Below are 144,179 nucleotides of genomic sequence, written 5' to 3'. Positions count from 1 at the left end.
AAACAACAAACACGCCAGCCGCGAACATTTGTCGGCCGTTCTGTCGGCCGACGATCGGTACGTGTGTACGGGGCTTTAGTCTTAGGAATAAAATGGCATTTTAGTTTTAGTCCCATTTTAGTCTTCTGCAAGTGTTTTAGTTTTAGTCGCATTTAGTCGACTAAAACTCCAGTACATTTTAGTCGACTAAAACTCCAATACATTTTAGTCGACTAAAACGTATTTTAGTCATCTATAATCGAATGGGTGTAGTTCAATTGTAATTTGTAATGCATTATTTAAGCATTTCTCTACAATTTCCAAACTCATTATATACTACTGCTGGTCCTGGAGTGAAAAATCTAATATGTTATTATTTATGGTATTAAGCTTTGAGCATGCACCAGTGTTAATTTTGGCAGCAAATTTTGATTTAGTTTTAGTTATAGTCTTTTGACTAAAATGCCATTTTAGTTTTAGTCGTATTTTAGTCTTAAGACTAAAATGCCATTTTAGTTTTAGTCGTATTTTAGTCGACTAAAATTGTATTCATTTAGTCGATGAAAACGTTTTAGTCGGTTTCAGTCGACGAAATTAACACTGCTGCTCACACTCAGCATTTGTAAGAATTGCTCTATGCACACTACAAATTCCTTATGGGCCATACACACTTTAGGTCAAACCTAAACACTTTCAATTTGTATGCAATCTGGCAGGCCCTTGCACTACATAGAAAAGGTAAATCTGAAGGAAATCTAACCACAAAAGTTGGATAGTGTGTATCCAGCTTTAGTTCATAGTCCCTAGTTCATCTTGGGTACAAGCAAAAGACAGTGGCTATGTTCCTACATACAGTGGGACAGAGTTTACTGCCACTTTAAACATGCATATATCTAAAGCATATATTTGGGTATTAACCACAAGTTTAAGCAGCAGCAGGTGATATCTAATTGAACTGTGGTTTCTATGAACAATGTACTATACATCAGAACAGTCATTGTATTTTTAATAAAACATAATAAGAAGAGTTTGCAAAAAATTATAATTAGATTAAGTTAGCAAAGCAGTAATAGAACATTTTATAAATGAGTCATGGGATTTATAGAGTCTTGTAGTCTAATGCCCCATACACACGTGCAGATTATCTGCAGACTTTTGTCTGCAGACTTACCTTTTCTATGTAGTGCAAGGGCCTGCCGGATTGCATACAAATTGAAAGTGTTTAGGTTTGACCTCATATTATATGGTTTTGGTAAGTCTGCAGACAAAAGTCTGCAGATAATCTGCACGTGTGTATGGGGCATAAAGCTCAAGTATGTTTTTTATTGCATTGGTTTAACCACTTAATAAGCAGGCCATTTTTTGGGAAACGGCACTGTGTTAATTTAACTGACAATTGCACAGTCATGCAACGCTGTACCCAAATAAAATTGATGTCTTTTTTTTTTTTTTTCACAAGTAGCTTTCTTTTGGGGGTATTTGATCACCTGTGCCTTTTTTCTTTTTTTTTTTAATTGCGTAAAAAAGAGAGACAATGCTAACAAAACAAAAAAAAAACCCAATATTTTTTAATTTCTGCTATAAAACATTCCCAATAAAAAAAAATTAAAAATCAATTTTTTTTTAATAATTTTAGGCCAAAATGTATTCTGCTACATATTTTTGGTAAAATAAATTCCCAATAAGTGTATATTGATTGGTTTGTTATTGCGTCTACAAACAAGGGGAAAGATTGGCAGGAATTAGCTGTCAGTTTTGCAGGGTGCGAGCAGCCTGGGGCAGATGAGTTTTTAGTCTGGCTAGACTTGGGCTAGTGGTCTTTAGTCCAGTAAGGGGCTCCCAGCCTGAAGATAATGGCATATGGCCATAAGTCCAGAGAGCGAGGTGCAGTATGTGGCGGTCTTCTGTTATTGTGTTTATAGGAAAAGGACTGGGAAACTTCCTGGTAAAGGGAAAACCATGCCCTTGCTACAAGACTATTGGTATTTCATGATGGTGCCCCACCATGGTTCCCACACCCCTTCTGAGGGATAGATACTCAGATGCCTGGGGCTCTGCTGAATAAAAACCCAGGATACCAGGAAGGTTGCAATCATAGGGGTTCATAGTTTACTGCAAAGATGCAAGGATAGATGAGGAGATCCTCTAAAGTTTCTTCAGATAAAGACCCCCTTCCTTCAAGTGAGAACAAGCATGCTGTGATCACTCTCTATGGAAAGGTTTGAAATCTAATGCCTGCCCTGAATTTTTTTACTCTTAAGAAATGTTAGGTGTTCCACCATCTCACTAGTAGGGTTGCCACCTCATCCCTTTACATCCAAACACATATGAATTAACCACTTTACCACTAGAGGATTTTGCTGTCTTACGTCTGGGTCACTTTTTGCGATTCGGCGCTGTGCGACTTTAACTGACAATTGCACGGTCGTGCGACACCATACCCAAACTAAATCTACGTCCTTTTTTTCCCACAAACAGAGCTTTCTTTTGGTGGTATTTGATCACCTGTGCAATTTTTACTTTTTAAACAAAAAAAGAGCGTAAATTTTGAAAAAACAACAATATTTTTCACATTTTTTTATATGAAATTCCCCCCCAAAAAATGTAAAAATCAAAATTTTTTAAAATTTTTGGCCAATTTGTTTTCTGCTACCTATGTTTGGTAAAAAAAATTCACAATAAGCGTATTTTGATTGGTTTGCGCAAAAGTTATTGCGTTTACTAACAAAGGGAAAGATTTCTGTCATTTTTGGTGGGTTTTTTTTAACGCGTAATGGCGGCGATCTGCAATTTTTTTTTGCGGGACTGCGACATTGCGGCGGACAGATCGGACCCTTGACTGACATTTTTGACACTTTTGGGGGTACCAGTGACATTACTGCAGTAATCAGTGCTATATATATGCACTGTTACTGTAAAAATGACACTGGCAGTGAAGGGGTTAATTTTATTGGAGAGGGAGGGGTTAATGTATGCCTGGTGCTTACTGACGTGTGTGGGGGGAGGTGACTGAGTGACACAAGGACAGATCCAGGGTTCAGCTATGCTGAACCCTGCAATCTGACCCTGCCTGTCACTTGGGAGATCCGCCCGCTTGTGTTTACACAAGCAGGCGGATCTCCACACTAGATCCCCGACGATCGGGGAAGAGCGGCGGCGATCGCCGCTGCTCCTCCCCTGGCCCGACTCCCGCTGTGACTGAATACAGCGCGAGCGAGCCTCCGGCGGCGCGTGCGCGGCGCCGATAAAGGGGAGTGTCTGACGACGTAGTACTACGTCGTCAGACGATAACGAGCCACTTTGCCACAGTAGTACTACGGTACTCAGACGGCAAGTGGTTAAACAGGTTCTGAGACTAATTTAAGACAGATAAGGCAACAAGTGAGTTCAATTACCACCTTAATCAGCCACAGAACCTGTTTAATCAATATTTGTTCGATTTTAAAGGGATGAGGTGGCAATCCTACTTACTAGGGATAAGCAACGTTAACCACTTGCCGACTGTCCCACACAGATTTAATCGGACTTGCTCGGCTATGCATAATCACGTCGATTTACGTGATTATGTGCACACGGTCTTGGTGGCACATGCTCACCACCGGAGCCACGCTCCCGCTGTGATTAGACACAGCGGGAGCCAGACTGCGGGAGGAGCCTCCCGTGATCTTCAGGGAAACTGATGGGAGAGCCTTCTATGTAAAAAAGGAAGGCGGCTCTCCTGTCAGACAGGCACAATGAGATTGTGTGTCTCAGCTAAGCTAAAACACTGATCTCTGTGTGCCTATCACAGAGCCACCCCCCCCCCCCACAATTTAGGAGCACACTTCACACTTAACCCCTTGATCACTCCCAGTATTAACCCCTTCCCTGACAGTGCAATTTAGACAGTAACAGTGCATATTATTTAGCACTGATCACTGTATTGGTGTAATTGGTCCCCAAAAAGTGTCACTTAGCGTCAGATTTGTCCGCCGCAAATGTTGCAGTCCTGCTAATAAAAAAAAAAAAAAAAACGCTGATCGCCGCCATTACTAATAGAAACACAAAAAAAAAAAATTAAAAATCCAAAAATCTATCCCATAGTTTGTAAATGCATTACCTTTTGTGCAAATCAATTAATAGACGCTTTTTTTTACCAAAAATACGTAGCAGAAAACAAATTGGCCTAAACTGATAAAAAAAAAAAAAAAGAGATTCGATTTTTTGGAAATGTTTTATAGCAGAAAAAAAAATTGTTTTTTTTTCAAAATTGTCACTCCTTTTTTGTTTATAGCGCAAAATCTAAAAAACGTAGAGGTGATCAAATACCACCAAAAGAAAGCTCAATTTGTGGGGGAAAAAAAAAGGACATCAATTGTATTTGGTTACATCATCGCATGACCACGCAATTGTTAGTTAAAGCAACTGTACGGGATCAGAGGGGTGAACAGCCGGCTCAGAAACAGGTCTGCAAGGGAAGTACCTGCCCTCTATAATTAAACCTCTCTTCAGCCTGTCCCAGGCTGACTCTCTACACAACAGTCCAGCGGCCAGCGCCAAGGAGTACACACCAGGATTAGTTAGTAGAGACAGATGATCCGAGACAGACTATCCTCCGTCTTTCTTTTTGTGATCCTTGTGAGCAACCTTGGGGGTGGTATTGCATGGCAATCCACAGCTTTTTGAGCCATCTGGGAATAGACAGATTTCAAAAGTGCCCCCACAAATTCTAAATTCTTTGTGGACTATCATAACTGGTATCCGTGTAACTACGTTTTTTGGCTGCAAACCTTAGCGGACATGATCGCATTGCTGTACTGTAGGATTATTAAACTTGATCAACCTGCTACACAATGAAACATTAAGTGGCTGAAAAAAATGACAGCTCAACACCACATTCATGATTATTTAATAAGGAAGAGCAAAGAGCAGTGACTTTGTTCAAAGTCAGTAACCTATCAGAAATCATATGTTGCTGATTTGACTGCAGTATACCTTGATTGACATCAGGACTAGTTTACCCTCTCCTGGCTATATCCTTGGTCACTTGCTGGAGGAAGGATTGCACATCTAAAAGGCGCTGTGAGGAGATCTATACAGGCTGTTTTTACCAATGTTCTGGTAAGGAGATACAGTGCCTTGCGAAAGTATTCGGCCCCCTTGAACTTTTTGAACTTTTGCCACATTTCAGGCTTCAAACAAAAAGATATAAAACTGTCATTTTTTGTGAAGAATCAACAACAAGTGGGACACAATCATGAACAAATAAAAAACTGAAAAATTGGGCGTGCAAAATTATTCAGCCCCCCTTAAGATAATACTTTGTAGCGCCACCTTTTGCTGCGATTACAGCTGTAAGTCGCTTGGGGTATGTCTCTATCAGTTTTGCACATCGAGAGACTGAAATTTTTGCCCATTCCTCCTTGCAAAACAGCTTGAGCTCAGTGAGGTTGGATGGAGAGCATTTGTGAACAGCAGTTTTCAGTTCTTTCCACAGATTCTCGATTGCATTCAGGTCTGGACTTTGACTTGGCCATTCTAACACCTGGATATGTTTATTTGTGAACCATTCCATTGTAGATTTTGCTTTATGTTTTGGATCATTGTCTTTTTGGAAGACAAATCTCCGTCCCAGTCTTAGTTCTTTTGCAGACTCCATCAGGTTTTCTTCCAGAATGGTCCTGTATTTGGCTCCATCCATCTTCCCATCAATTTTAGCCATCTTCCCTGCATGGCCGGACTGGCCTAGCGGGATACTGGGAATTTTCCCGGTAGGCTGCCTGCCCTGGGGCCGCTTTGGGGCTGGGCAGCTGCTGCGGTGCCTGCCCAGGACCGACCCCGGGCGGGTCACGGTGGCCGGGTACAAAGAAGAGCGGGTGCGCCGTGAGATGACACAGAGGGGAGGGGCGTCAAAGTCCTCTTCTGACCTGCGCCCAGGAGCCGTGAACTGAACACAAACCGTCCTTTGACCAGCTCGGCTCGAAACTGCACATGCGCAGTTCCGGAGATGCTCGAGAGCCAGCCGCCCGAGACGATGTGATCCGAGTCTCTGCGGCTGCAACAATTGCTCCGCCCCGCCACCTCTCAGCCAATCAGCATTAGAGATCGAATGTTACCCGCCCCCCCCCTTCTGCAGCCAGCCACATTTGAAAAGAAGATGTGGGCACTGCAGCCAGGGATGTACTGTATCGAGGCGGTGGGAGTCTGCTGTAACCAGGTAAATAAAAAAAACTGATTTGAAGCTCTTGCAGATGTGGTTTGGAAAGAGGAAGCACTGGAAGTGAGCAGAAGTCTATTTATTGTGTTTGCTAGGCAGGACGAGGTGGAAGCAGATGACACCTGCAGAGGGATGGGAGGAGGAGGTCACAAGGATGGATCTCAGAAATTTTTGCTGGGACTTGTAGTCCCTCACCTTTGCTGATGTTATACCCCAAAAGTGAAGGACTACAGGTCCCAGCATGAACCTTACAGAGCTGAGGATGTATCACACCCTGCCCCCCCCCCCCCAACTAGTGAAGGACTACAGATCCCAATGTCCCTGCATGAACCCCTCAGAGCTGAAGAGGTGTCCCCCCCCGGCCCCCCAACCAGTGAAAAATGACAGGTCACAGCATGAACCCGTCAGATATAAGGGGTCACATCCTTAGATCTCAGGGGTTCATGCTGGAACTTGTACTCTGTCACTTTTGGGGGATGTGACCCTCCCTAAAGTGAAGAACTGCAAGTCCCAGAACCCGTCAGATATAAGGAGTCACATCCTCAGATCTCAGGGGTTCATGCTGAAACTTGTAGTCCTGCACTTTTGGGGGGATCACATTCTTAAATCTCAGCGGCTCATGTTGGGACTTGTTGTCCTCCACTAGTTGGGGGGGGGTGTCACATCCTCACCTCTGAGGGGTTCATGTTGGGACTTGTACTCTGTCACTTTTGGGGGATGTGACCCTCCCTAAAGCGAAGAACTGCAAGTCCCAGCATGAACCCTTCAGAACTGAGGATATGTTACCCTCCCCCAACTAGTGGAGGACAACAAGTCCCAATAGGTGTATATTGATTGGTTTGCGCAAAAGTTGAGAGGAGGTCAGGGACAGCGCCATCAGGCAAGTCTGAAGGGGGAGGGTCAGTGATGTAAGGGGGAAAGGGGAATACAATAATGTAAGAGGGCATTAATATAAAGGCTCCCCTTATATCATTACCCCCCACACACATTCCCAGAGTTCCTGGGGTCCCCCTGGATTGCTCCACCTTCACCACTTTTAACCGGAATTTTTTTGGCGTAAATGGTGTTATGCTGTTGGGCCGGTTTAATAATGCTATGGGGCTGGTATGAAATTATTTCCAGGGCTGGTTTTTATTCCCAGTCCGGCCCTACTTCCCTGTCCCTGCTGAAGAAAAGCAGACCCAAACCATGATGCTGCCACCTCCATGTTTGACAGTGGGGATGGTGTGTTCAGTGTGATGAGCTGTGTTGTTTTTATGCCAAACATAACATTTTGCATTGTTTCCAAAAAGTTCGATTTTGGTTTAATCTTCACCTTCTTCTACATGTTTGGTCCACAACAGTATCTCGGACCTGCCTGGTGTGTTCCTTTTTCTTCATGATGCTCTCTGCGCTTTAAACGGACCTCTGAGACTATCACAGTGCAGGTGCATTTATACGGAGACTTGATTACACACAGGTGGATTCTGTTTATCATCATTAGTAATTTAGGTCAGCATTGGATCATTCAGAGATCCTCACTGAACTTCTGGAGAGAGTTTGCTGCACTGAAAGTAAAAGTGGTGAATAATTTTGCACGCCCAATTTTTGAGTTTTTTATTTGTTAACAAAGTTTGAAATATCCAATAAATTTCGTTCCACTTCATGATTGTGTCCCACTTGTTGTTGATTCTTCACAAAAAATTACAGTTTTATATCTTTATGTTTGAAGCCTGAAATGTGGCAAAAGGTTGCAAAGTTCAAGGGGGCCGAATACTTTCGCAAGGCATTGTCGTTGGATCACTGGGGTGATAGCAGAGTAGTCTCACATCTATATCACTTCACCTTCTTGTGGACTCTACTTTGGGACTTTACTTTACATTTTTATGCCATGATTATTTATGGAATATATAATATTGTTTACATTCCTTTGTGATTTCTAGTGGTCACTTTTCTATGTATACAATTTGTTGCCTCACTAAGTGTTTGACATACAGGCAATTTTTTCGTCATTTATTTAATATAGGCACTATTTTTGTTATTCATTTATTTATAATTAGGTTTTTGCACAATACCTACAGGTTCACACACAGCGCAGCTTTTTTATTTATATTATCTCTATACAACGCAGTGCCGATTCGCAAAAAAATGTTCTGGTCATTAAGGGGATAAAACCTTTCGTGGCTGAAGTGGCAAATATGTATAGTAATTCCAGCACACTTACACTACCTAGATTCCTGAAGAGGTCATGGAGATGATTTTAAATGCGTTGGGCAACAATTTCTGAATGATCTTTGACGATTGCTTTTTTCAGGGAATCATCTAAACTAGCCTTTCTCTGAAACCCCCCCCCCCCCAGCACATGCATGTGCTTACCCTCTATCAGCTTGAAATGGTTAATGGAAGCCTAAAATATCATCATAGCTTGGAGAATACAGCAGAGTAAATATTATACCACTGTTATATATCTCGAGCTTTTCAAAAAATGTTGTGTTTGCTGTAGTTTTCTTTAGATATACAACAGCATATGTTTAAATGTTTGCCATGCCTAATGGTTGAAACTCTGCTGAACTAAAAATTATATATTGTTTCTTTTTTTTTTATTGTACAGAAAAACATGACTGAACAAAAAGTGGTTTCATCTGACAAGAATAGAAAAGGGTGTTGTAGCCCACATCCTTTTCCAGGATGTAAGGAGCGAAAAAGCATGATATTAAACCTACGTCAGTCTCTAAAACCTAAGAAATAGGTGCCAAAACCTCAATTCATTTCCCTTTATCTGCTACACATTAAATTAACAAGTAAAAAGAATAACAGTATTAATTAAAATGTGCAATGGATGTGGGGAAAAAAGGCATACAAAAACTGGTGTACATATAACAGACGGGACTGAGTCAGCCATGTTTTGTGTCATGAAAGTGTGGCGGCACAGCTAGTGTACATAAAAACAATTTGACTGAGTGAGCAACGTAAGCCATAGTGTCATGGAGTCTTTGGTACTTCATGTAGCTCATTCCTCAAAACTAGTAAGATAGTATTGGCAGGGGATTTCTGTCACCAGGTAGTAATTATTCACTTAGTCTTTTGTGCAGCAAAAATACGTTCCTGGAATTTTTCTTTCAGTGCCTGATGTGTCAGCAGTTCTGTGGTAACATGATTTATGTGTGTTTGTTTTTCATCACACCTGTGTAGATACCCCCATTTTATTTATAGATATAACACCCTATGACTTTACAGGCACAATTTACCATTTTTTTCCTGTACAATTCCAGTATAATAATACTGGATCCTGTTTTTTTCTCTTTAAATTGTTGTGCAATATAAAGATCTGCTAACTAGCCATTTTAATTGAATCGGTCTCTAAGCAGTAACCTAGATTTTTATCATGGTTCTGAAAGCAAGTCCAGGCCTGGTTACCTCTCTGAGATTAGTAAGTTAGCTAATGAGCAGAGACAAGGGGCAGGGCCAAAACACGGCTCCCTGACTAAATGGACACACAGAGCTATGACTCGGCTTGGGTGCCCCCATAGCAATCTTCTTGCTGTGGGGCACTCCACAGCAGGGAGGGGCCAGGAGCCCGACAAGGGACTCAAGAGGAGAATCTGGGCTGCTCCTTTGCAAAACCACTGCACAGAGCAAGAAAATAAACCATGTTTGTTATTTTTAAAGAAAGAAAAACAAGACTTTAGTATCACTTAGACCCCATTCAGACTGGGGTGACACGACTTGGTGGGGCGACCTCGGCGCGACTTGCACGGACTTCATATAATTGAAGTCAATGCAAGTCGCCTCCAGGTCGCCCCAAAGTAGTACAGGACCCTTTTTTTAAGTCGGAGCGACTTGTGTCGCTCCTATTAGAACGGGTCCTGTACTATTCAATGGAGAGCGACCCACCTAGTGTGAATGGACCCTTAAAGTGAACAAGGTGAAATTAGAAGTTGATTGGCTACCATGCACAGTTGCAGCAGATTTTGCACTCTCCAGTTTAGTAAATCAACCCCTTTGCATCTTAGCTTTTTATACTTTTGTAATTTGTAATGCCTTAATAAAATAAGAATGAACTAAAGTGTTGTGCACTGTGAAAGGCATGGGTTAAAAATCTGCATGTAGTTAAAGCTGAAGCCATACAAACAGCTAAACACACAATTAAATATACACATTGTCATATCTGTCTAAAGGTTTTTATCACTCTATAGCAATTGGGTGAAGGAATAGAGTGGTCATATTGTCAGGAACTAGATCACCTGCTGGGGGCACTGGGGTTCCTGGATCTGAAGGGTGTAGTTATGGTGTCCACCAGCCCAGCAGGGGTCTTCTGGTAGCCAGCAGATCCCCCAGCAATTAGTCCTCATCTGATGCTGGCCACTGGGAGGTTATGTAGTCCTTCATTTAGCTTTCCACAGTGCCTCAATGTTTTGCCCTGTGTTTCACTGCCCTGCTGACACCATCCACTGCTTTGCTGACCCCGTCCACTGCCCTGCTGCCCCCGTCCTCTGCCCTGCTGACACCATCCACTGCCCTGCTGACACCATCCACTGCTCTGCTGACACCATCCACTGCCCTGCTGACACCATCCACTGCCCTACTGACACTGTCCACTGCTCTACTGACACCGTCCACTGTCCTGCTGCCCCCGTCCACTGCCCTGCTGACACCATCCACTGCACTGCTGACACCATCCACTGCTCTGCTGACACCATCCACTGCCCTGCTGACACCATCCACTGCTCTGCTGACACCATCCACTGCCCTGCTGACACCATCCACTGCCCTACTGACACTGTCCACTGCTCTACTGACACCGTCCACTGCTCTACTGACACCATCCACTGCCTTACTGACACCATCCACTGCCCTGCTGACACCATCCACTGCTTTGCTGAACCCATCCACTGCCTTACTGACACCATTCACTGCTCTAATGACATTGTCCACTGCCCTGCGGACACCAGGTTCTAGTTACACCTCTGTCCGTAAGCATGTAGCAAATCAGCTTTTTATGCTCAGTGTAAGAAAATCACAGTGTGCAGGGGCAAGAATTTCACTTTACGTAAGCTTTAATTCAAGAACAGAGGATAGCAGCAGTGTAGCATTTCCTTGCAGCAGATAAGCAATGGTTAACATTCACGGCTCTTCCACAGATGGCAGCAAGTCAGAGTGTTCATATAGAGAGCAGAGCAGAGAGCTTTACCCACATTCACTTCTACTTCTAGCTTGCTTGGCCTTCAAATTTGAAATATTGTCTGTGCACTCCCACATCAAATGTTGTTTTTACAATCCGGAGCATGGAGCTGCTGTGTATTCCTCTGCCCCGTGCCTGCTCCAGCTCACACCAAATAGTCCATCTGTGTTAGACCCAGCTTCAGTACAATGCTAAAAGCTTCCCTGAGTATAGTGAGATGGCGAGCGTCATGGGGCCCCCCTTATGGTCAGTCCGCCCGTGTTATTCGGTATATTTATAAGACGCTTTGCTGGATTGAATCAACGCTGTACATTCTGTCATAAGACAGGGGATTTGCAAGCTAAGTTTTGTTCAATCCCTTCTACAAGCCTGGTCAGACATATCATTTCCAACTTCAGTTTACTTATACCAATCCATTGCTGCCTCCAGACACCAGCTTCCTCAAAAATCTGTCACTGTCCACTCTTGCCTCATCCATCGTTCAGCCAGATCCTGTGCTAGTTCCATCCTACATATGATTAGATTTTGTTCCTGCTTCAGATCAACATGTTACTGCACCAGCCCTTGACTCATCTATGTTGCCAGAAGCTTCTATGAAGCCTGTATCACTGGCAGCCATTGACCAACTTGCCTGCCTTCAAACCTTACACCAGCCTGCCTGTATGTCTGCTTTCTCAGACTAGCTTGCCTCCATGCCTGCTGACTCAGACCAGCTTGCCTCAATGCCTTCTGCACCAGTCCTGCCTGTTCCAGTGCCAGCTACACCAGTCCTGCCTGTGCCAGCCATTCCAGTTCAGCCTGTCACAGAGCCAACAGTTGTCAGCTTCTGGTCCTGTGTCTGCTGCCCAGACTGACTATGGCACAAAAAAATAGTAGATTCCTCCATCGAGATGTTGTTTTCTGAGCACAGGACCCACCACATTCTGAATACACTGCTTAGTGGATGCAGCTGCTTAACGACAAACATTTTTCTAGCATGTCCCTTTGACAAAAGTTGCAAACAATCTACTCCTGTCGAGCAGAAACAGGCACACACTAACCTGTCCCTGCTGACCTGGCTGAATTTCGATCAGTATATGGCCAGTTAAAGTTAGGATCCCACCAGCTTACCAGCTTATGGGACTGATACTTCCAAGTCTCTATTTTTCTCAAGTGCTTTGCATGGGTTGCTCATCTAGCCTGAGATTTTTCTGGTAGTTGCCTTTTTTAAGTCTCTTTTGCAGTATTGAACCTGTTGTGCCAAATCCTGGTGGTCCAGGCACTCCCTCTGTAACTGGTAGCTGCATTTACTATAAAAGTTTTAGCAGTAATGATCAACCTGGGGTAGGACAGTTCCCCATGACTAAGCTCTGGAGGGTGAAACAAAACACATTGGGGGGCATGGTATGGCGGGGACCCAGGCTGAGGTTGTCTCTTCCATCATCACACAACCCCATGGATGTGTGGCACCAGGGATTCTTTCCTTCTTTCCTTCATAGTTCCATTTGTACTTTTCCACAACCTAGATGCAATTGCTGCAACTCCAGGTGTGTTAAGGAAACCTGAGTCAGGTAACCAGCTTCCTGGAAAGACCTATGTGGCAGTCAATGTGCAGAACAGATCCTGGAAACCTGGTAGGCTATCCTGTTACAACAAAATACCCTGGTTTCAGGGTTCATGTGCTGTCAAATGACCCCAGTGCTTGGTAGGTGGGGGGTGGAGGACCTTGCTGATCACCAGGCTTTGACGATAGGGAATCTGGTACGTTTCCAGACCTTGATGGTGGGAATTCTTCTCTTCAGACCTATTCAATACTAAGGTCTCTCGTCAAATTCTTATACTGGGGAAGGCTGGACTCTGCAATTATCAGATGGACTTGTATAGCCAATGCTTGATGGAGTGCCAGGAAGCAGCCCTTAGAGGAGGGGAACTGTCAGGAACTGAATCACCTGCTGGTGGCACTGTGGATCCCAGATCTAAAGATTGTCGTACTACTGTACACCAGAAGGTATCTTTCAGTACTCAGCAGGTCCAAGCAATTAGTCCCCACCTGATGCTGGCTGCTTCAAGGGTATTTTGTCCATCCTCTAGCTTTCCACTGTGCCTCAGCATTTTACCCTGTGTAGGAAAGGGGCTTAGTGTTGGTCACCAACTAAACCTGCGCAAATGGATGTGATAAATAAATAAACACTAATAAATTAAATGTGAATTTGGGTATATAGTGAAATTTCTTTCACTCTGTGAGCGGCAACATAAACGTGATAACGTGAACAAATAAAACTGGAAAAAATATAGCGCTCAACAGAAATACAGGACTCCTTGATCCCCTAATGACGTCAGCACGGACTGACGAAGCGTACGTCGGGAACGTGAGACCGTAACTTCCGGTTAAGTGGAACGCAGGCGGACAGCGGCATTCTCACTCTCTGCAACCGAGATTTCTGCATTGAAGGCTTTTATTGTCTGGATTGTAGTAAGTGTGATTTTAACATTAAATGGTTTTTTATCATGAAATACTGCACCATGAGAGCCTTCTTGTTTCTCTCTACTTAAGGCTTGGTCCTGAACTAACCCTTGGTCTGGCTACACACTCCCTATGGTGAGAGAGTGCCTGGTTTACATACAAGTACCACGCAATATTGGCGAAGTGTCTGGTCGGATTAAATGAGGAATGAAATATGCGCTTATGACCCCCTATAATTAAGGGGTCCTGTATTTCTGGTAAGCAGTATATATACTAGCACTGGGTGAACGTGTGAAGGTGGAGGCTTTAAGGAATACACTACTATCAAGTCCGTGATTTTCCATCAGCTGCTATTATTTGGATTAACACCTTTTGATGTCTGGAGCACTAGAGACTTGATTTATAATCTAATATATATTTTGCACTTCAATTTTGATGTATTCATTATTAGCACGTTTGTGGTTTCCTTTAAATTTATTGTGATTTGTTATCTGTTGAGCGCCATATTTTTTCTAGTTTTATTTTACCTTGTGTGCCCAGCATTTTATCCTGATTTCCTTGATCCAGTGATCCTGCTTCTTGCTCCCCTGACCTTTTGCTGCCTTAAACCTGTACCTAATCCCCCCTCCACCCATTGTTTCTGGCTCCTCCTGCCTCACCAACTCTTACCCAATATTTCTCACTGATTTTTGTATAGTATGTCATAGTTATTTTGTTAGGTAGTTTTTCATAAGGTTTCACTTGTTACATGTGTTTCATTATTGCTTGTATATTGTTTGTGGTGTTGAATGGTTTTGTCACCTGCTGTGTTATTAAAGAGGTTGTAAACCTCCAAAAAAAAAAAAAAAACCTGAAAGACAAAGGGCTAATGAGCTAGTATGCATCGCATACTAACTCGTTATGAAATACTTACCTTATAACGAAGCCCCCGCAGCACTGCCTGCACACCGCTGACACAGCCGACATGTTAACCTGTCTTCCTTCCAGGTTCACTTCCTCTGGCCATTTGCGCATGGGAGCCACCGTTCACAGCACAGGGCTCTGAAGGAATGGGATGGGCGGCCGTTCCTTCAGAGCACATGCGCCAGTGATGTCACTGGCTGCATGCAAAGTAAATATCTCCTAAACAGTGCATGTTTAGGAGATATTTACAATACCTATAGGTAAACCTTATCATAGGCTTACCTATAGGTACAAGTTACAGAGGAGGGTTTACTTCCTCTTTAATAAGTCTTTTTATAATTCACACCTGCTTTTGCAGGATATCAGCACTTGGTATCCTAACCATAAATAAGTGTTTATTTCTATGAGTATCAGCTCCGTCTAAAAAAAAAAATGCATACCATTGAATTTAGTCTCCATTCGGACACATAGCTCTGCAAATAAACACAGCCAATAGTTTTTTTTTTTTTTTAATTAAAAAACCGTATGTTGCAGTTGTGAAACAATGTACAAAAAATGTTTACTTTGTTTAATTTAGACTGAAGCTGTTCTTACATATTTATTAGAATTGGCATGTAACTTACCAAGAACAATGTAAGATATCTGCTGCATTTTATCAAAAAAGAAGGCTTTCACACAATGACCAGCAAGTTGGAAAATGTGTGTGTGCAATAACAAGCACTTACAGCTGTCAGAAGGTAAGCATTACATGTAATGATTCTTGCTGAGTAGCCACAGGTGACCATCATCTTGGATTATATATGACCACTCTTTTTCATAACACTTTTTTTCTTACCATTCACTGCTATTTTAAAAACATTATTCAAAATATGGGGAAGAAATAACATATTATTGATATTCTACTTGCCCTGGAAATCTGAATTGCTTGATCCTATGGCTTAATGGGCATCTGTTCCCCAGAAAAAGAGTACCACCAAATTAGATCTGATGGAGCAGCAGTGGATCACCTGATTTATCTGCGTGCTCCTGCAATTATTTCTGCTAAACCCATTAGTTGCTCAATTAAAGGGGTTGTAAAGTCAGAAGGTTTTTTTTGATCTTAATGCATTCTATGTGTGCATTCTTGTGTGTGCAGCAGCCTCCCTTAGTCCCTCCTAATACTTACCTGAGCCCCCTCTCTATCCAGTGATGTCCACGAGTCCCTTGGCCGTCTCGGTCCCTCCTGATTGGTTGAGATACAGCAGTGACATCATTGGCTCCTGCTGTTGTCAATCAAAGTCAGTTAGCCAATCAGGAGAGAGAAGGGACGGAACCGAACAGCAGCTCTGTGTCTCAATGGACACATAGAGCTGCAGCTCAGCTCATTTGCCCCCATAACAAGCTCTTTGCTGTGGGGGCACTTGACAGTAGGGAGGTGCCAGGAGCAGCTAAGAGGGACCCGAGAAGAGGAGGATCCGAGGCTGCTCTGTGAAATTCCACTGCATAGAGCAGATAAGTATAACATGTTTGTTATTAAAAAAAAAAAAAAAAAAAGACTTTAATGTTTTTTGTTAAAAAAATATTTTTATATGTATAACTACTATCTAAGCCATTTTGTATTTTAAGGTTGTTAAAATTTCTCTTTCCATTCATTCAATTTCTATCCACAAAGGACTCCATCTTTATTGAAATGTTATCAAAGAGTTTACTTGAATAATTGGATTTCAAAGCTGCCATGTTTTTTGTTACATCATGCAATTATAACCATTCAGACAGATCCTTCTGCCTGGGGTAAGCTCCTAGTTCAGTCCGAACACTGGTTAGGTCTAAACTTTGCTTTTTTGGGCATTTGTCCAAATGCCAGACTCTTACCTGCCTTCGGCGGGAGGGAAATATCACAGTAGTGGTTTTTCTACCGCTACTATTTATGACAGCTTCCTTCTGCCATTGTCTATGGTTTTAGGGAAGCAATGGGTGCAGGGACCTGTCATGTCCTTAGCAGACAGTGACATTACCTGGTCCAATTCATTTGCTGGACATAAATCTCTGTCCTGCAAATAAAGTGTCATGAATAGTGGCTGGTTTTAATAGGCAATGACATCACTAAATATACCCCTTTGTGTTTTTTTTTTTTTTTTAAGTCTTATCAAAAAGTATAATGTCTTTATTTACATTTTTTGTGAATGAGTAAGAATACTATGTGCCCCTCACTAATTCAGGTTGTGGGGCTGTATCTAGGGTCCCCTTTATTTTTAAAGGGGGCTTTCAGATTAAGATAAGCCAATCACCTGCAGAAACCCACAACCACTGGGCCAGAAATTTAGGGATGAGTCATTTGTCCTCGATACATGGGGACAAGGTGCTTTGCTAGGGGGGTTGCCTTTGGCATAGTACTCCCCCACTTTTGGGCATGTGGCCTTGTATGGTTTAGAAGAAGGTTGCTGCATCCTTGTCCTTCCCTTTCCTAATCTGCACCACATCCTTAGCAAACACCAATGTCAGCCGACCCCATTCATTTGTTGGCTGGGAATACCTGGCCATGTAAACAAAGTGGCAGGGATACTGGCTGACATTTTGTAAATATCACCATGGTCATATTTGGGCAATGACATCACTGGCTATACCCAGCTTCTTTGTGTAGATTCCAGATGACAACTCAGGGAGCGGCTGACAGGAATGGATATTTCACATGATTGTCAGATTTTCTTTGCCGTTACTCCTTCACAGGGGTGATATCGGGGGGCACTTATTTTTAAAGGGTGCTTCCAGATTTTAAAAATACCCCCATCTGCAGAAACCCACAAGCACTGGGCCAAGGTTGTGGGAATGAGGCCATTGTCCTCATAATTTTTTTCCCTTTCTTATCTGGCCTGCCAGGTTGCATGCTCAGATAGGGGGGTTTGGTATGGATTTTCGGGGGACCCTACACTTTTTTATTTCTTGGGGAACCACTTGACATTTATACCAGACCCTCATTAAGGATATAGGGTCTGTTATGTATTTTTAGGGGAAATTCCACACCTTTTGTGTGTGTGTGGGTGTGTTGCACCTTTAACATCAATACTAGACCCTTAGACCCCATTCACACTACCGCGACTTGTCAGGCGACTGGTCAGCCTGACAAGTCGCGGTCCATTGTGTGCTACAGGAATCGTTCTAATAGGAGCGAATCAAGTCGCTCCGACTTAGAAAAATGTTCCTGTACAACTTCGGGGTGACATTGGAGCGACTTGCATAGACATTCATTATATGAAGTCCGTGCAAGTCGCGCCGAAGTCGCGGTGCACGCGACTTCACAGGTCGCCCCCAAAGTCGTGCCACGTTAGTGTGAACCAACACTTATCTAGGATAATGGTCTTGTATAGATGAAGGGAATCCCACTGATTTTGTTTACAAACAGAAATAAGCAAATTTTACAATCATCCAGTTGGAACTGCATGTGGGAAGTTGGATTCACCAATATATTTTTTGCATGTTCATCTTTATGTGAACACATAAATTGTGGAACATTGTTTCTATTTCTTACTCTTTATTTTCACTTTTCTTTGTTGGATACAATTTTTTTTTAATACATAGACCTTTTTGCAGTAGGTTTTTTTTGTGCAAGCATTGTTGGACTTATCATCTTGTGTTATATCAATAGTTTAACACACCAATGGGTTATTTTTTAGACTTTTACACTTTTATTGTGACTTTTATTGTGACAGTCAAATTACAGCGCATCTTAATTATACATCCAATTTAAATAAATTTGTTATTTTGTACTTTTTGACCTGAAAACTTCAAATGAACAAAGTTAACAAACAGACAAAGACATGGTTATGACCTGTTGTGATAACAATATGTAGAAAGGCATTGTTGACCTACTCCTGAAAGTTCTGGATCTCTTGCTATCAAGATGATCCAATGACGGCAACATGCCTGGGGTTACTGCAAACTGCAGCAAGAAAAGTTAGAAAGCCTAAACTGCATACTTGTTCCAGGCCATAGGGTTGAAAACTACTGAAGCTACTAGGCTAACTTGGCAACCAGAGAACGCTCATATTCAGAATAAGTGACATATGGCGTCTTGAAAATTTCTCTTACTACATTTCCTTTTAGCTAGAGTAAATGCATTAAAAAAATGGAAATGGACTAGAGTAATAATGGCTACTGATCACATATCAATAGCCCTGTACAAAAAAATGAACAGTTTAAGGCTTTGTGCTTGTGATGGTTTGGCCGAGTGGCCTCTTGTTGACTCAGCTTAGCCTGTGACTTCTATAAGAAGTAATGTGCCCCAGTGATTTTAACTTTGATTTTAGGCTGATATGGAAAATAGAACATTTACTTTCATGACTTCTCAGTCACCATCACCAAAGAAATTAGCAGGGGCAATCTGACAATGCAGCTGATAAATATTTGTACTACTCCCAAATACAGAGGACATGTTATGGGAGGGAACTGCCTCTCTTGTCAGCTCACTTTTGCTTTTGGAGTTGAATGTGTGTGCTTGTGCCGCTGAAATCATGTTTTGTGGCTAGATGTTGAGTTATTGTAAATCTCCACTTAGTGGACATACATAGCTGAGCTTCAGGAAAACAGTTTTAAAATGTGGCTGATATATTAACAACTTCAATACAGTGCACTTTCACCCCCCTTCCTGCCCAGACCAATTTTCAGCTTTCAGTGCTCTTACACCTTGAATGACAAATACTCAGTTATGCAACACTGTACCCATCACAAATTTGCATCCTTTTTTCAGACAAATAGAGCTTTCTTTTGGTGGTATTTAATCGCTACTGGGTTTTTTTATTTTTTGTGCTATCAATAAAAAAAGACTGAAAATATTGTGAAAAAAATGCATTTTTCTTTGTTTCTGTCATAACATTTTGCAAATTAGTAATTTTTCTTCACAAATTTTGGCCAAAATGTATGCTGCTACTTATCTTTGGTAAAAATAACCCAAATAAGTGTATATTATTTGGTCTTTGTGAAAGTTATAGAGTCCACAAGCTATGGCGCCAATCATTGAAAATTGATCACATCTGATCACATCTGATGTATTGAAGGCCTATTTCATTTCTTGAGACACTAACAAGCCAGGAAAGCACAAATACCCCCCAAATAAATCCTTTTTGGAACATAGACATTCCAAGGTATTTAGTAAGAAGCATGGTGAGTTTTTGAAGTTGTAATTTTTTTCCCACAATTCTTTGCAAAATGAAGTTTTTTTTTTTTACAAATTGTTGTATTAACATGTTATTTCTCTCACATAGCATATGCATACTTGCAACTACACCCCAAAACACATTCTGCTACTCCTCCTGAGTATGGCGATACCACATGTGTGAGACTTTTACACAGCCTAGCTACATACAGAGGCCCAATATCCAAGTAGCGCGGTCCGGCATTCTAGGAGCATAAAGTACACATATCATTTCCTGACAACCTATCGCACTTTTGAAGGCCCTGGAGCACCAGGACAATGGAAAAAGCAAACACCCCAACGTATAATCTTTGAGGCATAGTGAGTCTTTTGAACATGTCATTTTTTTCCACAAGTTTTTGTGAAAAGAAAATGAAAACGCAATTTTTTTTTTTACACAAAGTTGTTCATTTATACAATATTTCCAACACATAGCATGTACATAGCAAAAATTGCACCCCAAAGTACATTCTGCTACTCCTCCTAAGTATGGCGATACCACATATGTGGGACTTTTACACAGCCTGGCCACATACAGAGGCCCAACATTCATGTAGCACTGTCAGGCATTCTGGGAACATAAAATACACATCTAATTTGCTGACAACATATCATTTTTTAAGCCCCTTCATATTTCTAACATATAGCATGTACATACCAAGAATTACACTACAAAATACATTCTATTGAGGAAAGTGTAAAAGTATTACCTGTGGATTTAGTAGTGCAGTTGTCCACAGAAGAGAGCATTAGTCCAGGCAGCAGGCAGGGACATGCTTAGCGACTACAATAGTAATTTTCCAGGCCATAGGCAGGAATATCGTCTATAGTCAATACTGGGATATTGTCAGCACAGCCAAAGCATTTGTCCAAAGGAATTGTCCAGGCAGAGACATGGTCAGCACAGCCATAATATTGGTCCTGGTACATTGTTACCTGCAGATACTCATTGTAGCACTCTCCAGCCCTTCAAAAACATACTGCCTCTTGCTACAGCTAATTTCATGCGGCAGGCAGAGGCATGATGGTATTAAGTCAGCACGTAAGCTCACGTAAGACCTGGGGACAGGGGTAGAGGCTTCTCCCACCCAAATCTCTTTGAAGCCTTCAGACTCCAGACCCTAATCTGGAAATTATGAAACCTGGAGAGAACCAAAAAATGTATTTTCTCCATCCGGAAAAACTATTCTGGAGCCCCTCACATATGTGAGACCCTGTGTACTACAGTAGCAGGGCAACAGATCAGTCCAAGCGGTAGGCAGAAGCATAGTCGATAAAAAAGGCTCAGCACAGATGAAAATGGGGAAATTATTAAAATATGGGATAATATTTTAGGGATGTATGATAAAGTTGGAAGCATTCTCCAATTCACAGGCCGAGTTGGGAGGGACACTGGGGACAATGGTAGCTGGTATCTCTACAAAATCCTCTTTTGCTGCATAAACAACATCTTTTTTGGCATCTTCGGCCTGCTTCAGATGGTGGAATATTGTCTGGGAAGTGGCACTCATGAAGTCGACTGCAGCATCAGAGTGAAGGTTTTCTGAGGAGGGGGGGGGGGGGTTGCTTTAGTTGATAGATGAGGGATATGACAATTTCTTCAATTAATTTTAGGAAGGGGTTGGGGCTTTCCGTGGATTTGGTGTAAATAATATATGCATTATAAATGGCCAAATTAATTAAAAAAATTGTACCAGAAACATGACCTTCTTGTTTCTAAGTAGGGATGAAGCATTTGGTCAGTAAAATCCCCCCCCATGTAAAGATTATTTTCCTGGACGCACGTTGGCTTTTGAATGGGACCTCGTCTTTTTTGAACCTCAACTGTGGTGTCATTATCGATGGTGGACATCATATATACATTCCTACTATCCTTCCACCTCAAGGCCAGTACTTCATTGCTTCTCAAAGCTGCTTTTTCCCCCCTTCGCATATTTTTATTGACCAAGGATTGTGGGGAGCCCTTCCTGTTCTTTCTGGTGGTTTCACAGGCCAGGGTTTTTGCAAGGTATAGGTGTTTGAAAAGGGGCAGACTGGTATAGTAGTTATCCAGGTATATATGATAACCTTTGTTCAGCAGTGGGTATGCCAGGTCCCATATAATTTTTCCGGTTGTGCCCATGTAGGTCAGGCACTCAGGGGGCTAGAGCCGGGAATCTCTTCCTTCATATATGCGGAACGCTTACAGATATCCCGTGGCTCTTTCACATAATTTGTAGATTTTGACCCTGTATTTGGCCCTTTTGTTAGAAATATATTGTTTTATTCCTAGCCGGCTTGTAAAGTGTACCAGGGACTCATCCACACATATTTTCTGGTCACGGACATAAAGTTCTGCAAATCTTTGGGGAAAAAAATTTATAAGGGGGCAAATTTGACATCATTTGTCATAATTTGGATGGTTTTGCGGAGGGCACTGGGTGTTGTCACTGAAGTGAAGGAAACGCATTATCATTTCATATCGGGAGCTGGACATTTCGGCAGAATAAATGGGCATGTGGAGTATAGGGTTGGTGGACCAATAGGCATGTCCTTCATTATTTTTTGTAAGCCCCATGTGTTTAGTGAGGCCCATAAACAATTTGAACTCCTCCAAATTCAAATCTCTCCACTCAAACAGATGGGCATAGGATGATTGGGGGTTGTTTGCAATATACTGCTTGGCATAGAGATTGGTCTGGTCCATGATAAATTGCAGCAAAGGGTCAAAAATAAATAAAGAAAATCAATTTCTGAGAAATCTCAGGATTGGCCTGCACCTGGCTGTGCGGTGAGGGGGAATGCTTGCTGATACAGATTTGGAAGGCAGCCATGTTGGGTTAGCAAGAGCATCTGGGACATATGTAGTGGCCCTGGCTCTTGGGGGATGTGACACTCCAGTGCTGATAGTTGGGGGATTTGACATTTCGGTGCTGGTACTAGGGAGTGATACTGCAGCGCTGGGCCTGGGCATTAGATACTGGGGTGTATCGCTGGTCGCAGTGCTGGTACTGGGCCTTCGATCCTAGGGTGTATCGCTGGTGGCAATGCAGGTCCTGGGCCTGGGCATTCGATCCTGGGGTGTATCGCTTGTGGCTGCCTGGTTTTCAGAGTGCCATGCCCTTTTAGGAGGGACCCATTCTTCCTCTGATTCCATTGCCGATCCACTACTATTTATTGGTACACATTCGGAAATTGGATTCGGAATCTTATGAGAACTCCCTGCTGCTCTCATCAGTCATGGAGAGGATCTGAAACACCTCCTCGCTGCTGCACTCTTTTTTTGACATGATGGTGACTGTGATGGGCTGTATGACGGGTGTTAGATGACTGCTGATGGTCACTGATGGGTGGCAGGTGACTAATAGGTGGCAGGTGACGGTCACTGATGGGTGTTTGATAGGTGACATGTGACGGTCACTGATGGGTGACAGGTGATGATCACTGATGGGGGACAGGTGACGATCACTGATGAGTGACAGGTGACAATCACTGATGGGGTGACGGGGGACGATCACTGATGGGTGACAGGTGACGATCACTGATGGGGTGACAGGGGACAGTCACTAATGATGGTCATTGATGGGTGACTAATGACGGTCACTGATGGGTGACTGATGACGGTCACTGATGGGTGACAGGTGACGATCACTGATGGGGGACAGGTGACAATCACTGATGAATGACAGGTGATGATCACTGATGGGGTGACCAGGGACGATCACTGATGGGGTGACAGGTGACGATCACTGATGGGGTGACAGGTGACGGTCACTAATGACGGTCATTGATGGGTGGCTAATGACAGTCACTGATGGGTGACTGATGACGGTCACTGATGGGTGACAGTCGACGGCACTGATGGGTGTTAGGTGACAGGCGATGTTCACCGATGAGTGACAGATGCACCGCTGACGGTACTGATGGCAGTCTCTGATGGTGACAGGTGCACTTTATGGGTGACAGTTGCACTATATGGGCACTGATGGGTGACAATTGCACTTCATGGTGTAATGATGTGGTGACTGTTGGGTGACAAGTGGGGGAGGGGGCTGAATACTATACGGGGACAGGTTCTCTTTATTTGTGTAGTACACAGTAAACTGACAAGACACAGATTGATAACTCACTGCTCCTGGCTCTTCTCTCCTCACACTGGACACGCCACCACTGACAGTGCAGGGCTGCGTGCACATGATCGCATGCATGCCCTGCTTGAATGAGCCGCCGTCATATGACGTCAGCCCAGAACAAGAGCCACAACACTCTGCCGTCATTTGACGGCGGGCGGGCGGCAAGTGGTTAAAGAAAATGTGATCGTAATCAAAACACCAAAACTGTCACCACAAAACAAAAAAAAAACTATTCATTTTTAATATTCAAAGCAAACTCCCTCATCCATCCATGTCTCTATGCTTTGTTTTGTTGGGAAGACAAATCACTTGGAAAAACACCCCCCAGCATTTCTGACCATGGCCATCTTGAGTAAGGGCAAATAATTAATGTAGCATTTCTTCCTGGAATCCATCTGCCCTTAGCTCAAGCATGCATGCAGGAGAGAATGCTTAGCTGAGAAAAACCCTTCCTCCTCTCCTACCCTCCTGAAGACTCCTGGGATGTATGACATCCTTTGCCTAGGCAAGAAAGTAAAAAAAAAGTGTAAAACAAGTAAATATGATATACTTTCCTATCTATTTACTAATGCTACTAGCATTAGGATTAAAAACAGCCAATGTTGATTGGGAAAGTAAAGTTCCAATTTAACTTGCAGAAAGTATGCATGTTGGGAGTTTTGACTTCACTGGATGCATCCTTGTTCATTCAGTGATCCACCAAGTAAAGAAGCTTCCATTAAGAAGGACCAGCATGACAGCTAGGAAACTAGTAAAAACTGAAAGAAGTCAGCAACTGTGTGTAGCACAATTCCCAGCTGTTTTTCTGGATATGGGTCCCCCTGGGTCACCGGGTGCAACAAAAGTACCCTTGTGCATGTTTCTCCAAGTGTGAGCACTGAGACAATGACCAGTCCAGTATCTTTAGGTTTTTTGTATTTATTTTGTAACTTGGATAGGAGAAGGGATGAGTGGGATACTCCTTTGGCTCAACTATGTACAACTTGGGTGAGACACTTGAAAAATGCTGATTGGCGCTGACTTGATGCTGGCAAGATGCCGGTCAACGCCAGTTAATGCTGGCCTGATGCCTGTTAACGCTGAACTGACTTGTGACTGCTTTTCTGCATAAAGAAGTCCTCTTTAGGCTCCCTTAAGCACTCCTTGCTGAGGTAGCTATCTGTATAAACTGCTGCACTGCTGAACACTTCAGGGCCCACACTGGTGCCCCCTTTCTCTAAACTTCTCTACTGGTTAGCTGGCTCCCGGATCCCTTTGACCTTCTGGAGTGGTTCCCTATCCTAGGCAGACCCCAAGGCAGTTTCGAGTACTCACGACACTGTTTATCCTGGAAACTTCTGCCCAGCAGCTCCACTCGGTCCACAGCACTCTGGATCCCTTTCTGCAACCTAGCTCAACCTCCGTTCCTCTAGGCCGGCCGCCCAGGACACACTTGCTTCCTCTGACAGGAGGAGTAAAAGCTGTCAGCCTCCTCCTGGGACTCTGCTTCCCGCCAAAGATGCTCTGTCATGTGCTCCCCTCAGACTTATACCCCATCCCAGGGTGCATTGTGGCAGACTCCACCCTCTAGGGTAGATACAAGCCCTGGTGTGCTATTGGCTAGGTTTCCTCCACTGTCCAATAAGAGCCCTCATTGGACACAGTGGGGAGACTCCCCAGACTCAATAGACACACCTGGAAACACATGACAGCCTAGTAGAATGATCTGGCCCCCCTGATAAGCAGACAGGGCCACAACTATACTTTTCCTAGCACCTACCTAGGAGGGTGCTACATGTGATTTAGGTATTTCATTTGTGACTGGTTCTATTAAATGTTTTTGTTCCAAAAAGCTAAATTGGTCACTATATAGGTCACCTAAACTAAAATTTTCTTTAAAACTGTTTTTGAGTTTTGGATGGAGTAGGGAAAGGTTAGATCATCTGGTAGATACAGTATGTATGGCTGCCTGTGTAACTTTAGGTACATCTCCTTAAGACTGGGTTCACACATATGCAGTGCGAATTTCAGGTTGGTTTTCACTGCAAATTTCTAAAGTAGCTGTTCAGCTGCGATTTAGATATGGTTCTGATGCAAATTTTAGGAGCAGGCAGCCACCGGCATCCGGCAAGCTGCTGCAACATCCTTAATAACCGATGACTCATCAACTGTCAATGGCTCATTCCCACTGACAACTGAATGTTAACCAAATAATTACTGAAAATACAATTCGAGAAAAAAACAGTGCTAAGGTCCCCTCGGTGCTTACCAGGCCCTTAAATCTGGTTTGGATTTTTAAGGGGAACCCCACGCAAAAATGTAGAAAAAATGGTGTAGGGTCCCCCCCAAATTCATGCCAGACCCTTAGATCTGGTATAAATAAAAACACAGAGGCAGTCCACACTCATTCACATGGGGGGGGGGGAGTTGCTCACCCCCCTCCTTTAATTTTGCTGCCAGGCTGTGTGCTGGGATAACAATCTGGTTTGGGTTTTGGGGAGGGGGGTAGACCTAAAGGTCTGGTAAGGATTTGGGGGGATTGCACATCATTTATTGTTTAAATTTTGGCATGGGGTTTCCCTTAAGATCCATACTAGACCTGAAGGGATGTCAGGATACACCCAGATGCCAGGACCAACAGCTGGCTCAGCCTTCCAGCATACCGCTGAGAGCCTGGCCCATCCTGCCCCCTCCACAGCCCTGCACTCCAGTGAGAACTGGAGGGGCAAAGTAGAAAGCCGATGACTGAGTCACGCCTAGTACTTGTTTTGGGTGAGTAACTCAGAAACTACTGAAGTCAGCGACAGTAGGGCAACATTTTCCGTAGGACATCAACAACTAAAGCCTTTCTCTCATATAAGCTTCCAGTGAGAGGGGGAAATAATACCCACTTTATGCTTTCAGACCAATAGTCTGTCACATTAAAGCAAAGGTTCTGGGTCCCATTGTCCAAGGTTTGCTCTGTCAGGCAGTCAGAATTATTTTGTATACAGGGCATTCTACAAAAAGTGCAATTCTAATGCATTAGCACATATTTTCCCTACTATTTTCTGACACACTAATAAAATTAACTGATTTCTATGTGTTGATGTCTATTGTGCTCAGCTAAAAGCCAATTATAAACAAGTAAAATATTAATTTTTTTTTAAATGTAGTGCTTTCAGTATCTTATCTACAATACCATTCATTTATTTAATTTGTGTTTAGGAGAGTTATTTTTTATTACAAATTATGCAATGCTAGATAATGTATTTTGCAGAACATAATAAAATAATAAGTACTTCAGCCACTAATGATTCAACTTCAGTAAAACTGAGCTACAGTGTAAGTAATATACTACTACGGGAGTTTGAATAAAGATTGCTTTAGAAAACAGGCAAAATACTACACTGTAGATTAAATTCTAATACTTAACACACTCAATGCTAATTTATAAGATATCTATGAAGAAATCTTGGTCTCATCAGACCACAGGACATGGTTACAGTAATCCATGTCCTTAGTCTCCTTGTCTTCAGAAAACTGTTTGCGGGCTTTCTTGTGCATCATCATCTTTAGAAGAGGCTTCCTTCTTGGACAAAAGCCATGCAGACCAATTTGATGCAGTGTGCAGCGTATGGTCTGAGCACTGACAGGCTGACCCTCCACCCCTTCAACCATTGCAGCAATGCTGGCAGCACTCATACGTCTATTTCCCAAAGACAACCTCTGGATATGACGCTGAGCATGTGCACTCCACTTCTTTGGTTGATCATAGCGAGGCCTGTTCTGAATGGAACCTGTCCTGTTAAACCGCTATATGGTCTTGGGCATCGTGCTGCAGTTCAGTTGCAGGGTCTTGGCAATCTTCTTATAGCCTAGGCCATCTATATGTAGGGAAACAATTCTTTTTTCAGATCCTCAGAGAGTTCTTTGCCATGAGGTGCCATGTTGAACTTCCAGTGACCAGTATGAGAGAGTGAGAGCGATAACACCAAATTTAACACACCTGCTCCCTATTCACACCTGAGACCGTGTAACACTAACGAGTCACATGACACCGGGGAGGGAAAATGGCTGATTGGGCCCAATTTGGAAATTGTTTGCTTAGGGGTGTACTCACTTTTGTTGCCAGCGGTTAGGACATTATTGGCTGTGTTGACTGTTATACAAGCTGTACACTCACTACTTTACATTGTAGCAAAGTGTCATTTCTTCAGTGTTGTCACATGAAAAGGTATAAAAATATTTACAAAAATGTGAGGGGTCTACTTACTTTTCTGAGATACTGTAACTATCTCAATCTAATAAAAATATTCCCTCTCCAGAATAATCCCCCAGGTCCCAATAATAAATTTAAGTGAATTCAATATCATTTGGATTTTTTAGCTTTTGGAAACGTGAAAAAGTTGACATCATGCTAATTCTGCCCTTGTCAACCTAGCTTAATCTTATCTTAAAGGCTAAGTTCACTTTTTTTTTTTTCCGAAATTCCAGCTCTTCTATGTACCAATATACCATTAATGTATATTTCTTTGATCTTTAGAACAAGGCCTTAGCGTAGCCCTGCTGTGTTTCATAGAAAACTTCATAACTTCCTCATATGTAGCTCAGTGTTGCCAACCTACCAGATTTAAATTTACTGACACGACACCCAAAATTAACTGGCTCAGCCAAGTTTTTACTGGCATTTCCAAAAGTTACAAAATTACAGTTTTAAGTGCAAATTTCAGTATTTAGGGTTCAGACAAGTACAAGATTTAATTAACCACTTGTCTACTGGGCACTTAAACCCTCTTCCTGCCGAGGCCAAGGTTTTAGAACTGTTGCACTTTGAATGACAATTGTACGGTCATGTAAGGCTGTACCTAAATGAATTTTTTTTATTTTTATTTTTTCAAACAAATAGAGCTTTCTTTTGGTGGTATTTATTCACCACTGGGGTTTTTATTTTTTGCTGAACAAAAAAAAAAAGAAGAAAATTTTTATAGTTTGTAATAAAATTTTGCAAACAGGCGGCACTGATAGGCTGCACTGATTGGCACTAATAAGGCGGCACTGATGGGCACTGATAAGGCAGCACTGATGGGCACTGATAAGACGGCACTGGTGGGCTTTGATAGGTGGCACTTATAGGTGGCACTGATGGGTGGCAAGGATGGGCACTGATGGGCGGCACTGAAGGCTACTAATAGGTGGCACTGAAGGACACTAATAGGTGGCACTGGTAGGTGGCACTGATAGGTGGCACTCATGGGCACTGATAGGTGGCACAAATAGGTAGCACTGTTGGGCACTGATATGCACTGATGAGGGGGCACTGATTAGCACTGATAGGTGGCACTGGTGGGCATTGGTAGGTGGCACTGGTGGGCACTGAAAGGTGGCACTGATGGGCACTGGTAGGTGGCACTGATCTGCAATGGTGGGCAATGGTAGGTGGCACTGGTGGGCACTGGTAGGCACACATGCGGCAGCAGTTGCTCTTCCTCTTCGGGACGGATGTTCCTCTGACAGCAGCCAGCGATCGGCTTTTTTTTCTTCCTCACGCTATCAGTCTGAGGAAAAAAAGAGCTGGTTGCTGGGTCAGTTTACATCATGTGATCAGCTGTCATTGGCTGACAGCTGATCATGTGGTAAGGGGCCGGGACCAGCCCCTTACCCCGATATGTGATCAGCCGAGTCTCATGGACTTGCTGACAGAGCGAGCCGTGCGCGCCCCGCAGCTGGCTCAGCCTCCCAGCATACCAGCTTTTTTAGCTTTCGGAAACGTGAAAAAGTTGACATCATGCTAATTCTGCCCTTAATCTTATCTTAAAGGCTAAGTTCACTTTTTTTTTTTCTAAATTCCAGCTCTTCTATGTACCAATATACCATTAATGTATATTTCTTTGATCTTTAGAACAAGGCCTTAGCGTAGCCCTGCTGTGTTTCATAGAAAATGTCATAACTTCCTCATATGTAGCTCAGTTTTGCCAACCTACCAGATTGAAAGCCCCTTACCCCAATATGTGATTAGCCGAGTCTCATGGACTTGCTGATCACAGAGCGAGCCGTGCGCGCCCCGCAGCTGGCTCAGCCTCCCAGCATACCAGCTTTTTTAGCTTTCGGAAACGTGAAAAAGTTGACATCATGCTAATTCTGCCCTTAATCTTATCTTAAAGGCTAAGTTCACTTTTTTTTTTCCGAAATTCCAGCTCTTCTATGTACCAATATACCATTAATGTATATTTCTTTGATCTTTAGAACAAGGCCTTAGCGTAGCCCTGCTGTGTTTCATAGAAAACTTCATAACTTCCTCATATGTAGCTCAGTGTTGCCAACCTACCAGATTGAAAGCCCCTTACCCCAATATGTGATTAGCCGAGTCTCATGGACTTGCTGATCACAGAGCGAGCCGTGCGCGCCCCGCAGGGAGTGCGCAGGCAGCTCATGCACAGGAGGACGTAAATGGTTGCCCTATGGCAATTTAGGCCCACGCTGTAGCCGTCTTTTGGCTATAGCGTGTGCATGAAGGGGTTAACAATGTGATTTAGGGTAGATATTAAAGCAAAAAACATATTTCTTTTTTTATTTTCAATATAGTAAGTAAATAGCTCAGGAACAGGACTCAGGAGGGCAAGAAATTAGAATGAGCAGGCACACACCCATGAAACGGACTCTCACAGTGACACTGACAGCAGTGTGCAGAAGCACAGATGATGATGATGTAGGCTGCCACAGCTGCTATGTTTACATGGCATACTCAGCGTCTCTCTAGACCAGGGGTCTTCAAACTATGGCCCTCCAGTTGTTCGGGAACTACAATTCCCATCATGCCTAGTCATGTCTGTGAATGTCAGAGTTTTAAAATGCCTCATGGGACTTGTAGTTCCGCAACAGCTGAAGGGCCGTAGTTTGAGGATCCCTGCTCTAGACGGGCAGGGGACCGCTGGTTGCACACCCCTGATGTAGTGCAAAGGCCTGCCTGATTGGATACAGAGTGAATCGATAGATAGGTGGGTCCTCCGATTCCAAATATTTAGTAAATCTAATGAAAATTTTACAGAGATTGTACAATCAGATTGTATAGTGTATGGCTGTATTTCCCAACCTTTTTTCAGTCAAGGCACCCTTCAAAATTTTGGACAATCTCGAGGCACCTTCCAAAATTACAAACAGTCTTGAGGCGCCCCATTCTAAAATGAATGCAGCAACATAAATACACGTAAGACACCCAAGGTTAAAGGTGATTTATTCTTCCAGAGTGAATACACCTTTTCAAACTGACTGGTATTCCAACGTTTCTCTTCTCCCTCACTTTTTCTCTATCACTTAGCTAATCATACCCCAAAGCTGATGAAGAGAGGCAAGGAAGGGTCAAACAAGGATGATATCAATGCAACTGACATCCTCCTTATCAACTGATGATGCCATTTGTTGTTTGGAGGTTGGCGACTAGAAGGTTGTAATGGTGTACAATGAAAACCTGTGGCTTTGGGTAACTAAAAGGCAGGTTTTATCCAACCACTGGCTTGTATACAATTTTGGGGCAATGTTTAGGCATTTTCCCAAGGCACCTCTGAAGAAACATCAAGGCACCCTGGTTGAAAAAGGCTGGTGTATGGCCACCTTTATACACCTAAAATGAACTAGTTGCGCTTTCAGTTCAAATAATTGTTAATAGCTCCTCGAACATGTAAGCAAACACATTTTGCTGCGTGAAAAAATGATTGTCAAATGCAGAAAAAGACACTGTAATAAATGTGCAAACTGCAACATGCTAAAATGTCCCATGAGCCACTGGTCATTTCCCTCAGATCTAACCCTAATATTTGTGGACTGCAGTTGGGAGACCTAGTAGAAGCAGTCGGTCTGTACGGCAATGATATGATTCTATATCTGATGCATTCCGGACCCTCCCCCCTAGCAGCCTTATATACCATGGAATGCATAGGCCTGCATTCTGGCTTACGATTTAACTGGTCCAAATCATAGATTTTACTCCTCGACCACTTCCCTCCGTTCCCCACCTACCTCCCTTCTCCCTTGCTAGAGTGTCCTCTATGTAACAGGTAGGGGTAGGGGTAGGGGTAACAGTTACTAGATATCTGAAAGACTATGCTTTACTCAACATAGAATCGATTTATACTATGATCAAAATGAAGACATGAAAGTGGGCTAAACTTCCCTAAGGCTCCTTTCACACGCTGCGCTGCATGCTGCGGTCCGTTCTCTGCTCAGCGGGGATCGATCCGACGATTTTTCTGACATTTACTTAGCTGCCTCTTGCAAAAAAAACCATGGTCTGCAGAGAGCGTATATGGAATTAAAGGGATATCATTGTTAGAAGGTATAAGTCAAGAGAAGTTAGAAAAAATTTACAAGGTTTTAGTTATACGATGGGACACAGTGAAGACGGTCATTAACAAGTGGCGAAAATATGGCACAACAGTGACAATTTGAGAGTCTCCAAATTGCAGTAAGGTGCACATGGATCGGTATGTACATGTGACAACAATCACCCATATTCTTCATATGTCTGGATTATGGTGTTGGGTGGCATGATGGAAGCATTTTCTTACTAAGAAAAATATCCAAACTTAGTACATTTTGCAAAAACCTACATCAAGTTTGTCAAAAGCATGTGAGAAAATGTGTTATGACCTGATGAGACCAAGGTTGAAATATTTAGCCATAATTCCAAAATGTATGTTTGACACAAAACCAACATTTTCATATCATCAAAGAAACACCATACCCTCAGTGAAACACGGCGTTGGCAGCTTTATGCTTTGGGCATACTTTTCTTCAACTGGCTCTGGGGTTTTAGTCAAGGTGAATGGACTTATAAACTGTTGCAAACATCAGTCAGTTTTGGCACAAAACCTACAGGCCTCTGCTAAAAAGCTGAAATGGAATTTCATCTTTCAGCACAACAATAACATAAGGCATACCTCTAAATCAACAAAAGAAGGGCTTCAACTGAAGAAGATCAAAGTTTTGGAATGGCCCAGCCAGAGCTCATACCTGATTCCAATTGAAAATCTGTGGGGTGACATAAGAAGGGCTCTGAACAGGAGATGCCCTCACAATCAAAAAGATTTTAAGCACTTTTGAAAGGAAGAGTGGGCAAAGATTCTGAAGGCAAGATGTGCCATGCTGATAGATTCCTACCCCAAAAGACTAAATGTTGTCTTAATATCGAAAGGTGCTTCAACAAAGTATTAGTTTAAGGGTGTGCATATTTGTGCAACCACATTATTGTAAGTTTTATTACAGTTTTTTCCCACTTTAAAGATTTCAGTTTATTTATATTTGAATTGCACAGATTTTAGGTCACATTAAATGTACAAAATATTCAGAAGTAATTTATCGTAGTCTGACTTTTTTACATCCCCAAATCCTGGTGTTTTTACAGGAGTGTGTAGACTTTTTCTTTCCACTGTAAATATAAGGTGCACAAATTACATAAACATTGCGTTGCGAAAAATTATAGAAAATGTTTTTTTTTTTTTTAAATATTCCGTATATATTCCATTTATATATTCCTTAAAAAAAGCAAAGGATATCAAATTTCTTAGGGTAGATTATAAATAATAAAAGGTATAATGTGGGAAATCAAGATATCATCAAAAACAAAAAAAAATTGATAAAATATATAAATATGTAAAATGCAAAGTATATGCTATCATTTACTGTATATACCTAGTATAGTATTTTAAATAATCACTAGTGGAATGCTGGATAGGGTTGAGTCACCACATAGCAGTAAATTCTAATGTGCCTAATAAAGTTTAGTTTGAGAACTTTTTCAGCAGGTTAGCGTCACCTATAGTCAGTCTGGATATACTTTGATTTTATTTGAAGAAATAACTGAATGTTATATACTATAACTCAAAATATTCTATTTCATTTCACACAACCTGGCAGAAGACTGAATATTCATTACATTATTCATATAAGATCCTTACAGTCATCTATAGACTAGGTGTCAAAAGCTCTTTCAGATGTCAAACTTCACAGTAAATCTTGATGATAATTGCTTCACAGATAATATACACTCAGACACATTATTTCTTTTAGTTGTACATTATGACTGTTGAATATTTTTTACACAACCTCTACAGAAATAATTAAGTCCCAAATGAATTTAGCCCAAGCTTTACTTTCCAGGGTTGATAAATCAGGTCCCAAGTTTGAATTGACATTAAATTTTATCATTCCTTTTTCCACCTCAAAGTCTTAATATGAGGTTTGAACTTTACATTTGAAAATCAAGCCAGTATCCTGGTAACCAAGGCGAATGCACTTTACCTCCTGAAAGGACATTACTGAAATGACAGCTATGCTTTTAGGAAATGTATTAAACTCATGAAAGTCATCTATATAAACATAACACACCTTATCTCATTCCTCTCGGTGTAGGTTTAGGTATTTTTCTTTATTGTTTTAGTAATGATAGAAAATCACATGTTAGTTATGTGACCTTTTAGTGTTAATGTGGGGAAGTTTTGCTGTTAAAGATTTCTTTTCTTGCATTGGCATGTTTTAAATTTTTCCTCTAGTTATGACGTGGTTTCCATTTATCACATTCTTGAACCCATTTAAAATGAAAGCATAGCCTGCAATGGCAGGGACGATAGGGACATAAAAGCACTTGAACACAGGTCAGAGTACAAACAAGAGTATTCTATGGAGCACAGAGATAAAGGCAGATGGAGGACAGTGTTATCTGGACTGAAAAACTGCACAAAAGGTCCAGGGATTATAATGAGTCTCTGTAGATTCCTGAGCATATGGAGAGATTCGGATATCTGTCTTTACCTTCAACTGGTTATTTGGTTTTGCTGCACCAAAAACACAGTTTATCCATAACAAAGGTCTAGAAAAAATGATGGTCCTTTATTTTCGGAATAAACTGTACTGTTTATTAAGCCTGTACTATTTTTTTGTCAGTTAGGAAATCATTGTACAAAAATGTACAATTAATGGAAAAATACCTAAAGTCTATTCTTATAATGTAAAGAAAAAATATTTCCATGGCCACTGTTTTGTAAGTATTGCAACATTTACTCGTTCATCCTATCTTCTTAATAAATCATTTTTGTTTCATGCCAAACGTCTACCAGCAGAAGAGTCTGGTTATAATTCACAGACCTTAGCCATAATCTCCTTTGCTTTCAGGAGGTTGTTAAAATCTGGACATGTTTTATGCTTCATTTTCAAACACCTTGAGAAATAATACCATAAAAATTCAAATGGCAAAAATAATCTGATCCCAAAGGAAGTCCTTTCAGAGCACCAAGCAAAAATGTCAAATACCCTCTGTGCTAGGAACCATAAAATAGTTTTAAGGAAAAGATTTACTTATGTCTTATGGCTGTTATAGCTTTATTCACATATGGTACTATCCATTTTACATGGAACTGAAATTTAATGTTTTTTCTAATTTTGTTTTTAATATTGTAGCCATCAAACCATATAACATTTTTATTACACTGAAATTATATGACATTTGATCTAACAATCGACTTCTGTTGAATGGGTGGATCCAAATTCAGCCAGTCCTTGCTTGACTGGCTGAATTTTGATCCTATGGCAAAAAGCAACTTTACCCTGAATATTGTTTTTCTGACTATCTTTAATAATGTGTTGCAAGTAGTGATAGGCCGAACACCCCCCTGTTTGGTTTGCACCAGAACATCTCGAACAGGGAAAAACTCTATTTAAGTTAAAGAATGTGAACATGAAAAAACATAAGTCCTCATTTTAAAGGCTTATATGCAAGATATTGCCATAAAAAGTATATGGGGACCCGAGTATTGCCCTGGGGGACGTGTATTAATGCAAACAATTTTTTTTTAAATAATTGTTTTTACAGGAGCAATGATTTTAATGATGCTTAAAGTGAAACAATAAAAATAAAAAATGCCTTCAAATATCATGCCTGGGGGGTCCCCTTAATGTGCCTGTATTCATTGCACCAGCTCCTGAGGAAGTGTTACAAATACACGAAACGCGTCGAGCATACATGATGCAATTACTATGGAGTATCTACTACTTTGTTACGGAATGTTTTAGAATCCAATTTATACTTTTATGCTATGTAATTGGTTGTGATATGCTATGTTATTGGGATTAATGAATGTCATTATTGCATTTATTATGTTACCACTGTGCATGCAAAATAAATCAGATTACATGTGTACTCTTCATGTTTTTTTGTTTGGACATGTATGCACATATATTTTTCTATATATACAATCTTTATGGTCATCTCAACCACACGCCTCATTCAAAGTCCCACACAATCCCCCTTTGTTTCAATTGATATTAGGGATGGAGATACAATATTTGTAACCTCATTTAAAGTCCCGCCCCTTTTCCCCCCTTTCCTTAATGTGCCTGTAAAGTAGTGCATCTGTACAATGTATGTAGCCAGCTGCAGCAATACTGGAAAAATGTCATTTAAATTTGCTCGCGGCTGTAATGTATTGTCGGCTCCCAGCAATACAGATTAAAAAAACATGAAAATAAAAAAAGGTGTAGGGTCCCCCCCCCTCCAGTCCATACCAGGCCCTTCGGGTCTTGTATGGATTTTAAGGGGAATCCCACACCAACCCATGCAGCTTGGCAGGAAAGGGTGGGGGGCAAGCGAGTGGCCCCCCTCCTGAACCATACTAGGCTGCTTGCCCTTAACATGGGAAGGGTGCTTTGGGGTGCCCCCCAAAGCACCTTGTTCCCATTTTGATGGGGACAAGGGCCTCCTCCCGACAACCCTTGGCTGTGGTTGTGGGGGTCTGCGGCTGGGGGCTTATCAGAATCTGGAAGCCCCCTTTAACAACGGGGCCCCCAGATCCTGCCCCCCATGTGAATGGGTAACGGCTACATAGTACCCCTACCCGTTCACCAAAAACTGTAAAAAAGAAAAAAACACAGAACACCGTTTTTGACAAGTCCTTTATCAAAAAATAAAAAATAGTGTCCCTCAATGTAAATCCATCATCAATCACGATTTAAAACATTTTTAAAAATGCTTCACCTGTTCTGAGGCATCCCGCTGTATGCCATTCTTCAGCTTTGACAGCTCTTTTGTAGGCAAGGGGCAGGGCCACCCAGTTACGTCAACTGGTGGCACAGCCCCCTTCTGACATCATATGACGTCATGTGACATCAGAAGAGGTGGTGCCACCGGGTGATATAACCAGATGGCCCAGTTTCTAGCCTATAAAAGAGCTGTCAAAGCTGGAGAACGGCATATAGCAAGATGCCTCAGAAGAGGCAAAGGTTTTTGAATTTTTTTTCTATTTTTAGGGTTGGCAGGCGTTGTGATTGATGATGGATTTACAGCGAGAGACACAATTATTTTTTTTTTTTAATAAAGGACTTGTCAAAAACTGTGTTCTGTGATTTTTCCTTTTTACACTATTTGGTGAATGGGTAGGGGTACTATATACCTGATACCCATTCACAAGGGGGGGGGGGTGGGATCTGGGGCCCCCTTGTTAAAGGGGGCTTCCAGATTATGATAAGCCCCCCAGCTGCAGACCCCCACAAAAACAGCCTAGGGTTGTCGGGAAGAGGCTCTTGTCCCCATCAACATGGGGACCAGGTGCTTTGGAGGGCACCCTAAAGCACCCTCCCTATGTTGAGGGCAAGTGGCCTGGTATGGTTCAGGAGGGGGCCCACCCACTTGTCCCCCCCCCTTTCCTGGACTGCCAGGCTGCATTCTCAAATAAGGGTCTGATATGGGCTTTGGGGGTGACCCCACGCCGTTTTTTTTTTTTTTTTATTTTGGCAGGGAGTTCCCCCTAAAATCTGTACCAGACTGAAGGGCCTGGTATGAATTTTTGTGGGGACCCCAAGCTAGTTTTTTTTTTAATTTTGGCATAGAGTTCCCCTAAAATCTTTTAATTCTTTCATAGGGTTTCCCTTAACTACTTGCTCATTGCTCATTGGCATCTATGGGAAATATTGGTCAGCTTGGCATGGCAATGCTCCCCGTCTTTATCCTCCCTATCGGTCTGATTATGTCAGTATTTTTGAATGTCAAAGCGGTACATTGTTTTGCATGGAAATCTGTTTTATATTGTAGGCCTGTAATTCTTAGGAATAACTCACCTAAATCTGTCCAAACAAGAGTCTAGTAAACATCCTGGGTATGATAAAGTTTGAAACACAAAATTATAAATTATAATATAATATTACATTTTATTCAATAATGTATTCAAACCAAAAACACTGAAATTCATCCAAACAAGGGTACAGGCATTAGTTCATAATTTGCGCCAATAGCGCATGCACGCCTTGCGGCACACACACACACACACGCTTGATATGATAATGAGCTATCTACTCTTTTACAGTACAGAAAATTCCTAACAATTTTAAACAGAGCTCAAAATCAGGAATACCTACTAATCCAAAACCCTATTTCCAGCTTAAAGTTACAAGAACCTTTGCTAAGGCTCTGATCTGGATCTGTGGATTTTTTAAATCTGAGCCCCCTTCTTATGATCAGTGTCTTTCATTTGGATTGAACAATAGCCTGCTACTATCCTGACACTTGGCTCAACAGCACACACAGGCAATTGCAAGCTTTGAGGAGATGTATGCATCTTCAGAGTGGCTATATAAAGGGGACTCTTTGCCGGACAGGACGCAAATAAAGAAATATAGATGCTTGAAACAAAGCAAAATGGCAGGGGGCACATTTTGGAATTGTTGCCTTGGGTTTTAGAGGTCCTAATCCCAATACTGCATATGTCCATCTACTCATTCATCGGACTTTATCTAAAATAAAACTTAAATATTTTTTAAATTTTTTGGCCTCTTCCCTTTCCTGTTTTAATGAAAAAACGAGCACTGGGTGAAATGACCCTCTCCCATCTCCAGGGCTGTTCCCAGCTTTCTCTACCATCCTGTACCGCCTGTCCTCTTCAGTTTGAATGGTCAGTGTCACTCATCCCATTTTCTATGAGCCCAGCATCATCACACAGCCTGGGCTCACAGTAGTTCAGGACCTATACGTCATAAGGTACCACTGCCACAAAAGAAGATAAAAAACCTGTGGCTTCACCTGCACAAGCTAAAATACTGCGTTGAAAATATATTTATAGGTATTTTGGTATAAAAAAAAAAGATTTAGGGGAGCTTTAGGAAGGTATGGGTAATTGAAGAAAGCAGTATTTTAGCCTGTACTGGTAAAGTCACAGGTATTTCATCTTCATTCTACTTTAATTTTAACCCAAGCTGGAAAAGTTAAAAAGTTGTATACATTTATAGTATATTTATGCTAATTTATGATTGGTGCTGTGGTTTCCTGCATGTCTCAAGTCTGGCCTTTGATGATCACAAATAAGACAAGTCGCCTGTTTAAAATAAAACACTGTTCAATACTTTCTAGGTTAATTTATATTAGATAGAGTGTGGAAGGTATATACCTTCTTTAAAATTACCATTGCTATCTGTAATCCCGCTGGGGAAATTTTCCCACCGGAAGAGGATGTGACAGTGACAAGAAATTTCTGTGAGCATGAACAAAAAGAAAAAACCTAGCAGAACTCTTCTCCACTTTATAAATAATTTAATATTTTAATCCCTGCGTCTGTATTTAGTCTTGGCTAGTAGCTCCTTTAACCAAGGCAGCTGCACAGGGTGGCCCAGGATGTCTGCTCTTTACCCCCACCCCCCCCCCCCCCCCAGCCCAGAAGTGAAAATATGCCAGGACAGGAGAGTAAACAGTGCTGTGATTGGCCATAGTCATGACCAAGGACTTTTTCCCCTCCCTTGAGAATCAGGGGTCTGCAGGAAGGGCTGTGGAGCAAATACAATCCCTGGGGGGTACATGAAGCAAGAGACTGCCTGAACTTAGAAACTCAGTGGCCAGGGAGAATAAGCAGTGAGTTCAGGGAGAGAGAGTCCCAGAGACTGGAGGGGGGGGGGGCAGGGCATTGAAGACTGCCTCTGAGATATGCCAGCAACACAGAGGACAGCCAGAGAGGCAGTCCAGCCTATATCTACCATTTGCCATCATCCAGCCATAGGCAACGCTAACGCTGTCTGTTCCCATTTACACCTATCCAGCCTACAGGAATGGCCATTAGGGGATAGACTGCTGACTGGAGGACATCAACACAGGATTGGTGTGGTGAGAGGACTTTGGTCACCATTATATGCACTGAACTTTTTTACCACATTAGGCTCTTTGCTGCACCAGCAGAACTCTGCCTAGAGGGGGCTGCGTCTCCATTTTACCCTTTAGAGCTCTGAAACACTGTACAGAGTTTCCTTCACTTGTGGATTACAAGAACCCTTGCATGTTCCAAGACAAGTTTGAGGGTCCCATTGTGATTCACTAGCCAGAGTAATTTCCTCAGTTACTGTTTCAGTGTTGTTCTCTTTGTGCTCACTTACAGTAGTATGTTTCTTGTCAGGTCTTTTTAACCACTTGCCGACTGCCTAATGTACTTTTACTGCAGCAAGTCGGCTCCCTTGCGCAAAATTATGTACCCATGCATCATTTACTGCAGGGTGCGCGCATGCTGCTGGAGGGGCAATCGCGTGCTAATGCGCTAGAGGGGGGCCGTCGGCCACCCGCAATAGTTCACGAGAGGCACAGAACGGCAGTCTGCCTATGTAAACAAGGCAGATCGCCATTCTTACAGGCAGGAAGACACAGATCTTGTGTTCCTGCTAAGCTGGAACATCGATATCTGTCTTCCCCCAGTCAGAGCAACCCCCACACAGAAAGCACTCCCAGGGAACACATTTAGCCCTTTGATTGCCCCTGATGTAAACCCCTTCACAACAATAAATAATACAAGATAACTCCTCCCTCAAGCCACTAGTGTCACTACCATATGTGTTTGCACCTTATGCCACAAAATCACTTTACTGGGAGTTATCTTACCAGGCAATGTCACTTTATGATCCTATTACTGCATAATTAATTTATATTTTGTTAGCGATTTTTTGGATGCATTTTTTTCAATTGTATTATTTATTGTTGTGGTGCACACTTTTATAAATCATTTATATGTGGGCATGAAGCATAATATTTCTATATTTAACATAACACCCTCTTGATATACTAGAGTTCATTTGCTTTATTACCCATTTGGCAGCGCCATATTCCCTACCCTTACTCATTCACACTCTTGATATAGTGTTTGGCTATATTTTAGGGAGGCTGCAGCCTTTTCTCCCCTTCCCCTTATTTCCATAGCGCGGGACTTTCCTACACATTTACTATAACTTTTGCACAAGCCAATTAATATACGTTTATTGGGATTTTTTTTACCAAAAATATATAGCAGAATACATATTGGCCTAAATTTATGATGAAATTTGATTTTTCACATCTTTTATTGATCAGCAGAAAGTAAAAAAATATTGTTTTTTTTTTCTCAAAATTGGCGCTTTTTTTGTTTATAGCGCAAAAAATAAAAACCCCAGAGGTGATCAAATACCACCAAAAGAAAGCTCCATTTGTGTAAAAAAAAAAGGACATACATTTTATTTGGGTACAGCGTCGCACGACCGCGCAATTGTCAATTAAAATAATGCAGTGCCATATTACAAAAAATGGCCTGGTCATTAAGGGGGTATAACCTTCCGGGGCTGAAGTGGTAAAGTCAGCTTCGAATTGTTAAATCCAGTTTAGGGTGGGTCACCCTTGGGAAGGGCAAAAGATCCAGACAATCTTGCAGATCCTTGCAGTGAGTCATTACTACCTGTACATTGTGCCTCTGCTACATAATGCCAGTTGATAGTGGTTGTACATAGAAATATCAAATAGTGAATATAAAGATACATTTTGGATACAGTAGTGGCGACGTTGCTTTTTTTGCAAATAAACATAGATACCCCAGTCATGAATGCAAAATAAATGTGTGCAAAGTTTAAACTAAATGAGTTTCCTTCAGTATGCAAGTACTTTTTTCAAGTGGAACCTTCTTTAAATGAGATAACGTTATAAATGTTTGTACCTCTGCATAAGTCTCCAGAATGCAATGAGACAATGTACTTTATGCTCACAAGTGCCAAGGTGCAACCCTTGTATCAGAATGAAAAGTTAGAGGTTTTTCATCTGTTTGTCTGAGCAAGAGCAAATTAATGAGTAATAATGGATGGTGGTTAATGAATCATGATGAGCTAATGAAAAGTGCCTGAACTGGAACTTATTATTTTTACTGGCATTGAAATGAGTTCTTAACCCAGCCCATTTGAAATGACTGTACAGGTATTTTGAAGGTCTTGGCTGCCAACTCCTCTTCATTAGTGAAGGCATGTGTTCAGTACTTATTTCTGCTACTTGGATTGTTCAGCAGCATGAAGGTGAATCTAATGAAAAATAACATGGAGCGAGGAACAAGACCATATCTTTAAACAGTTCAGTAACCACTGTAGAATACATTAGGAATCTTACCATATTTACAAAAATAAATGGACATGTATGACAACCAAAAGAATCAGCAAAATAAAGCAAGATAAAAAGGCAATATTTTTATAAATGTTCAAATATCCAAGACAAAATAGTTTAAAATGAGCTCTAGAATGTCCTAATTTTTCTAATGTACCTACACATATTAAAGCCCAAGTTTAGTCAAAATATTTTTTTTTTAATCAGCACAAAATATAGTTATTAACCATCATAATGCTGTACAGTTCACCTGCATAAAAAGTGATTGTTCGGAGTAAAAAAAGTGGGGGGTCTATGAACGTGTCCCAGTGTACAGGTATGTAGGTTGCCGACTAAACCAAAAACTAGCATACAGAGAAGATATTCTGCATAGAATACAGAATGAAAGTAGGTTATGATGTCAGCTGAAAGTAAATGGGGGCACTAGTAAGAGTGTGATCATAGATGTTTATTGAATAGTAGTACAAAGCGTATCAATATACAACCGTGCAATAATTGAATAGTGTAACCAGTAGAGACGACATGAAACAAGACAAACATTACATGTGAACAGATAATAACAAAACCGGCCGGTGCATCATGGAAATAATATCAAGAGGTATAATGAATATATTCAACCATGAATGGTAAAGTGGTATATTCTTGATATACTCCTAGGGCGGTGTGGATCCTGTTTGATGGTGGCTGAGTTGGTGCACGAGTGTGCCGTGTGGTCGATCCAGGAATTGGACAATGTTCTCAGTCATGCATCAGGGAGGTGGGGGGGGGGGTTTGGGCAAGAGAGGGGGGGCCACGGGTGGATGGTGGTTGCTGCGGTAGGAGAGGTTGTTTGCAGTAAAAAACTGCCGGATGGCCGTATAGACCGATCATACGATGTGTTTTAATGAGTAGTGGGGATTTAGGGCAGAGATGTAACAGGAATGCCTGTTTCTCTGACGGCGGGGGTGCCGTTTCTTCACCCCTCCTGTGGTGTAATAAACAAGGTCTTGAAGTGTCTCTCCTGTAGCCGCATGGGCGATGGATGGATGGATGTCTGCTGTGTGGTATCTGCTGTAAGTGGGGGACTTGTGCAGAGCCTGAGGGGACTAATGTAGCAACTGGAATCACTTGTGGGATAATGTAAAGTACTTGTGAGTACTGTGCCGGTTGCGTGTGTCTATGGCTCTGATAGCTGTATAGCTATTGCTTCACCCCCGGGTATAGGACAGTACCTTTTGGTTGGGATACCACGCTGGTTTATCCTTTAGATAGGAGTGACATCCTTGTGGCCGTTGCTTCCGATCTTCCTTATGCTGTTGTTTGTGGCTTGTGCTCTCCGCGGGATCCGCCGCTTGTAATGGAGGTATGCAGAGTGCGCCGCCGGGCTGGTGACGTCAACGCGCAATCTTCAACATCTATGGCGGACCCTAGATCCTGTTCCCACCTAGTAGTATATGCGGGAGGCGTACGGTCGGGGGAGTCAGTGAGTCTGGTGTATAACGTGGATATGAGGCCCCGGGCATGTGGATCATGGAGGCAAGTGTGTTCAAAAGAAGTCATGTTGGGTAAGGAAGAGTCAGTGCGGATACATTTGGCCAGAAAGTGCTTAATTTGTAGGTAGCGAAAGATTTCCGAGTTTGGTATGTTATAAGATTCACAAAGCGTTGGAAACATTTTTTTTTTCATGTGTAAGAACTTCCAGTTTCTTGTTCTAAAAGACAACCTTTTCCTGGCAATATATTGTTTCTCTATGCTAGCTCTTTTGTTAGTTTTAGCTACATAAAAGAGTAAACTTCTTGTTTCCATCTTACATATTTCTCTGATGCCATAACATAATATATTATAACAATACTGTGTGGTTCTGCTTAGATGTCCATCTAGGATTTGCTTACTACTGTACTCAGAAAATAACCCACGCATACTGCTTTGGATTGAAAAATAAATTATAAAGCAAAAAGTACAGACAATCTGGATGTAAAAGAACAAAAATAATTATTAGTCAGAACAAAAACTGTGAAATAGCAGGTGGTGTCTGTCCTAACAGGGTGTGTGTTTTGGCACAATATGTCAGCATATATATTTTAATTCAAACATTTAAATCATTGATCATACAATAAGTTTTTTCAGAAGTTTAGATTTAATCTTTTTATAGAAAAGGTTTTAATTTATTCCATACACCTAGGCTATATTAAGTATTGTGGTAGCTGCTGACAGAATTTCTACTATCTATAGCACTGATTTTAATTGTAGCACAATTCCCAGCCGTTTTACTGGATATGGGTCCCCCTGGGTTACCGCTATAAACAACAGCACATTTAAGCATGTTTCTCCAAGTGTGAGCACTTAGACAATGACCAGTCCAGTATATATGGGTTTTTGTATTTATTTGGTAACTTGGATAGGAGAAGAGGTGAGTGGGATACTCCTTTGGCTCAACTATGCACAAATTGCTAGGGACAATCGAAAAATGCCGGTTGGCGCTGACTTGACGCTGGCTGGATGCCGGTCAACGCCTATTAACGCTGGTTAACGCTGGCCTGCTGCCTGTTAACGCTGAACTGACTTTTGACTGCTTTCGTGATTGAAGAAGTCCTCTTTAAGCTCCCTTAAGCACTCCTTGCTGAGGTAGCTACATATATTCTCTGCTGCACTGCTAAACACTTCAGAGCCTACACCGGCGCCCCCTTTCTCTCTCTTATCTTCAGGGCTTAGACACTGGCACCCTCTTTCTCTAAGCCTTCTCTACTGGTTAGCTGGCTCCTGGATCCCTTTGACCTTCTGGAGTGGTCCCCTCTCCTAGGCAGACCCCTGGGCGGTTTCAAGTATTCACGACACTGTTTTCCCCCGAAACTTCTGCCCAGCAGCTCCACTCGGTCCACAGCACTCTGGATCCCTCTCTGCAGCCCAGCTCAGCCTTCGTCCTCTAGGCTGACTGCCCAGGACACCTTCTCTAGCTCTAACAGAAGGAGAGACAGCCGTCACCCTCCTCCTGGGACTCTGCTTCCTGCCAAAGATGCCCTGTCACATGCTCCCCTCAGACTTACTGTATAACTCATCTCAGGGTGCATTGCGGCAAACTCTGCCCACTGAGACAGGTATAAGACCTGGTGTGCTATTGGCTAGGTTTCCTCCACTGTCTAATACGAGCCCTCATTGGAGACAGTGGGGAGACTTCCCCAGACTCAACAGATCCCACCTTGGAACATGTGACAGCCTAACTAAATACAGGGCCACATATATGCTTTTTCCTAGCACCTACCTAGGAGCGTGCTACATAATTACCAGACAGAGTCTTGCCATCATCAGAAGTTTTTGGATGACTCTGCGATTGTGGGATTTATCATGGATGGGGAAGAGACTAAGTAAAGTACTATGATGGATAGCTTTGTCACATGGTGTGAGGATAATCATCTGTATCTAACTGGGACAAAGAAAAAAGAGCTGGTTGTGGATTTGAGAAGGAGAAAGGCATCAGTGACCCCCATCTCCATTCGAGGAGTGGATGTGGATGTAGTAGACAGGTACAAGTATCTGGGGGTGTACATAGATAATAAGCTGGACTGGAGCAAGAACACTGAGGTGCTCTATAGGAAGGGTCCGAGCCGTCTCTATTTTTTGAGGAGACTGAGGTCTTCTAACATCTGCCAGATGATGCTGAAGATGTTTCATGAGTCTGTGGTGGCCTGTGATTTCCTGTATGCAGTGGCATGCTGGGGAAACAGGCTTAGGCTGGCCGACACCAACAGACGCAACAAACCGATTCACAAGGCCAGTGATTTTGTTTGACTGAAGTGGAGTCTTTAACAACAGTGTTGGAGAGGAGAATGTTGTTCAAGGTACATTCAGTCTTGGACAATTCCTCCCACCGACTCCACAATACGCTGGTCAGTCTGCTGAATACCAGATTGTAACAACCACAAAGCACCACAGAGTTACACAGGAAATCATTGTTGCCTGTGGCCATCAAGTTATTTAATTCTTCACTGTGAGGGCTGGAGGTGAAGATTTATTTCTGGTTTATGATCGGGATTTTTATGTTGTTTTTTTAGTATGTTGGTATTATGCTAATTATTATTTGGGGTAATGTTAGAGAAAGTGGTGTATTATTTGCATTTTGGTAATTTGATTTTCTGTTATTTTGTAATCTGTGTTATTTATTCTATGATGTATTTTAATTGTATGGATGGTTTATTAGAGTGTAGATTTATTTTGTTTTATTTGCTGCTAATGGCTGTTATTGTTAATTTTGTTGTGTCTCGTTCTGTTCATTTTTATGATCTTGTGTTGTCTTTGTTGAGTGTGGCTGTGTCGCAATTTCCCTTTGGGATTAATAAGGTATTCTGATTCTGATATTCTGATCTTTTCCTGGTCTGATGTTAACTGGATCTACATCAAATAACCCCACATCACAGATTTTTATTTAAAAACAAATTATTTTTAAAATACATATATTCTGTCTTCTATAAAAAAGTTTTCCTAAACCACATGTAATTAATCTGCTTGTAATAATACAGTTAGCAACACTTAATCAGAAACCAATACTTAAGTGACAATTTCTATTTTACACTCTCATCTTAATTACATCTTCCTAAAGAAGAATAATTTACCTCCTAAAACCAATTTTTTTTCTTAAGTGCAGTTTTTTTTTAATATAAATATAATTTACCACATGGATTTTTAAATATAACTTAGGCATTCCTATTACAATACCAATAAAAATACATTTATTTTACCATAATTAGAAAATAGAATTAAAATACCTGTTTTCATATCTCATATTAATTAAGCCAGCACATTTATAGAATTTTATTTTCTAAAAAACAAAAACACAGAAAAGTTATAACGTTTAGGAATGCATATGAACACATCACATTCCCTTTATGGTGTCTCACATCTCAACACACACATTCCTTTCTTGGGAGAATGAAAGCGAAAGACATTGGCACATTTGCACAACAAATTTATGTAGCACTACTGCCATCAACAAGTCCATTACTAATTAGCTCGAAATTTTCCTATTTCCTATTATACATGCAAAGCCTTCTCTTTTTCTTTTAACTCTTATCGAATTTTCCTTGCTTGAGTTATTTTTAACTCCCTGAATTCTACTTTACTGTTTTTCTCTGAGCTTCCTTGCATCCTATGCTCTATAACCCTTATAATGCAGCTTATCCTGCTGCATCATCCCTTTTTTTACTATCAGGGACAGTTGGGAGCTGGTAACTCTGGTTCATATATTCTTTAACACTCCTTGCACTTGCACTAAACATTTCCTTTATTCTTTATGTAATTTAACAACTTCTGGACTGGAAGGTTTTACCCCCTTAATGACCAGGCCATTTTTTGCGATACAGTACTGTGTTAATTTAACTGACAATTGTGCAGTCATGCAACGCTGTACCCAAATAAAACGTATGCCCTTTTTTCTCACAAATGTAATTTTTGGCGGTATTTGATCACCTTTGTGTTTTTTATTTTTTGCGTTATAAATAAAAAAAATATTTTTTGCTTTCTGTTATAAAACACAGCCAATAAAAATTTTAAAAAATCAAATGTTTTCATAATTTCAGGCCAATATGTATTCTGCTACATATTTTTGGCAAACAAATCCCAATAAGCGTATATTTATTTGGTTTGCGCAAATGTTATAGCGTCTACAAATGATGCAATGTTTTTAAAGCATTTTATTTATCTATTTATTTATACTAGTAATGGCGGCATTCAGCAATTTTTAGGGGGACTGCGACATTGCGGCGGACAAATTGAACATCTAACTGACACTTTTTGGGGACCAGTAACTGTAACGGATCAACCGGCACCCCGACTGGGTACCTCTGTTGACGGATGCTCCTAGTGCTTCCCGAGGGCTCCCAGCACTCCACCAGACACCGTAACCACTTCAGACCCCACAAACCGCTGCAGCTTGGTTAGGGTTTTGCCGTCTCCTACCCACCCTGGACCTATGACAAGGCTCCAGGTTCCCGTGGGTGAACCTCTCTTTCCCCAGAGAGTGAAGCAGGAACAAGTACAAGCTCTTACACAAGCTCTTACAAGTGCTTAGTGATTATCTAAGGGAGTATGAAGGACATAGCAATCCCTTGTAGCATATTCCCCCAATGAGAGACAGGACTCTAGATTGAGGGTGAAGTATATCTCAAAACTTTAATGGTAAAGCTGCTCTTTTATACAGTTTTCCCCCACAAGGTTACCGCCCAGGTGGACCTTGTTGAGAACAGGCCCTGAGGTTCACAATCCAATAAAAACAGAATTTTACACTCCCATACAGTGTACACAAAGATATACACTGTGGGAAAATCCCCCCTCCCCCTTAGCAGTGAATCCACATTCAAATATACATCCCATAATAAGTTTATCTTAAGGCAGACAGAACAATGTGAGGTCATTAACATTTAACAATGGGACAGGTCTGTCAATGGCAGTCTGTGTGTCTATCTCACAGACAAGACAGAATATACATTATCTAGGAGGCAGACTTCATGGCAATGGTCTATATCAGTCTTAATCTCCCAGTGTAAAGTGGGAATAAATCTTCATATTTCTATATGAAGATATTGCTGACAAATATCACTGTCCCATCTGAAGCAATTCAAACCATTAAGTATCTGTTTTTCACTTCCAGTGACAGTGAACACCGTTACAGTAACATTATCACAGAGATCAGTGCTAAAAAATGCACTGTCACTGCACTAGTGACACTGGCAGGGAAGGGGTTAACATTAGGGGCGATCAAAGAGTTAAGGGTGTCCATAGGGGGTGCTTGCTAACTGTGTGGGGGTTGCTTTGACTGGAGGAAGACAGATATCCCTGTTGCTGCTTAGCAGGAGCACAAGATCTCTGTCTTTTTCCCTGTCTGAACGGCGATCTGTCTTGTTCACATAAGCAGAACGCCATTCTGCCTTTTCCGGGGATGATCGCTGGTGGTTGGTGGACATTGGGTCTGCGGGACCCGCTGATTGACATCCCCACTAGCGAAGCACGATCGTGGCTCCGATGGCCATCTAGTGGCTATCGAACTAAATGACATACAGATACGTTGTTTCGCACAATAGAGCCACACTGCCGCAGTATATACACACGGTGGGCGGTCGGCAAATGGTTAATACCCATAATAACTACCCAGTCTTCTCTCTTCTATACTTGTACCTATATCGTCTTGCCTCTAAATAAATATTACTGCAGATTAGTGATCAACCGATATCGGTTTTTCGTTGGTGATACCGATACCGATATTTTGGCCAATGCATATCGGTATCAGCCGATATTGGCCGATATTTTTGTACATTTAAAAAAAAATTGTATTTATTTATTTATTTATTATTTGACAGGTACTCTTGTGGAGGGATCTGGGGGTCTAAAAGACCCCAAACCCCTCCTCTGCACTTAAAAGCAATTAAAACGCCAAGTTTGGCTGTTTTGAATGCTGTCATTTTTTTTTAATTTGGCACCACACAGTACCCCGGAAGTGATGTCACTCATGACATCACTTTCGGGTTTTTGCATGGAGACCTGATCAGAGCTGAATGCGGCTTTGATCAGGTCTTCGGCGGCCCTGCAGGCTGGTTGCCCGGGTCTTCCGGTGGGACAGGAGACCCGGGCGAGCCTCGGAAGGCGGCGGTAGGGGGGGACGTCCCCTCCCGCTCCTTGTAATGACAGACAAGCGGCTTCTCAGCGCATCGCTTGTCATTACAAGACAGCCGACCATCCGCTATGGACGCTGGTACCGGGGTGATGCCTCTAGCTGCAGGCATCACTCTGGTACATGTACTTTCCCGAAATACCTCCGGGGCCGATTCCGATATATCAAGAAAAGTGCATATCGGCCCCCCGATATATCGGCTTTGCCAATAATCGGTTGATCCCTACTGCAGATGCGTGCTTCATAAAAACCTGATAACAGCTGTATTCTTTTTTTTTCTCATCTATATCAATTTGATGGGCAATAGACAACAATAACAAAACATTAACCACCAATCAACACAATTCCATTAAAGGAAGTAACCTTAGTACCCTTTTTCTGGAAAATGCTTTGCCGATCAAGGAACCTGATAACTCCACTGTAAGCAAACAAGGGGCTTACCTTGCCCACTGAGTATCAGAAATTCACATATAACCTTATGCGAACTTCTATTCTGTAACCACAGGTTGAAGGAAAGACGTTTTCACGAATTCCCTCATCAGCAAAGACAGCGCCGACAGGGGAATCCCTCCTGCCAAGCAACTATCTGCTCCCAGCAGGGGGGCGGGGATGGGCAGGGGAAGCTGTCCCTCCTGGAAGAAGACAGTGATTATTGCTAGCGGCTATAGTAGCCGCTAGCGATAATCGCAAGTGAATCCGGCAGGCTGCTTGTACCAAAGTTGATCTATCAACTTGGTACATTCAGCCTGCCCACACACGGTTCGAATCTCAGGCCAGTTCCTACTGAACCGGCCAAAATTAGAACCATCTATGGCCAGCCTTAAGCTACACATATATCAGGGTACCTATAAAATAAATAAAATACACAATCATTCATCACCACACATTCAAATTTATTCATACAGTTTCCCATGATTTCTATTTTTAACTCCAAATAAAATGATAATTGGATTCCAAGGGCTGTAGGATCCTCAGCCTTACTTCAACGAGGTTGCGTACTGACAGCCTAAGCAAATTTATCTTAGCTAACTCTTCTTAGCTCAGACAGAGCATCCTCTTCTGGGTGGTAATAGGCTAGTCTTTGCTGTCTTACTATTATTCCAAAGAACATATAGCAGATCGGGCGATCACGGGATCTCTTGCTGTCTTTTCAGCTCACCTCTGTATAAACTCTCAGCTCAAAAATAAGCAAACATCAGAAAAAAACATGCATGCAATTCCGAAATGTGGTACCTATTGAGCCAATCCATTTCTCAAACCAAACATAATATCACCCTTTAAAGTGACAACAGCAATTATTTGCGCAAAATCAATAACTCAAACATAGACAATGCTGCGGCAGTCAGCCCCTCACAGGCAGAGCGACGTAGGCCTACGTCGCTAGCCTGTGAGGCTCTGGTGAGCGAGCGCGCCGCCGGAGGCGCGCTCCTGCTCCCGCTCGGTCACGGACCCCCCCCGCGCGTGTGACTCGGCGATCGTCGGGGGAGAGGGAGAAAGGCAGGCGGCTAATGTAAACAAGCCGCCTGTCATTCTCCCCGGTGTAGAAACGATGATCACACGGTTCTACTATGTAGGACCGTTGATCATTGTTCCTACACCTCAAGCCACAGCCAATCACAGTTATAATCACGCCCCTAGGGACACACACAGCCCCTCCCTCTCAAATAAAGTTAACCCCTTCACTGCCAGTGTATTTTTACAGTAACAGTGCATATGTATAGCACTGATTACTGTAGAAATGTCACTGGTAACCCCAAAAGTGTCAAAAATGGCAGTTAAGGGTCCGATCTGTCCGCCGCAATGTCGCAGTACCGCAAAAAAAATCGCAGATCGCCGCCATTACGCATTAAAAAAAAAAACAACAAAAATGACAGAAATCTTTCCCTTTGTTAGTAAACGCGATAACTTTTGCGCAAACCAATCAAAATACGCTTTTTGCGATTTTTTTTACCAAACATATGTAGCATAAAACAAATTGGCCGAAAATGTTAAAAAATTTTGATTTTTACATTTTTTTGGGGGGAATTTCATATAAAAAATGTGAAAAATATTGTTATTTTTGCAAAATTGTCGCTCTTTTGTTGTTTATAGCGCATGATCAAAAAATCGCACATGTGATCAAATACCACCAAAAGTAAGCTCTGTTTGTGGGAAAAAAAGGACTTCAAATTAGTTTAGGTACAGCGTCGCACGAATGCGCAATGGTCCGTTAAAGTCACGCAGTGCCGAATCGCAAAATACCCCTTGGTCAGGAAGGGGGTAAAATCTTCCGGGGCTTAAGTGGTTAAGTGACCCAAACCCACACAGTAGTGGAGGAAAATAATGAGAAAAAGTTCTCACCTGAAATGGTGCAGAATTCTCATTCCCTCCTGTTAGGGGATGGGTGCAGTGTGGATGAGGACAGAGAAACATGCTTCAGGGTCACCAACTGTTAAGCAGAGCTTTTAAATAAAAGACATTAATGAGGAATCTGCTTGCCTATATATGGTTTACTGAGCCATAAAGGGTTCACGGAGTAAAGATACAAACTGGGACAATGACTGATTAACTCACAATTTCTTCAGCATTATGTCATACCTGGGGCACAGAGCCACATGGAATTTGAGAACTCCTGACATCACAGCGTATATGAGAAAAATACATTTTGCATGAAAATTTGAGAATATCCTGGTTTTGAGTTTATTACACGTCCATGGAAGTATTTTATAAAATAACAAATAATAATAGGTAACAGGTGGAACAAAATGAACATTACCATTAGTTGATAGAAAAACAACATAAAAGAACTCAAGAACAAAACAAGTTAGGAAGAGCTCCAAATTCCGTTCTGAATATCAGCTGACTCCATCTTGTTCTTGTATCAAATCGCGTCTTAACATCAGTGATCACTTTGACTTCTGCTCTCAGCTGCATAAGTGGCATAGAGAGGTGGTGGTGGGTACTACAGTGGGAGGGTGTGTCAACAGGAGGCAAAAAAACTGCCGCACACTGACCTTCCCACGGAAGAGCTGTGCAGGTGGCATGCCAGCACATTAGTAGAGTACAGGAAGTCTGTGCTCCTAGGTAGAATGCAAAGAAGAAAACTGATTATGCTGGAATGGATGTGCTTCTATGCTTAGTTTGGCTAGTTTAAAATAGTAAAGCAGAGGGACTGGCAGGATTATCAGAAATGTTGCACACATGAAGCAATGCCAAGAAAATAGGATAGATTTTATTATAGATACATACTGTAGTAACACACACATTTATTTAGAAATATGAAATGTTTGGGTAACATACATTTTAATTACTTCAAATCTTAAATCTTCAAAACTTTATTAAAATCTTTTGAAACAGATATCTGTCTTTTTACACACAGAATTGTCCATGATTGCAGTGAAAGCCCCATGCACCAATTAAGAGGGAAAGAGTAGCCATGTTGCTTATAATTCACACCTTCCTAACACACTTGTTTTCATTGGTAATGGAATTTGTAGGCTGATTAAAAATAAACATTTGAAACAGATGTTGGTCTTTTTTTCCACACTGAATCGTCTCATTGTAAAAGAGTAATAGATGTGTAGGAACTGTGGAAAGGGGTATCAATTTAATAACACCTAATGGTAAAAACTAACTCCCATATGTCCTCCTCAGTGGTACAAGTATGGAAGAATCTAATGTTCTTTGGCCATGACCTGGTATTATTAAAGCTTTGAAATTTAGAACTTGTTTAACTGGGTTAGGCCACCAATGCAGGCTTTAAATTGCTCATAATGCCCCCCTTCATTAAGCACTTGTCTTCATTCGTACTAGAATTTAGTAGATACTGCATCGATAAAACAAAATGTAAACAAATATGCTTCATAAGGGCTTTTCTACTGTTAGGACAAAGCACCACCTCCCAAAGCCAAATAAACTGGAATCAGAATGGGGGGAGATTGCATGGTTGTGGCCCACCAGCTGTGGAACAGATATCTTTAGGGACATTGTACTTTTTTTTTTTTTTACCTTTTAGACAACCCTCGGAAAAAAGAAAGAAAAGTATTGAATCACCAAGTACCAAATCACGACTGATTTGCAAGAACTGCTGGATTGTTTATAATTCTATCATCCCCACTCGAGAATGAAAGTAAACTAGTAGCAACATTCTTAACGAAAAGACATTGCTTCATTTGAAGCCTAATTGCGCAAAATAATCAGTATAATTATTCTGATGGACAATATTGGAAAAGATGCAATCTATATGACTAATTTAAATTCACTCCTGAGTAGACACTTAATGACTATCCCACATCAGGCAAGGTATTGTTTTAATTCAATGTGAATCTGTCAGATGCTAATTATAAGGTTTTATTCATGCTTTTACTTTAATTCATTGCCATCCTGCTTACGATAGTTTTGCTTGCCAGTCACTGTGTTCTCAATTTAAACCACATGAATCATTTATCTAGCATTATTATACAGCAATAAAAATGTCTACAGCAAGAGAGAATCCAAAAGGTCTTCCTTTTATCCACTTTGTTTGCTGGCTTCATAGGGCCACTGGTCTTTTTCCGCGTGGTTCATTTGGAAAATACTTATCTAACATCCAAAATTGCAAGCACATTTCTTTATCACAGATAGAAGAAAACTGAATTTGTCAAATAGTAAATCTCTGACTTGGATGGCTCCTAAAGTGTTTCCTGGTAGTTGTTACCATGGCAATTCTGATCCAGTCATTTGGACAGCTGTAGAAATATCCCATTTATCTTTTTTCCATTTGATATACTTTTGAAACCTTACATACAAATGTCACAGCCAGGAGGATGAAAAACATTTCTGATCGGGGAATGAATCTTATTACCTAATATTAATCCACATGCTTGTATACAGTGAACCAAATGTTCATTGGTAATGGTATTCCTAAAATAAAAGTGAACACATGCTCAAGATGGTAAATTTTGCAAATTTAAATTGATCATTTCACAGTACAAGCCAGTGCTCTTTATTTATTTTGCTGTTGGGTAAATCTGTAGGATCTTCAACCATTTTGTAAAATTATTTAAAGTATATGGCAGGGGTTGCACAGGCTGGGATTGCATTGGCAACTATCATCTTGGATAAAGTATTAATATTGGATTAAGTATTGCACTTCTGTTCAGCACTTTCTAAAAAGCTCTTCTCTATCCCTCCACAGGTAATCTATGCTGCTTTCAAAATCCACCTTTAAGTGAAATAGAATCATTTCTCTAATTTGCTTAATGGTAATCTATGCTGCTTTCAAAATCCACCTTTAACTGAAATAGAATCATTTCTCTAATTTGCTTAATGGTAATCTATGCTGCTTTCAAAATCCACCTTTAACTGAAATAGAATCATTTCTCTAATTTGCTTAATGGTAATCTATGCTGTTTTCAAAATCTTTTACCTCTGTCCATTGAACACTGATGTTTGTTTTGCTTTCTCTTGTCTATACCCAAATTATGAGCTGTCCTTATCTTTATTACTCTGCCATTCTGCTCTCTTGCTATTCCTTGTAGTCTGTTTTTGGTGTGAGAAGTTTATTCTGTCAACCATGTGTCCCTCCTATGCAATCCTAATTGATTAATTGGCAATGCCTCCACCCAACTCATTATAAATGTAAGCCCTTTCTAGGGGAAGCACAGGCAGGGGTTGCACAGGCTGGGATTGCATTGGCAGCTATCATCTTGGATAAAGTATTAATATTGGATTAAGTATTGCACTTCTGCCAGGCACTTTAGCGAATGCACAAAGCATACAACTGCAAGCCAACAGACAGACTGCAGGTGATCTGAGACTCTATACAACTTTTCCATCTCACATTCAGTCTACTTCTCAATCTCACCACCCTGTATTATGCAATCCCTAATTCTCCTTCTCATGTTTGCATCCTCTCTCCTAAAACTTTCTCTCCTTCACCCCTCTTCTCCACCCCACAGCTTGTATATATCACCCTCACTCCTATCCTCACCTTTATACTGCACTCATCAACTCCTGCTGATTCTGAACCCACACACCAATAAAACCTACAGGACACTGAGATGTGTCTCCCCTCATAAATCATACTCCCATATCACCTCCCTTACCCTTCTGCTTCTCCTAACCTCTGGAGATATTTCCCCAAATCCTGGACCCCCATCATTTACCTTTGGCAGACATACCCGTCACCCCCTATCCTCTGACACCAGCCGAAATTCACACATTCTGGTTTCTATTCCTCTTCTGCCTGGAGCCAACCTCCCCTTCTCCTGCGCCCTTGTAATGTTCTGGTACCTCTGGTACCCTTGTTCCATATTTTTCTCTTACTAAATTGCGTCCCATCTTGTTATCCAAGAGACGCATACACCTTTAAGACCGGATGACATCATTGCTGAGCGCCGCTATGAGCGGCTATTTCAATCGCCGGCTTTCTCTCACTCATTGCTCGTTCAAACCACATGTTCACCGCACCTTCTCCTGTGAAGTCGGAGCTGTTGACATTTTCCCTTTGCTGAACTGAAGCCGGAACCTCGCTGGTGATCCGTATCTCGCTACGGGATCACCTCTCTCTAATGGACACTGTTACTACTAACCTATCTAAGTGATAAGTACCCCACAGGGGATTCTTTACTAACCAATCTCCTACTGTCATCTACTGTATTACCAGGACTATCTGTATCTATCTATTCCCTATCATCTGCATAGACTGTTAGCTCTTGGGACTACCTTTAACTATCCTTGCACTAGGTTACTCTGTCTAAGTATACTCCATCTGTGTCCTCTTACCATCTACACTATACTTGACATCAGAACCTATCTGCTTTACCATCATCTGCAAACTCTCCTAATACTACACCTAGTGCTCACCTTACAATAGCCTGTCTCTCATCTATACATTCTCATATATTCTATCCCTCTGTCGTGGCATACCTATCTCGCATTCTCTGTATACCTTATTGGCCTTTACAGGATGCCTTGACTGGCATTTAGAATGGTTATCTTAAACAAAATGTCTTTCGAGTTAATCTCATTTTACTTTGATTTCTTTACATGTGTCACTGAGCTTGCAAAGGCTAAGAATATATCAGATGAACGAAACAGTGGAAATTCCCTATCTCTCAGAATATCAACTCTGTCTGGACAGCTGACCACAAAGTTAATAATATCTTCTAAAAGCCCCTTTGGAACTTTTATTGTGTGTCACCAAGAAATTTCCCTTTATGACAGAGAATCACGATCTAGATTGACATAATGCTTACTATAATTAGTTGTTAACTTTGATTGGATAAAAGATGTTAATAACAACCCATTTCTGTACGTCAGATTGTAATGACAAACCCATATTTGAGTATATATAAACTCCAGCAATGTTGTAATAAATCAGGTCACTATGATTCAGCCATCTTGAGTCTTGTCTGATCTCATTATATATATAGCTATATATTGTCTGATTTGGTATCACTGACTAACAGGTAACAGGTATTTTGTACCTGAGGAAAAATTCCACAACAATTTGGCGAGCTTGAGCCCAGGAGAGGTGACATCATCTGCGGACGGAGTGAGACATCTGGACTGCATTGGATACACTGAAAATATCTGGCCAGGTAAGCCCATTGTCTGCTTACAATGTTTTTCAGTCCATCCAATGACGTCCAGGTAACTCTGTTTATTTTTGACGTAATACCCTCTTAAAGAACCTAAACCCTTAGTCGGTGTATATTGCTAATAACATTTGTTGTTTGTTGGGAAAGGTGAGGTTGGGTCAACCCTCACCACTGTGGGTGTCTTGGACACGCAGGAACGTGACCCCCAGTTGTGTTCTGGTAAAGCGGTCTCATTTCGGAGTGTCCATTTGAGGCGTAGCAAACATTGAATGTATATGACTGTTTTAGCCTGACATTTAATATACATGTAAAGGTTTCTATCTCTATGTTATAGTATATATGTAAACATATGCATATGGTAATAGGCTGATTTTAAGTTAGAAGTTATCCTGACATTGTGTATCGGCTATGAGGGCCGAAGTCCAGGTCAGGGTACTAAGGAGTTAACCTGACATTGTGTATCGGCTATGAGGGCCGAAGTCCAGGTCAGGGTAGTTAGAAGTTATCCTGACATTGTGTATCGGCTATGAGGGCCGAAGTCCAGGTCAGGGTACTAAGGAGTTAACCTGACATTGTGTATCGGCTATAAGGGCCGAAGTCCAGGTCAGGGTAGTTAGAAGTTAATCTGACATTGTGTATCGGCTATGAGGGCCGAAGTCCAGGTCAGGGTACTTGGGAGTTATAGGTAGTTATTCTATTTCTTGGATAACAGTGAAATGGGAAACTGGGTTTCCGTAGATACCGACCAGGGGTCGATGAGAAAGGTCATTAGGACCATGGCCTTAGAGTGTATGGGTAACAGGGTTACCAGATAAATGGGGCAGACCAGGGAGTTTGCATTCGAAGATTAAAATGCTCTGGGAGCATAGTCTTTGGGCTACACAGCCAATTAAAGTGTTCTGTAGTTGGACAGCTAATAATCCTAGCTGTAGGATAAGATAAGATAGGATATGACTAGGGTTGAGCGAACACCTAGATGTCCGTGTTCGACGGGTTCGGCCGAACTTTAAAAAAAAGTCCGGGTCCGTGTCCCGGACTTTTACCGAACTTTTCCCGGACACCGAACCCCATTGAAGTCAATGGGGACCCGAACTTTAAGGCACTAAAATGGCTCTAAAACACCAAAGGAAAGGGCTAGAGTGCTGCAAATGGCAGCAAAACGTAATTAAGAGCATGGCAAGTGCTCTGCAAACAAATGTGGATAGGGAAATAACTTAAAACAACAAAAAAAAACAGAAAAATAAAACAATGTTCTTCTTCATCTCTGAAGGACGAGGCCCATATGGAGTAGGAGGGAGGTTAAGGTGGTGGTGGATGTGGCGGTGACATAGGCGTGCGCACAGGGTGTGCTGGGTGTGCCTGGGCACACCCTAATCACCTAGGGCACATAGCATTGCCAGTGAGGAGATGGGAAAGATCTCCCTGGGACTTGCTCTGCTCTATTTCTCCTTGCCTACAGGTACATGGCCCCGATACATTACTCTCCCTGCTGGCAAACACATGCATGTGTATTTCAACTTTGGGGTGCACACCTTAATGCAATAGGCTGCGCACACCTATGGGCGGTGTAGGTGGAAGCGGCGGTGGAGGAGGACCAGGGCCGGATTAACAGCATCATGGGCTTGGTGCTGAGGATTTTGAAGGGCCTTAGGGCCGTGCCTTGCCATGCACCCAGAGGAGGAAGGGTGCAGCCATGCATGCCTAATTCAACATGGGATGCTGTCTCTGAAGCCCATAAACACATCCATGCATCGCCAACTGTCCCTCCTTGTCCGGCCTTCACGCTGTGTGGGGAGGTTCTGAGGGTGCTGCCTGGGGAAGCGAGCATAGAAGCCAGACTTCTGTGTTTACAAGTGACAGAAGAGCGGTAACAGTGAATATGGCCAACCCGGGGCCTATATAAAAGGTAGGGGCCTGGAGCTGCAGCTCCAATAGCCCCTACATTAATCTGGCCCTGAGGAGGAGGACGAGGTAGCCAACACTGCTTCTTTTCACAAATTTTAAATGAGGGTACACCCCAAAAGAGTGAGAAAGAGCAAAAATGGAACAATGGGTGGGTAAGGTCGGTATCCATTGCTATTCTGCATAAGGTACGGAAAAGTCCCGTGGGATCCATGCCTGGTTCATTTTAATGAACGTGAGCTTGTCCACATTGTCTCTGGACAGGCGGCTGCGCTTGTCTGTTATAACGCCCCCAGCCGTGCTAAATACCCGTTCAGATAATACACTGGCTGCAGGGCACGCCAGCACCTCCAAGGCGTAAAGGGCAAGCTCAGGCCATGTGCCCAATTTGGAGACCCAGAAGTTGAAGGGGGCAGACCCGTCATTCACTACATGTAGGCGTGTGCACACATACTGCTCCACCATGTTGGTAAAATGCTGCCTCCTGCTAAGACGTTCCATCTGAGCTGCTGGTGCTGCTGTTTGTTGTGGCGTGCTGACAAAGCTTTTCCACATTTCGGCCATGCTAACCCTGCCTTCTGAGGTGCTGGCGGTGCCCTGGTTGCGTTGGCGACCTCCTCCTCCTCCTCCTCTGCCTTGTGCTTCCACTGTGGCCCCGCTGTCAGATGGGAATGCCAGCAGCATGGCGTCTACCAGCGTGCGCTTGTACTCGCGCATCTTGCGATCGCGCTCCAGTGAGTGAATTAAGGACGGTACGTTGTCCTTGTAACGGGGATCCAGCAGCGTGGCCACCCAGTAATCAGCACAAGTTAGAATGTGGGCAACTCGGCGGTCGTTGTGGAGACACTGCAGCATGTAATCGCTCATGTGTGCCAGGCTGCCCAGAGGCAACGAAAGGCTGTCCTCTGTGGGAGGTGTATGGTCCGTGTCCTCTGTATCCCCCCAGCCACGCACCAGTGATGGCCATGAGCTGGCCTGGGTGCCACCCTGCTGTGAACATGGTTCCATCTCCTCCTCCAGCTCCTCCTCCTCCTCATCCTCCTCATCCTCCAGAACTGTGCCCCTGCTGGACAATTGCGTCCCTGGCGTTTGCGTGTGCAGGAACCCACCCTCGGAGCCCCTTGCGAATGACTGCCCTGAAAGCCTTGGAAATGTTACCTCTTCATCCTCCTCCTCCTCCTCATCCTGTGCCACATCCTCTTCCATCATCGCCCGAATTGTTTTTTCAAGGAGGCATAGAAGTGGGATAGTTAAGCTGAGAACGGCGTCATTGCCACTGGCCATGTTGGTGGAGTACTCAAAACAGCGCAACAAGGCACACAGGTCTCGCATGGAGGCCCAGTTAAATTAAATAGCGGAATAGAAAATATGATCCAAAAAAAGTGTATGTATATCACACGTACACAACCACACTAGGCCCCAATTACTATTGTTTGTACCCCTAAAAGGCTAGATGAGGAGTAGGGGGAGTATGGAACAGGCAGCACCCTCAAACCTTCAGAAGTATGAGATGAACCCCAACAACTTGGAAAGGTGGATCTCTCTCACACGTACCGACACAGACTATCCCGCAATTCAATTGATCCTCAAAGGTTTTTATTGAATAGCGGAATAGGAAATATGATCAAAAAAAGTGTATGTATCTCGCACGTACACAACCACACTAGGCCCCAATTACTATTGTTTGTACCCCTAAAAGGCTAGATGAGGAGTAGGGGGGGTATGGAACAGGCAGCACCCTCAAACCTTCAGAAGTATGAGATGAACCCCAACAACTTGGAAAGGTGGATCTCTCTCACACGTACCGACACAGACTATCCCGCAATTCAATTGATCCTCAAAGGTTTTTATTGAATAGCGGAATAGGAAATATGATCAAAAAAAGTGTATGTATCTCGCACGTACACAACCACACTAGGCCCCAATTACTATTGTTTGTACCCCTAAAAGGCTAGATGAGGAGTAGGGGGGGTATGGAACAGGCAGCACCCTCAAACCTTCAGAAGTATGAGATGAACCCCAACAACTTGGAAAGGTGGATCTCTCTCACACGTACCGACACAGACTATCCCGCAATTCAATTGATCCTCAAAGGTTTTTATTGAATAGCGGAATAGGAAATATGATCAAAAAAAGTGTATGTATCTCGCACGTACACAACCACACTAGGCCCCAATTACTATTGTTTGTACCCCTAAAAGGCTAGATGAGGAGTAGGGGGGGTATGGAACAGGCAGCACCCTCAAACCTTCAGAAGTATGAGATGAACCCCAACAACTTGGAAAGGTGGATCTCTCTCACACGTACCGACACAGACTATCCCGCAATTCAATTGATCCTCAAAGGTTTTTATTGAATAGCGGAATAGGAAATATGATCAAAAAAAGTGTATGTATCTCGCACGTACACAACCACACTAGGCCCCAATTACTATTGTTTGTACCCCTAAAAGGCTAGATGAGGAGTAGGGGGGGTATGGAACAGGCAGCACCCTCAAACCTTCAGAAGTATGAGATGAACCCCAACAACTTGGAAAGGTGGATCTCTCTCACACGTACCGACACAGACTATCCCGCAATTCAATTGATCCTCAAAGGTTTTTATTGAATAGCGGAATAGGAAATATGATCAAAAAAAGTGTATGTATCTCGCACGTACACAACCACACTAGGCCCCAATTACTATTGTTTGTACCCCTAAAAGGCTAGATGAGGAGTAGGGGGGGTATGGAACAGGCAGCACCCTCAAACCTTCAGAAGTATGAGATGAACCCCAACAACTTGGAAAGGTGGATCTCTCTCACACGTACCGACACAGACTATCCCGCAATTCAATTGATCCTCAAAGGTTTTTATTGAATAGCGGAATAGGAAATATGATCAAAAAAAGTGTATGTATCTCGCACGTACACAACCACACTAGGCCCCAATTACTATTGTTTGTACCCCTAAAAGGCTAGATGAGGAGTAGGGGGGGTATGGAACAGGCAGCACCCTCAAACCTTCAGAAGTATGAGATGAACCCCAACAACTTGGAAAGGTGGATCTCTCTCACACGTACCGACACAGACTATCCCGCAATTCAATTGATCCTCAAAGGTTTTTATTGAATAGCGGAATAGGAAATATGATCAAAAAAAGTGTATGTATCTCGCACGTACACAACCACACTAGGCCCCAATTACTATTGTTTGTACCCCTAAAAGGCTAGATGAGGAGTAGGGGGGGTATGGAACAGGCAGCACCCTCAAACCTTCAGAAGTATGAGATGAACCCCAACAACTTGGAAAGGTGGATCTCTCTCACACGTACCAACACAGACTATCCCCCAATTTAACTGATCCCCAAAGGTTTTTGATTAAATAGCGGAATAGAAAATATGATCCCAAAAAAGTGTATGTATATCACACGTACACAACCACACTAGGCCCCAATTACTATTGTTTGTACCCCTAAAAGGCTAGGAGTAGGGGGAGTATGGAACAGGCAGCACCCTCAAACCTTCAGAAGTATGAGATGAACCCCAACAACTTGGAAAGGTGGATCTCTCTCACACGTACCAACACAGACTATCCCCCAATTTAACTGATCCCCAAAGGTTTTTGATTAAATAGCGGAATAGAAAATATGATCCCAAAAAAGTGTATGTATATCACACGTACACAACCACACTAGGCCCCAATTACTATTGTTTGTACCCCTAAAAGGCTAGGAGTAGGGGGAGTATGGAACAGGCAGCACCCTCAAACCTTCAGAAGTATGAGATGAACCTCAACAACTTGGAAAGGTGGATCTCTCTCACACGTACCAACACAGACTATCCCCCAATTTAACTGATCCCCAAAGGTTTTTGATTAAATAGCGGAATAGAAAATATGATCCCAAAAAAGTGTATGTATATCACACGTACACAACCACACTAGGCCCCAATTACTATTGTTTGTACCCCTAAAAGGCTAGGAGTAGGGGGAGTATGGAACAGGCAGCACCCTCAAACCTTCAGAAGTATGAGATGAACCCCAACAACTTGGAAAGGTGGATCTCTCTCACACGTACCAACACAGACTATCCCCCAATTTAACTGATCCCCAAAGGTTTTTGATTAAATAGCGGAATAGAAAATATGATCCCAAAAAAGTGTATGTATATCACACGTACACAACCACACTAGGCCCCAATTACTATTGTTTGTACCCCTAAAAGGCTAGGAGTAGGGGGAGTATGGAACAGGCAGCACCCTCAAACCTTCAGAAGTATGAGATGAACCCCAACAACTTGGAAAGGTGGATCTCTCTCACACGTACCAACACAGACTATCCCCCAATTTAACTGATCCCCAAAGGTTTTTGATTAAATAGCGGAATAGAAAATATGATCCCAAAAAAGTGTATGTATATCACACGTACACAACCACACTAGGCCCCAATTACTATTGTTTGTACCCCTAAAAGGCTAGGAGTAGGGGGAGTATGGAACAGGCAGCACCCTCAAACCTTCAGAAGTATGAGATGAACCCCAACAACTTGGAAAGGTGGATCTCTCTCACACGTACCAACACAGACTATCCCCCAATTTAACTGATCCCCAGAGGTTTTTGATTAAATAGCGGAATAGAAAATATGATCCCAAAAAAGTGTATGTATATCACACGTACACAACCACACTAGGCCCCAATTACTATTGTTTGTACCCCTAAAAGGCTAGGAGTAGGGGGAGTATGGAACAGGCAGCACCCTCAAACCTTCAGAAGTATGAGATGAACCCCAACAACTTGGAAAGGTGGATCTCTCTCACACGTACCAACACAGACTATCCCCCAATTTAACTGATCCCCAAAGGTTTTTGATTAAATAGCGGAATAGAAAATATGATCCCAAAAAAGTGTATGTATATCACACGTACACAACCACACTAGGCCCCAATTACTATTGTTTGTACCCCTAAAAGGCTAGGAGTAGGGGGAGTATGGAACAGGCAGCACCCTCAAACCTTCAGAAGTATGAGATGAACCCCAACAACTTGGAAAGGTGGATCTCTCTCACACGTACCAACACAGACTATCCCCCAATTTAACTGATCCCCAGAGGTTTTTGATTAAATAGCGGAATAGAAAATATGATCCCAAAAAAGTGTATGTATATCACACGTACACAACCACACTAGGCCCCAATTACTATTGTTTGTACCCCTAAAAGGCTAGGAGTAGGGGGAGTATGGAACAGGCAGCACCCTCAAACCTTCAGAAGTATGAGATGAACCCCAACAACTTGGAAAGGTGGATCTCTCTCACACGTACCAACACAGACTATCCCCCAATTTAACTGATCCCCAAAGGTTTTTGATTAAATAGCGGAATAGAAAATATGATCCCAAAAAAGTGTATGTATATCACACGTACACAACCACACTAGGCCCCAATTACTATTGTTTGTACCCCTAAAAGGCTAGGAGTAGGGGGAGTATGGAACAGGCAGCACCCTCAAACCTTCAGAAGTATGAGATGAACCCCAACAACTTGGAAAGGTGGATCTCTCTCACACGTACCAACACAGACTATCCCCCAATTTAACTGATCCCCAAAGGTTTTTGATTAAATAGCGGAATAGAAAATATGATCCCAAAAAAGTGTATGTATATCACACGTACACAACCACACTAGGCCCCAATTACTATTGTTTGTACCCCTAAAAGGCTAGGAGTAGGGGGAGTATGGAACAGGCAGCACCCTCAAACCTTCAGAAGTATGAGATGAACCTCAACAACTTGGAAAGGTGGATCTCTCTCACACGTACCAACACAGACTATCCCCCAATTTAACTGATCCCCAAAGGTTTTTGATTAAATAGCGGAATAGAAAATATGATCCCAAAAAAGTGTATGTATATCACACGTACACAACCACACTAGGCCCCAATTACTATTGTTTGTACCCCTAAAAGGCTAGGAGTAGGGGGAGTATGGAACAGGCAGCACCCTCAAACCTTCAGAAGTATGAGATGAACCCCAACAACTTGGAAAGGTGGATCTCTCTCACACGTACCAACACAGACTATCCCCCAATTTAACTGATCCCCAAAGGTTTTTGATTAAATAGCGGAATAGAAAATATGATCCCAAAAAAGTGTATGTATATCACACGTACACAACCACACTAGGCCCCAATTACTATTGTTTGTACCCCTAAAAGGCTAGGAGTAGGGGGAGTATGGAACAGGCAGCACCCTCAAACCTTCAGAAGTATGAGATGAACCCCAACAACTTGGAAAGGTGGATCTCTCTCACACGTACCAACACAGACTATCCCCCAATTTAACTGATCCCCAAAGGTTTTTGATTAAATAGCGGAATAGAAAATATGATCCCAAAAAAGTGTATGTATATCACACGTACACAACCACACTAGGCCCCAATTACTATTGTTTGTACCCCTAAAAGGCTAGGAGTAGGGGGAGTATGGAACAGGCAGCACCCTCAAACCTTCAGAAGTATGAGATGAACCCCAACAACTTGGAAAGGTGGATCTCTCTCACACGTACCAACACAGACTATCCCCCAATTTAACTGATCCCCAGAGGTTTTTGATTAAATAGCGGAATAGAAAATATGATCCCAAAAAAGTGTATGTATATCACACGTACACAACCACACTAGGCCCCAATTACTATTGTTTGTACCCCTAAAAGGCTAGGAGTAGGGGGAGTATGGAACAGGCAGCACCCTCAAACCTTCAGAAGTATGAGATGAACCCCAACAACTTGGAAAGGTGGATCTCTCTCACACGTACCAACACAGACTATCCCCCAATTTAACTGATCCCCAAAGGTTTTTGATTAAATAGCGGAATAGAAAATATGATCCCAAAAAAGTGTATGTATATCACACGTACACAACCACACTAGGCCCCAATTACTATTGTTTGTACCCCTAAAAGGCTAGGAGTAGGGGGAGTATGGAACAGGCAGCACCCTCAAACCTTCAGAAGTATGAGATGAACCCCAACAACTTGGAAAGGTGGATCTCTCTCACACGTACCAACACAGACTATCCCCCAATTTAACTGATCCCCAAAGGTTTTTGATTAAATAGCGGAATAGAAAATATGATCCCAAAAAAGTGTATGTATATCACACGTACACAACCACACTAGGCCCCAATTACTATTGTTTGTACCCCTAAAAGGCTAGGAGTAGGGGGAGTATGGAACAGGCAGCACCCTCAAACCTTCAGAAGTATGAGATGAACCTCAACAACTTGGAAAGGTGGATCTCTCTCACACGTACCAACACAGACTATCCCCCAATTTAACTGATCCCCAAAGGTTTTTGATTAAATAGCGGAATAGAAAATATGATCCCAAAAAAGTGTATGTATATCACACGTACACAACCACACTAGGCCCCAATTACTATTGTTTGTACCCCTAAAAGGCTAGGAGTAGGGGGAGTATGGAACAGGCAGCACCCTCAAACCTTCAGAAGTATGAGATGAACCCCAACAACTTGGAAAGGTGGATCTCTCTCACACGTACCAACACAGACTATCCCCCAATTTAACTGATCCCCAAAGGTTTTTGATTAAATAGCGGAATAGAAAATATGATCCCAAAAAAGTGTATGTATATCACACGTACACAACCACACTAGGCCCCAATTACTATTGTTTGTACCCCTAAAAGGCTAGGAGTAGGGGGAGTATGGAACAGGCAGCACCCTCAAACCTTCAGAAGTATGAGATGAACCCCAACAACTTGGAAAGGTGGATCTCTCTCACACGTACCAACACAGACTATCCCCCAATTTAACTGATCCCCAAAGGTTTTTGATTAAATAGCGGAATAGAAAATATGATCCCAAAAAAGTGTATGTATATCACACGTACACAACCACACTAGGCCCCAATTACTATTGTTTGTACCCCTAAAAGGCTAGGAGTAGGGGGAGTATGGAACAGGCAGCACCCTCAAACCTTCAGAAGTATGAGATGAACCCCAACAACTTGGAAAGGTGGATCTCTCTCACACGTACCAACACAGACTATCCCCCAATTTAACTGATCCCCAGAGGTTTTTGATTAAATAGCGGAATAGAAAATATGATCCCAAAAAAGTGTATGTATATCACACGTACACAACCACACTAGGCCCCAATTACTATTGTTTGTACCCCTAAAAGGCTAGGAGTAGGGGGAGTATGGAACAGGCAGCACCCTCAAACCTTCAGAAGTATGAGATGAACCCCAACAACTTGGAAAGGTGGATCTCTCTCACACGTACCAACACAGACTATCCCCCAATTTAACTGATCCCCAAAGGTTTTTGATTAAATAGCGGAATAGAAAATATGATCCCAAAAAAGTGTATGTATATCACACGTACACAACCACACTAGGCCCCAATTACTATTGTTTGTACCCCTAAAAGGCTAGGAGTAGGGGGAGTATGGAACAGGCAGCACCCTCAAACCTTCAGAAGTATGAGATGAACCCCAACAACTTGGAAAGGTGGATCTCTCTCACACGTACCAACACAGACTATCCCCCAATTTAACTGATCCCCAAAGGTTTTTGATTAAATAGCGGAATAGAAAATATGATCCCAAAAAAGTGTATGTATATCACACGTACACAACCACACTAGGCCCCAATTACTATTGTTTGTACCCCTAAAAGGCTAGATGAGGAGTAGGGGGAGTATGGAACAGGCAGCACCCTCAAACCTTCAGTATGAGATTGTGTTCACTGTACCCCACAAAGATTGAGTTCACTGCACCCCACAATGATTGTGTTCACTGCACCCCACAAAGATTGTGTTCACTGCACCTCACAAAGATTGTGTTCACTGTACCCCCCAAAGATTGTGTTCACTGCACCCCACAAAGATTCTGTTCACTGTACCCCACAAAGATTGTGTTCACTGCACCCCAAAAAGATTGTGTTCACTGCACCCCAAAAAGGATGTTGTTCACTGCACCCCAAAAAGGATGTTGTTCACTCCACCCCAAAAAGATTGTGTTCACTGCACCCCACAAAGATTGTGTTCACTGCACCCCAAAAAGATTGTGTTCACTGCACCCCAAAAATGATTTTGTTCACTGCACCCCAAAAAGGATTTTGTTCACTGCACCCCAAAAAGGATGTTGTTCACTCCACCCCAAAAAGATTGTGTTCACTGCACCCCAAAAAGATTGTGTTCACTGCACCCCACAAAGGATTTTGTTCACTGCACCCCAAAAAGATTGTGTTCACTGCACCCCAAAAAGGATGTTGTTCACTGCACCCCAAAAAGGATTTTGTTCACTGCACCCCAAAAAGATTGTGTTCACTGCACCCCACAAAGGATTTTGTTCACTGCACCCCACAAAGATTGTGTCCACTGCACACCAAAAAGGATTGTGTTCACTGCACCCCAAAAAGATTTTGTTCACTGCACCCCAAAAAGATTGTGTTCACTGCAGCCCAAAAAGATTGTGTTCACTGCAGCCCAAAAAGATTGTGTTCACTGCAGCCCAAAAAGATTGTGTTCACTGCAGCCCAAAAAGATTGTGTTCACTGCAGCCCAAAAAGATTGTGTTCACTGCAGCTCACACACAGAAAAATGGATGTGGATCACTGACACCTGCCTATCTCCAATCCCACACCACACAGCAATATCGATTGTAGTTTGTAGAACACAGTTTCCCTAAAATTCAGCAGACTCTGTCCCTAACAGGATTGAGAAGAGATCGTAGATCAGGATTGAGTGCAGACCCCACCCCCCACACAGCAATATCGATTGTAGTTTGTAGAAGACACTGACCCTATATAATTCAGCAGACTCTATCCCTAAAATGCCTACAACTCGCCCTGCCTAAACACTCCGACCTGTCCCTCAATTCTATCCGGACACAAATGGTTTTTTCCTGCCTATCTTTCCCTAATCAGCAGCCAGCACGTTGATGTGTGCTCTGTCCCTGAATCTAAGCAGCATAATGACGCCGCTGCGGCTGCCTCGAACTTATAAAGACTTGGTCACATGCTTCAGACGGCCAATCACAGCTACTGAGACATTTGCAGGCATGGCTGGGATGGCTTAAGGCACACCAGTTAAACGATTGTTGATTGGCTGTTGAAAGCCCGCCATGAAAAGAGCGCCAAAGCATGCAAAACCCGGAAATAAAACGACCGAACACGGATTTTTACCCGAACATACAGTAAAGTGTCCGTGTCCGTGTTCGGGTACAAAAAATCCAATTATTCGGTACGAACACGAATAATACAGTCCGTGTTCGCTCAACACTAGATATGACAGATTTTTGTAAAGTGTATGAAACAGATTTGGCAAGAACAAACTTAAAATCAGTTGCAGAAATATGGAAGCAGGAGAGTATGAAGTTGAATGAGTATTGATATATTATAAATGAGTTGGTATGTGTTGAATTGTTTCATGAGAAAGCACAGCAATCTTGTATTCAATAGTAGAATGTAAGGATGCTCATTGCCCTTTAATTCTGAAAAAAAAAAAAAAAAAAAAGCAGGCTCTGTGTCTTTGATATAAAATGAGGAAGTAGTTTATAAGCTGGGAGTTTGTAGCACGGAGGAAAAGATTGTTTCTTTATATGATAAATGAACGGCATATGATATTTTTGGGGTTATTTTGTATTAAATTAAACTAAGATGAAAAATAATAGGTTGCCCTTTAAACCAGGAATCTTTGTTTAGACATTAAGGGTTACCGCAATTAACATGACCATTGAACCCTATTGGCACTGAGCCAAAAGTTTTAAAATAGATTAACTTTTTATATAATTATGGTTTATTAAGTGGTATTTCAGGGGCACCCTCCGTAACCAAAGGGGAACCTCTGATAAGATTTTTGAAATTCGGGACAAAGTTTTAGAGGATATTTGTTTGAAAGATAAAAGTATATTACTTCCTGTCATTATGGGTGTATAAAAAGTGACCTACTACAAATAGTGTAAAGAAAGGACATTAGAGCAAAGAATTGCAGCCAGCCCCTCTCCCCCAGATAGACAGTAAATAAGGTATACAGCTAACCTGTGTCCGCATGTCCCATCAGAAGCAGACGAAAGGTTTACAGTAGGAATAACAGTAACAGGGGTGAGAGTGGTTTCCTGCCTGGCTTCAAAGGAAAAGGGGAAGTCATTTAAAAAAAAAAAAAAAAAGTAATGTTTGTGTTGAGTTAAAATTTCAGTGTTCAGTTTCAGATGAAGTGCCCATTAATCCAGTATGTAGCATATGTCTCTTGCCAACTTTACCCAGTGATAAAAGGATCCTCAGCTGTGTGCGGGCCACAGCCTGCAAAAGAGCTGCTGGATAAAACAGGTGCAATGTTTTTAAGCCAGTTTACTTCCAGTACAGGAGCAGGCATTAGAGGGGGAGGGGAAAAAATGTTTGTTAAATATCCCCCATGACTGTTTTTGAGCTGATGATGGCAGAATCTGAATTGTTGAGCCCTGCCAAAAAGGCTCCTCTCTGGAGCCCTGATGAGACCCTTTATGTAGATGGATCATGTTTGTAAACAGAGGAGGGTAAGCCTGTAACTGGGTATGCAGTAGTAACAGCAATAAATAAACAAAAAGAATGCAGAGGCATTAAATTTAAAGTTCTAAGCACAAGCAGCTGATGGTTTTGGCAAAGGCCTGTGAATTTTAAAGAGTTAACATTCACATTGACATGATTTTGGTCATATTTTTGAAAGCTTGTAGCTTTTTGACCTCAGCTGATAAGCCAAGAAAAAGCATGCAGATATAATAGAGACTGTTCTTAGTCTTCCAGTGTTTCACCAAGGTGGCCATTTATTAAAAAACCAAGGCACATGCAAGAGAGGACACAGAAGAAGCTGCAGGAAACGCAAGGGCCGACAGAGCAGCGAAGAAGGCTGCACTGGAACAGGTCCCTATCCGGGTACTGACACTCCTAGGAAAGCAACCAACTCCTGTAAGTATGGCAATCTTGATATCATTGCAGAAAAAGCCCCCTCACAGGAGCGTGAGAAGTGGCGGAAGAACAGTGCAACACAGGATGTAACTGGTTGCTGGAGGATGGAGGAGCATTTCTGTCTTATCTCAGGCCCTATACCCGAGGGTGGCAGCCGCAGCTCACGGATCGTGTCATATCTCAAAGACTCTAATGACCACCTTGGTAATACAACACTGGTTAGCACCAGGTTTTCCTGGAGTAGCTGCAAAATATACTGCTTCTTGTCTTACCTGTGCTAGGTACAATGTTGGTAGAGCTGTAAGCACCCCATAAAAGCACCGCCTAAGTCAGACTGTCCTTTCCAAGGAGTTCAAATAGATTACATTGATTTCCCACAGTCTGGTCCCGATGCACATGTTTTAGTTTGTATAGACATTTTTCAGGATGGCCTAAGGCCTGGCCAGTCTCTTAGGGTAAAGTACAAACCACAGGAAAAAGGCCTTTGCCCCAGGTAATGTGCAGGTATAGAATCCCAGAAACTATGGAAAGTGACAGGGGTACTCACTTTAAAGGAAGGGTTCTACAAGAGATCCTATCCGCACTAAATATTGAGAAAGCCTTTTACACTCCATATCACTCACAGAGTAGCGGAAAGGTACAAAAGGTTGTATGGTAAAAAAAAAAAAAAAAAAAAAACACAAGTTGAGTAAAAAAATAGCAGAAACAGGTAGATTGTTTTACGTTTTTTTCCTTTGTCAGGAACACTCCCAAGAGAGGTGTGGGTACCTGAAGCAGGTCTCTATTTACCACAGAAATTGCAAGCTGCACACTCAGATCTCACTAGATGTGTTGCAGCGCTTTAAAAGCAATTGACAAAAATGCATAATAGTGTGTTTTCATTCCTAGCAGATCCAAATGAGGATACTAAGTCATAAAGTAAGGGATACATGGATTCACGCCAGTCATTGAAAAAAGGTGGTACAATGATTTTTCTTTAAATTTTTGATATGTATGGAAATGTTGGGTATAATGAAGGGGCAGGACAATAAAAGAGACAGACAACCTAAGGCCCAATGTATTGTTAAGTTTAAATACCAGGTAGCCAGGAAGTCAGGGTACTCAGGGTGCTAGATATGTCCACAATTACCCCCAGAGTCCCAGACTATACCTGTGCTAGTAAACCCACTTGCATTAGAGGATCTAAATCAGACAGAGTTTTCAAAATCCTATAGAAACATTACCAGTGCACAAAAGGACATGTTAATTCCCCCAAAAGTCGCAGGTTTCAAGAATCCTACAGTGTGTATAGAGTTCTATGGAAAAAACTGATGTAGGGAGGGTGGACTGTTCACAAGCACTGATAAACATATCCTGCCTACAGCTGACTGTGAACAGCCCATGAAATGAAACATGCATGCATTACAGAAATGAAACTGTTAAACATAAAATATGAGCCATATTGAATGACAATATGGACATTTCTCACCTAGGAGAAGCCCTCAGGTTTCTGTTGTTCAGACAGCAACTGGGGTATTATGCAGGAAAGTTATTAATACCCATTTTCACCCCAGGAAGGTCACATTCAGGGTTGGGAATCTATTGTGTCTGTGGCAATCAGTGTGTCACAGTAACAGGTACTACAACCTCTTTATTTCCAATAGTGTCCGCCCATCTTAATGAACACAGTCTTTTGGAGGTTTTGCTTTATCTCCTAAAATAATGAAAGTGGTGTATTTATATTGATGTTTATGATAATTATGATCTCTAGTTATCTGTTGAATTAAAATAATTATGTGTTTGGTTGATGAGGTTACCAAGGCCAAGAAGACAACCTATTTCAACTCTATACGGAAATAAGAAGGGATTGATGATGCTGAGTATGCTGTAATGAGAAATCTGTCACCTCAAACCCCCATGTATGAAGTAATCTCTGCCTCAGAACCTTACCAAGACTCGGACACCCCCCACTGAGGTTTGCCCTCTGGGCCAGTGTTCCAAGCGTAAGGGGCTGCTCCCTTGGATGAATCTGATAAGCGGAATAGGTAGTTAGTTAGCCTGATCAATAAATTCTCAAGAGGGAGGAGATGTCGTGGCATACCTATCTCGCATTCTCTGTATACCTTATTGGCCTTTACAGGATGCCTTGACTGGCATTTAGAATGGTTATCTTAAACAAAATGTCTTTCGAGTTAATCTCATTTTACTTTGATTTCTTTACATGTGTCACTGAGCTTGCAAAGGCTAAGAATATATCAGATGAACGAAACAGTGGAAATTCCCTATCTCTCAGAATATCAACTCTGTCTGGACAGCTGACCACAAAGCCAATAATATCTTCTAAAAGCCCCTTTGGAACTTTTATTGTGTGTCACCAAGAAATTTCCCTTTATGACAGAGAATCACGATCTAGATTGACATAATGCTTACTATAATTAGTTGTTAACTTTGATTGGATAAAAGATGTTAATAACAACCCATTTCTGTACGTCAGATTGTAATGACAAACCCATATTTGAGTATATATAAACTCCAGCAATGTTGTAATAAATCAGGTCACTATGATTCAGGTAACAGGTATTTTGTACCTGAGGAAAAATTCCACAACACCTCCATTAAACATCTGATTAAGTATATGTATATTGCATAACAGGCTGTGCACTGTGATGAAGTCCTGAGAGTTGGATATGTTTGTTCAACAGAATCTCTACAAGGCTACTGAGTGTAATAATTCTGCAGCTGTAAATCCATCCACTAACAAAAAAACGCATGAACGTTACAGATTGAACGAGCCTTAAAAAAAATATGGATTCAGCAGAATTACCCACTCATGTACTACAATTAAAACAGCAAGTAGATGCATTGATCCTTGCGCTTACAGAGGTACAAAACGAAAATCAGACCTTGAGACAGCAGGTTGGCCGTCTCACACAGCTTCCTGCTGCTCAGCCCCGTGAGCCTAAGATAAACCCTCCTCTAGTGTTTTCTGGTGATCGGAGCAAATTTCGTGAATTTAAAAACGCATGTCGATTGTTTTTTTTGTTAAAACCTCTAACCTACACCACTGACCAAATTAAGGTTTGTACCGTCATCTCCTATTTAACGGGTGAACCCCGGGCCTGGGCAGACGCTCTCCTTGAAAAGGATGATCCACTCCTTAATTCCTATCCCTTATTCCTAGCACAACTCGCTAGTTTATATGAAGACCCCAATAAGCAGAGTACCGCTGATACCCAATTACGGGCCTTAAAACAAGGAAGGAGACCTGTTGAAGATTTCGTGGCAAATTTTAAAAGATGGTCCCCTGATTCAGGGTGGAACGACACATCTTTGCGAACGCAGTTTAGACTCGGCCTATCTGAGGCCGTTAAAGACGAGCTCCCCCGAGCGGATTTACCTGGCACTCTAGAGGGACTGATACAGACCAGTATCAATATTGACAGACGACTACGAGAAAGAAAGGCTGAGAAGATGGGCTCACCATTTTCCAGTCCTTCTCGGATGTTGCCTGCTGACCCTACTCCTATGGAAGTAGGAATGATACGCCCACCTCTGACCCTTTCTGAACGTGCCAGGAGGAAAACCGAACATCTTTGCATGTACTGCGCATCCCCGAATCATTTGATAAGCGGCTGTCCCCTTGTCCGCAGAAAAGAGGGTGAGTGTTCAAACGTCTTGCTAGGGGGACTCACAACTTCCTTTTCTAATCCTTATCTTTTTGTTCATTTAACATTGCAGTGGGACCAAAATAGGATCACCACCAAGGCTATGATCGACACAGGATCTTGTGGAAACTACATTGACATTGTTTTGTCTCCCTTAATAAAATACCTATTGTTTCAAAACCCAAACCTGTCTCCGTTAGTTTTATTAACGGTACCCCTTTATCCTCTGGTCCTATCACCAGTCAGACACAGGCACTCCTTGTAACTGCTGACGAGTCTCATGTGGAGACCACCACCTTTGATGTATTTAACTTCACCACATTTTCCAATCATTTTGGGACTTCCCTGGTTACACATACATCAACCAATCATCGATTGGAAAACAAGAACGCTAGCCTTCTCTTCTCACTATTGTGAAACGACGTGTAATCTCCCCACATATGGTAGGATCCTGTCTGTAGTGCCGGATGACATTATACCCAAGTGTTATCAGGATTTATCGGAGGTTTTCCTTGAGAAAAACGCTCAAATGCTACCTCCCCATAGGGACTATGATTGTTGTATCGATCTACTCCCTAATAGCAAGTTGCCTTTCGGACATGTTTATCCTCTCTCACAGGATGAACTCTCTCATCTTAAGGAGTATCTGGATGAGAACTTGGCAAAAGGATTCATCCGACCTTCTACTTCCTCCACTGCTGCTGGACTCTTCTTTGTCCGCAATAAGGATTCTAGCCTTAGGCCAATCATTGATTTCAGACAATTAAATGCCATTACAATAAAGGATCGTTATCCTTTACCTCTTATTCCTGAACTTATAGAACAGGTGCGTGGAGCTTCTTTCTTTTCAAAATTGGACCTAAAAGGGGCATACAATTTAATTCGAATCCGTAAAGGGGATGAATGGAAGACGGCATTCAGAACCAGATACGGACTGTTTGAGTACCTTGTAATGCCATTTGGGCTATGTAATGCTCCCGCAGCCTTCCAACGGTTTATAAATGAGATATTCAGAGACTTGCTTGATGTTTGTGTTGTAGTATATTTGGACGATATACTTATCTATTCTCATTCCTTACCTGAGCACATAAAACATGTGAAACTTGTGTTGTCAAGACTACTTGCACATAACTTATATGTTAAATCAAAAAAATGTTTGTTTCATAAAGAGGAAGTACTATTCCTAGGATATATTATATCTAAAAATGGAATCAAAATGGACATGAGCAAAATATCCTGCATTCTGGATTGGCCTGTGCCAACCACTCGCAAAGCATTACAAAGGTTCCTAGGATTCTCTAACTACTATAGGAAAATCGTTAAGAACTTCTCTGCGATTGTGAAACCTCTCACACAACTCACAAGCACGAAGAAACCATTTAATTGGTCAAAAGAAGCAAATGGAGCATTCTGTCTGCTGAAATCAAGCTTTACTACTGCCCCCATACTATGCCATCCAGACCCATCCCTTCAATACATCTTGGAGGTAGATGCGTCAAATATGGCAGTAGGAGCAGTTCTCTCACAACGACCAACAAACACCTCACCTCTTCACCCAGTTGCTTTCTTCTCAAAGTCATTAAGCAGCCCCGAGGTGAACTACCCAGTAGGTGAGAAGGAGTTACTAGCCATAAAACTGGCGTTAGAGAATTGGCGACATCTACTTGAGGGCACTCAATTGCCAATCCTGATATATACTAATCACAAAAACCTTCAATACCTTCAGACTAATAGAACTCTTTCCCACCGGCAGGTACGGTGGTCGTTATTCTTTCTGAGATTTAATTTTTTAGTGACTTACACGCCCGCAGACAAAAATAAAAAAGCGGATGCACTTTCACGACTAGCCGAGAAGGATTGTACCGAGGTTCCCTCAGTTCCTATAATACCACTTGAACGTATTATCGGTGTCGTTCGCTCCCTGAAGGAAGAGATTTTGCACAGCATAGGACTGGACTCACCTCCACCACAACTAACTACTGACGCAGAAGGCTTCCTCTACTACAACGATAAATTATACATACCCCCTACTATGCGAACCAAGATCTTAGAATTGTCGCATGATGTACCTATGGCAGGACATATGGGTATGACTAAAACTTTCAATCTACTTACTAGGCAGTTTTGGTGGCCAAATATGAAGACAACCGTAAAAAAGTTCGTTTCATCTTGTGATATCTGTGCAAGGTCTAAAATTGACAATACGAAACCATCGGGGTTACTTTGTAGTTTACCGATACCCCAGGTTCCGTGGGAAGTGGTATCCTTAGACTTCATAGTGGAACTACCACCTTCCAAAGGATTCAACACCATCTTGGTGTCAGTGGACCATCTGACCAAGATGGCACATTTCACTCCTGTCCGAAAACTACCTTCATCCAAACAAACAGCGGAATTACTTGTGAAACATGTCTTTAAGTTACATGGTATTCCAAAAACACTGCTGTCTGACCGTGGTTCACAATTCATCTCAAAGTTTTGGCTAGCTCTATGTCAGATACTACGAATAGAGCGTAAACTTACTTCTCCCTACCACCCTCAGACCAACGGACAGACAGAGAGAGTTAACCAGTGCATTGAACAGTATCTGCGTTGCTATACTTCGTATCTACAGGACGATTGGGCAGATCTCCTCCCGCTGGCGGAATTCGCCTATAACAACGCGACTCATAGCACTACTAAACAAAGTCCCTTTTACCTAAATTATGGGTTTCATCCCACACTCCTTCCTCCACGTATCTTGCCATCAAGTAATCCAGTGGCATCTGATTATCTTGCCCAGATAAAGGATTCTCTGGGATTACTCAACAATACCATATCCCATGCTCATAGCCAACAAAAGAAGTACTACGACCTCCGTAGGAAACCCTCTCCCCAATATGCCATTGGGGATCTTGTTTGGCTTTCTACAAAAAATCTGAGATTAAAAATCCCTAGTAAAAAACTTGGACCTCTATTTCTGGGACCTTTCCCAATAGAGAAACTTATTGGAAAAGCTGCAGTACAACTCACATTACCAACGGACCTCAAGATACATCCCATCTTCCATGTGTCGCTACTGAAGCCCCATGTTCCTAACCAAGGAATAAGGCCTACTATCTCACCTCCACCTCCTGTACAAGTGGAAGGTGGAGAAGAATTTGAGATAAAAGAGATTTTGGATTCCCGTTTCCATAGAAGAAGACTCCAGTATCTTGTACGATGGAAGAACTATAGGCCCCAAGATGAAACCTGGCTGGATACCTCCGATATACATGCCCCTAGACTGATTCGCAATTTCCACTCGAAATATCCGGAAAAACCAGTTCTAGAGGCCTTCCGGAGCCGGCCTTAAGGGGGGGGGGTACTGTAATGTTCTGGTACCTCTGGTACCCTTGTTCCATATTTCTCTCTTACTAAATTGCGTCCCATCTTGTTATCCAAGAGACGCATACACCTTTAAGACCGGATGACATCATTGCTGAGCGCCGCTATGAGCGCCTATTTCAATCGCCGGCTTTCTCTCACTCATTGCTCGTTCAAACCACATGTTCACCGCACCTTCTCCTGTGAAGTCGGAGCTGCTGACATTTTCCCTTTGCTGAACTGAAGCCGGAACCTCGCTGGTGATCCGTATCTCGCTACGGGATCACCTCTCTCTAATGGACACTGTTACTACTAACCTATCTAAGTGATAAGTACCCCACAGGGGATTCTTTACTAACCAATCTCCTACTGTCATCTACTGTATTACCAGGACTATCTGTATCTATCTATTCCCTATCATCTGCATAGACTGTTAGCTCTTGGGACTACCTTTAACTATCCTTGCACAAGGTTACTCTGTCTAAGTATACTCCATCTGTGTCCTCTTACCATCTACACTATACTTGACATCAGAACCTATCTGCTTTACCATCATCTGCAAACTCTCCTAATACTACACCTAGTGCTCACCTTACAATAGCCTGTCTCTCATCTATACATTCTCATATATTCTATCCCTCCATTAAACATCTGATTGAGTATATGTATATTGCATAACAGGCTGTGCACTGTGATGAAGTCCTGAGAGTTGGATATGTTTGTTCAACAGAATCTCTACAAGGCTACTGAGTGTAATAATTCTGCAGCTGTAAATCCATCCACTAACAAAAACGAATGAACGTTACAGCCCTCTGGAATGCCCGCTCTGTTTGCAACAAACTAATCTCTGTCCATGACCTATTTATCACAAACCTGCTTGCAATTACTGAGACCTGGCTTCAAGAATCTGTCTCTCCTTCTCCTGCTGCCCTCTCCCATGGTGGCCTCCTGTGGACTCACTCTCCCAGGCCTAGTGGACGGAAAGGAGGTGGGGTTGGAATTCTGTCTCTCTCCTCATTTGAAGCTCACTGTATTCGTCTATTTTCTCCAGTTTCGTTGAGAATTGCTGTGATCTATCGGCCTCCTGGACCGGTATCAGGCTTCCTTGATGACTTCTCTGCCTGGCTACCCTACTTTCTCTCTTCTGAAATTCCCACAATCATTCTTGGAGACTTCAACATCCCTGTTAATCTTAACACTCCTGCTACTTCTAAGCTTTTGAGCTTAACCTCCTCTTTTGACCTAAAACAATGGACACATGCTTCTACACACTCTAATGGCAACAGCCTTGACCTCATGTTCTCCTACCTATGCACCCCTCGCAACCTCTCCAACATTCCATTCCCTCTCTCTGATCACCACCTCATTAGTTTCAGTCTCTCCTTGTCCTCCTCCTTACCTTCCAACTACCGAACAATTACCCGTAGAAACCTTCGCCATCTTAACCCTTCACTTCTTTTTTCTGCTACAGATGGTCTCTTCAACACAATCTCATCCCTCTCCTGCCCCAACATGGCCACTTCTGTCTACAACAGTTCACTGTCATCTACCCTAGATGCTTTGGGACCCCTCACTACACACAGAATCAGGCCCCGACCGCTTCAACCCTGGCAGACAGACAATACCAGAACCCTCAAAAAACGTAGTCGCGCTCTTGAGCGTCTGTGGCGTAAGACTAAGTCACAGCAAGATTTCAGCCAATATAAATCTGCCCTCCAAAAATACAGTTCCTGCCTCCACACTGCCAAACAGACCTACTTTATCACTCTCATTAACACCCTCTCACACAGTCCCTGTCAACTCTTTTCGACCTTCAACGCTCTACTTCGTCCTCCATTGCTTCCAACCACTAACTTACTCACTGCCCAAGAGATTGCCAACCACTTCAAAAATAAGATTGATATAATTTGTGAAGAGATCTATACACTACAGATATCTCCCTCACCTTACACACCTTGTCCTCCTGTACAATCAATACTTCCCTTGTTTAACCCAACTACTGTAGAGGAAGTCACTAAAATTTTTTCTAATGCCCACCTAACTTCCTGCCCCCTGGACCCTGTTCCTTCTCAAATACTACGGTCACCCTCTGACTCTATCCTACACTCTTTAACTCATATCTTCAACCTCTCCCTCTCCACTGGCATTTTCCCCAACTCTTTAAAACATGCGCTACTAACTACCATACCAAAGAAAGCCTCACTAGACCCCTCCAATCTTAATAACTTAAGACCCATCTCCTCACTCCCTTTTGCTTCCAAACTCCTTGAACGTTTAGTCTACAACCGCCTGAGCAAGCACCTCATTGAGAATAACCTCCTTGATCCCCTTCAGTCTGGATTTCGCCGGCAATGCTCCACAGAAACTTCTCTCCTAAAACTTACAAATGACTTACTAACAGCAAAAACCAATGGTCACTACTCAATACTCTTACTCTTGGACCTCTCAGCTGCCTTTGATACTGTTGACCACCCCTCCTTCTCAAAAAACTCAGTTTGCTCGGTCTCCGTGGCTGTGCTCTCCATTGGTTCGAATCTTACCTATCTCACCGCACCTTTAGTGTCACTTACAATTCCACTTACTCCTCTGCAACTCCTCTTACTGTTGGGGTCCCCCAAGGTTCTGTCCTTGGACCGCTACTATTCTCAATCTATACCTCCTCCCTGGGTCAGCTAATAGCCTCCCATGGCTTCCACTACCATTTCTATGCTGATGACACCCAAATCTACCTCTCTACCCCTCAGCTCACCCCATCAGTCTCCTCCCGCATCACTGATCTACTAACAGACATATCAGTCTGGATGTCTCACCACTTCCTCAAACTGAATCTATCCAAAACCGAGCTCATAATATTTCCTCCTTTACGTGCCCCTTCCCCGGAATTCTCTGTCAAGATCAATGGAACAACTATTAGTCCTTCCACACATGCCAGGGTGCTAGGGGTAACCCTGGACTCTGCACTGTCTTTTCAGGCTCACATCCAATCCCTGTCCAAATCATGCCGCCTTAACCTCCGCAACATCGCTAGAATACGGCCCTTTTGAACCAATGACACAACCAAGCTTTTAATTCATGCCCTGGTTATCTCTCGCCTCGACTATTGCAACTCTCTCCTCATTGGATTACCCTTACATAGATTATCCCCCCTTCAATCCATAATGAATGCTGCTGCAAGACTTATCCACCTTACCAACTGTTCAGTGTCCTCCACTCCTTTCTGCCAATCCCTCCACTGGCTTCCACCCAACGAATAAAATTCAAAGTGCTAACAATAGTTTAACGGATACAGGGGCTGATGCGCGGAAGGAATGGATGCACCCATGTATGTAACTATACATTATTTCAAACTCCAAGAATGTATGATTTATTTTAAGGATTGGTTATAATTATCCTTACATATTATATTTTATATTACTCTCATAGACCACAGACTGAGTGACTGAACGCTTTGAGAAAGGCCCACAAGAGAGCCGAAACGCGTCAGCAATTTAGGATTTTTTCTGAGTTTATTCCCCATTCCAACATCAAAGGGAAAACAGAAAAATCTACTGTTTAAGTCACTTGATAACACCATTGTCACTGATTCCACGGAATCATCTTTCTTTTCTTCACACTTGGGCTCTGTCCCAAGCACTACTGTCACTTAATGCTTGTTGTATAACATACACTACCGGTATTTACAGATTAAATACTATTGTATTTTACCTTACTCATAATTTTTTGAATGATACAATGTATATTACCTGATATACCCTTCACTTGCCCATAAAGTCCCACTTTATCTGGTCTGAGGCACCAGCAACCCCCATTACATTGTAGTGTAACTGTAATGTCTGCCTTCATTTTGTTAAGCGCTGCGCAAACTGTTGGCGCTATATAAATCCTGTATTATAATAATAATAATAATAAATATGTAAACCTTTTATTAAAAGAATATATGGTGATCCCGCATTGAAGGTCCTTATTTGTGCCCTCCAATTGTGCATCTGCATGGCACAGGCTTTCAATGGAGACAGCAAGTGGCCATTTAAACATAAATTATACAGGCATGGTCTACTGTTATCTTAATCATTAGGAAAACTGCTGCAGTGAATGCATGTAGAGGGAAAGTGGCTGCAAAGAGTCTGCAGGATATCAGCAAAACTGAGACATAACCAAGCATAAAAAAAAGATGAAAACAAGTATTTTATTAAAGAAATAAATGACAACTGTTTATGATAGCAAAATAAATGTAATCCAGTTAGTGTGTACATTAGGTATACAGTGGTGATCGAAAGTTTGGGCACCCCAGGTAGAAATTTGTATTAATGTGCATAAAGAAGCCAAGGAAAGATGGAAAAAATTCCAAAAGGCTTCAAAAGACAGATTAGACATTCTTATAATATGTTAGATTTTATTTCCATCATTTACACTTTCAAAATAACAGAAAACAAAAAAATGGCATCTGCAAAAGTTTGGGCACCCTGCAGAATTTTTAGCATGCACTGCCCCCTTTGCAAGGCTGAGACCTGCCAGTGTCATGGATTGTCTGGGAAGACCAGGTGATGTAAATCTCAAAGGTTTTAAATGCCCAGACTCATCTGACCTTGCCCCAACAATCAGCACCATGGGATCTTCTAAGCAGTTGTCAAGAAAACTGAAACTGAAAATAGTTGACGCTCACAAAGCTGGAGAAGGCTATAAGAAGATAGCAAAGCATTTTTAGATGCCAATATCCTCTATTCGGAATGTAATTAAGAAATGGCAGTCATCAGGAACAGTGGAAGTTAAAGCAAGATCTGGAGACCAAGAAAAATATACGACAGAACAGCTCGCAGGATTGTGAGAAAAACAATTCAAAACCCACGTTTGACTGCACGATCCCTCCAGAAAGATCTGGCAGACACTGGAGTTGTGGTACACTATTCCACTATAAAGAGATACTTGTACAAATATGGTCTTCATGGAAGAGTCATCAGAAGAAAACCTCTTCTATGTCCTCACCACAAAAATCAGCGTTTGAACTTTGCAAAGGAACATATAGACAAGCCTGATGCATTTTGGAAACAAGTTCTGTGGACCGATGAGGTTAAAATTTAGCTTTTTGGCCGGAATGAGCAAAGGTACGTTTGGAGAAGAAGGGGTACAGAATTTAATGAAAAGAACCTCTGTCCAACTGTTAAGCATGGGGGTGGACCAATCATGCTTTGGGGTTGTATTGCAGCTAGTGGCACAGGGAACATCTCATGAGTAGAAGGAAAAATTGATTCAATAAGATTACAGCAAATGTTGGATGGTAACTTGATGCCATCTGTGAAAAAGCTGAAGTTAAAGAGAGGATGGCTTCTATCGGGGGATTACATCAAGAGGCGTAAACTGAAGGTTTTGCCATGGCCTTCACAATCTCCTGACCTCAACATAATTGAAAATCTATGGATAGACCTTAACCGCTTGCCGCCCGCCCGCCGTCATATGACGGCGGAGCGGTGCGACCATTATCCTGGGCCGCCGTCATATGACGGCGGCACTTTAAGCAGGGCAGGCGCGCGATCGCGTGCGCGCCGCCCTGCACTGCCGGTGTCGGGGTGTCCCCGGGACACCCCCCGTCACCGGCAGGGGGGAAACAGCCAATGGGCGTGGCTGTTTCCCACGTGATCGGCTGTGTTCCAATGACACAGCCGATCACAATGAAGGCGCCCACCAGATGACCGCGCATGCGCGATCGGGAGCGCGCAGCGCGGTCATGTCGGTGGCACTGTGTTCCGTAGGAACACAGCTGTCACCGGCGGTAGTAAACAGTCACTGACAGTGACTGTTTACTATGTGATCGGCTGGGAATCCATTCACAGCCGATCACAAAATGTAAACAAAGAGCAGTAACTCAGTGTTACTAGCTCTTCTCTCCTCATACAGTTTCCAGTATGAGGGGAGAAGAGCTAGAAACAGTGAGTTACTGATCTGTACACCTGTCAAAAGTAAAAATCACACTAATAAAGGTCCCCACACAGTCCTCAGCCCCCCCCAATGTCACCTGTCACCCAACAGTCACCTCATCAGTGCCCAGAAATTGACACCCATAACGTTCACATGTGAGCGCAGCGATCGCAGGCAGAATCACAGCGATTCTGCCCGCGATCCGGAAATCATTGCAAATCGCGGGACGCCTGTGCGTTGCCCCTGATTTGCAATAGCACCCCAAACGCTGTGCGATGTTGCCGCCATTTCCGCCTGCCGAATCGCGGTAACATCGCGCAAACATCGCATGATGCCCAAAAAAGGTACAAGAGCTTCTTTGGAGCGTAATGTGTTGTTTGCGCGATGTTACTGCGATTCGGCAGGCAGAAATCGCAGCAACATCGCACAGCATTTGGGGTGCTATTGCAAATCACGGGCAACGCACAGGCGCCCCGCAATTTGCAATGATTTCTGGATCACGGGCAGAATCGCAGTGATTCCGCCCATGATCGCTACGCTCACATGTGAACGTAGCCCGAAAGTTCACCGGTCACCAGAGACTGCCATCAGTACCGCCGTGCATCATCGCCCGTCACCTGTCACCCATCAGTGACCATCGCCCGTCACCTGTCACCCATCAGTGACCATCGCCCGTCACCTGTCACCCCATCAATCACCGTCACCTGTCACCCCATCAGTCATCGTCACTTGACACCCCATCAGTGATCGTCACTTGTCACCCCATCAATCATCGTCATATGTCACCCCGTCAGTGACTGTCACCTGTCACCCCATCAATCATCGTCACCTGTCACCCCATCAATCATCGTCACCTGTCACCCCATCAATCATCGTCACCTGTCACCTCATCAATCATCATCACCTGTCACCTCATCAATCATCGTCACCTGTCACCCCATCAGTCATCGTCACCTGTCACCCCATCAGTCATCGTCACCTGTCACCCCATAAGTCATCGTCACCTGTCACCCCATCAGTCATCGTCACCTGTCACCCCGTCAGTCATCGTCACCTGTTTGCCATATACATGCAATCACTTACTGACCGCCTAACGACTATATGCGTCGGCCATTAAAAGCTAAATACTGGGGTTATGGCAGCAGATAGCCCCCATAACCCCGGTATTTTTTGAAACGGCGGGTGGTCGGCTTTCAGATAAGGGTGGTCCCAGTGGCAGATTCGCCGCGGAATTACCCTTACGGTGCAGGGGAAGAGGTGCCCCCCCCCCTCCTGCCGCGTCCCAGACGTTTTCCCAGCTTACCGGACCCGCCGGCAGCGGGGAAAACTATCCGGTCCCGGATCTTTAGAGACAGGAAGTCGAGTGAGGGCAAGATGGCCCTCACTCAACTCTATGGTCTTGGAGGACCGGAGCTACGTCAAAAGACGTTGCCTAGCAACAGGTTTAAAGGGCCGCTTTTTTTTTTTGCTTTTTTTTTTTTCCTCTTTCAACAATTTTTTTTTTTTTTTTTCTTTTTTAGTGTAGTTGTGAGGTGTGAGGTCTTTTTGACCCCAGATCTCACAATAAAGAGGACCTGTCATGCCTATTTCTATTACAAGGGATGTTTACATTCCTTGTAATAGGAATAAAAATGATCAAAACATTTTTTTTTTTTAAACTGTGTAAAAATAAAAAAATAATAAATAAAATAAATAGGAAAAAAAAAAAAAAAAAAAATTAAAGCGCCCTGTCCCCGTTAGCTCGCGCGCAGAAGCAAACGCATACGCAAGTCCCGCCCACATATGTAAACGGTGTTCAAACCATACATGTGAGGTATCGCCGCGATCGTTAGAGCGAGTGCAATAATTTGAGCCCTAGACCTCCTCTGTAACTCTAAGCTAGTAACCTGCAGAAATTTTTAAAATGTTGCCTATGGGGATTTTTAAGTACCAATGTTTGGCGCCATTCTGTGAGCATGCGCAATTTTGAAGCATGACATGTTGGGTATCTAATTACTCAGCGTAACATTATCTTTCACATTATGGAAAAAAATTGGGCTAAATTTACTGTTTTCTTATTTTTTAGTTCAAAAAAGTGAATTTTTTTCAAAAAAATCGCATTTGGAAGACTGCTGCGCAAATATGGTGTGATAAAAAATATTGCAACGATCTCCATTTTATTCTCTAGGGTCTCTGCTAAAAAAAAATATATAATGTTTGGGGGTTCCAAATAGTTTTCTAGCAAAAAAAATGATTTTAGCTTGTAAACACCAAGTGTCAAAAATAGGCCCAGTCTTAAAGTGGATAAATGGACAACTTTGTGTAAAGCGCTACTTGTATGTGAGGCCTATGTATGTGGCCAGGCTGTGAAAAAGTGTTACACATGTGGTATCGCCATACTCAGGAGGAATAGCAGAATGTATTTTGGGGTGCAAGTTTTGCTATGTACATGCGATGTGTTAGAAATATTGCATAAATGGACAGCTTTGGGTAAAAAAAAATGTGTTTTCATTTTCTTTCCACATTTTCCAAAAACTTGTGGAAAAAAATGACATATTCAAAAGACTCATTATGCCTCAAAAATTATACGTTGGGCTGTTTGCTTTCCAAAATGGGGTCATTTTATGGGGGTTTCCATTGTCCTGGTGCTCCAGGGCCTTCAAAAGTGCGATAGGTTGTCAGGAAATGATATGTGTAATTTGTGCTCCTAGAATGCCGGACGCTGCTACTCGGATGTTAGGCCTCTGTATGTGGCCAGGCTGTGAAAAAGTCTCACACATGTGGTATCGCCATACTCAGGAGGAGTAGTAGAATGTGTTTTGGGGTGTAGTTGCAAGTATACATGTGCTGTGTGAGAGAAATAACCTGTTAATACGGCAATTTGTAAAAAAAAAAAAAATAAAAAATAAAAAAATCTTCATTTTGCAAAGCATTGTGGGAAAAAATTACAACTTCAAAAAACTCACCATGCCCCTTATTAAATACCTTGGAATGTCTACTTTCCAAAAAGGGGTCATTTGGGGGGTATTTGTACTTTCCTGACCTTTTAGTGTCTCAAGAAATGAGATAGGCCTTCAGTACATCAGGTGTGATCAAGTGTGATCAATTTTCAATGAATAGCACCATAACTTGTGGACTCTATAACTTTCACAAAGACCAAATAATATACACTTATTTGTTTTTTTTTTACCAAAGATAAGTAGCAGTATAAATTTTGGCCAAAATTTGTGAAGAAAAATGACTAATTTGCAAAATTTTATGACAGAAACAAAGAAAAATGCGTTTTTTCACGATATTTTCAGTCTTTTTTTATTTATAGCACAAAAAATAAAAAACCCAGTATTGATCAAATACCATCAAAAGAAAGCTCTATTTGTGTGAAAAAAAGGACACAATTTTTGTATGGGTAAAGTGTTGCATGACTGAGTAATTCTCAGTCAAAGTGTGAGAGCGCTGAAAGCTGAAAATCGGTCTGGGCAGGAAGGGGGTGAAAGTGCACTGTAGGCAAGTGGTTAAAAGAGCAGTGCGTGACAGACAGCCCAGAAATCTCAAAGAACTTCAAGACTTTTGTAAGGAAGAATGGGCAAAGATACCTCAAACAAGAATTGAAAGACTCTTGGCTGGCTAAAAAAAGTGTTTACAAGCTGTGATACTTGCCAAAGGGGGCAGTACAAGATATTAACTCTGCTGGGTGCCCAAACTTTTGCAGACACCATTTTTTTGTTTTCTGTTATTTTGAAAGTGTAAATGATGGAAATACAATCTAACTTTTGTTGACATATTATAAGAATGTCTAATGTCTAATGTAATTTGATACCTTTTGGAGATTTTTCCATCTTTCCTTGGCTTCTTTATGCACATTAATACAAATTTTTACCTGGGGTGTCCAAACTTTCGATCACCACTGTACACTATATTACCAAAAGTATGGAGATGCCTGCCTCTACACCCACATGAACTTTAACGGCATCCCAGTCTTAGTCTTTAGGGTTCAATGTTGAGTTGGTCCACCCTTTGCAGTAATACCAGCTTCAATTCTTCTGGGAAGGCTGTCCACAAGGTTTAGGAGTGTGTCTATAGGAATTTTTGACCATTCTTCCAGAAGCGCATTTGTGACGTTAGACACTGATGTTAGAGAGAAGGCCTGGCTCAGTGTGTGCTCCAATTTATGCCAAAGGTGTTCTATCGGGTTGAGGTCAGGAGGTGCAGGCCAGTAAAGTTCCTCCACCCCAAACTCATTCATCCATGTCTTTATCGACCTTGCTTTGTGCACTGGTTCAAATCATTTGATGGAGGGGGGGATTATGGTGTGGGGTTGTTTTTCAGGAGTTGGGCTTGGCCCCTTAGTTCCAGTGATGGGAACTCTTAAGGCATCAGCACACCAAGACATTTTGGAGAATCTCATGCTCCCAACTTTGTTCCAACATGACAAAGCAAGGTACATAAGGACAGGGATGAGCAAGTTTGGGTTGGAGGAACTTGACTGGCATGCATAGAGTCCTGACCCCAACCCAAAAGAACACCTTTAAGATGAATCAGAGCGGATACTGCAAGCCAGGCCTTTCTGTCCGATATCAGTGCTTGTCCTCACAAATGCGCTTCTGGAAGAATGGACAAACTTTTGCATAGACACACTACTAAACCTTGTGGACAGCCTTCCCAGAAGAGTTGGAGCTATTATACCTGCAAAGGGTGGGCCAACTCAATATTGAACCCTACAAACTAAGACTGGGATGCCATTAAAATTCATGCGCGTATAAAGGCAGGTGTCCCAACACTTTTGACAATATAGGGTACATTATAAAGACATGGTCTACTGTTATCAAAATCATCAGGAAACCCGCTGCAGTAAATGCATGTAGAGGGGAAGTTGCTGCAAAGAGTTTGCAGTATATCAGCAACACTAAGACATAACCAAGGATAAAAAAAAAGATGAAAACATGTATTTTATTAAGGAAATAAAGGACAACTGTCTATGATAGCAACATACATTTCATTCATTTAGTTTACACATAAAGTATACTTAAGGTAGAACTAAAGGCAAAAATTTTTTTCATAGAAATACAGAAAGGTGAGTCCCAACACCATAAGAAAAAGTCTAAGATTGTTTTAGTTGTTGGTAAAATGCCAATGTATTTCAGAGGCAACACAACTATTTAAAATGCATTGGCTGTTTTTATATGGCATTTTACTAACAATTAAAACGTTCATCTGTTTTTTGGGGTTTTTTTGGGGTTTAGTGCTCCTTCAGTATTTTTATGGATTAAGCTACTGTTGGGTGCCCATCAAGGACAGCCCTACTGTGTGGGAGCTTTAGGACTTGTTTGAAGTTTTTATTTATCTGACTACTTGTGCAAATCTATAAGTTTCCAGCAACTCTTTCAGTATCTCTGTCCCACTGGGGAGATTTCTTTTCACTAGCTGTCCCTTAGCCAAAAAAGTGAGAGGAAATCCCCAAAGTAAGAAAATCCCTGGTTGTCATCAGGGTCACCATAACAAGCGTCCCTGTTGGAAGTTTTTCCATCTATTCCTGTTGACAACCCAAAAAGTGATATTTTCCTTCACTTTCACTCTTGGTGATAATGGTGCACAGGACAAATAAAGAGGATAAATCTTCCTAATGGGGACACAGACAGACCAAACAAAACTTAAGTTACTTTAGTTGGCCCTTAAAAATTAATGTAGCAAATACAGTATCATTAAACCTGGCAACATAAAAAACAAAAAAAAATGGCTTTTATTCCTAACCTGTAAAGCCTGACAGTTTATATGGAAGTTACACTGCATTGTTTTGGTTGAATTAAAACATATTTAACAATTTTTAGGGCCATATATCAAGTGGTATAGAAGTTGCTGAGTGCACCATAGTAGAAATCATTTAGTCACTTTGTTGTGTTTCTGCAGGAGGCCGCCTCCTCCCCAAACTAGAAAAGCTCAGGTACATGCATCTTTGCACCGTGAGCTATAAACATTTAAAAAAAAAAAACATTTTATCAGAGTTTTTGCAACATTTATATACACATCACAGAACTAGGCGACAAAGAAATATACAGCAAAAACATTTAATTAGCAAGATGGGGGAGGGGGGGTGAAATTGGTGGTAAAAGGGGAAGGATGGGAGAGAAGGGTGAATAGGGGGGGGGGTGGGGGGTTGGAAGGAATGAAGTGGGGTGGGTGTAATAGGATTTTATATCCGGTGAGTTTCTACTCAGCTTGGCTAAGGCAAGCTAAACTGACCAACCTGAAGTCCAACTTGTAAGCAGAGGGAAAACGAGACTTTAGGAGAAGAGTCCGTATTGAATATTTCCATAAAGATTCATGTGAACTCAAATCAAGGAAGTCCAAATGTGACAAGGATGTGGAGAATGATTATGGCAATAGATCATCATTGGTTAGTATTGAGATCAGCCGGTGGTCTAGTTAATGTGCCGAATGTGGTTTAGAGAGTTATGAGAACTAGAGGGGAGTGACCCTCAGGCTCTGATGTTCTGAATTTGTGAGCGCTTTTGCAATAAAGGAGCCCCATTTGCGGTGAAAGCCAGTTGATGACCAGTGGTGGTTAAGGATTAGATCTAGCCTTTCCCTCCACAACAGTATCTGTAGATCTAGAACTAAAGGCAAAACTTTTTTTCATAGAAATACAGAAAGGTGCGTCCCAACACCATACGAAAAAGTCTAAGATTGTTTTAGTTGTTGGTAAAATGCCAATGTATTTCAGAGGCATTGGTTAGTATTGAGATCAGCCGGTGGTCTAGTTAATGTACCGAATGTGGTTTAGAGAGTTATGAGAGCTAGAGGGGAGTGACCCTCAGGCTTTGATGTTCTGAATTTGTGAGCGCTTTTGCAATAAAGGAGCCCCATTTGCGGTGAAAGCCAGTTGATGACCAGTGGTGGTCAAGGATTAGATCTAGCCTTTCCCTCCGCAACAGTATCTGTAGATAATTTTTTACATCTTTAATAGAGGGGGGGGGGGGGCTGCTGTTCAGTTCTTGAGGATGGCTCTTCTAGCTGCCATATAGCATGTTGCGAGCCATGGTTTATTGCGTTGAATGATTTGCCTTTGTACTTTCTGTTGGGATGAAAGATAAGTATCCAAATTTCCGAAGAGCAGTGAATAAATATCCTTGCATGGTTGGAGGCCGATGACCCTGGCGGCCAGAGTCTCCACTTAGTCTCAAAAGCAGGAAATGAAAGGGCATGTCCATAGCTTGTGAAGCAGAGAGGTGTTTCTGTGATGGTCAGGGGATTTAGACCATTTTAGGTGTGGTAAGTGGGCTCGGTGCTTAATTTTGAACTGTTGAACTGGGAGTACAGAAGATGAAAAGGTAAGGGGTTTGCCTGTTGAAATATCAAACAATTGGGAGAATTTGGTTAAACCATGCGAAGCCCAGGATGCATAGACCGCGTATTGCTGCACCTGTGGGAACAGGGGATGGTTTTGGATTGTGAGGTGTTGTGAGAGTTGGTGGGGGACCCCCAGTTTCTTTCTCAGCTCTCTCCATGCTAGCACCATATCTCCAATCAGGAGATTGTGTTTTAGTGAAGGTGGTAAAGCTCTGATTCCGCAGTGCAGCAAGGCGGTCAAACTACTGGGGCTAGTCATCTCCAGCTCATAGTTTGTATATCTAGAATTCTGTGTTATCCAGTCTAAACCTCCTCACAAAAGAAAAAAAAAGATTATAGAGGCATGTATTTGGAAGATCTATGCCTCCCTCGTGTTTGGGGAGGCATAATTTTTGGGTAGCATTCCGGGGACGACAGCCCTGCCATATGAAGGTGTTTAACACTTTTTGGAGTCTTTGGAGAGCTAAATGTTTTAGCAGTAAGGGGATAGTCTGTAGAGAGTATAGGAGTCTAGGGAAGCTTGCCATCTTGAACAAGTGACATCATCCAAAGAATGACAGGTTTAGCTTCTGCCAATTTTCAAGTTCTATTAATATTTTATTTAGGACGGGAGTAAAATTCAGATGGTATAGTGATGAACGGGATTTGCCAATCTTTACTGATCCCTAATGTTAATGCTAATCAATACTGATCCCTCTGCCCAGGAAGGGGGACAAACCCGTAACAGAGGGAGAATCTCACTTTTGGAAAAGTTAATTCTTAGACCAGAACATTTCCGAAAGCGTGTTAATATCTCCTGAATGTGAATTACATCCTTCTGCGAATTGGATGTAAATATCAGGATATCATCTGCAAACAACGCCATGCGGAGCTCCTGGTTCCCCACCCGAACCCCGTGTAGATTTGAATGGAAGAGCAAGTAACGGGAAAGGAGTTCTATTGGTAGATAAGGGGTGACAATGGGTTTCCCTGATGTGTCCCTTTGTGGAGCCTGATGGTCCCAGAGATACGGTATCTCACAAAGATGAGTACACCCCTAACATTTTTGTAAATATTTTAGTATATCTTTTTATGTAACAACACTGAAGAAATGACACTATGCTACAATGTAAAGTAGTGAGTGTACAGCTTGTATAACAGATTAAATTGGCTGTCCCCTCAAAATAACTCAACACATAGCCATTAATGTTTAAACCGCTGGCAACAAAAGTGAATACACCCCTAAGTGCAAATGTGCAAATTGGGCCCAGTTAGCCATTTTCCCTCCCCGGTGTCATGTGACTCATTAGTGTTAGAAGGTCTCAGGTGTGAATGGGGAGCGGGTGTGTTCAATTTGGTCTTATCGCTCTCACTCTCCCAAACTGGTCACTGGAAGTTCAACATGGCACCTCATGGCAAAGAACTCTGAGGATCTAAAAAAAAGAATTGATGCTCTACATAAAGATGGCCTAGGCTATAAGAATATTGCCAAGACCATGAAACTGAACTGCAGTATGGTGGCCAAGACCATACAGCGGTTTAAGAGGACAGGTTCCACTCAGAACAGGCCTCGCCATGGTCGACCAAAGAAGTTGAGTGCACATGCTCAGCATCATATCCAGAGATTGTCTTTGGGAAATAGACAAATGAGTGCTGCTAGCATTGCTGCAGAAGTTGAAGGGATGGAGGGTCAGCCTGTCAGTGCTCAGACCATACGCCGCACACTGCATCAAATTGGTCTGCATGACTGTTATCCCAGAAGGAAGGCTCTTCTAAAGATGATGCACAAGAAAGCCTGCAAACAGTTTGCTGAAGACAAGTAGACTAAGGACATAGATTACTGGAACAATATCCTGTGGTCTGATGAGACCAAGATAAACTTATTTGGTTCAGATAGTGTCAAACGTGTGTGGCGGCAACCAACTGAGGAGTATAAAGACAAGTGTGTCTTGCCTACAGTCAAGCATGGTGATGGGGGTGTCATGGTCTGGGGCTGCATGAGGGCTGCCGCCAATGGAGAGCTACAGTTCATTTTGGGAACCATGAATGGCAACATGTACTGTGACATACTGAAGCAGAGCATGATCCCCTCCCTTCAGAGACTGGGCTGCAGGGTAGTATTCCAACATGATAACGACCCCAAACACACCTCCAAGATGACCACTGCCTTGTTAAAGAAGCTGAGGGTAAAGGTGATGGACTGACTAAGCATGTCTCAAGACCTAAACCCTATTGAGCATCTGCAGGGCATCCTCAAACGGAAGGTGGAGGAGCGCAAAGTCTCTAACATCCACCAGCTTCATGATGTCGTCATGGAGAAGTGAAGGAGGAATCCAGTGGCAAACCTGTGAAGCTCTGGTGAACTCCGTGCCCAAGAGGATTAAGGCAGTGCTGAAAAATAATAGTGGCCACACAAAATATTCACACTTTGGGCCCAATTTAGACATTTCACTTAGGGGTGTACTCACTTTTTGTTGGCAGCGGTTTAGACATTAATGGCTGTGTGTTGCATTATTTTGAGGGGACAGCAAATTTATACTGTTATACAAGCTTTACACTCACTTCTTTAAACTGCAGGGAAGTGTAATTTCTTCAGTGTTGTCACATGAAAAGATATAATAAAATATTTACAAAAATGTGAGGGGTGTACTCACTTTTGTGAGATACTGTATGTCCAGCAGCGACTACATTAGCCATGGGAGTTAAGTACATGGTGGTTATAAGGTGAAAAAAAGAACCAGTGAAGTCAAATCTGGATAAGACCATCTTGAGCCAGTGGAAGCTGACATTGTCAAATGCCTTTTCGGCATCCAAAGTGACAATGTCAGTGTCCGCGGTAGGGTTGGTCCTTGCAAATTTTAGAGCTGTAAGTACCTTGCGTATGTTGGAAGCTGCGGATCTACCCTGTGTGAAGCCCGCCTGCGAAGCATGTATCAGAGTTGGCATAATGGAGGCTAACCTGTTCGCCATAATTAAAATCTTTTTAAAAATTATCCCTAAAAGGATTATATAACATAGTGTATATTGTCCCTTTATTATGTGCACCACTTAGGGCCTTGACAGGCCTCTTGCAGTACACTGATATCCAATCTTTTTGGCATTTACTAAAATACTAAGGGTCCTGAATTTGTTTAAAACAAAGAATAAAGGCTGTCTTGGAAATCTACAGATATTTCACCCGCTATTGGGATTGCTACTCTTCTAGAAAATGGTTCCAGCAATTGTAAGCATGCATTCTTTTGTTCAGAAAATGAAATAACAAGTGTAATATGTTGTTTTCTTTGTGTGGAAAGAACTGTATGTTTTCAAAGACTATGTAGTAATTTAATTATTTTTGTATGCTATGTTTTTCTTACTAGCATGCATAAATACTATCCAAACAAAAACTCCTCCTGAAAAAGCTATACAGCGAAAAATGTAGAGGAATTGTTTGTGGTATTGTGAGGAATTGTCTGTATACTATTTCATCAAGATTGATCAATTGTTTTTATTGATGCTTTTATAATTTTTGATAATAAAATTTATATTTTAATATCATGTGTTTTTGATGTATTGGCACCCTAAAAACCCTAAGCCATTCTCGATACAATTCGAAATATTTATTTGTTTACTTATATTTTATTATTTTCCACTTCTTGGTATTCAGAGGCACCGGTGATATAGAAAGTGCCTCACAACTGCCCTTCCGAGAGGAATTTGGAATATTTTGAAAAATCTCACAAGATTTCAGGAAAGAAAAGCATATTTGACAAACCCAATCAAATCTCATAGAATGCTTGAGCATTGATGGGTTGGCATAGAGAATAAGGAGGAAGAAGCCAGTCAGTGTGGATTTCTGACCCAGGGATGGATGGACTGCTAAGACTGGTGAAAAACATGAAGGAGGAAGGTAACTATAAGGAACTATTGTTTTTTCCTACAAATGAGTTTTCAGGTATCTCAATAAGATTCTCGACTACTCTGTAAGAGGCTCTGTTTCCTGTTTGCTCTGCTGGTCTTCTTAGAGGAGGGGCAAATCAATTTCTGCCCTTCCTTCCTTTACAGCAGTAAATCACTCCAAAGGGGTTCAGTTGCAAAAAGGTATTAAAATAAATCCAAATTAAATAAAAATTAGAACTAAAAATCCTCTCACTATTACTCAGATCTCAACATAAACGAGTGTGAAATTACCATTATACTGTATACGCCATTTACGATTTTTGCATTATTATCATTAAATTCTTATACAATATCATTAAAGGAAACCTGTTATGATAGAGTTATTAAGGCTGCCACTGCTGATCATTTGTAGTAGTGGCCTGGATGTCATGCTAATGTATGGAATGATTCTTGAGCCAGTCACCTTGTCATGTACATGTATAGTCTTTATCAGAGTCAAACTGGTGCTACATATTCAGTTATTGTTTAGGTTCACCACCACTAATTGCTTTTTCTTTCTGGTACAACTAATTTACATTCCAATTCACACAAGCTGAAAACTAGGCATTTTTAAAACACTGTCATGCTTCCTGATTTGGAGCTAGACCCTGTCATGGGCTATACAAAATGATCCCATGGCTCAAAATTTACAGTGTAACTCCTCTATGAATGTGAAAAAAAAAACAATTCCTTTGTAGGCAGTTATTTACATTGGAGGAAGCTTTGGAAACTTAATTGCAGTCTTGCCTGCTAGCAAAACTTCAGATACCCTCTAATTCTTCATTGGACTTTCTTTCCTGTTGAGGCCCTTTGAAAGGGCTTGTTTGCACTTGCTTAAAAATGTGGCGTTGGAAAATCTTTTTTAACATGCTCTGAATGCCAATCAAAGCCCCTGTCATTGAATAAAATGGTAAGCTTACAGTCCTGTTTACACGTTATGTGTGCTTTGTTTCGCTTCAAAAATTATACCCCAAGTCGCTTTCTTGGTGCTTCAAAGCATCTTCAAAGCCTCCATAGAAGTCTATGACAAAGCTCGCTAGTAGCACCTGCAGCTTTTGTGAGGCTTTTATTCAGCTTTAGCTTTGCTATGTTTTGGAGGTATTACAGGTATGAGATATCCCAGGATGCACTATCAGCAGTCATGTCTGGTTCATGTGTATACATTCTGGAAGTGTCTGGTGCAGATATCCCATCTAGTATGCAGCGAGCAGCAGTGGGAAGGTGAGCAGGGTCTGGAGCGGAGAAGAGCAGAGCAGAGCAACTAGCAGATGACACATGGTGTGCAACATGGGAATGCTATAGCGAAAGGTGAGCAGGGATCAGAGGGAGAGCACTGAGTGGCAGAGGATCAGCAGATCTGGGGGACTAGAGCAGTAGAAACTAGCAATGTCACATGTGATGTGCAGCATGGGAGCAATATAACAGGAGGTGAGCGTGGACCAGAGAAAGTAGGATCAGCAAACCAGAGGATCAGCAGTGATGGGGGTTACTACTGGGTCAGGGATCAGCAGAGCTTGAGGTTACTTCTAAGCGGGGGATCAGCAGAACTAGGGGTTACTACTGAGCAGGTGATCAGCAAAGCTGGGGATATATAGAAAAAGGGGGGGTATCTAAAACTGCCCACTAAGGCAGAGAAAGAACCAAGGGGGATTTAAATGTGCCACTCATACAAAAATCTTGGCAAGTTATGAACTTACTTAAAAGTTGATAGGAAAAATGTATTCAACATATATTAAAAACAGACATACATACATGGTATTGCAGATTTATATACATATATTGTAAACAAGACCAACAGATGATTATATTTGGATGAGCCCAAAAAAAGTGGGACAACATGTAAAGCAAGGAGTTGCTTGAAGTACGCGTTTCGTTATGAATGCTTCATCAGGCTCCAGCTGTTTCAAAATATTCTCAATACATATAGAAAATCCTTAAATTCTGATCGTAGTAGGTTTGGTCATATTAAACGATGTATATATATTTGTGCAGAATGGTATCAAACAGAAAGTATAGTCAGCTGTGCCGCAAAGGAGGTGGTTAATACAAGCTTGATGGAATGGTATATATCAGCATAGAAAGGAGTAGTTTGCTTGTATTCACATATAAATGTGCATAACATTCAAAAACGTGAAAATATAAAAAAAAGGGGGGAGGCTCATGAACGCAAAAGCAGAGCCCCAAAAAAAAATATTTTTTTTAATAGAGGATTCCCAGGTTTAAAGAGCATAGGGAAGTATCACACAATAATGTGAATCCAGCATGTGATTAATCAGTGGGAGCCATCCTTTTAACAGATTGTCTCAGTATATCTATTGTTAAGATATTCCTTACAGCTTTGCTTTGACCAAACGAGCCGACCTCTACGGAGTGGGACATCAGCAGAGCTGGAAGTACTAATGAACAGGGTTCTGCTAAATAGAGGTGTACCGAACTGTTCGCCGGTGGACAGTTCCCGGTGAACTTAGCATGTTCGCGTTCGCCGCTGCGGGCGAACATATGCGATGTTCGGTCCTCCCCCCATAATACATCATTGAGGCAAACTTTGACCCTGAACTTTACAGTCAGCAGGCACATTTCCAGCCAATCAGCATACCTCCCTCCCACACCCTCCCACCTCCTATAAATAAGCAAGGGCAGCATCCATCTTAGATCATTCTGAAGCAGTGTGTGTAGTGAGAGCAGGGAGAGCTGCTGCTGCTGCTGTTAAGCTAGGGACAGTTAGTCAGTGTTCCTGGTCTTGCAGTGTTCTTGGTCCACTACTGCTGTAAGGACAGCACCCCAAAAAGCCCTTCTAAGGGCTGGTATTTGTGTAATTTTTTATATATATATATATATATATATATATCTAGCGTCCCCAAAAGCCCTTTTAAGGGCTGGTAATTGAGGATTTTTTATTTTATTTATATATATACATATATATATATCTAGTGTCCCCAAAAGCCCTTTTAAGGGCTGGTAAGGTAATAGAGTTTTTTCTTTATATATATATATATATATATATATATATCTATTGTACACTGCAGTTGCCTGCTCGCTGTGTGTGAGAGGCCACAGACCTACCACAGACTGTACTGTGTGCACACCACACTCATTTCGGGTGGCACAGGCACAGTACCTTGCATTTTAAAAAATATTTTTTTTTCCTCTGTCATAATTGCAGTGAGTGCTGTGTCAGGTCCACAGAGTGCACTGTACCCACTGCAGTGCACTGCCCACCACTGATATATATACGGTGGCACAGCATCTTGTTGCAAATTGAAAAAAAAAATATTTTTTATTATTGCAGTTGCCTGGGCTGCCAGTGACTGTCAGGTCCACAGAGTGTACTGTGCCCACTGCAGTGCCACTGTGTGCCCACCCACCACTGATATATAAGATGGCACAGCAGCTTGCAAAGTAAAAAAAAATATATATATATTTTAATTGCAGTTGCCTGGGTGCCAGTGACTGCTGTCAGGTCCACAGAGAGTGTACTGTGCCACTGCCCACCCACCACTGATATATAAGGTGGCACAGCAGCTTGCAAAGTAAAAAAATATATATATATTTTTTAATTGCAGTTGCCTGGGTGCCAGTGACTGCTGTCAGGTCCACAGAGAGTGTACTGTGCCACTGCCCACCCACCACTGATATATAAGGTGGCACAGCAGCTTGCAAAGTAAAAAAATATATATATATTTTTTAATTGCAGTTGCCTGGGTGCCAGTGACTGCTGTCAGGTCCACAGAGAGTGTACTGTGCCACTGCCCACCCACCACTGATATATAAGGTGGCACAGCAGCTTGCAAAGTAAAAAAATATATATATATTTTTTAATTGCAGTTGCCTGGGTGCCAGTGACTGCTGTCAGGTCCACAGAGAGTGTACTGTGCCACTGCCCACCCACCACTGATATATAAGGTGGCACAGCAGCTTGCAAAGTAAAAAAATATATATATATTTTTTAATTGCAGTTGCCTGGGTGCCAGTGACTGCTGTCAGGTCCACAGAGAGTGTACTGTGCCACTGCCCACCCACCACTGATATATAAGGTGGCACAGCAGCTTGCAAAGTAAAAAAATATATATATATTTTTTACTTGCAGTTGCCTGGGTGCCAGTGACTGCTGTCAGGTCCACAGAGAGTGTACTGTGCCACTGCCCACCCACCACTGATATATAAGGTGGCACAGCAGCTTGCAAAGTAAAAAAATATATATTTTGTTTAGAATTGCAGTTGCCTGGGTGCCAGTGACTGCTGTCAGGTCCACAGAGAGTGCACTGTGCCACTGCCCACCCACCACTGATATATAAGGTGGCACAGCAGCTTGCAAAGTAAAAAAATATATATATTTTTTTTTATAATTGCAGTTGCCTGGGTGCCAGTGACTGTCAGGTCCACAGAGTGTACTGTACCCACTGCCCAACACTCCTATAGGGTGGCACAGCACCTTGCACTCATAGTACAACACATTAAAAAAAAATGACAGGCAGAGGCAGGCCACCCCGCAAGGGCCGTCGTGGTCATGGTGCTGTGATTTCCTTAGGCCCTAGAATAATGCCCAGTGTTCAGAGGCCACCACAGACCCTGAACTCAAAAAATTCTGAGGACATAGTTGACTGGCTTACACAGGACACCCAATCGTCTACAGCTTCCGCTCGGAACCTTAATGCACCATCCTCCTCCAGCTCAGCTTCGGGCACCTCTCAATTTACCACTCGCCAGCCCGCCGGCACCACCACCAACACTAGCACCACAGCCGCTTCACTTGATCCGTCAGAGGAGTTATTTTCACATCAGTTGGAAGAAATAAGTGATGCGCAACTATTAGTGCCAGAGGATGTAGATAACGGGGATATGTCTCAGTCAGGCAGCATTATACACATGGACGTACATTGTGATGATGATGATGATGTTGTACCTGCTGCTGCTGCCTTTGCTGAGTTGTCAAGTGAAGCGGCTGATGATGACGATGTGTCTGTGGATGTCACCTGGGTGCCTGCTCGAAGAGCAGAAGAAGAGGGGGAAAGTTCAGATGGGGAGACAGAGAGGAGGAGGAGACAAGTTGGAAGCAGGGGGAGGAGGTCATCGCAAGGAGCTAGTGGCGCAGTCAGACAGCATGTAGATTTGGCACCCGGGGTCAGCCTGACAGCACGCCAATCAACGCAAGCTGTTGCCACCACCAGAATGCCATCCTTGCAAAGCTCAGCAGTGTGGCATTTTTTTTGTGTGTCTGCCTCTGATATCAGCGATGCCATTTGTAACCTGTGCCAAAAGAAACTGAGTCGTGGGAAGTCCAACACCCACCTAGGTACAACTGCTTTGCGAAGGCACATGATCTCACATCACAAACGCCTATGGGATCAACACATGAGTAAAAGCAGCACACAAACTGAAAGCCACCATCCTCCTCCTGGTCCAGCATCTTCAGCCACGTCAACCACTGCTGTCCTCCATGCCCCCTATCAACAACCCGCCCCTCCGCCTCTCACCTTCAGCAGTTCCTGCTCACCTGCCCACAGTCAGGTGTCTGTCAAGGAAATGTTTAAGCGTAAGAAGCCAATCTCACAGAGTCACCCCCTTGCCCGGCGTCTGACAGGTGGCTTGTCGGAACTCTTAGCCCGCCAGCTTTTACCATACAAGCTGGTGGAGTCTGAGGCCTTCAAAAAATTTGTCGCTATTGGGACACCGCAGTGGAAGGTACCCGGCCGAAATTATTTTTCACAAAAGGCAATCCCCAACCTGTACTCTATTGTGGAAAAGGAAATCATGTCACGTCTGGCACACAGTGTTGGGGCAAGGGTCCATCTGACCACGGATAGCTGGTCTGCAAAGCACGGTCAGGGCAGGTATATAACTTACACTGCGCATTGGGTAAACCTGCTAGCGGCTGCCAAGCATGGAATGCGTGGCTCTGCTGCAGAGGAGTTGGTGACACCGCCACGACTTGCAGGCAGGCCTGCTGCCACCTCCTCTACTCCTCCTACTCCATCCTCTTTGCTAACCTCCTCGGCTGAGTCCTCTTCTGCTGTTGCGTCTTGCTCCACACCAACTGCACCCCCCCAGCTCCCCAGAGGCTATTCCACATGCCGGATACGACAGTGTCACGCTGTCTTTGGGGTTGACTTGCCTGAAAGCAGAGAGTCCCACCGGACCAGCACTACTGTCCGCCCTGAACGCACAGGTGGATCAGTGGCTGACCCCGCACCAACTGGAGATCGGCAAAGTGGTGTGTGACAACAGAAGCAATTTGTTGGCGGCATTGAATTTGGGCAAGTTGACACATGTGCCGTGCATGGCACATGTGTTGAATCTGATTGTGCAACGCTTTGTGCAGAAGTACCCAGGCTTACAGGATGTCCTCAAGCAGGCCAGGAAGGTGTGTGGCCATTTCAGGCGTTCCTACACGGCCATGGCGCACTTTGCAGATATTCAGCGGCGAAACAACATGCCAGTGAGGCGCTTGATTTGCGACAGCCCGACACGTTGGAATTCAACACTGCTAATGTTCGACCGCCTGCTCCAACAAGAAAAAGCGGTCAACGAGTATTTGTATGACCGGGGTGCTAGGACAGCCTCTGTGGAGCTGGGTTGTTTTTTACCACGTTACTGGACGCTCATGCGCAATGCCTGTAGGCTAATGCGTCCTTTTGAGGAGGTGACAAACCTAGTGAGTCGCACCGAAGGCACCATCAGCGACATCATCCCATATGTTTTTTTCCTGGAGCGTACCCTGCGAAGAGTGCTGGATCAGGCCGTAGATGAGCGTGAAGAGGAAGAGGAAGAGTTGTGGTCACCATCACCACCACCAGAAACAGCCTTACCATCGCTTGCTGGACCTGCGGCAACACTGGAAGAGGAGTGTGAGGAAGAGGAGTCAGAGGAGGAATGTGGCTTTGAGGAGGAGGAACACCAACCACAGCAGGCATCCCAGGGTGCTCATTGTCACCTATCTGGTACCCGTGGTGTTGTACGTGGCTGGGGGGAAGAACACACCTTCAATGACATCAGTGAGGACGAGGAATTGGACACGAGTAGCTCGGCATCCAACCTTGTGCAAATGGGGTCTTTCATGCTGTCATGCCTGTTGAGGGACCCTCGTATAAAAAGGCTGAAGGAGAACGACCTGTACTGGGTGGCCACGCTACTAGACCCCCGGTATAAGCAGAAAGTCTCTGATACCCAATTACCGGCAGTCGCAAAGGATGCAGCAGCTACAAAATAAATTGAAAAGTATGCTTTACACAGCATATAAGGGTGATGTCACAGCACAACGGGAATCCAACAGGGGAAGAGGTGAAAGTAATCCTCCTCCTACCACCACAACCACACCGGCAAGGACAGGACGCTTTACAGACGTCTTGTTGATGGAGGACATGCGGAGCTTTTTTAGTCCTACGCATCGCCACAGCCCTTCGGGGTCCACCCTCAGAGAACGACTCGACCGACAGGTAGCAGACTACCTTGCCTTAACTGCAGATATCGACACTCTGAGGAGCGATGAACCCCTTGACTACTGGGTAAAAAAGGCCTGGTGATGACTGAGATGCCTTGGGCTAAAAATGGTCCACACGCTGCTGTATTTAATCATTCTCTGCATGCCGGATGACTTACGTGACGTCTCCGCCACCAACTACGGTTCAAGCCGCAATGTTTTAGTGCACTTTCTGCCTTGAAAACCTAAATTTTTCAGGCCGCTGCTACAGCAGCGGCTGCAACAATACCTGCTTTTTGATGCATGTGTACATGCCTAATTTTTCTGGCCTCTGGTGCTACACTGTGGCTGCAAAAAAACAAAAAACAAAAAAAAAGGCACATACATGTGTCAATTCCCCTTCGTGATCGTTACCTTGTCGTGGTGAAGGGGCTTGCGTATCACAATGAAGCGATCACCTCTAGGAGTGTGTTGGCACACCCCAGATGATAAGGTCGTTGCTTCATTGTGAACAGACCAAAAGCGATCCGCAGGATAATTTTTCATAGAAAAAACATTCATTTTCTTTCATTCTTTCTGCGGAGCTGGGTATTTTTTGGCCGCGTTACTGAATGCTCATGAACAATGGCTGTAGGCTCATGCCATGCGTCCTTTTGCGGAGGTGACAACCCTGGTGGTCAGTCGAACCCAAGGCAACATCATCGACCTCATCCCATATGCGTTTTTTCTGGAGCGTGCCCTGCGAAGAGTACTGGATCAGGCTGTAGATGAGCATGAAGAGGAAGAGTTGTGGTCCCCATCACCACCAGAAGCAGCCTTGTCGTTGTCAATTGCTGGACCTGTGGCAACGCAGAGAGAGGAGTCTGAAGAAGAGAAGTCAGAGGAGGAAGGTGGCTTTGAGGAGGTGGAATACCAGCCACAGCAGGCGTCCCAGGGGGCTTGTTGTCACCTTTCGGGGACCCTTGGTGTTGTACGTGGCTGGGTGGAGGAAGAGACCTTCAATCATGTCAGTGAGGACAAGGAACGGGACATGGCTAGCTTGGTATCCAGCCTTGTGCAAATGGGGAGTTTGCGGTTGTGCAAATGGACTGACTGACTGTTAAACGGGGAGTTTGGTCTGTCAGAGTTTGGTCTGTCACTGTGAAGCGGGCGTAACCCTTACACTACTTGACCGATAAAACATCATACCTGATCGTATTCACACACTGGATGTTTTAAAGCACGTTATTCCAAACAATTTAGGAATGTTAGGTGATTTATGCCCTTTATGGATCAAAACCCGACTCTGCGTCAACTACGTAATTTTCCATGGGAGTTTTGCCATGGATCCCCCTCCGGCATGCCACAGTCCAGGTGTTAGTCCCCTTGAAACAACTTTTCCATCACTATTGTGGCCAGAAAGAGTCCCTGTGTGTTTTAAAATTCGCCTGCCTATTGAACTCTATGGCGGTTCGCGAACATTTGCCGATGTTCGCGTTCGCCGTTCGCGAACGGCGAATTTTAGGTTCGCGACATCACTACTGCTAAATAGGGGTACTAATGAGCTGAGGATCTCCTGAGTGGAGGTACTATTGAGCTAGGGTTCTACTCAGCCCCAATAAATAATGAGAAAGTCAACAAACACACTAGGCTTTTGCTAAGTTTCATTAAAGCTTCAAAAAAAGCATATTTTAAGTATTATTGAAGCGTCACCAAAGCATCATTGAAGCATCAAAAAACACACCAAAAAAGCATGTTGAAGAGGTAGGCGATATGTAAGTATTAATGAGCTCACATAGTACAGAAAGCCCATCAACTGCTGCCCTGTAACTTCATGCTGGTCGTACTTTATAATTCACACAATTCTGTTTTTTAAATGAATACTGTGGAAGGTTATTGTAAAGTTAAAATTACTTCCACTAGTCATATCCAATATGTTTTCGAGTAGTGCTGCAGAATAGCAGCAAAGCCAATTAAAAAAACTGGACGTAACATTGCACTGTTGTTAGAGCATAATGATTTACTTTTCATGTGAAAAAATAAATGTATTTGTGTTTTGCACATGCATAATTTAAACCAGGTATAAACAAAATATTAATAATACATTTTAGCCTTTTTGACATTCTAGTAATCAGCTATGTGCCTTCCTGTTTAATCAGAATTCACAATAACAGAATATCACTATAAGTATGTATGAGGCATAATACAATTATTTCCACAGTATTGTCTGCCTTGGTGATAACACAAAAATATTTGCTAATAACATTTCTGACATATAACCTAAATTTACTGTCGGTTTTTCAGTCTAGGAGAACACTATGTAAATTGTTATTTTTTTATCATTTACATTGCCATAAATGTAACACCATTGTTTCATATTGCAAGGTTCAATATTTATTTTGCTGAAGTCAAACTCAAATATAGAGTAATAAAAATGGTGTCTAGGATTGTTTTGGGATATATTGTGAAAATAAAAAGTAAAAAATGAAAGCTAAACTCTAGGCAAAACTTTTCTTTTTAGTTTTGAATATATATAGAGTACATGTATATGTTACGCCATGTTACACCATTAGGCCACTGATATCTTACTAATGAAATGGGAGCAAAATTGTGAAATTAATATTTCCAGCTAATAGTCTTTTCCATTATATCACCACTAAAATATGTCAAGTTTTCCATCACATAGTAAAGGATTATGCATTTCTTCCCATGTAAAGCATAGAATGTTTAACCACTTAAGCCCCGGAAGATTTTACCCCCTTCCTGACCAGGGCCTTTTTTGCGATTCGGCACTGCGTGAATTTAACGGACAATTGCGCGTTCGTGCAACGCTGTACCTAAACGAATTTGACGTCCTTTTTTTCCCACAAACAGAGCTTTCTTTTGGTGGTATTTGATCACCTGTGCGATTTTTACTTTTTGCGCTATAAACAAAAAAAGGGCGTCAATTTTGCAAAAATAACAATATTTTTCACATTTTTTATATGAAATTCCCCCCAAAAAATGTAAAAATCTAAATTTTTTAACATTTTTGGCCAATTTGTTTTCTGCTACAAATGTTTGGTAAAAAAAATAGCAAAAAGCGTATTTTGATTGGTTTGCGCAAAAGTTATTGCGTTTACTAACTAAGGGAAAAATTTCTGTCATTTTTGGTGTTTTTTTTTTAATGCGTAATGGCGGCGATCTGCAATTTTTTTTTTTGCGGTACTGCGACATTGCGGCAGACAGATCGGACCCTTGACTGACATTTTTGACACTTATACATATGCACTGTTACTGCAAAATGACACTGGCAGGGAAGGGGTTAACTTTGTTGGTGAAGGAGGGGTTAAGTGTGTTCCTAGGGGCGTGCTTCTTACTGTGATTGGACATGGCTACTGGTGTAGGAACAGTGATCAACGGTCCTACATAGTAGAACCGTATGATCACCATTCCTACACAGGGGAGAATGACAGGCGGCTTGTTTACATCAGCCGCCTGCCTTTCTCCCTGCACGACGGACGATCGCGAGTGACCGGCGGACATCGGGTCCGCCGGTCACACACATGGACTTCCCAGGGAACGAGCCGGGGCGGGCACGCGCCTCCGCGGGCGCGCGCTCGCCCGCTATTGGCTCACAAGCAAGTGACAGGCTAGTGACGTATCGGTACGTCACTTTGCCTGGCCGGGGCTGACCGCCACAGTATATGTACTTGCGGCGGTCGGCAACCGGTTAAAGCCAAACTCAAGGCCTTCAGTCATGCACAGTTGTTCAACAGAGTCCTCTCCTGTACTGAACATGTTTACTCTGTTTTCATTGCACACTGTATGCTTCTCACAGTGTTCATTGGAAGCTGCAAAAATTCATATACAGCTCCCCCTATTTCCTGGCTGAGGGATGTCCAGTATTATGTTGTCCTTTCCTCACTAGCCTCACTGTCCCTGGTTTTCCCCTTTTCTGCACTGGATTTCAGTATGGTCAAGCACAGAGGCCCGTCAAGCGGCCTAGATTCTTAATGCAAATCCAGCCTGTCTAGAATCTCCTACTCATCCAGACTAATATTCCATTGTATCAAAGCATTTGTATATGGCAGAATGCCTCCCAAGAGCCAGCCCACTGTATCAGGGGGAGTACTAAAGCAGGTCCTTTCCACAAGCCATGATCTGCCTGCATTTCATAGAGAAGCAAAGGTAAATAAAAAATAGAAAAAAAAAAATAAGGTATGTAATGAAAATGGAAAGGCTATTTTAAAATTGTATTAGCATGTTATTTAGAGGGGAGAGAGGAAAGCATAATATAAGCAGATCAAACTTCAGCTTTAAATTTCATCACTTCCATCAAAGACTAAAAACAGAAAAAAAAAGAAAAAACAGATCATATGTTGGCTATTAGCAACACTATAACCTAAAAAATAGAGTAATTTACTCAGCTTGCATACAGTTTTTGCACTTTGTTAGTCTCTAAGAAGAAGTTCAGACTAAACTTTCCAGCTCATCTCGTCAGTTAGTTTGTTTGTTCCCTATGCTAGGGGGTTACCAGTACGGTATTTGTACATTGATATCATATCATATCCCCTCTCAAGCGTCTTCTCCAGAGAGAATAAGTTCAATGCTTGTAGTCTTTCCTCATAGCTGAAATCCTCCATTCCCTTAATTAGCTTTGTTGCCCTTCTCTGGACTCTCCAGTTCCAGCACATCCTTCCTGAGGACTGGTGCCCAGAAATAGACGGCATACTCGAGATGCGGTCGGACCAGAGTCTTATAGAGTGGGAGAATTATCATTTAATCTCTGGAGTGAATCCCCTTTTTTATGCATGCCAGTATTCTGTTGGCTTTGCTTGCAGCAGCTTGACATTGCATGCCATTGCTGAGCTTGGACCCCCAGGTCCTTTTCCATCTTAGATTCCCCCAAAGGCTTTCCCCCTAGTGAGTAACTTGCGTTCAAATTTATGGCACCCAAATGCATTAACTTACATTTTCCAACATTAAAAACTCATTTGCCATGTTGATGCCCACTCCATTATTTTGTTCAGGTCTTCTTGTAGGGTTTCCACATCCTGCATAGAAGTTATTGCCTAATGTAGTATCGTCCACAAATACGGAGGTTGAGCTGTTTATCCCTTCCTCTAGGTCGTTTATGAATAAATTAAATAGGATTGGTCGCAGGAGAGATCCTTGGGGGAACCCACTTTCCACACCAGACCATTCCGAGTACTCCTCATTTATCAACACCCTTTTGACTTGCCACTGAAGCCAGTTTTTAATTTGGGTACACACCCTATGGTCCATATCTACGTACCTTAGTTTGTACAGTAAACATTTGTGGGAAACTGTATCAAACGCCTTTGCAAAATCCAGATACACCACATCCACAGGCCTTCCTTTATCTGGATGGCAGCTCACTTCTTTATAGAAAGTTAATAGATTGGTCTGGCAAGAGCGATTTTTCATGAATCTGTGCTGATTACTACTAATAATACCTTTTTTTTACTAAAATCTTGTATATAGTTCCATATCATCCCCTCCAATATTTTGCAGACTATTGATGTTAGGCTAACCAGCCTGTAGCTTCCAGGGATACATGTCGGCCCTTTTTTAAATATTGATACCGAATTGGCTTTTTCCAAACAGCTGGTACCATTCCCGTCAGTAGACTATCCATAATTAGGAACAATGGTCTGGCTATCACCTGGCTGAGTTCTTTAAGGACCCTCGGGTGTAAGCCATCTGGTCCCGGTGACTTATTTATGTTAAGTCTTTCAAGTCTAGTTCTGAGTCTGTCTTCCGTTAACCATGAGGGTTTAATTTAACTTAATTTAGCTCTTAAGTCCCTGAAATATCTCCATCTCCCTCTAACTTTGTCATTGGTACACATGTATACCATGACAGCTGGGTCCTCCCAAGCCCCACCCAATAATCTGTCCACCAGATCCATGAAGTGCCGAACCCGAGCGCCCAGTAAACAACATAGTTTGGTGCGTATGCTCTTTTTGACAGATTGCCCTCTCTGTCTTTCTAATAACTGAGTCCCCAGTCCTAGCTCTGTACATTAATGGGAGCCTCCATAGTAGAAGCATATGCATTATAAAGGATAGGCAGAGGGCAGGTGAGCCTAGAAAGAAGCCCACCCCCTCCTTAAAGGCACAGGGGTGCACTGGACACCCACCATATAGCACAATGGCAGCAAAGGTGTCCAGTGCGTCCCCTCACCAGTATTCCAACAGTAAAAACAAATGGCCATTGCCCCCACTTATAACTGGCCTTTGCAGCAAGGAGCACATGGAAGGGTAACGCATGCAAAACAAAAACCAAAGAAATTCCCAGCTCAACTCGCCAGCCAGCCTGCTACCAACATAATTAACCTGTCTAACAGTTTGCATTAAAAAAGGGGTTTCGTTAGAACACATTTGCAAATACATGCATAAGCGAATTGAGCTGGGAATTTTCTGTTTCATCTCACATATTTCATAAACACATACAAAACAGAAGAAATTATTGAAATAAAAGGTATAGCATAGTGCATTGTAGTGGCTTCAATACTGAACCAGTGTCTGTAATTTGCTTGTTGCGGTTCTTTAACCACTTTACCTCCGCTATCATGGAGGCTACTGCGGCAAAGTGCCGCGATCCCGTCCAGCGACGTAGACCTACGTCGCTGGACTCCGCCCCTGGTGGGCGGATCTCCATAGTGACAGGGACTGACAGATCGGAGTGTTCAGCATAGCTGGACATCCGATCTGTCCTTCTGTCACACAGTCACCTCCCCCCCCACACGTCAGTAAGCACCAGGCATACATTAACCCCTCCCTCTCCAATAAAATTAACCCCTTCCCTGCCAGTGTCATTTTTACAGTAACAGTGCATATATATAGCACTGATTACTGTAGAAATGTCACTGGTACCCCCAAAAGTGTCAAAAATGTCAGTCAAGGGTCCGATCTGTCCGCCGCAATGTCGCAGTCCCGCAAAAAAAATCGCAGATCACCGCCATTACGCGTTAAAAAAAAAAAACACCAAAAATGACAAAAATCTTTCCCTTAGTTAGTAAACGCAATAACTTTTGCGCAAACCAATCAAAATACGCTTATTGCGATTTTTTTTACTAAACATAGGCAGCAGAAAACAAATTGGCCAAAAATTTTTAAAAAATTTGATTTTTACATTTTTTTGGGGGGGAATTTCATATAAAAAAATGTGAAAAATATTGTTATTTTTTCAAAATAAACGCTCTTTTTTTGTTTATAGCGCAAAAAAGTAAAAATCGCACAGGTGATCAAATACCACCAAAAGAAAGCTCTGTTTGTGGGAAAAAAAGGACGTAAATTTCGTTTGGGTACGACGTCGCACGACCGCGCAATTGTCAGTTAAAGTCGCACAGCGCCGAATCGAAAAAAGTGGCCTGGACGGAAGACAGCAAAATCCTCCGGTGGTAAAGTGGTTAAGATCACTGTAGTGGTGTTTGTAGAATCACTATTTTTTTCTGATGCCTGAGAGTATCAAGTATATTGTGTTCACTCACACTGTAGCCCTCATCTTACACATTTGAAAGCATCATCATAGCCTAAATCACTTTGAACAGCAAGCAGTTGCCAGAATTTGTCCAGGGATTGGCTTTAATGATCCATTTATGTCTAAATAGTAATGGTGGAATTATCCTTGGTTGCGGTGGGCTGTTCATCTTAAGCACAGTGGGAGCACAATTACTGACAGCCGAGCAATTAGTAGGTGTTGTTCTTTTTCTCCAGCATGTCACTGTATTGATCTCCTCCACTTCAGTTTAAAGTAAAAGTTTGACAGTTTGAATACTTTTTCTATTGTTCAAATACTTATCCAATTGACTGTGAATAGTTGGACTGGTAGTTGTATGTTGAAAACAAGTTTTAGTAGACCTGTTTAATTCTTCTGAAGCAAACTGAAGGCCATTCATTGATATACTGTAAGCCTAGAAGCGATACAATGTCTAGCAATTATTATACATCAATTTGTTTTTTAAAAGTTCAATTAAAAAAAGTAATGCAGTAGTCCATACACAGAATATAATAAACATGGAACATGGTGTTTTTTCTTTACTTTATGTGTATTTTGTTGTTATTTGAAAGAATGTTATACTGAAAGAAAAAAGGTACCAGAAAATATAAAATATCAAAATGTAAAGTGACAATACTGTTGCACTGATTTTTAATTTTTTTTGTAAGACTTTAAAAAATACAAACAACAACAACAAAAATATATTCAAAACAATAAGGGAAAATATAAAGTAAGGTATGTCGAATGTATTTGTGTTTTCTCTTTTTTTGTGTATGTGATTTGTGATTTTTTTTTTCATGTGAAAAGGAAAATGTAACTTTCTACGGCAACAATACACAAATTGTGCACTTGAAATAACAAAATATGCAAAGCATAAAGGAAAACCCCAACCCTCAGGAGCCATTGCAAGTCCATTGCACCCTAGAAACCAAAAGAATAATAATAAAAGTAATTTTGCTTTCCCAATTTTACTCCCATGTAGTTAAATTTCACTAAAATGTTCAATTTCACTGAAACTTGATTAGGTATGCTCATTAGTCATAATTGACTGGTTCCCAATTTTTCAGCAATAAGGCATCAGATCCTTGTTTGGAGGCATCACCTTGACTTGCCAGCTTCTAGTATTAACAAGTTAAATAATTTTTTTATGTAGCAAGGTTTCCGGGCCTGTGGCCTGATGTGGGTCTGCCATTAGTACCGGTACTCTTTCCAGCCCATGTGAGCTGTGACCCTGGGTGTGACAACTGAAGCAGCGACAACTCCGGCATCTTTGTTTGTGGTTTTTATTTGATTTAAGTGGATGGGAGAAGGGAATGAGTGGGATACTCCTTGAGGCTTGAATTAATTACATGTGGCACTTTACTCTTGAAAAATGCCTGTTGGCGCTTCCTTGATGCCAGCCGGCACAGCCAACACTCGCTAACGCTGTATACAGCCTGTAGAACACAAAAGTGCTGAATCCTCGACTATGAGTCCAGAAGATCCAGGACCGAGAACTGTAGAACTCCTGACACTGTTGTGCTGTGGAAGTCACTGAATACTATTCCCCACTTTTGCTAGCTTGAGGTAGTATGAAATAGAACTCTGTATACAGGGCCAGACTGGCCTACCGGGATATCAGGAAATTTCCCGGTGGGCCGCCGGCCCTGGGGCCGCTTTAAGATGGAGCCGCTGCAGCCTCGGCCCCCGCTGCGCTCCAGGGATGGATAGCTTATTTTGTACACCAGCCGATATGAGCGGCATGACGTCACATCCAGCGGGCGGGTGGCGGCTGCGCGGCGGCGGATCATCTCCTGCATGACACTGGAGCCGATCCCTCCTACACATGTCAGGCGCCACCAGCAGCATCATCGCAGCAAGCAGGGGTCAGGACAGGTCACCGAGCTGATCCCTTCCACACATGCCAGGGGCTGCCAGCAGCATCATCGCAGCAAGCAGGAATCAGGACAGGTCACACACTGACTTACTGACTGACTGACTAAGCGAACGGAGCAGAGCAGAACCTGAGCTGCCACGTGTAGACAGCCAGGTAAGAGGGGCTGGGCTGGGCTGGGGGGGTTGGTGGTAACGACCTCGTTCTCTTGTATTGCATTTGGGGGGGGAATCAGCATATTAGGGCCCCTAACACAATGCTGACCCCCCTCCCCGTAATACAATGCTGATCCACCATTCCCCCCCCCTGGTCCCCTCCCCCTAATACAATGCTGTTTCCCCCCCAAATTTAGGGGGAGGGGGGAAACCGCATTGTATTTGGGGGAGGGGGCCAGGGGGGGAATGGCAGATCAGCATTGTATTAGGGGGAGGGGGGCGGATCAGCATTGTATTGGGGGGGTTAGCATCGTATTGGGGGGGCCGGGGGAGAGGGGGCAGCATTTTATTAGGGGGAGGGGGTTAGCATTGTATTAGGAGGAGGGGGGGAAATCAGCATTGTATTGGGGGAGCCGGGGGGTTAGAATTTTATTAGGGGGAGGGGCCGGGGGGGTTAACATTGTATTAGGAGGAGGGGGCTGGGGGGGAACAGCATTGCATTAGGGGGAGGGGTTCAGAATTGTATTAGGGGGGATCAGCATTGTATTAGGGGAGGGGGCCAGGGGGGGGTCAGCAGTGTATTAGGGGGAGGGGGGAATCAGCATTGTATTAGGGAGAGGGGGGGAATCAGCATTGTATTAGGGGGAGGGGGGCAGGGTGGGTCAGAAGTAAATTAGGGGGAGGGGGGATCAGCATTGTATTAGGGGGAGGGGGGATAAGCATTGTATTAGGGGGAGGATCAGCATTGTATTAGGGGGAGGGGGCCAGGGGGGTCAGCGGTATATTAGGGGGGTTGGAGGGGGTTCAGCATTGTATTAGGGGTAGGGAGGAATCAGCGTTGTATTAGGGGGAGGGGGGATCAGCATTGTATTAGGGGGAGGGGGGGATAAGCATTGTATTAGAGGGAGGGGGGATGAGCATTGTATTAGGGGGAGGGGACTGGGGAGAACAGCATTGTATAAGGGTGAGAGGGCCGGAGGGAACAGCATTGTATTAGGGGGTAGATCAGCATTGTATTAGGGGGAGGGTGGGAGGTTGATCAACAGTGTATTAGGGGTGTGGGAGGTTGATCAGCAGTGTATTAGGGGTGTGGGAGGTTGATCAGCAGTGTATTAGGGGGGTGGGAGGAGGGTCAGCAGTGTATTAGGGGGGTGGGAGGAGGGTCAACAGTGTATTAGGGGGGTGGGAGGAGGATCAGCAGTGTATTGAAGCAGTGTATTGAAGGTGGGAGGGGGGTCAGCAATGTATTAGATAGTGGGGAGGGGGCCAGCGGTGTATTAGATAGCCGGGGGGGGGGGTCAGCAGTGTATTTGATAGTGGGGAGGGGGGTCTGCAGTGTATTAGATAGTGGGGAGGGGGGCCAGCAGTGTATTAGATAGCGGGGAGGGGGGGTCAGCAGTGTATTAGATAGCGGGGGGGATTCAGCAGTGTATTAGATAGTGGAGAGGGGGGTCTGCAGTGTATTGTATAGCGGGGAGGGGGGTCTGCAGTGTATTGTATAGCGGGGATAGGGGGTCTGCAGTGTATTAGATAGCAGGAAGGGGGGGTCAGCATTTTATTACATAGCGAGAAGGGGGGGTCTGCAGTATATTAGATAGCGGGGAGGGGGGTCTGCAGTGTATTAGATAGCGGGGAGGGGGTCTGCAGTGTATTAGATAGCAGGGAGGGGGGTCTGCAGTGTATTAGATAGCGGGGAGGGGGTCTGCAGTGTATTAGATAGCGGGGAGGGGGGTCTGCAGTGTATTAGATAGCGGGAAGGGGGGGGTCAGCAGTGTATTAGATAGTGGGAAGGGGGGGTCAGCAGTGTATTAGATAGTGAGGAGGGGGGGGCAGCTAGGCTTCTCCTAGAGCCTCTGGCCTCCCAGCTGGGCTGTCCTTAATTCTGTATGAATGGTAGGGAGCCAGAGAGCGCTAAATGTCCGTTGGTTAGGGGCGCAAACTACTTGCCTTGCCTTGGATGCTGACAACCCACACTACGCCACTGGGGCTGGTATAATAATGCTATGGGGCTGGTTTGAAATTATTTCCAGGGCTGGTTTTTATTCCCAGTCCGACCCTGTCTGTATAGCTGTACTTTCAACTGGCACACTCTGCACAAATCAGGGCCCAACCGCAGGTGCCCCCTTTGACCATAAACTCTTCAGGGTCCACTGACTATGCACCCCCTCTGTAGCTTCAGTGTCCTCAACCTAGGTACCCCCTTTACAACTAGCTGGCACTGGATCCCAGAACCTCTTCCGGAGTGGTCCCCTCTGACACTAGGCAGACCCCCAGGGGCAATCCTCAGTACTCACGACCTGTGTAGGCTTTCCTGGGACTGGACACTCAGGCGACACCCCGAGACATCCACCTTCCTTAGACAGGAGGAGAGACAGCCGCACTCTCCTTCCTGGGACTCTGCTCCCGCCAAAGACACCCTGTCACGCACTTCCCCCAAACTTATACCCACTCCCAGAATCCTTTGCAGCCTAATCTGCCTTCTGGGGTAGTTACAAGCTGGGATGTTTCCCCTGATTGGGCTTTCCACACTGCCCTAGGAGAAGCCTCTCACAGGAAACAGTGGAGATACTTCTCCCTTCAGCAGGCACATCTGGAAGCCCTGACACCCTACCTAACAAATCACAACCCTGCTGTTAAGCAGACAAGGCCCACTATATCTTTACCTAGCACCTACATGTAGGGTGCTACATTTAGATGGATTATTCTGTTGAGATTACAACCAGTCAAGCCAAAGAGTGTCTTTGTTTTTAAATGTAATATATAATTTGTAAATGTTTTTACATCGGTGATACAATTTGGATTGAACATTGCCAGGTTATCAACCATTCCTAGAATCGTTCCCAGCTCTGATTTTAGAATGGTCTTGTGTGGCAATTTGCCAAAGATAGTTGACAGGTTTTGGTTTTAGGGTTTTGTATAATAAATTTGTGGTGAAGTTTAGGTATTTTGTAACAGTCAGTTTGCTAGTTATATCTTCAGTTGTAAGCATTGATTGTGTTACTGTGATTAAAATTTTGCTTAAGTACCAGGTGTTAGAGTTACATGCTGTTAACATTTAGTTGCTTCCCATCATACTCTTAAAACTTGATTTTGGTAAAATGAGAGGCTTTAAAAAGGTTTATTTGCTAAAATGCATTCAATGATATCACAATTTGCTTGTGCACCAGCATTCGGTTTAAGTTTCCAATTTAACCACTTTCAGACCGGAGGATTTTGCTGCTCAATGACCAGGCCACTTTTTTCAACTTGGCACTGTGTGAATTTAACTGACAATTGCGCGGTCATGCAATGCTGTACCCAAACAAAATTTACGTCCTTTTTTTTTCCCCACAAACAGAGCTTTCTTTTGGTGGTATTTGATCACCTCTTTTGCGATAATAATAAAAAAGAGTGAATATTTTGAGAAAAAATGACATTTTTTACTTTGTCTTTTAAAAAATATCCAATATACCTATTTTTTGTCATATATTTTGGCCAAAATGTATTTAGCTACATGTCTTTGACAAAAAAATCTCAATAAATGTATTTTTATTGGTTTGCGCAAGTTATAGCGTCTACAATCTATGGTGTATACACTGGAATTTATGCAGCTTTTACTTTCTGACTGCCTATCTCATTTCATGAAGTACTAAAATGGCAGGGCAGTGCAAACCCCCCCCCCTCCCCCCAAATTACCACTTTTTGGAAAATAGACATCCTAAGGAATGTTCTGAGAGGCATGTTGAGCTCATTGAATATTCATTTTTTTTGTCACAGGTGTTTAAAAAATGACAAAAAAAAAATGTTTTTACACAAAGTTGTCATTGAAATATAAAATATAAAATATTCCATGGACTCAACATGCCTCTTAGCAAATAGCTTGGGGTGTCTACTTTCTAAAATGGGGTAGTTTCGGGGGGTTTTGAGCTATCTTGAAATTTCAGAGCCTCCGAAACTGTTAGAGGTAGTGAGGAAGTAATATAAGCAGTTTACGCCATTAGAAAACCTGAAGGTGGTGATTGGTTTTCGGGGTCCCGTACACAGCTAGGCTCCCAAAAAGTCTCACACAAGTGGTATCCCTGTACTCAGGAGAAGCAGCAGAATATATTTTGGGGTGTAATTACACATATACCCATGGCATGCGTGAGCAATATATCATTTCAATGACAACTTTGTCTTAAAAAAAAAAAACAAATTGTCACCTTCCTGAAACTTAGGGCAAAATATAAAATACTCCATGGACTCAATATGCCTCTCAGCAAATAGCTTTGGGTGTCTACTTTCCAAAAATGGGTAATTTGGGGGGTGTTTGAAGTGTCCTGGCATTTTATGCTCAATCTTAGCCACACATCACCCACTCTTCTAACCACTTGAAAACCAAGCCTTTTCTGTGACTTTTTGTTTACATGAAAAAATATTTTTTTTTTTACTAGAAAATTACTTTGATCCCCAAAACATTATATATTTTTTTAAAGCAGAGGCCCTACAGAACAAAATGGTGGATGTTGTAAATTTTTTTGTCACACGGTATTTGTGCACAGATTTTCCAAACACAATTTCTGCGAAAAAAATACATTTTTTTTTAAATTGAATGCACAAATACACTATATAATTCCTAATAGTTTGGTAAAATTTAAAAGATGATCTTATGCCGAGTACATAATAAAAATAAAGAAAAATCAGAGCTAATTCATAAAGTGCAAAAGAATAATGTATCCGTAAAAATATACTGTGCAGCAGATCCTAAATAATGTATAAATATTCAGAACAAACAAAAAAGTGCTCCAAGAACAAAATATGAAACGTCCAATTACAATATGGTGAATAATGCTCCTCAAATCAGTTAATATGCTACTGAATAAAAACGTCCAAAACCATGAGGTGGATGTGAAAAGCCCAAATAATGTCAATATAAGTGAAATAACATCACAGGTATCAATCCGTAAACAATCCAATAAAGTGACGTCTAAAGCAAATATAAATCTTTAGTGATATAATTGATAAACATAAAGCGTGACTCCTATATCCAAAAAATGTGTGCAGTGGCCGCTCACCTTACTGCACACTCAAATGAGCGTGTTAGAGGATTTCCTCAGTTTAGAGTACTCCAAGACTCCCTCAGATGCAACACCTTAACTTTGGGATAGATGGTGAATCTCCAACAAAGCGTCCTTGATCTCCTGGTGATGTTGGTCCTCAAGTCTTACCGATAGACAGGGATGCGATCATATGTACTACTTATTAAGTGATGATGGGGGTAGTAGTCATACTCCTTCAGGTCACTGTTGAGCTGGTGACAGAACACCTCCACATCTTCCCAGCTCTGCTCTGCTCCTTGTTCAGGGGTTGGTCGCCCGATCCTAGAAGCGACGTCTGATGCCGAGTACATAGATACCAAACATGACATGCTTTAAAATTGAGCACGCCCGTGCAGCTTCAACAAACTACGTACATTTTTAAAAGCTTTTAAAAGTCTTTACAGGTTACCACTTTGGACTTACAGAGGAGGTCTACTGTAAGAATTACTGCCCTCAACCTGGCGTTCACGGCAATACCTCACATGCACGCTGCAATTGTGGTTTACATATGACACTAGACCAACGCTTGCGTGAGCCTTTGTGCGCAAGCACGGGGGGAAAGGGGGGGCTTGATTATTTTGACACCTTTCTTTTCATTTTTTTTTAAATCATTTTTATTGTTATCACAATGAATTTAAGTATCCTCTATAATAGCAATCTGTAGTGAAGGATATTCTTTTTCTAAAAAAAAATTGGGGTGTTTTAGACTCCAGATCTCTCCTCTGACTTTAAAGAACCTAACCACACCAAGATTGGTGTGATGAGATGCTTTCCCAATTTCCCAATGGCGCTGTTTATTTCTGGTGAAACAGAAGTCATGAAATGCTTGTAGCTTCCGGTATCTTAGGCCATAGAGATGATTGAAGCCATTCTCATCTCCAATCAGCTCTATGGTTAGATAATTGAACCACCGGCTGCACTTTTCGGTTAACCCATGGGACAGGAGAGCCCAAGAAAAACTGCAGAAGGCGGTGGGAGGGGGGGGGGATTCCCCTCCCACTGCTTGTAAAAGCAGTCTAGTGGTTAATTATCTGCTAGGATCGCTTTTACATGTAAGCCGACCGCTGTCTGTAAAAAACAATACCAAGATGATGCCTAAATCTGCAGACATCATCCTGGTATAACCACTCAAAGTCCAGCAATGTACCAGTACATTGCTGGTCCTTGTTTGGTATATATTGTAGGAATTTTTTTTTTCATGCAGCCTGTGGGTTGAACGAAAAAAATAGAGAACCTAACAGAAATCTCCGCCAGAAAATGTGTAGTACACCCATCATTAGCCACCCAAAACATCCAAACCCACTTTCTAATGATGGGTATACATGACAAATTCCATGTATACCTATTGTTTTTTTAACTACGGTGGTAAAATCACCTCCTACAGCGCTGCCATCAGAGATTTCCATATATACTCAATTTTTAACATATATTTTGGCCAAAATGTATTTAAAGATTGAGTATATTGGATATTTTTTTAAAAGACAATGTAGAAAATGTCATTTTTTCTCAAAATTTTCGCTCTTTTTTTATTAATATCACACAAAATAAAAAGCGCAGAGGTGATCAAATACCACCAAAAGAAAGCTCTGTTTGTGGGGAAAAAAGGAAGTAAATTTAGTTTGGGTACAGTGTGCAATGTGACAGGGGGTGTAGGGGTTAACTGGGGGGGTTGATCGAGGGTTAAATGCGCCTATCTACCTGTGTGTGGGTGTGCTTGGTGCAGTACTCACATTTTAAACCTCTCTCTTCTCTCAATGAAATCCAAAAAGGATTTTGGGAGGGGAGAGAGGACCTTTTCTTTGCCTGAGTTTACAGTTCACAGGCACAGCTAGGTCTGTGATTGGTCAGGACCGATCAGCAGGTCCAGGCCAAAAATCATTGGCCTGGACCTGATGACTGATCGGTTCTGAACCGAATCAGACCATTGGCGGGGCCAGGGGCGCGCGGGAACGTGCCCCAGGGCCCCAGGAACGAGCGCCGTACTTGTACTAGGCTTTGCCTGTATGAGCCAATCTGCCACAGTACATCTGTAGCAGCTGGTCGTAAAGTGGTTAAACTGTTTAGTTATTTTGTTATCTTTGTTAACAAAATGATAAGCCATATATACTGGTATATCATATTTAGGGATGATCGAACGGTTCGGGTCGACCATCGGTTCGACCCGAACATTGGATGTTCGATATTCGGCCGAATACCGAACTTTTTGCGGCAAAAGTTCGGTATTCGGCCACCAGAACCGCCCAAAATGCACTGGGACAGGAACTGGGCTTTAAAAGCCCGTGATTGGCCCAGAAACGTCTGCAAAAGCCAATGAGGGGGCAGGAGTCTCCTAGGAACGTGATTGGAGTGACTACGGGGACCAGAGGCCAATCAGGAGTGAATACGCCCCACACTATATAAGATGGCCCCGCCTAACCCCTAGCACAGTTATCCAGAGCCTGTTGAAGAGAGTTGAAGCAGTTCTGTCTGACTCCTGCTTGCTACACTACATTTCCTACATATCGAGTGGTTCTAAAGCTCCATATAGCAGAATTGTATTTAGCTTACAGCCAGTGTAGTTAGATACAGCGATTGTGCTGGTTCTTAGAGTTAAAAAAAAAAAAAAAAAAAAAAAAAAAAAAAACTTAAGGGACAGTGTCAGTCTTCTGCTGTATGGAGCTTTCTATTTAGTGGAAAGGGATATCTAGTGTAGTTAGGGAACTTTGTACTACATTAGTTAGATTTGAAAATTTAGTTTCTGTAGGGAAAGTGTGAGGGTTCTGTTTAGTGAGCACGTGGCACAGTGCTGCTGTATCACAGCAGGTATACGTGCTTGCTAGGCAGCAAAATACAGTGACAACTTAACGCCTGTTGTTCAAAGCGTTAGGTGCACTGTACAAAAGCCTTTGCAACTGTGCGTGACACGCAACTGCTGTGCTGTATCCAGCGACAACTGTGGGTCGCATAGCAGTGTGCGTTTTTCACCGCACACAGTTGCCAACGCATCAGTGACAACCTAACGCCTGTTGTTCAAAGCGTTAGGTCCACTGTGCAAAAGGCTTTGCTACTGTGCGTGAACCGCAACTGCTGTGCTGTATCCAGCGACAACTGTGGGTCGCATAGCAGTGTGCGTTTTTCACCGCACACAGTTGCCAACGCATCAGTGACAACTTAACGCCTGTTGTTCAAAGCGTTAGGTGCACTGTACAAAAGCCTTTGCAACTGTGCGTGACACGCAACTGCTGTGCTGTATCCAGCGACAACTGTGGGTCGCATAGCAGTGTGCGTTTTTCACCGCACACAGTTGCCAACGCATCAGTGACAACCTAACGCCTGTTGTTCAAAGCGTTAGGTCCACTGTGCAAAAGGCTTTGCTACTGTGCGTGAACCGCAACTGCTGTGCTGTATCCAGCGACAAATGTGGGTCGCATAGCAGTGTGCGTTTTTCACCGCACACAGTTGCCAACGCATCAGTGACAAATATGCCTGGTAGACCAAGAAAAGGCATACGTGGCCCTGCTGCGGAAAGGGGCACAGCTTCTAGGGTGTCTAGAGGCAGGGGTGGACGTGGTGGTCAGTCCTCAGCCAGGCCACCATTTGGATTGTTCTCCGGCAGTGGCCAAGCTATACGTCCACAGTATGTACAGGAGGTGGTGGACTATATGAACAAACCCTCATCATCGGCATCATCTGCAACTACAGTGACCCAGGCAGAGAAAAGTGGTCAGTCTTCTGCAGTTGTCAGAACAAATACAGATGAGTCCATGTCCACCTCATGTCCTCCCTTAGACCCAATTTCAGACATGGCAGAGGAGTCAGCTGAGCTGTTTGACCACAGTGTCGGCCATCTACTCCAGCCTGATGCTCAGTCCTTTATGGAGTCTGATGTTGGGTCTGAGTTTGAGGAGGAGGCAGAGCAAACAAGAGGGGAGAGCAGACGGCCCGCTCCATCTAAGGCCGCACCTGTTGTCTCCCAGGCCAGGCCTGATGCTCAGTCTTTGATAGAATCAGATGTTGGGTCTGAGGTTGAGGAGGAGGCAGAGCAAACAAGAGGGGAGAGCAGACGGCCCGCTCCATCTAAGGCCGCACCTGTTGTCTCCCAGGCCAGGCCTGATGCTCAGTCTTTGATGGAGTCAGATGTTGGGTCTGAGGTTGAGGAGGAGGCAGAGCAAGCAAGAGGGGAGAGCAGACGGCCTACTCCATCTAAGGCCGCACCTGTTGTCTCCCGGGCCACTATACACACCTCATCTTGCTGGGCCTTTTTTGAGACATCCCATGCAGATAAAACAGTTGCGATCTGCAAGATTTGTAAGAAGGGTATAAAACGTGGCAAAAATGTCAACCACCTGGGTACAAGCTGCCTAAACAGGCATTTGACAACCCACCACTCGGCCCGTTGGCAGGAGCATTTAAAGAACCCACAAAAGGGCCAAAGATTGGTCAGTCGGCCTCCTAGTTCTCCTCGCGCTCCTCCTCATGCTCCATCTGCTCCACCTGCTCCACCTGCACATCAGTCTGTTCCTGGCCCTGCTATAGTCACTCGTCACCTGTTGGCAGCCTCCACTGGCAGGGATGATGATATAGCAGGCAGTGTCGCATCTACCTCCAGCACACCACCAGCTGTATCATCTAGACGCCAAATTTCGATTCCACACATGCTGGAACGAAAAAAAATGTATACTCCCCGCCACCCACATGCCCAGCGTCTAAACAGTAGTTTGGCTAAACTACTGGCTCTGCAACTATTACCATTTAACCTGGTAGAGTCTGCTCCCTTCCGTGACTTCGCAAAATGTGCAGTTCCACAGTGGCAGGTGCCAAGTCGGCATTACTTTTCCCGTAAGGCCCTGCCATCCCTATACCAACATGTGGAAGGCAATGTAGTGTCATCCCTGGCCAAGTCAGTCAGCCGTAAGATACACTTGACGGCTGACACTTGGTCAAGCAAACATGGGCAGGGACGGTACATTTCTGTCACTGCTCACTGGGTGACACTGCTTGCCAGTGGAAGGGATTGTAGCCAGGGCTCGGTGCTGCAGCCAGTGTTGCCCCCACGTCTGCAAACAGCTGGTGGTGTCGCTGATCCGGGTAGATCGATCACTTCTACCCCCTCCTGCTCCTCCTCCTCTACCTCCTCCATGCCCTCCTCTGCAGAATGGTCCTTTGAATATGATGAGATACCACGTAAACGTTCAAAGGGCTATTCTATGTCTCAGGCCAAAAGGTGTCACGCAGTGCTGCAGCTTGTGTGTCTAGGGGACAGGCAGCACACTGCCCCTCAGATTCTTGGGGCTCTGCAGGCACAGGCCCAGAGGTGGTTGACACCACGCCAGCTGCAGCCAGGGATGGTGGTTACTGATAATGGGTCAAACCTCCTGGCCGCCCTTCGTCAGGGAAAGTTAACCCATGTGCCATGCCTGGCGCATGTCCTGAATCTCGTGGTACAGCGGTTTTTGAACTCGTACCCGGGAATGCAGGATGTGCTAAGGATGGCAAGAAGGGTGTGCAGTCACTTCAGGCGGTCGTACAGTGCCACTGCACGTTTGGCCGAAGTGCAGCGCGAGTTTCACCTGCCGGTACACCGCCTCATCTGTGACATGCCCACCCGCTGGAACTCCACCTTGGCTATGCTGCAGCGCCTGTACACGCAGCAGAGGGCCCTCAATGAATACCTATGCGAGTACGGCACCAGCACTGGCTCTGCGCGCCTGGGCTTCTTTTCACCACGGCAGTGGCTTTTGATTAAGGATGCATGCGCTGTCCTCTCGCCATTTGAGGAGGCCACAAGGATGGTCAGCCGGGACAGCGCATGCATCAGTGACACCCTACCGGTACTGTTTTTGTTGGAGCACACTCTGCGTGGCATTATGGACAGGGCACTGGAGGCAGAGCAGCAGGAGGAAGAGGAGGACTTCCTTGCCTCTCAAGGCCCCCTTTATCCTGAGAATCCTGACCCCATTATGCCTAGCTCCCAGAGGCCCGAGCAGGATCCAGGGGTGGAAGAGGAGGAGGAGGACGATTCTGCGGGAACTTTTGCAGGGTTTGAGGAGGAGGAGGAGGAAGACATGCGGCAATCTGCAAGGCCTAGTTTGACTCCCTCGGGACACTTTGGAGTAGTACGTGGCTGGGAGGAGGAGGAGCCCGTTGAAGATAATGTCGTTATGAGTGACCCCGAGGAGTCAGCTTCTCAGGCCTTCGCTAATTTGCGACGCATGGGAAACATCATGCTCCAGAGCCTGCGAAAGGACCCCAGAATCAAGGCCATTAAAGAGACTAACCACTATTGGTTGGCCACCCTACTTGACCCCCGGTACAAGTGTAAAGTCTCGGAGCTTTTCCCATCCACCCATAGAGTCCACAGGATCAAATCCCTTGAGGACAGTCTCAAGAGGAATCTGGTGAACATGTTCCCCGACTCCCGTAGGGTGCAGGGGCGGGGACAACCTACCATGGATTCTACTGGTGGTCACGAGAGGAGCGTTGGAGAAGGCGTGCGGTTGACGGATGCCTTTCGGTCTTTTTTTAGTCCTCACCGCCCAGGCCTCTCAGCTGCCACATCGCATCGACAGCGTCTGCATCACATGGTGGACGATTACGTGAGGGCACAAAGTGACACAGAGGGCTTTTCATGTGACGAATCCGATCCACTGGCATACTGGGTCTTAAGATTAGACCACTGGCCAGAACTGGCCCAGTATGCCATGGAGTTGTTGGCCTGCCCTGCTTCCAGTGTCCTATCGGAACGGGCATTCAGCGCAGCAGGAGGATTCGTCACAGACCATCGAACTAGACTCTCCACCGACTCAGTCGACCGTTTGACATTCATTAAGATGAATCAGTCGTGGATATCAAGCTTTGATGCACCTGATGCAGACCTTGTAGACTAGGCTATCGTTGTGATGTGGCAGTTGAGCCTCAGTTTAAGCCTGGACCATGGTGCCACCCTCAAACCCTCCTCTCATTCTCTTTACGTTCACAGAACCTCATTTTGGTTATGACAAAAACGACAATGTTTGCGCACCTGTTCCACAGGTGCACACCTTTACAATTTTTGGGCCTCCTTCAACACCAGCTCTTTGGGGTTAAGGTGGGGAGGCTATGCTAAAACAAAAACGACAATGTTTGCGCACCTGTTCCACAGGTGCACACCTTTACAATTTTTGGGCCTCCTTCAACACCAGCTCTTTGGGGTTAAGGTGGGGAGGCTATGCTAAAACAAAAACGACAATGTTTGCGCACCTGTTCCACAGGTGCACACCTTTACAATTTTTGGGCCTCCTTCAACACCAGCTCTTTGGGGTTAAGGTGGGGAGGCTATGCTAAAACAAAAACGACAATGTTTGCGCACCTGTTCCACAGGTGCACACCTTTACAATTTTTGGGCCTCCTTCAACACCAGCTCTTTGGGGTTAAGGTGGGGAGGCTATGCTAAAACAAAAACGACAATGTTTGCGCACCTGTTCCACAGGTGCACACCTTTACAATTTTTGGGCCTCCTTCAACGCCAGCTCTTTGGGGTTAAGGTGGGGAGGCTATGCTAAAACAAAAACGACAATGTTTGCGCACCTGTTCCACAGGTGCACACCTTTACAATTTTTGGGCCTCCTTCAACACCAGCTCTTTGGGGTTAAGGTGGGGAGGCTATGCTAAACAAAAACGACAATGTTTGCGCACCTGTTCCACAGGTGCACACCTTTACAATTTTTGGGCCTCCTTCAACACCAGCTCTTTGGGGTTAAGGTGGGGAAGCTATGCTAAACAAAAACTACCATGTTTGCGAACCTGTTCCACAGGTGCACACCTTTACAATTTTTGGGCCTCCTTCAACACCAGCTCTTTGGGGTTAAGGTGGGGAGGCTATGCTAAAACAAAAACTACCATGTTTGCGAACCTGTTCCACAGGTGCACACCTTTACAATTTTTGGGCCTCCTTCAACACCAGCTCTTTGGGGTTAAGGTGGGGAGGCTATGCTAAAACAAAAACGACAATGTTTGCGCACCTGTTCCACAGGTGCACACCTTTACAATTTTTGGGCCTCCTTCAACACCAGCTCTTTGGGGTTAAGGTGGGGAGGCTATGCTAAACAAAAACTACCATGTTTGCGAACCTGTTCCACAGGTGCACACCTTTACAATTTTTGGGCCTCCTTCAACACCAGCTCTTTGGGGTTAAGGTGGGGAGGCTATGCTAAACAAAAACTACCATGTTTGCGAACCTGTTCCACAGGTGCACACCTTTACAATTTTTGGGCCTCCTTCAACACCAGCTCTTTGGGGTTAAGGTGGGGAGGCTATGCTAAACAAAAACTACCATGTTTGCGAACCTGTTCCACAGGTGCACACCTTTACAATTTTTGGACCTCCTTCAACACCAGCTCTTTGGGGTTAAGGTGGGGAGGCTATGCTAAACAAAAACTACCATGTTTGCGAACCTGTTCCACAGGTGCACACCTTTACAATTTTTGGGCCTCCTTCAACACCAGCTCTTTGGGGTTAAGGTGGGGAGGCTATGCTAAAACAAAAACTACCATGTTTGCGAACCTGTTCCACAGGTGCACACCTTTACAATTTTTGGGCCTCCTTCAACACCAGCTCTTTGGGGTTAAGGTGGGGAGGCTATGCTAAAACAAAAACGACAATGTTTGCGCACCTGTTCCACAGGTGCACACCTTTACAATTTTTGGGCCTCCTTCAACACCAGCTCTTTGGGGTTAAGGTGGGGAGGCTATGCTAAACAAAAACTACCATGTTTGCGAACCTGTTCCACAGGTGCACACCTTTACAATTTTTGGGCCTCCTTCAACACCAGCTCTTTGGGGTTAAGGTGGGGAGGCTATGCTAAACAAAAACTACCATGTTTGCGAACCTGTTCCACAGGTGCACACCTTTACAATTTTTGGGCCTCCTTCAACACCAGCTCTTTGGGGTTAAGGTGGGGAGGCTATGCTAAACAAAAACTACCATGTTTGCGAACCTGTTCCACAGGTGCACACCTTTACAATTTTTGGGCCTCCTTCAACACCAGCTCTTTGGGGTTAAGGTGGGGAGGCTATGCTAAACAAAAACTACCATGTTTGCGAACCTGTTCCACAGGTGCACACCTTTACAATTTTTGGGCCTCCTTCAACACCAGCTCTTTGGGGTTAAGGTGGGGAGGCTATGCTAAACAAAAACTACCATGTTTGCGAACCTGTTCCACAGGTGCACACCTTTACAATTTTTGGGCCTCCTTCAAAGCCAGCTCTTTGGGGTTATGGTGGGGAGGCTCCGCCAACACCAAAACTACCATGTTTGCGCACCTGTTCCACAGGTGCACACCTTCATAATTTTTACGCCTTCTTCAACACCAGCTCTTTGGGCTTACAGTGGTATGGCTCCGCCAACACCCAAACAACAATTTTTGCGCACCTGTCACACAGATGCATATCATTGTAATTTTTTTCCTTACAAAGGCAATTATTGCTTTCATTACCAGCACTTTCATAGGGATATGGTGTCAAGGCATCGTCCGCACCACCAAATGCCCAATTTTTAAGCATCCTTTACTTCTATTCAAAGTCAAGAGACAACAGTATTCATCCAAAACATCTCTAATCTTGTTCACTCTGCACTACATTGTGGCCCCTACCCCTAACCCTCAATGTATCCGTGCATATATGTCTGTTTCTTGTGAGATTTCAAGTTAAAGTGCACCAAACACCATTTTACATGAAATAAAGTGCAATTACATACATCTTTGGACTTCTTGAAACATTTGGTAATAAAAGCCCCATTGTGGAAATACACCCGTTAATTATATGCACATTTAAAGAGACAGCACCTTTTTCCAAAAAAACCTCTAATCTTGTTCCCAGTGCACTGCATTATGTCCCCATCATACACATTGGCTGAGCCGTTGATTAGGAGCAAAAGAAAGGTGCGGTTAAGCAAAAAAGTCATTTTTGAAGGTTTGGTATGCTGTAATTCTGGTTCTGGACATGCTACAGAGCTGAAACTTCACAGGTACAACTTTTAGACCCCCCAGACACTAAATCCAAAGAAATCTCTTTTTTCTTTTTTTTTTTTATTTTTTCAATAATTGGCTATCTATCAAAAACGACAATTTTTAAGAACTTTTATTTGTGTGATTAATAGTCCCTGGGGCATGACCCAGAACCCTAGGCACTTTTTAGGGGCATTTATTGGGTTTTAGGGCTTAAAAATGGTGTTTTTTGATTACAGAAGTTCGGGTCCCATTGATTTCAATGGGGTTCTGAAATCCGAACCGAACTTTCGTGAAGTTCGGGTGTTCTGGTCGAACCGAACTTTTCAAAAGTTCGATCATCCCTAATCATATTCACAGATGTTAGACAAAACCAGAGAAAATTCTCAGCTCAACTCACCAACCAGTCTACTTACCAACCAAATTAACCTGTCCGTCCAACTAGGGCCGCTGATGGGGTAGTATAGCCAGCACTCTTGTACCGGACCCGGGCTCTGTCACTTCAGAAGAGGGGCCTGGGCACCTGCAGAGCCAGCTGTACTGCCTTGTGACACCTGTGGATCCCCTTGCAGTATTGTCAGCTTTCTCCCTCCGGCAGCTCTGCAGGGGGACCAGTTCTACATACTGGCAAAGTGTCCCGATTTGAAGCAGGGGGAGACAGCTGCAGAGTCTCTGCATGTGCTTCTACTGGGTCCGTTAGTCGGCAGTGTTATCTCTTGTCAGCGGTGATGAATAAGCAGGAAGTTTGCTCCATCTCCTCCCTGATATCTGACCTCTGCTCCCCCTCCCTCTAGATCATGCTCTCACTGCTCTGTATTCACTGTGACCTCCAGGGTTTGGATGAATCAGGGCTTCTGCTAGAGGAGTGGGGGGGGGGGGGTTTGTTGCTGGAGTGAAGTGAAGTAAGCTTTAGGATTTTGGAGAGGGGAGGAATATGGAGCCAGCCCAAGTAGCTGACTCTGCAGTGCTGGAGCTAGGAGCCAGTGGACACATCTCACTCTCCAGCTGATAAATATCTCTGCCCAGCCATTTCTAAATACCACCCCTACTGAACCCTTTATACTTCTCCTGCTCACTGTTTTTTTTTTTTTTTTTTGCTTGCTTCCTTTTCACATATTGGTAGCCCATACACTTGAATGGGCTGCCATATGCGTGACAAACACATCATATAGGCTGTAGAACCTTTTAAGTCATGCAGCTTTTTTCACAGACAAAACACAAGTCTGTTAATTGCATTTGGGGTACCATTAACAATTAATGGCACCCCAAAAGATTTGCACATTTGCAGCACATTTCCAAAATGCACTGCAAAACACCTGTTACCTGTGCACTTTGTCACACATTCAGGAAACGTCAAGTGGGAATGCAGCCTAATGCCTAGTATATACTGCTTTTTTTTTTCATTCAACCCTGCCGGCTGAACAAAACAATCCTGACACCCCAGCTTGAGGCTGCTGTACTAACAATCCAATGTTAATACAGCAATTTACCCTGCTGTTCAATTGTGTTCTGACAAGGGGACAGCCCCCCCCCTTCCCTTCACTGCAAGAACACTCTGGTCAGTGCCCTCAACCTTTTTTAGTTATGCCCATTCGACAAAAGCCAGCTGTCATATTGTCAGACAGGGCTGTACACATGCCATGGCTGCAATGCATTATTTCAGAGCTATGGCATTTTTAACACAAGCTGCAGAGTTTGAAAGGCAGCACCACCTGTCAAACCCCCCCCCCCCTTGAGAACAATGGGGCCACTCTGCACTTTGAAGCCAAATAATTAGCTCATAGCTGTAATGCCATCTCACAATGTAAAATTGCCATTCAGCAATTTTAAAAAAGTAAAAAAAAAACAAAAAAAACAACAGGTGTCATGAGGGGGCATTTGTGAAGCTCCAATTTCTGCCATGGCTGCAAAGCATACCATTGCGACCATGGCATTTTAGCAATTTGATATTTCTGGGGGGGGGGGGGTCAGGTAGGTTGTACAGGGCCTCATGATTTCTAACAGCAGCCCTGTGTCCAACAGTATGCGTTAAAAACAGGAGTTTAGTTAGCACACATTTGCAAACGCATGCATAGGCTGCAAGGCGCCTTCACGGCACTCTGTATTACTTGCAGTCCTAACCCTTCTAGATTTATGTGAGTCTTCACAGTGGAAGCACATGCCTTCTAATGGATAGATAAGGGGCAGGTGGGCCTCGAGGTAGTCCCAACCTTCTTAAAGGCACAGGAGCACCATGGTCACCCAGAACATAGCATAATGGCAGCAAAGGTGTCTAGTGTGTCTCCTCACCAATATTTACACCAGTAACAAAGAAATTTCCCCTGCCCCCATCCATAACTGGCCTTCACAGCAAGAAGAACATGGAAGGGCAAACACATAAAGGAGAAAACCAGAGGAAAATCCCAGCTCAACACACCATTCAGTCTACTTACCAACCAAATCAACCTGTCCAACAGTATGCGTTAAAAACATGGGGTTTAGTTAGCATACATTTGCAAAAGCATGCGCAAGCTGCAAGGCCCCTTCACGGCACCCTGTATTACTTGCAGTCCTAACCCTTCTAAATGTATGAGAGTCTCCACAGTGGAAACAATGCATTCTAATAGATAGATTAGACAAGGGGCAGGTGGTCCTGGAGGTAGCCCAGTGCTCCTTAAAGGTGCAGGGGCACCACAGACACCCAGCACATAGCACAATGGCAGCAAAGGTGTCCAGTGTGTCCCCTCACCAATATTTACACCAGTAAAAAAGAAATGGCCCCTGCCCCTAACCATAACTGGCCTTCACAGCAGGGAGCACATGGAAGGGCATAAGCATGAAAGACATAACCAGAGAAAGTTCCCAGCGTCTGCTTACCAACCGAATTAACCTGTCCAACAGTAGGCGTTAAAAACAGATGTACTGTCACAATGTACCAATAAAAATACTTTTCCAGAAACCCATATGTTTGTTTGATTTTATGCTGTAATCTCATGACATCTGAAGAAACGTATGTCTTTATACAGATGTTAACGCTTCAAACAATGATTTCATGCATTTGAATCTAAAAGACAAGCCAGTTCACATAAACATAGAGAGAATTAGCAGTGGGTCAGGCCAAACATTTGGGGTAGTTGACTACACATGAGTTTATCTTTTATCATCACCAATTTTATGTGTGTTTTACAAAAGCTATGAAATAGTGTTTTTTCTTCAGATTGTTGCTATTGCTATTTAGCATCTAAATGATATTGAAAACTTTGTTTAATTCAGTAGGGAAGGTCAGCATCAAGTCTATAGTTAGGGTATTTTCTGGGCATATGAGTATGTTAGCCTGGTTCACATCATATTGTAAATTCTTATCCAGAGTTGGTAAACCATGGGGGGAATTGCAATCAAATATAATAAATAAACCCTAGCTGGCCACAGGCTCTAAAACACATTGGAGAAGTCTGAAGCATCAATTTAGAGAGTCTGGCAAAAACCATGTGCCAGCTGATCGAAGTTTTGTATTTTGAAGTTATTAGTTAGGAGTCCATGGAAATCGGTGGCAGATTATATGCTATTGTTTGCCATTCCTGGCAATTGCATCGTATGTAATAATTTTTGAGAAGGAGTGGTCAACATGCCAGAGATAAAATATATTGTTCCCCTGATTACATCTCTGGACCTGCAAGTGGCCTCAAATGACCTCCACGATAAAGCCCCGTGGGTGGGGTGAAATGTGTTGGGGGCATGGCTTTGGATGAAGCTGGCTAAGGCTTCTTTCAACTGTTTACTAATGGATTTGCTATTTGTCCGATGTTTGGGACATTTCTCAATGCATGGCCTCAAATGAGGCCATAGAAGCAGGGTATGTGGTGAATGGAGGTAGTTTAAACTATTTTCTAAGGAAATCATTTTATGGTTCTTAGACAAAAAGTTTCTTAAACGAAACGAAGATGTATTAGTAAATGATTTGAAAAGTGGCAGGCCATGGCCAGGTTGAGACTCTAGGATATCCAAAACAGGTGTGTGTTTGTGAAGAGCTTAACATACCGCTGCCTTTCTTTCTGTTCCAAAACTGGAAGTGAATAGGATAATGAGTACCCATATGAATGAGTCTAGAAAAAATGGGGAGCAGACTAAAGTTTCTAAATAAACCCATTAGGGAGGTAGTCCCTGTGTTGTTGTTGTTTGGGCCTAATGTGCAAATTGCACTGTTTGTTATATGATATTTGGGTGCCCCAAGGCTCCCAGGGATTTAGTAAAGAACATTTTCTGATTGATGCACTAGAGTTGATTTACTAAAAGCAATTAGACTGCTCACTTGCAAAAAAATTTGTAAAAGAGTTTAGTAAATTTGAAGTTTTACTTTGCAAAGAATACCCAATCATGTGTAAAGAAAAAAATCAGCATTCTTTGCTTTGTTTTGTTGAATTATTTAGGTCAGCAGAGCTTTACCTCATTTACTAAGCTCTGGGGCAAATTTCTTTTTGAAGTGCAACATGGGGAACATTCAGTTTGCCCATAGTAAACCAACCCGAATGTATATTTGCCTCCCCAAAGGAAGGAGTTACCGACCAATGATCAAAATCAGCAAATATCTGTAGGATATAGAGGAGGATAGTATTGATAGAATAGTGTTTGTAGGGAGGGTGCAAGTTAAATGGCCAAATAAGGAAAATATGTAATACCCTATTTAAATTCAAAGTTTGCTAGAGTAAGTGCAACTGTTTCTGTTTGTAAATTATTATTCATGGCTGGAGATTTATTTTCATTAACCATGAGCTTATAAGGCACATTTGTGTTTTTCCCAGCCACACACCAGTCCTTCATTCTCTAGGTTTGAGTGAAGAGCAACCAGAGGACACTCCATAGCATTACAGGACATTTGTATCCTTTTAGGAAAATTTGTGCTTTAAAGTCTATAGAGCTATAGAGCCTTACATTTTTGTAAAAAGTAAGGCCCAAATTACTGAAGGTTAAATATAAAAAAAAGTCCAAGAAGAGAATAAAAAATGCTTTTTGTAAATCTTTTTGATAAAAGCATGGCTTTTCTGTTCAGATCAGAATTTGAATCTGGTAATGGACGATGCATACAATCTTGGACTTTAGTAGGTAACCCTAGTGTTAAGTTTATTAGTAGGAAAAGAACCTGTTTTTTCACCTAGCATTAAAAAATCTAGACCATCACAAAGATGTCTCCCCTTGAGGCTCCGCTCACATACTGGCATATCGGATTGTGGCCAGAATCACCGCGATTTTGCCCGGGATCCCGAATCATTGCAAAACGTGGGATGCCCGTGCGACTCCCGTATCTTGAAATGGCACCCCAAACGCAATGCAATTTTGCTGTGGTTTTTACCCAACAAATCGTGGTAAAATTGCGGAAACAGAATCACGGGATGCCTGTCGCCCAAAAGATATTAGTTCTGCACATAATTGTTCTATTTTAAGACCTAAGTGAGTGTAGTATTTGTGCTTTAGTTGACAAATATTGTGCTGTATGGTTTTGTGTTCAATGAGTTTATTATGTACTTTTTGAGCCTCAAAGGGAAATCAATGAAGAATAATAGCTTAACGTGTTGACCATTTATTAGATGGAGACATATATTCAGCTTTATTTATTTAAAATAAGTTTTAAAGTGATTGTAAATACCAAACATGGTATACTTACTTCCTCTGTGCAGTTGGTTTAGCACAGAGCAGCCTGGATCCTCCTCTTTTCGGGTCCCCCTTCACTGCTCCTGGCCCCTCCTTCCTGTCAAGTGCCTGTCAAGTGCCCCCACATCAAACAGCTTACTATGGGGGCACCCGAGCTGAGCTGCAGCTCTGTGTATCCATTCAGACACAGAGCGGTCATTCAGCCCCACCCCCTCTCTCTCTCTCTCCTGATTGGCTAACTGACTTTGACTGAGAGCCGCGGGAGCCAATGGCGTCACAGCTGTGTCTCAGCCAATCAGGAGGGAGATTCCCACGATGGCCGGGGGACTCGTGGACATCGCTGGAGAGAGATGGAGCTCAGGTAAGTATTAGGGGGTGCTGGGGAGGCTGTTACACCCAGAAGGTTTTTTATCTTAAGATAGGGAAACTGTGTTTATTAGCTGAGCATTTAAGTCCAGCGTTCAGAATATTAACTTCGAAGGACACAGTGATCACAGAGGGCACCAGATGCGCACTTCAGGGGGCGCACGAGGGGCATAGTCCCAGGAGGACGTCCATAGATGCCCTCCCGGAACAACAAAGCTGCACTGTAGCCATCTTTCGGCTATTTCGTGGTTAGGAAGTTATTAAGCTGGGTTTATATTGATTCAAATTCTGCGGGTTCAGCAGGAACTGGACCAATTTTATTCTGTGTCCAGTCCTCTCTGTTTAACAGAATCTGACCATTAGACTGGCTTCTGGTCCTGCTGAAAAACTCGCATTGGCTCAGCCACTGCAGCCAATGGCTGCAGTGCTGATCAGTGTAAGTGTATTCTGACAGGGAAGGAGTCCCACTGTCAGAATACAATAGCGCAGTGGGGGAGATGGGAGTGGATGAATGCTGGGATCTGTGAGTTTTTTTTTTGTTCAGCCAGCTTGAACAAAGAAAATCTCACAGTGTGTACCCAGCTTTAGTAAGAGAATTTGGCCTTGGGCATTTTGAGTTAGTATGTGCAGGATAGGAGTGTTTTCAGATAGAGTACAGCTCATTGTGAAGGTTAATGAAAAGAAGATAATTTACTCCAGAGATACGTAGATCATTTACTGAAGAAATTTATTGAGAAAGTAGAAGAGAGAAAGGGTAAATGATTAGAAAGTGAACAATCACATGTAAATAGATATATAATAATCCATAAACAAAACAGATTTGTAACAACAAATTGGCTAGGGTGTGTCCTGTGAAAAAATATAGAATATAAACTTTATAAATCCTGAGCTATAATCTGAACATGGGAGGTGGATATTGGTAGAATAAGGAAGAGCTATTGGGGAAGAAGAAAAATTCCTCTCCTCACCCGCCTTTTTATTAACTGACAATTAAAAATAAGTGCTCAACGTTTAAATCCTTTATATCCTATTGTATTGTTCCTGAAGCCTGTCTTATGAGCTGTCAAAAGACTTCAGGTCTATTAGTTCATGTAGCCTTTATTATCCCTAGGCCTTGGCATCATGAAGGCCAATTACCAAAATTGTGTCATTCAGCAGACTAGAGGAAGTTATGTCTGTTAAATGATGTGTGGATGTTCGGGTTGATGTTGGCACTGGTGCAAACATAACATAACATGTTTATATGCTGGAGTGATGTCAGTTTGAACTATTTAAAATTGGGAGGCTCCAGGCAAAAAGTGAGGGCAGCACATCCTAATATTGATAGCATAAACCCCAAAACTCCGAAGCACAAGATTGACTTTTGGATGCTCTACTACATTTTAACATAAATCAGATAAGAATGCACATAATCTTTTTTCTGCATAGTCAATTCCTCTTAGGTAATCATACATGGACAAAGTCTACTACTAGTAGTGAACAAATTCTCCCGTATTGGGCAATGAATTCCACTTAACAAGTATTGTCCAATATTATGGTAATGTTACGTCTCTCTATGCCTTTTGCAGGGCTAATCCCCAGTTTCCTCAGGAGGATGAGACCCAGAGGCCAAAAGCTATGTAGAATTACAGTGGATAAAATCTGCTTGTACTAGGCATATCTCAGGGAGACAACACAGAGAACCACCAGTAAAGCATTAGAGCACTAGATCATCAGAAACAAGTACCCTTTTAGTGCAGGAAAGCAAATATACACAAGACACCATAGGCTAAATACCAGAGAAAGATCACATTTTTGTAAGCCATCAATACTAAACCTGATAATCCACAACTGGTCATCAAATAGGGGGTTAGGTAGGAGCAGCAATCTGACATCCAGAGTTCTTCTCAAAGCATCCCAGTTGCTAAGTGGTTAGCATTTCTACCTAGTAGCACTAGGGTCATCAGTTAGAATCCTTGGCACTACCTGCCTGGAGTTTGCACGTTCTTCCTGTGCCTGTGTGTGTTTCCTCTGGGTACTCTGGTTTCCTCCCACACTCCAAAGACATGCTGGTAGGCTAAATAAAGCATCCACTGCTTAAATGTGCCCCCTCAGCCCATTTTGTGCGTTGGGGTTTATGTAATCTCAATTTTTAAATGCTTTTAGTAGCTGTAATCACTGAGCCAGAATTTGAAGCCTCTGTGGATAAGAATGCTAAGTTATCTCTGCATGACTATGGTTAACCAGCTCAAGTGCAGGAGACAGTAAGACATATTGAACTAAACATGGTGAAATTAAGTGAATGAACATAATGGCAGCAACACAGAAATTCCATGGTATACAATATCTACCTGTCCATGTTGACATTGAGAAACGTCACCTGCTAGGAGTGGAATAGGAGTCCTTTTCAAGCGGGGTTCTATGGGCTCCTGGATGTTTGGGCATTTTGGTCCACAGTGGAGTCAAAGTGGACATCTGGTTTATCAAAGACTGATGGGATGTAGGGCTTGTAGAAATCAGTATATTGAAATGTCAAATAAAGTAGAACTATATGCAAAATCTTTTTTTTTTTCATTTTGGATAGAGTAGGGGAAGGTTATAACTAATATTTTGTGGCATCTGTGTCTCATTGGGGAAATTTAACTTCACTTTCTGTCCCATAGCCAAATTTTGGAAGTGACAGAAAATCCCTGCAAATGAAAAAGAAAGCGTTAAGATCCCCCAGGTCCCAGAACTAGTATCCCCATTGGAAGATTTCCACTCAATTACTTTTCTGGGGACAACCCAAAATGTAGGGTTTTCTTTTACTTTCACTTTCAATATAATGGTAAACAGGACAAATACAGTGGGTGAATCTCCCTAACGGTGACTCCAACAGCAGTAAAAACCTGAAAGGTGTTTGAATCCCTCTCCACTCTATCAAAAACTAAAAAAAAGTTTTGTCTTTAGTTTTACTTTAACTAGAGAAGAAGAAAAATTCACAAAGGAAAAATAATAGAAAGGTAGCTTGATTGCTCTTTGTATTTAAATCAGATCAAGCAGAGTATACAGTACATAAAAACTTGCATATAGGCCAAATGTATGATAGGATAACAAATCCCCAGATAAATAAGCTATTATTACTTTTATGAAGTGCAAAACAATTCACGTTTTGTGATTTATTTGAATAGGCTGTTCTAGGGGTAAGGGGCTGATTATTGTTTGTTTGTATTTTGTAAAACCTTTAATAAAGATCATCTGATTAAAAAAAAAAAAAAACATTTTCATGAACTCCATGTGGTAGATAAAAGATTCATGAAAATAACAGGTTTAAAAACTGCAGGTTTAAAATATTGTGGAGGGTGCAGAGGAAATTGATGATTACAAGAGGAGACTAAATTAATCTCTTGGATAAACAAATAGTTGCAGAGTTTAGAGTAATATACATTATTTCCAAAACTCTGTAGTTGCTGCAAACTTGTAGACCTCATGCACACTGGACATTGTCAAAACACCAGTAGAAAGCTGCAGTTGTAGAAGGAGTTTTTCAGCTTTTTTGTAGTAGCATTTTTCAGCGTTTTTTAGCTTTTTTCAGCTGTAGCGTTTTTTAGCTTTTTTTTTTTAGCAAAACTATACTCCCACAAAAGCTTATGGCTCAAAAACGTAGATAAACGCTGAATAGCCTTTTTTAGTGTTTTTTGGCGTTTTTTACAGTTTTTAAGCTTTTATCAGAGTTAGAGCGCTTTTATAGCTGAACAATGTCTCTCAAAACCGACTAGATCTGAGTTTTTCCAGCTTAAAAACGCCACGGCCAAAAACTGCTGACAACAGCCTATGTGTGCATAGACACATATGATAACATGCTGGGAAGTTTACCGGCTGTAGAATAAACATCTAGCGCCAAAAACAGCAGCTTTAAAAATGCCCAGTGTGCATGAGGCCTAAAACTGATGTCCCTATAAATCATTGAATAACTGACAATATAAAGAAAGGTCTGCTACTTTCCCTGTAAAACAAACAATGCATTGGTGCAGTGATGGCCTGTCCAATAGGGGCTCACTGCGCCCTGAGCCCACACAATTGTGTGACAATAGCGAATGAATATTCGCTATTGCCACACTGATTCTTCTCCCAGCCAATCAGGAAGCAGGTTTTGAGACCCGTTTCCTGATTGGCCGAAAGGAGAGGCCATGCAATTGGCCAAAGAGGAGGAAGAGGGAGGAGACGCAGGGGAAGCCGCCGCCGCCGCCGCCGCTGCTGGGGGAAGCCACACCGGAGATGAAGCTGATAGGAGGCTTCTAATGGGGCCAGACAGGATTCCACCAATTCCTGAGAGTGTCCCAGGGCAGACACCCAGAAATCAATGCAGGTAACTGATTGTGTGACCTGTTCTATTTCTCATGTCAGCGCTCTTTAATGTGGGCCTCAAGAAAGTCTATATCTGCTTTGAAACTTGCAGAGTTCTTTGAGTTCACTGCCAGTCATCCCCACTTTAGTTGGAGGGAACAGGAGGTTTGATGTGTCTGAGAGAGTCGTAATGGCACTGTAGGCAGGATGGGTGAAGGGAGAGAGCAGCAGATTCCTACCTGCACTCCTCTCCTGTGGCTCTGGGTCTTGTGCAGCATAGCCAAGTTCCTAGAGCAGCACCATATTGGGAACAGATGTCGATCTTTTTCCAAAGTGAGTGTGGGGGGGGGGTTTAAATAAGTCCTCCATAAGTTCCCGCTGGGGTTTAGAGACTGTCTTGCCCTTGGGCTTGTGGGTGACTAGGTCATTCTTATTTTTATTTTTATTTTCTGTTAACTTTCCCATTAGAATTTACTTGACCTGAATGACATGGTTAATGAATTTTCCCACATGATACAGGAGATGGTCAAAGACGGCAGACATGATACAAGAGATGGTCAGAGACTGAGGACATGATACAAGAGATGGTCAGAGACTGTGGACATGATACAAGAGATGGTCAGAGACTGAGGACATGCTACAGTTGATGGTCAGAGACTGCAGACGTGATACAGGAGATGCTCAGAGACTTCAGACATGATACAGTAGATGGTCAGAGACAGCAGACATGATACAGTAGATGGTCAGAGACTGCAGACATGATACAGGAGATGCTCAGAGACTGCAGACATGATACAGTAGATGGTCAGAGACTGCAGACATGATACAGTAGATGGTCAGAGTCTGCAGACATGATACAGGAGATGCTCAGAGACTGCAGACATGATACAGTAGATGGTCAGAGACTGCAGACATGATACAGGAGATGGTCAGAGACTGCAGACATGATACAGGAGATGCTCAGAGACTGCAAACATGATACAGTAGAAGGTCAGAGACTGCAGACATGATATAGGAGATGGTCAGAGACTGCAGACATGATACAGTAGATGGTCAGAGACTGCAGACATAATACAGGAGATGGTCAAAGACTGCACATATGATACAGTAGATGGTCAGAGACTGCAGACGTGATACAGTAGATGGTCAGAGACTGAGGACATGATACAAGAGATGGTCAGAGACTGCAGACATGATACAGTAGATGGTCAGAGACTGCAGACATGATACAGGAGATGGTCAGAGACTGAAGACATAGTACAGTAGATGGTCAGAGACTGCAGACATGATACAGTAGATGGTCAGAGACTGCAGACATGATACAATAGATGGTCAGAGACTGCAGACATGATACAGGAGATGGTCAGAGACTGCAGACGTGATACAGTAGATGGTCAGAGACTGCAGAAATGATACAGTAGATGGTCAGAGACTGCAGACGTGATACAGGAGATTGTCAGAGACTGCAGACGTGATACAGGAGATGGTCAGAGATTGCAGACATGATACAGTAGATGGTCAGAGACTGCAGACGTGATAAAGGAGATGGTCAGAGACTGCAGACGTGATACAGGAGATGGTCAGAGATTGCAGACATGATACAGTAGATGGTCAGAGACTGCAGACGTGATACAGGAGATGCTCAGATACTGCAGACATGTTACAGGAGATGCTCAGAGACTGAAGACATGATAGAAGAAAGAAGAGCACTATGGGGGCCGGAGAGCACAGGCGAAGCAGAGAGCACTGGAGGAGCTGAAGGGCACGGTGGGGGGGGGGGGGGGCTGGAGAGAATTAAGAGGGGGTTTGGAAAGCATTATAGGGGGTTGGAAGGCACAGGGGGTAGAGAGCACTGGAGGGGGACAGGAATTCCTCTTTATGCAGCTGCCCCATCCCCCTCCTATCCAGCACACACACTTGGGCAATGGGCACACACCTTCTTCCCGCCGAGGCTCCGCCCCCATAACTGGGTGCTTGCATCCAATTTGGCTATGCAGGAAGAAGAAGGCTATCACGTACCTGGTAGCAGAGCCTGATATGAGGAAGGCCTATCTTACGCCTCTGACTCGGGGCCCCTTATAGTGTAGGCAGGAGGCACAGGAGTACAGAGCGGCACGAGTGCCAGTAAATCTTGCTAGCAGCAGGGCAGGTGTCCACGCTGGGCAGTTGAAGTAGTCAGAAGGCTCCAGTAGACAAGAAAGCTGGTAGAAAGCTTGTAGGCAGCAGACTGAAGCAGGCTGGCATGGATGACAGCAGGCAGCTGAGATGGTTGCTGGTAGCAGATAGCAGGTTAGCCAGAACAGCAGGGTGGCAGGTGGGTACCGATGACAGCAGGCAGAGTAAAAGGGTCAGGCAGGCTGGGTTATATACAGGCAAAAGGGATTGGGTACAGGGCACAGGCAGAAGCGTGGTCAGGAAACAAGCCAGGTCTGGAAACCATCAGAGAAGCAGGAGCCAATAGAGCAGACAAAAGTGGAGGTCAGGGGACAAGCTGAGGTCAGTGCACACAGAGTTCAGAGAGTGGTCAAGACAAGCCAGGTCAACAACTGGAATCAGGATACAGAATCACAGGAACACAGGAGGCTGGAGACAAAACAGCACTTATCCTGAGCACTGGCCGAGTTTAAATAGCCATTTGGCGCCAACATCTGTCACAGATGCATGTGAGCAATGCGCACACAAAAAGGTGCAAGCGAATATGTGCATGTGCATATGCATTAGCTAGTCTCCAATTCTTACAAGCATGAAAGGAAACATGTTTTAGTCTGCAAAGAAGTCTGTCAAGATGAGTAATCTTGTCTGTTAGCAAGCACTTCCTTACAAAGGCACTGACCCAGATGGGAGGAAGGAGTCTGAGGCACAATGACTAAAGTCAGGGAGAGCTTGGAGTTGTCCGATGGTGCCTCATAAAGCTCCCTCATTACCGCTGGTATGTACTTGGAAATGGCCTAGCAGCGGGGTGTTATGGCACAACCGCGACCGGTGAGTCCCAAATTAGCAGTGTGACTCCCACAGTCAACCCGCTCCAATGCATTAGCAGCCAGCAACTCCAGCACTTTAAGTGTGTGTCGGTATGATGTTGAACCCGACTGTTCTGGCGATGGGCCCGCAAGCAGGGTAGATAGTGACCTTATGGGTGGTGTCATGGCTCCTGGGATTTAGAGCCATTGTTGAGCTGCAGAATCACAATACTAGAGCTTAATAAATTAAAAATAGAAGTATGCAGACCTTTTTTATACAGGTTAGGCAGGATAGGTAGGAGGAGAGGACAGGGGACATTTTTAGGAATAGACATAGTTAGGCTTTTCTTCCACTTGAAGATTACTATTGCAAATGTGCTGCAAAGATCTGCAGCTTCTGGGACCATATATAGTTCTTTAAAACACTACATTCTGACTGTATAATGTCCTTTAGACATACAAAAACTAGCAAAACTTACCTAAACTATAAAATACATTTATATTTAATTGGCAAGCCCTTGCACTACATAGTGGGTACATCTAAACAAAATAGCACAGATTGTAATGCGTTTGGTGAGCTTAATGCTCTATTGTAGTATTCTATGTGTTTGGTACCTGGAGACAATAGACTTGCCTGATGCATCCAAAATATAAAGTGATTATCTAACAGAACAAACTATTTGACATACACATCTTGTCATGGTACTACCTGGTATTTGTCACTATGGGGGTTATTTACTAAAACCGGAGAGTGCAAAATCTAGTGCAACTCTGCATCAGCTTCCAGGTTTTATTGTCAAAGCCTAATTGAACAAGCTGAAGTTAGAAGCTTATTGGATACCATCCACAGCTGCACCAGATTCTGGTTAAGCCAGCTTTTAGTAAATTTCCCCCACATTTCCACATAAGTGCATTATTTTGCAAACCAAAAAAATAAAAAAGTTCTCCATTACTGGCTAAATTGAAATGGAAAAACCCAGTACAGGGCTTGTATTTTCATTGAATGGACATTTTTAGCACATTTAAATATGCTTAAAAAAAAAAAAAAAAAAAAGTCTGATAATGCTTTTTAGAGTGTCTATTGTATGTGACATTTTTAGATTTATTAGTCTGGATTGTTTTGTTTCTGCAAGCTTCTGGTATTTAAAATGATAATGCAGTAAGTACTTTAAATATCAACAGTGACAAAATGTCGCTGTCTTCCATTTTTTGAAGCAGTTATGTTTATTCTTGTCTATATTGTTCAGCTCTGATCTTCTATTTAGTTTACTAATTAGCTAAGATGAATTGATCATAACAGAGTTTTTGGCAATCTTTTCTGTGATGGGCTTATTGTAGATGATCAGTTCAGAAGTAGGAGCATTTCTGACAGCTGGTATACCTGACAATATGTAGAAACTTTCTAATTAGGTAAATGCAGCTCACAACTTGACCTCACCATCTGCTGTCATTTATAGCACCTTTGAAGGCATTTTATTGTATGTTAATTCTTTCCCTATCTAAGTGATTAAATGTCTATTTTCAATTCTGGATTGAATATGAATAGTCACTTCAGCCACCTCAGAAGGCCTATAGTGACTCATGCTCTTGGATTCTGCACAGCAATAAAATAGCGTGATATTATTTATTCGGCATACAATATACAACTATTCAAACTTGATTTATTATTGGAAAGTTCAAAGTTCAAGGAGATGTAGTACAAAGCTGATGCCTGATGTTGATGCTTTACATTTTCCAACAGAAAATATATGGCTTTCTAAATAACGAAATAAATCCCTATATAAAGACAGCTGTATATGTACGGCAGAATGTATCACAGATGGTACAATCCTACATAATAGAGTACGAATGTGAGACAAACAAAAAGGGCCCATTCTATCTGATATTATTTATATATATTCTAGCAGCAAAACATTTACCGCACACTGCTCAAACATAATTTACCACTGTCAGCTGTGGCATGTTGTTTGGCTGCTGATATCGCTCAATATTAAAACTATAAAATTAAAAATGTTATCTCCATTCCTGAAATGCCTCAACTCATGATCTGAAAATTTTAGTAGGATGAGCTGAACTTCAAAGGAGGTGACCTGATTTTTTTTCTGTAGCAGTCTAATAACACATACAGGTCCCCTCCCTATGCCCACGCGGTTACTGGACAGTGAAAGGAGAAACAGGAGAATGATAAACTCATCTCTTTGTCACTCTGTTTGCTTCTCCTCTCAGCATGGATCTTTGAACTACAGCAGGTTGGCTCATTTTGCTTCTACTTTCCCCCTCTCAGTCTAAATTCCACAAAACAGTAACTGTAAGAAGCTGATTCCAATTCAAAATCAGGTATTTATACCGCCTGCTTTGAAAAAACACATTTAGGTATGAATTAATGAATACAGGGATGCGTTAATGTGTGTCTTTTATATCTGCCATATATATACTGTGTATATATATATATACTGTATATATATATAATTTTTTTTCTTTTTTTTTTTATAAAGGTCAACTTTAATTTCTCGCTGTCTAGTGACATTTCTGAATGCAGAGCTGTTGGGATACTAGAGGCACACAGCTGGGAGAATGACTTTAGAATATGTCAGGAATAAAACTCTTGTTATCAGTACTGGGCCAGACTACCACCTACAAGAATAAAATAATAATTTTGAGTTGTAATACCATACTGATATACTGATATTTATTTATGACACAGTTTAATGTTTGCACAGTAAGCATAGTGATTTTGTTTCATTATTTTGATTTATAGGAGCACTGCAATACCTGTACAATATACATTGTTTATTGACCAATCAGTGCTGGCATATTTATTAAAACCTAGATGTGTTTACTGTTCTTGTACATGGAAAATATTTGGAATAGTATTATTTAAATGAAATACAGTATGTGATGTATCTTTTCACATTTTTTCACAGTATAATAAAAATATAACCTATATATTATATATATATATATATATATATATATATATATATATATACAGTATATAAAAAATATAAAATATAATTAAAACTGTGTCCCAAATAAATGCCTTAGGCTGGCCATACTTGTTTGATTTTCTTGTACAATTATCCTTTAGATTTAGCTTAAACTATGTAGTGCAATGGCCTGCCTAATTGGATACAATTGAAAGTTGTTTAGTTTGTTTGACCTCATATTATATGTTTTTTTGTAAACCTAAAGGAAAATTGCACAAGTTGATTAAACATATATCCATTTAGCAGTTACATATTTGGTAAGGTTGAATAAAGACATTAGTCCATCCAGTTCAACTTGTGTGAGTGTTTGTTCATGTAGCTGATCATTTCCATTATCCCTGTGCATTGTATTCGCTAAGATGCACATCCACAAATCTTTTAAAACTATTAATACTTTCTGCTGACACCACTGATTTGGAAAGAGAGCTCCACATCCTTACCACCCTGACAGTGAAAAACCCCCTACACAGCATTAGGTTAAACCGCTTCTCCTCTAAAGTCATTGTGT

The sequence above is a fragment of the Pelophylax lessonae genome (assembly GCF_965119305.1).
Source record: "Pelophylax lessonae genome assembly, chromosome: 4".
NCBI lineage: Eukaryota > Metazoa > Chordata > Amphibia > Anura > Ranidae > Pelophylax > Pelophylax lessonae.
The sequence above is the reverse complement of the archived record's forward strand: the minus strand, read 5'-3'. Positions refer to the sequence as shown.